The sequence below is a fragment of the Eleutherodactylus coqui genome, chromosome 3 (assembly GCF_035609145.1).
Source record: "Eleutherodactylus coqui strain aEleCoq1 chromosome 3, aEleCoq1.hap1, whole genome shotgun sequence".
Lineage (NCBI taxonomy): Eukaryota > Metazoa > Chordata > Amphibia > Anura > Eleutherodactylidae > Eleutherodactylus > Eleutherodactylus coqui.
The window spans coordinates 291,348,573-291,480,036 of NC_089839.1; the positions used below are offsets into that span (position 1 = coordinate 291,348,573).

General features: G+C 45.2%; 2 protein-coding genes across 4 annotated transcripts; both read right to left on the bottom strand.

Annotated features, from left to right (window-relative positions):
- Positions 1–30,155: 30,155 nt before the first annotated feature.
- Positions 30,156–38,063, bottom strand: LEPROT (leptin receptor overlapping transcript). Its single transcript, XM_066597675.1, has 4 exons — positions 37,961–38,063; positions 36,599–36,674; positions 34,469–34,655; positions 30,156–31,808 (listed from the first exon to the last, which is right to left on the bottom strand). The coding sequence occupies exons 1-4, from the start codon at positions 37,974–37,976 to the stop codon at positions 31,692–31,694; spliced, it is 396 nt and encodes a 131-aa protein (XP_066453772.1). The 5' UTR covers positions 37,977–38,063; the 3' UTR covers positions 30,156–31,691.
- A 4,588-nt stretch (positions 38,064–42,651) lies between these two features.
- Positions 42,652–103,276, bottom strand: DNAJC6 (DnaJ heat shock protein family (Hsp40) member C6). 3 transcript variants are annotated; one of them, XM_066597678.1, is made up of 19 exons: positions 102,958–103,276; positions 80,482–80,632; positions 77,682–77,731; positions 74,709–74,857; positions 70,726–70,848; positions 69,439–69,488; positions 69,165–69,359; positions 66,862–66,979; positions 65,273–65,352; positions 62,590–62,783; positions 62,416–62,496; positions 56,421–56,834; positions 56,074–56,241; positions 54,560–54,625; positions 54,183–54,317; positions 52,381–52,641; positions 52,002–52,150; positions 50,850–51,026; positions 42,652–46,191 (listed from the first exon to the last, which is right to left on the bottom strand). In XM_066597678.1, the coding sequence occupies exons 1-19, from the start codon at positions 103,190–103,192 to the stop codon at positions 46,090–46,092; spliced, it is 2,898 nt and encodes a 965-aa protein (XP_066453775.1). In that variant the 5' UTR covers positions 103,193–103,276; the 3' UTR covers positions 42,652–46,089. The 3 variants fall into 3 exon arrangements, with proteins under 3 accessions (XP_066453775.1, XP_066453774.1, XP_066453773.1); XM_066597677.1 differs by having other exon boundaries at positions 54,198–54,317; positions 69,439–69,572; XM_066597676.1 differs by having other exon boundaries at positions 69,439–69,572.
- Positions 103,277–131,464: the final 28,188 nt, after the last annotated feature.

Below are 131,464 nucleotides of genomic sequence, written 5' to 3' on the forward strand. Positions count from 1 at the left end.
GTCTACAGCAGGAAACGACTGGTATACCCGCGTCATGAGGATGGGGGGTCAAATCTTGGGAAATGTGCTTTTAGATCTTAGATCTTCATTTACATGGTGTCAGTGAAGAGAGGAAATGGCGCTGAATGCAGCCAAACACAATGTTCTATTCGCCCCGCAATGTTTTGTTTCCACCGGATGCCAATGCCAAATGTGTCAGTGTAAATGGCAGCCTGGCAGATGTAAATGCCCCGAGGGGAAGCAGGCGACTTACGTGATTGCGCTGTCTTGTTATTGAGCGACCTGCAGTAATGTGATTTTCGGCAGCAGTAAATGTTGTCTTTTCATTCAGTCTGTGGCAGTAATAATATTATGGTGATGGCCGCCACCGCGTATAAAACGTTATTTAGTCATATTATCCGCTCATCGTGACTTGGATTTCAGGAAGACAAATTATTTCTTATGCATGTTCTTTGGCCGGACTCACGCGAGCGTGTTGTTTTGTAATTTCCTGCTTTGACGCTTAATGTAATTGCGTATATAAGGCGTTTATTACACGCCCATATAGAACAATAGGGCTCTATTGGAAGTAATACTCGGTAAAGTAAAACATGCTGCTTTTTTTTTTTTTTTACATGGCGAGGGCAATATAAAATAATGGGCAATATCGCAAAAAGAAAGCACGTGCTGCGATTTTCTTTTTCATGCAGCATCACAGGAGTGAAAACATCGCGAAAGAGAAAGAAATCATTGAAAATCATTGATTTCATAATCATGCGTTTTCACTCACTCTCGCGCCGTGAGAAAATCGTGCAATTTTTATCGCCCGTGTGAAACCACCCCCAGATATACTGGCAATGGCAGTATCTCAATGGATAGGTTTAGTTAGATGGGTCAGCGTAGCGGACAGCACCACATGCGATAAACATTGATACACGGACTCAGAAGACAGTATCACACATGATACACCAGCAAGCAGGCAGTGGGATGGGTAAATGATAGCAGCTAGAGATGAGCGAACGTACTCGGTAAGGGCGATTTTGCAATCGAGCATCGCTATTTTCGAGTACCTGCCTGCTCGGGTGAAAAGATTCAGGGGGGCGCCGGGGGGCGCTCCCTCTCCACTCCCCTCTGCAACCCCCCACTCACCCCCGGTGCCCCCCGAATCTTTTCACCCAAGTAGCCAGGTACTCAAAAATAGCGATGCTCGATTGCAAACTCGCCCTAAACGAGTACATTCGCTCATCTCTAATAGCAGCATGTCTTATCTTTTTGCGTTTCGTGATTTTTTTTCTTTTTTTTTTAATCGCCTGTGTTTCCCTATGGAGCCTTCTTTTTATCGAATCGCAATGCACGAACTTGCGATTTTTGTGCGACGCGATACTGTTTTAACATTAGAAAGTCCTATTGACTTTCGCACTAAAAAATCACCGCAAAATCAGGTGAAAAAAATTGCAAGCGGCAGCGATGTTTTTGCCAGAAAAAGCAATGCTGCTGCTCCAAAATCGCGAAAACAAAAATGCACTTTTGTCAGGCAATTTTCTCGTGTGAAGCTATTTTTTTGCAATTTTTTTTTTCGTTCAGTTCAGTATTGATCTGTTAGGAGAGTCTGGAAATGCCTGAGAGTGGAATTTGTCTGTTTCTCATTCGCCATTCAGCTTCTACATGCAGATAACTGAAAGACGAATGTAGACAGGCAGGCATTCACTTGTGAACGATTGCCTGCTTACTGTGAATGGAGGCGCTGAGTTGTTTCTGGGTAAGAGCACCCTAATCCTATTATTTTGGTCTGAATGAGGCCAGAGGGACCTCTACTGGTCACCATCAGGTGATGCGGCTTTGGATATGTTTCACATATACAGACTGTTCAGACTGTTTGCAGTTTGTTCTATTCTAGCAGTGTCAGAGCAAAAATAGACTGAAGGAGCGCAGAATGAATCACTGTCAGCAGCGAAACAACGAAAATAACAGCTGTAAATTATCCGTAATGAATAAAAATAACGGAGAGAAATTAAATAGCAACAATAGAAAAACATAAACAACACCTGCGTGCTCAGATCCGAAAATGGCGCAAATGTATCATTATAAGCAGAAAAAAAATAACACAAATCTGAAAGATAATAATACGATTCTTACCTAGTTCTTTTATAGGTGCCCAATTATAATAGTTGTATTCTTACTAGAGATGAGCGAACGTACTCGTCCGAGCTTGATGCGCGGGCGAATATTAGGGTGTTCGGGATGCTCGTTACTCTTAACGAGCACCACGCGGTGTTCGGGTTACTTTCACTTTCATCTCTGAGACGTTAGCGCGCTTTTCTGACCAATTGAAAGACAGGGAAGGCATTACAACTTCCCCCTGTGACGTTCAAGCCCTATACCACCCCCCTGCTGTGAGTGGCTGGCGAGATCAGATGTCACCCAAGTATAAAAATCGGCCCCTCCCGCGGCTCGCCTCAGATGCGTTGTGAGTTAGCTGAGGGAAAGTGCTGTTGTGTTGGAGCTGCTGTAGGGAGAGTGTTAGGAGTGAGTGTAGGCTTCAAGAACCCCAACGGTCCTTCTTAGGGCCACATCTAACCGTGTGCAGTACTGTGCAGGCTGCTGTTAGCAGTGTTGCATATGTTTTTTTTTTTCAAAATCGGCCGTGCAGAGCATTGCGCCCTGCAGTAATACTACAGGGACAGAAGTGGTGGTTAGGCAGGGAGAGTGTTAGGAGTGAGTGTAGGCTTCAAGAACCCCAACGGTCCTTCTTAGGGCCACATTTAACCGTGTGCAGTACTGTGCAGGCTGCTGTTAGCAGTGTTGCATTTTTTTTTTTTTTTTCAAAATCGGCTGTGCAGAGCATTGTGCCCTGCAGTAATACTACAGGGACAGAATTGTGTAGGCAGGGCCAGAAGACATATATTATTGATTGAATATAGTCAGTGGGCCTTTTCTTTAAAAAAAAAAGGGAAACATTCTATTTGGCCTGCCTCTGACAGTCCTCAGCGTTCTGGGTACGTGTGTGGTGGGTGGAGAACGTAAAGAAATCATACGCAGCCAGCTACGTTTAACAGCAGGCTTGCGCCAATTTATTTCCTGCCTGGGAAAAATCACCGCTCTGCTGCACTTCATATAACACTGCAGTTCTGTGGAACACAGTTCTTATCTGATTGAATATAGTCAGTGGGCCTTCCCTTTAAAAAAAAAAAGGGAAACATTCTATTTGGCCTGCCTCTGACAGTCCTCAGCGTTCTGGGTACGTGTGTGGTGGGTGGAGAACGTAAAGAAATCATACGCAGCCAGCTACGTTTAACAGCAGGCTTGCGCCAATTTATTTCCTGCCTGGGAAAAATCACCGCTCTGCTGCACTTCATATAACACTGCAGTTCTGTGGAACACATTTCTAATCTTATCTGATTGAATATAGTCAGTGGGCCTTCCCTTTAAAAAAAAAGGGAAACATTCTATTTGGCCTGCAGGCTTGCGCCAATTTATTTCCTGCCTGGGAAAAATCACCGCTCTGCTGCACTTCATATAACACTGCAGTTCTGTGGAACACAGTTCTTATCTGATTGAATATAGTCAGTGGGCCTTCCGTTTAAAAAAAAAGGGAAACATTCTATTTGGCCTGCCTCTGACAGTCCTCAGCGTTCTGGGTACGTGTGTGGTGGGTGGAGAACGTAAAGAAATCATACGCAGCCAGCTACGTTTAACAGCAGGCTTGCGCCAATTTATTTCCTGCCTGGGAAAAATCACCGCTCTGCTGCACTTCATATAACACTGCAGTTCTGGGGAACACAGTTCTTATCTTATCTGATTGAATATAGTCAGTGGGCCTTCCCTTTAAAAAAAAAAAAGGGAAACATTCTATTTGGCCTGCCTCTGACAGTCCTCAGCGTTCTGGGTACGTGTGTGGTGGGTGGAGAACGTAAAGAAATCATACGCAGCCAGCTACGTTTAACAGCAGGCTTGCGCCAATTTATTTCCTGCCTGGGAAAAATCACCGCTCTGCTGCACTTCATATAACACTGCAGTTCTGTGGAACACATTTCTAATCTTATCTGATTGAATATAGTCAGTGGGCCTTCCCTTTAAAAAAAAAAAGGGAAACATTCTATTTGGCCTGCAGGCTTGCGCCAATTTATTTCCTGCCTGGGAAAAATCACCGCTCTGCTGCACTTCATATAACACTGCAGTTCTGTGGAACACATTTCTAATCTTATCTGATTGAATATAGTCAGTGGGCCTTCCCTTTAAAAAAAAAAAAAGGGAAACATTCTATTTGGCCTGCCTCTGACAGTCCTCAGCGTTCTGGGTACGTGTGTGGTGGGTGGAGAACGTAAAGAAATCATACGCAGCCAGCTACGTTTAACAGCAGGCTTGCGCCAATTTATTTCCTGCCTGGGAAAAATCACCGCTCTGCTGCACTTCATATAACACTGCAGTTCTGTGGAACACATTTCTAATCTTATCTGATTGAATATAGTCAGTGGGCCTTCCCTTTAAAAAAAAAAGGGAAACATTCTATTTGGCCTGCAGGCTTGCGCCAATTTATTTCCTGCCTGGGAAAAATCACCGCTCTGCTGCACTTCATATAACACTGCAGTTCTGTGGAACACATTTCTAATCTTATCTGATTGAATATAGTCAGTGGGCCTTCCCTTTAAAAAAAAAAGGGAAACATTCTATTTGGCCTGCCTCTGACAGTCCTCAGCGTTCTGGGTATGTGTGTGGTGGGTGGAGAACGTAAAGAAATCATACGCAGCCAGCTAAGTTTAACAGCAGGCTTGCGCCAATTTATTTCCTGCCTGGGAAAAATCACCGCTCTGCTGCACTTCATATAACACTGCAGTTCTGTGGAACACAGTTCTTATCTTATCTGATTGAATATAGTCAGTGGGCCTTCCCTTTAAAAACAAAAGGGAAACATTCTATTTGGCCTGCAGGCTTGCGCCAATTTATTTCCTGCCTGGGAAAAATCACCGCTCTGCTGCACTTCATATAACACTGCAGTTCTGTGGAACACAGTTCTAATCTTATCTGATTGAATATAGTCAGTGGGCCTTTTCTTTAAAAAAAAAGGGAAACATTCTATTTGGCCTGCCTCTGACAGTCCTCAGCGTTCTGGGTACGTGTGTGGTGGGTGGAGAACGTAAAGAAATCATACGCAGCCAGCTACGTTTAACAGCAGGCTTGCGCCAATTTATTTCCTGCCTGGGAAAAATCACCGCTCTGCTGCACTTCATATAACACTGCAGTTCTGTGGAACACATTTCTAATCTTATCTGATTGAATATAGTCAGTGGGCCTTCCCTTTAAAAAAAAAGGGAAACATTCTATTTGGCCTGCAGGCTTGCGCCAATTTATTTCCTGCCTGGGAAAAATCACCGCTCTGCTGCACTTCATATAACACTGCAGTTCTGTGGAACACAGTTCTTATCTGATTGAATATAGTCAGTGGGCCTTCCCTTAAAAAAAAAAAAGGGAAACATTCTATTTGGCCTGCCTCTGACAGTCCTCAGCGTTCTGGGTACGTGTGTGGTGGGTGGAGAACGTAAAGAAATCATACGCAGCCAGCTACGTTTAACAGCAGGCTTGCGCCAATTTATTTCCTGCCTGGGAAAAATCACCGCTCTGCTGCACTTCATATAACACTGCAGTTCTGTGGAACTTATTTCTAATCTTATCTGATTGAATATAGTCAGTGGGCCTTCCCTTTAAAAAAAAAAAAGGGAAACATTCTATTTGGCCTGCCTCTGACAGTCCTCAGCGTTCTGGGTACGTGTGTGGTGGGTGGAGAACGTAAAGAAATCATACGCAGCCAGCTACGTTTAACAGCAGGCTTGCGCCAATTTATTTCCTGCCTGGGAAAAATCACCGCTCTGCTGCACTTCATATAACACTGCAGTTCTGTGGAACACATTTCTAATCTTATCTGATTGAATATAGTCAGTGGGCCTTCCCTTTAAAAAAAAAGGGAAATATTCTATTTGGCCTGCAGGCTTGCGCCAATTTATTTCCTGCCTGGGAAAAATCACCGCTCTGCTGCACTTCATATAACACTGCAGTTCTGTGGAACACATTTCTAATCTTATCTGATTGAATATAGTCAGTGGGCCTTCCCTTTAAAAAAAAAAGGGAAACATTCTATTTGGCCTGCCTCTGACAGTCCTCAGCGTTCTGGGTACGTGTGTGGTGGGTGGAGAACGTAAAGAAATCATACGCAGCCAGCTAAGTTTAACAGCAGGCTTGCGCCAATTTATTTCCTGCCTGGGAAAAATCACCGCTCTGCTGCACTTCATATAACACTGCAGTTCTGTGGAACACAGTTCTAATCTTATCTGATTGAATATAGTCAGTGGGCCTTCCCTTTAAAAAAAAAAAAAAGGGAAACATTCTATTTGGCCTGCAGGCTTGCGCCAATTTATTTCCTGCCTGGGAAATCACTGGTAATACAGCATGCTGAGGGGTAGGGGTAGGCCTAGAGGACGTGGACGTGGCCGAGGACGCGTAGGCCCAAGTGAGGGTGTGGGCACAGGCCGAGCTCCTGATCAAGGTGTATCGCAGCCGACTGCTGCGCGATTAGGAGAGAGGCATGTTTCTGGCGTCCCCACATTCATCGCCCAATTAATGGGTCCACGCGGGAGACCTTTATTAGAAAATGAGCAGTGTGAGCAGGTCCTGTCGTGGATGGCAGAAAGTGCTTCGAGCAAGCTATCATCCACCCACAGTTCTGCGCCATCCAGTGCTGCAAATCCGAATCCTCTGGCTGCTGCTCCTCCTTCCTCCCAGCCTCCTCACTCCACTACAATGACACATGCTCAGGAGCGGGAAGACTCCCAGGAACTGTTCTCGGGCTCCTGCTAAGATTGGGCAGCAGTGGTTCCTCTCCCACCAGAGGAGTTTATCGTCACTGATGCCCAACCATTGGAAAGTTCCCGGGGTCCGGGGGATGAGGCTGGGGACTTCCGGCAACTGTCTCAAGACCTTTCAGTGGGTGAGGAGGACGATGACGATGAGACACAGTTGTCTTGCAGTGAGGTAGTAGTAAGGGCAGTAAGTGCGAGGGAGGAGCGCACAGAGGATTCGGAGGAAGAGCAGCAGGACGATGAGGTGACTGACCCCACCTGGTGTGCAACGCCTACTCAGGACAGGTCTTCAGAGGGGGAGGCAAGGGCAGCAGCAGGGCAGGTTGCAAGAGGCAGTGCGGTGTCCAGGGGTAGAGGCAGGGCCAGACCGAATAATCCACCAACTGTTTCCCAAAGCGCACCCTCGCGCCATGCCACCCTGCAGAGGCCGAGGTGCTCTAAGGTCTGGCAGTTTTTCACAGAGACGCCTAACGACCGACGAACAGTGGTGTGCAACCTTTGTTGCGCCAAGATCAGCCGGGGAGCCACCACCAACAGCCTCACCACCACCACCATGCGCAGACATATGATGGCCAAGCACCCCACAAGGTGGGACGAAGGCCGTTCACCGCCTCCGGTTTGCACCGCTGCCTCTCCCCCTGTGCCCCAACCTGCCACTGAGATCCAACCCCCCTCTGAGGACACAGGCACTACGCCGCCATGCACCCGCACGCTCAAGCGTTAACCGTCCACATAGCGAAATTTATCAGCCTTGAGATGCTGCCGTATAGGGTTGTGGAAACGGAGTCCTTCAAAAGTATGATGGCGGCGGCGGCCCCGCGCTACTCAGTTCCCAGTCGCCACTACTTTTCCCGATGTGCCATCCCAGCCCTGCACGACCACGTCTCCCGCAACATTGTACGCGCCCTCACCAATGCGGTTAGTGGCAAGGTCCACTTAACAACGGACACGTGGACAAGCACAGGCGGGCAGGGCCACTACATCTCCCTGACGGCACATTGGGTGAATTTAGTGGAGGCTGGGACAGAGTCAGAGCCTGGGACCGCTCACGTCCTACCCACCCCCAGAATTGCGGGCCCCAGCTCGGTGGTGGTATGTTCGGCAGTGTATGCTTCCTCCACTAAAGCACCCTCCTCCTCCTCCTCCTCCTCCTCAACCTCTGTCTCGCAATCTAGATGTGTCAGCAGCAGCAGGACGTCGCCAGCAGTCGGTGTCGCGCGGCGTGGTAGCACAGCGGCGGGCAAGCGTCAGCAGGCCGTGCTGAAACTACTCAGCTTAGGAGAGAAGAGGCACACGGCCCACGAACTGCTGCGGGGTCTAACAGAGCAGACCGACCGTTGGCTTGCGCCGCTGAGCCTCCAACCGGGCATGGTCGTGTGTGACAACGGCCGTAACCTGGTGGCGGCTCTGCAGCTCGGCAGCCTCACGCACGAGCCATGCCTGGCCCACATCTTTAATTTGGTGGTTCAGCGCTTTCTGAAAAGCTACCCACGCTTGTCAGACCTGCTCGTAAAGGTGCGCCGGCTCTGCGCACATTTCCGCAAGTCCCACACGGACGCTGCCACCCTGCGGACACTGCAACATCGGTTTAATCTGCCAGTGCACCGACTGCTGTGCGACGTGCCCACACGGTGGAACTCTACGCTCCACATGTTGGCCAGGCTCTATGAGCAGCGTAGAGCTATAGTGGAATACCAACTCCAACATGGGCGGCGCAGTGGGAGTCAGCCTCCTCAATTATTTTCAGAAGAGTGGGCCTGGTTGGCAGACATCTGCAAGGTCCTTGGAAAGTTTGAGGAGTCTACCCAGGTGGTGAGCGGCGATGCTGCAATCATTAGCGTCACCATTCCTCTGCTATGCCTCTTGAGAAGTTCCCTGCGAAGCATAAAGGCAAATGCTTTGCGCTCGGAAACGGAGGCGGGGGAAGACAGTATGTCGCTGGATAGTCAGAGCACCCTCCTGTCTATATCTCAGCGCGTTGAGGAGGAGGAGGAGGAGCATGAGGAGGATGAGGAGGAGGGGGAAGAGACAGCTTGGCCCACTGCTGACGGTACCCATGCTGCTTGCCTGTCATCCTTTCAGCGTATATGGCCTGAGGAGGAGGAGGCGGAGGAGGAGGAGGATCCTGAAAGTGATCTTCCTAGTGAAGACAGCCATGTGTTGCGTACAGGTACCCTGGCACACATGGCTGACTTCATGTTAGGATGCCTTTCTCGTCACCCTCGTGTTGCACGCATTCTGGCCACTACGGATTACTGGGTGTACACACTGCTCGACCCACGCTATAAGGAGAACCTTCCCAGTCTCATTCCCGAAGAGGAAAGGGGTTCGAGAGTGTTGCTATACCACAGGACCCTGGCGGACAAGCTGATGGTAAAATTCCCCTCCGACAGCGCTAGTGGCAAAAGGCGCAGTTCCGAGGGCCAGGTAGCAGGGGAGGTGCGGAGATTGAGCAGCATGTTCAGCACAGGCAGTGCAACACTCTTTAAGGCCCTGGACAGCTTTATGGCTCCCCACCAAGACTGTGTCACCGCTCCCCAGTCAAGGCTGAGTCGGCGGGAGCACTGTAAAAGGATGGTGAGGGAGTACATAGCCGATCGCACGACCGTCCTCCGTGATGCCTCTGCCCCCTACAACTACTGGGTGTTGAAGCTGGACACGTGGCCTGAACTCGCGCTGTATGCCCTGGAGGTGCTTGCTTGTCCTGCGGCTAGCGTCTTGTCAGAGAGGGTGTTTAGTGTGGCTGGGGGAATCATCACAGATAAGCGTACACGCCTGTCAACCGACAGTGCCGACAGGCTTACACTCATCAAGATGAACAAAGCCTGGATTTCCCCAGACTTCTCTTCTCCACCAGCGGACAGCAGCGATACCTAAGCAATACGTAGGCTGCACCCGCGGATGGAAGCATCGTTCTGTATCACCATCCAAAACGGGGACATTTCTGCTTCATCAATCTGTGTAAAATATTCCTCCTCCTCCTCCTGCTCCTCCTCCTGAAACCTCACGTAATCACGCCGAACGGGCAATTTTTCTTTGGGCCACAAGGCTCACTCATATAATTTTTCCAAACAATTTTTATATGTTTCAATGCTCTTACAAGCGATGAAACTTTAACTTGAACCAATTTTTCGTTAAACTGGGCTGCCTCCAGGCCTAGTTACCACTTAAGCCAAATTAACCAAAGCGATTAATGGGTTTCACCTGCCATCTTGGTTGGGCATGGCCAATTTTTTCTGAGGTACATTAGTACTGTTGCTACACCAATTTTTTTGGGACCTCACCTACAGTGTAATCATTGTAATTTCTATGTTCTTCGCCTGCACTCATGGTACAGAAAGGTGTGTGGGGTTGGCCTACACTTTTGCTACATAAATGTAACTGGGGCCTTGTCTATACTGCAGCTACTGAAATGTGAAAGAGACTGTTATCTCCCTAAACTGCTGCAATGGGAATTGTTACTGGGGCTTGTCTTGAGTGCTACTATTACTGAAATGGAACTAAGACTGCGCTCCTCCTATACTGCTGCTTCTGAATTGTTACTGGGGCCTGTCTTGAGTGCTACTATTACTGAAATGGAACTAAGACTGCGCTCCCCCTATACTGCTGCTAGTGATATATTAGTGGGGCCTGTCCCTAATACTACCGCTGAAATGTTAATAATTCGGGGCTCTGCCTATACCGCAGCTAATGGTATGTCACTGGGGTGTGGAAACAGAGGCTTCACAAAGACATGATGGCGGCGAGGCCATTTCCCACCAACGCTGTTACAGTTAAGGTGCATATAACCACGGACACGTGGAGAGGACACATAGTGCCTCCAAAACATCCCCCTCCTCCTCCAACAATGAAAACATTCTTGGCAAATACCTTTGCATTGGTCCGTCTGGTGGCAGTCCAAGAATTTCACCTTTAACGACACTACAAGAGAGCACCACCACCATCCCCCCGCCACGGCCCACTTAATCATGGCCACATTCCGAAAACCAACTACATAAAACCGCGCTACTAGGTCCGCAGTCACCACCACATTACCACCAACGAGGTTACTGTTAAGGTACATATTACCAGTCTGACTGGGGCATGCAGTGTGGGCCAAAGCCCACCTGTATTGTATCTGACGTTAGCTCTGCTGAGTAGGGCACTGCAATGGGATATATTTATGTACCACCGGTGGGTTCCAGGGAGCCACCCATGCTGTAGGTGCACACGGAGTTTAACCTACATCTGTCCACTTCTAAAGAACCCCAGTCTGACTGGGGCATGCAGTGTGGGCCGAAGCCCACCTGCATTAAACATGACATTACTACCTCAGCTGTGATGGGCACTGCAATGGGATATTTTTATGTACCGCCGGTGGCTTCCTGGCACCCACCCATGCTGTCGGTCCACAGGGAGTTGTAAATGCATCTGTTTCCACTTCTAAAGAACCCCAGTCTGACTGGGGCATGCAGTGTGGGCCGAAGCCCACCTGCATTAAGCACGACATTACTACCTCAGCTGTGTTGGGCAATGCAATGGGATATTTTTATGTACTGCCGGTGGCTTCCTGGCACCCACCCATGCTGTCGGTCCACACGGAGTTGTAACTGCATGTGTCCATTTCTAAAGAACCCCAGTCTGACTGGGGCATGCAGTGTGGGCCGAAGCCCACCTGCATTAAGCACGACATTACTACCTCAGCTGTGTTGGGCAATGTAATGGGATATTTTTATGTACCGCCGGTGGGTTCCAGGGAGCCACCCATGCTGTAGGTGCACACGGAGTTTAACCTACATCTGTCCACTTCTAAAGAACCCCAGTCTGACTGGGGCATGTAGTGTGGGACGAAGCCCACCTGCATTAAGCACGACATTACTACCTCAGCTGTGTTGGGCAATGCAATGGGATATTTTTATGTACCGCTGGTGGCTTCCTGGCACCCACCCATGCTGTCGGTCCACACGGAGTTGTAACTGCATGTGTCCACTTCTAAAGAACCCCAGTCTGACTGGGGCATGCAGTGTGGGCCGAAGCCCACCTGCATTAAGCACGACATTACTACCTCAGCTGTGTTGGGCAATGTAATGGGATATTTTTATGTACCGCCGGTGGGTTCCAGGAAGCCACCCATGCTGTAGGTGCACACGGAGTTTAACCTACATCTGTCCACTTCTAAAGAACCCCAGTCTGACTGGGGCATGTAGTGTGGGACGAAGCCCACCTGCATTAAGCACGACATTACTACCTCAGCTGTGTTGGGCAATGCAATGGGATATTTTTATGTACCGCTGGTGGCTTCCTGGCACCCACCCATGCTGTCGGTCCACACGGAGTTGTAACTGCATGTGTCCACTTCTAAAGAACCCCAGTCTGACTGGGGCATGCAGTGTGGGCCGAAGCCCACCTGCATTAAGCACGACATTTCCTCAGCTGTGATGGGCAATGCAATGGGATATATTTATGTACCGCTGGTGGCTTCCTGGCACCCACCCATGCTGTCGGTCCACACGAAGTTGTAACTGCATGTGTCCACTTCTAAAGAACCCCAGTCTGACTGGGGCATGCAGTGTGGGCCGAAGCCCACCTGCATTAAGCACGACATTACTACCTCAGCTGTGATGGGCACTGCAATGGGATATTTTTATGTACCGCCGGTGGCTTCCTGGCACCCACCCATGCTGTCGGTCCACAGGGAGTTGTAAATGCATCTGTTTCCACTTCTAAAGAACCCCAGTCTAACTGGGGCATGCAGTGTGGGCCGAAGCCCACCTGCATTAAGCACGACATTACTACCTCAGCTGTGTTGGGCAATGCAATGGGATATTTTTATGTACTGCCGGTGGCTTCCTGGCACCCACCCATGCTGTCGGTCCACACGGAGTTGTAACTGCATGTGTCCACTTCTAAAGAACCCCAGTCTGACTGGGGCATGCAGTGTGGGCCGAAGCCCACCTGCATTAGGCACAACATTACCTCAGCTGTGATGGGCAATGCAATGGGATACATTTATGTACCGCCGGTGGGTTCCAGGGAGCCACCCATGCTGTGGGTGCACACGGAATTCCCATTGCGGAGTTGTACCTGCCTGTGACTATTTATAAAAAACCGCAGTCTGACTGGGGCGTGCAGACACCTTGACAGAATGAATAGTGTGTGGCACATAGGTTCCCCATTGCTATGCCCACGTGTGCAGCTCCAGATGGAGGTGGCACAGGATTGGATTTCTCATAGCTTCTGTACAGCATTGTGGACTATCGGCCCGCCCCTTTTATGGGGGGGTCGCTGCCTAGCCATGCCAACCCTCTGCAGTGTGTGCCTGCTTTTCCTGTGGCAGACGCACTTATAAATAGACATGAGGGTGGCGTGGCATGAGGGCAGCTGAAGGCTGGGCAGGGACAGTTTGGTGTGCGCTGTGGACACTGGGTCGTGCGGGGGGGTTTGGGCAGCATGTAACACAGGAGAAGTGGCAGCGGAGTGTCATGTAGGCAGTGATTGTGCTTTGTTGGAGGTAGTGTGGTGCTTAGCTAAGGTATGCCATGCTAATGAGGGCTTTTCAGAAGTAAAAGTTGTTGGGAGGGGGGGGGCCCACTCTTGCCGCTATTGTGGCTTAATAGTGGGACCTGTGAACTTGAGATGCAGCCCAACATGTAGCCCCTCGCCTGCCCTATCCATTGCTGTGTCGTTCCCATCACTTTCTTGAATTGCCCAGATTTTCACACATGAAAACCTTAGCGAGCATCGGCGAAATACAAAAATGCTCGGGTCGCCCATTGACTTCAATGGGGTTTGTTATTCGAAACGAACCCTCGAGCATCGCGAAAAGTTCGTCCCGAGTAACGAGCACCCGAGCATTTTGGTGCTCGCTCATCTCTAATTCTTACACATATAGTTGCAAGAAAAAGTAAGTGAACCCTTTGATTTACCTGAATTTCTACATGGATAAGTAATGGGGTCTGCTTGTAAAGCACAATTACAGGCAAAAAGAATGTAACTAATAACTGACAGTTTATGTTTTTTAGGGCCCATTTACACGGCTGTAGGCGTTTTACGTGTGCCCGCTGGCGCCCTAATAACGCCTGAACGGCAAAGGGCCCAGTGCATATACCCTGAAGCTGCAATTCAGTGGGGCCTAGGGACACATTCCCCCTCCCCCTCGCCAGTTCAGCTCCTCCCCTCCAGCCGTTTGCAGCACCCCTTGTCCGCAGGCAGCAATTGGAGCACAAAACTGCGGGAAAAGAACACCTCTGGACCTCATTAGGCTATATAGCCTTTTAAATCAGGGTGGGGGTGTGTATGAACAGGCCATGTGTGCGCAAAAACATACTATGCGCGGATGCGTGTGGAAGTCAACCTGGGTCACTACGCACTGAGGTGAGCATATTTGCGTATACGCACGTCTGAAGCTGCCCTCATCTCAGAGGGCTACTGCTCTGTTGGCCGCTTTCAGATCTGAAGATGGCCCCAAAAAGAGCTATGGGGATATTTGGGGCATATTCAGCTGCCGAAAGTAGCCAAGAACGGCAGACGGAGCAGGAGCGCTCCGAAGTGAGCAAATGCAGGTACTCTTTAATAAACTAAACGGAACTAAAAGTCCATTGAAAATAGGATTATTAAAGTGCAGCTGTACTTTCTAAAAACTTTTGGCATGCCATAGGCACATGTCAAAAGCTTTGGTCGCTGGAGGTCTGTTTGCTAAGCCATCACTAGAACGGGGCAGCTGAAGTGTTCATCTGAGCACTATCCCTGCTGAAGACGGGCTCAATAGAAAATGACAAAGTCTAAAAAGCTCTCCCCTTCTCCATATGTAAGGAGACCCCCCTGGGCTAGAGACACACTGGATTAATGCAGCATATCGACCCCAATGTGGACTTTACATCCTGCAGTGGCTGCGATGTAAGATGTTCTACAGCTTTCAGAGAGCACTAATCAATACAACCCTGGGAGCAGGAGGTTTATTCTTTATCTCATTTGCCCCCTCCTCGTGTTTCTGTCATGTTCTAACACTTTTGCAGAATCAGAAAATGATTTTCATCTCCTACAAAGCATTCGCCGGTCAACTCTTCGCAGGAAGAGTCCACTCATCATTCTTACCAGAACTATAATGCTTACAAGAAAAGTTTTCCTACAAGTTTCGGCTATTCCAGGAAGGCTCCACCAATTAAGAGCCTCGTATGTTGTGTCTTACCACATATACTCACTTTCTCCTTGGTCTTCTATTCCCTCACAATTCCTGATACTTGGGTATTCACCAAGCTACGCTGATTCTGCAATAGAAAATCTGCAGCAAACTTGCAACCGATTTGCTGTGGATTCGCTGCAGATTTTACCTCTTCAGGCTTCATTCACACGGGGCAGTTTGGTTGCAATAAAAACTGCACCAAAAAGCGCATTGGGGAAACCATGTGTATTTTTACTATGTTTGTAGTAAAATGTGGCAAAAAATGCGTGTAGTTTTGCAAATGCACTTTTTGGTGCGTTTTTTATTGCAACCGAACTGCCCTGTGTGAATGGAGCCTCAAAGAATGAAATCTACAGTGAAAATCTGCAGCATACAATGCAGAAATACTACAAATTTAAAATCCTTTGCAGGGGGAGGAGGCTGGAAGAGCTGGGAGCAGTGCTCTGAGCTCCCGCCCCTCTCTGCCTCCTCTCCACACCCTCTCCACCACTCTGCACTATCTGCAATGAGAGGAGGCGGGACAGGGGGGCGGGCCTAACTTCTGGGAATTATACCCCACTCACATCTGTGGGGGCTTTTAAGAATGCAAGGGTTAAAAATGCAGAAAATGTTGCGCTGTTTGTTTCATATTCTCAGAGAAATATACCTCTTGTAATTACTAATAATTAATGTTGCTTAAAGTCTGAATATTCTGTCTGCTTTCTAATATCTTAGCTATTATGTTGTTTCACAGAGAGATAACAATCAGAGTTAGTTAGAAAAGGTGGGGGCTATCATTGTCAGACCAGGATCCAGGATCATAGAAAGAGAAGGAAGCCAAGCGTTAATGAAATAAGCTTGTAATGAATTAAGTAAATCTTAAAAATCCTAAAAATAGAAAACATATAAGAATTTAAAGGTATATTCTTGCTGTTCTTTGTGTAAATGTCAGCTCTGTGATTGGTTGGATGGATGTATATTACAGCCTTTCTGTGGAGGTAATATTAATATGAGAGAGACAGACTTGACCGCATGGATGGATGAGAGTTAATGACCAGTGTTCAGGCTGTGATGAATGTAAAATGTGTGATGCAGATATTGACTGGAGATAAAAGTCCCCCCCCCCCCCCCCCCCGCATAAGACTTTACTTGTTTGTTATGTGAATTTAAAGATTGCAAATTTCAAATGAAAGCACGAAGAAGCATGCAAACGGCCAGAATTGAAGGGGTGGAGCTAGAGGATGTAAAAGTACGTAATGGGTTATCCCTCTCTTGTCCACAAAGGAGGGGGTGAGGATCTTGGGCAGTCAGGAAAAGTTTTTTTTCTCAAATTTGATGAGACATTGCAGGCAATATCAGATTAATAATGAATTTGCTTAAAGGATATCACATTTCCAATGTGGATAGATGTTTGTGGATTATTCTGCCCTGTTATAACTCATGTCTCTGTTATTGGCTCTGACATCTTACAAGCCTTATCTGCATTCATCAAATTCTCACCGGATGGATCGGTACGGGTTGAGACCTCAAGTGCCAGCTCAGAAGAGTTTTGTAAACTAACTGCTCTCTTGGTGGATCTGGCTCATGTGTTTGTCCTGACAGCTGCTGCAGAAACGCAGCTTTCCGCAGGTCCTGACAAATGGTGGGCCACTTCCAGGACAGACATAGGGAAATTGGATGTACACCCTATGATGGTATATCTGAAACCAGGATACACACCACTGGGTCAAACAGTATCCCCTTAGTTTCCCACAAGAAAAATGCTGATTGGGGGAATAAGTGGGAGACTTGGTTCCAATGGGGGATTTGCGCGAGATATGTTCTCCAGCAAACACCCCTCTTTTTCCAGTCAAGAAAAGATGCTGAAGGGTCAGCCAGACACCTACCACATGTAGGTGGTCTGTGCTGATGATTTGAAAGCCTGCCAACAGGCCACAATTTCACAGTTGATTTTCTCTTGCAGAAAATGTCCATAAAGCCTCTAAAGACAAACTCTAATTCTGCAAAACAAAGGTTGTTCTCCTGGGTCATTGCTTAGCCCAAGGAACTAGACATCTGACAGAGGAATGAAAGGCTGCTGTCCAGGCCATACCCATACCTACATCCGTTGCCAAACTCCGCACCTTTCTGGGCCTTGTTTCATACTGCCGCCCATTGATCCACTCTGCTTCCTCTCTTATGCAACTACTCTATAACTGTCTTTCAATCATCTCTTTCTCTTTCACCCCTGAAGCAGCAGACAACTTTTACACTCTAAAACTCTATTCTCAGCTCTCCAGCCTTGGGTATTCCCAACTACACTTTAACCTTTACTCTTTTCTGTACTGAACTTTCTGGCCATGCGACAGCAGTATTGACACAAAAGCACGGAGGACGACCATGGCCACTTGGATACTACTCCATGAGGCTGGATCCAGTGGCTCGAGGAGCTCCCTTATGTGTTTGTGCGGTGGCAGCAGTACAGGCAATGGTTGATAAATCTTTTTCTGAGTTGGTATTGGACTACCTCCTAGTGGTCCTCACCCCTCATGACATCTAGAGCATACTCACACAAGTGCAACCCAAGCACTTATCTCTGGCTTGTCAGATCCGGATACAATGTGCTCTTTTCATGCCCCCCCATTGTACTACCTTGAACCCGACTACTACTCTTCTTCCAGTCGAGTATCCTGGTTCAAATGGGGGAGGGGGAGACATAGGTGATCTAGGTATTACAGATCAGCTATTTAAAAACATTTTGGAACAAGATTCTGATCTATTTGAAATAGAATATCAGCATGATTGTCTAGCATTGATGCAACAAGAAAATTCAGGTTTTAAACAGTTACTGGAACCGCCGTTGACAATGCATATTTTGAGCTTTTTGTAGATGGTACCAAGATGGGGATGGACGACTTCACACCGGATATGCAGTGGTCATACAACAAGATGTCCTAAAAGCAGAATGCCTCTGCATGTCTCAGCACAAGAAGTGGAACTGAAGGCCCTCACTGAGGCGTGTAAAGTGGCGGAAGGTAAGTTGGCAAACATTTGCACTGATTGGTATGCGCCTGCCCTACGGCGATTGTGCCGGTGGCGATTGTGTGTGCCTTATGGCGATCGTGCCTATGGCGACCATGTCTGCTTTGCAGACTTTCAGGTATTACATTTTTGGCTTTTTCAGTGAATAACGTCTTTGTTGTTTTCCTCACCTCTGTGATTTTTATATTACTTTCTATGACTTAATAATAATCTTTATTTGTATAGCGCCAACTTATTCTGCAGCGCTATTGGAGAACACAGACAATACAACAATCACATGTGATATACAATCAGTTTGAAACAAACGGGGTGGGGGTGATACAGGAGGTACAAGGAGGAGAGTTGAGGCATGGGGGAACACAGGCAGTATGGGAATTACATGTGGAAATCAGTTATTAGGAAGCAAATGGGATGGTACCAGTAAGGAGGTGCATGGGTAGAGGTCGCATGCGATAGGCAGGGTGGAAGGTGTGGGGAACCATAGGGAGGGGCAGGGGACTAGGTCAGGAGATTTGGTATGCCTCCCTGAAGAGGTGGGTTTTTAAGGTGCATCTGAAATTTCATGCATCAGGGATTGTCGGGATGCCTTTAGGTAGCACGTTCCTGAGGATGGGTGCTGCTCTGGTGAAGTCCTGGAGGCAACATGTGAGGTTCATATTAAAGGGGTGTTTAATCTGAGAGTGTTAGCGGATTGGAGTGTGTGGGCTGGGTGGTGTACGGACAGGAGGGAAGCAATGTACGGTAGCACGGTGCCATGGAGAGCTTTGTGGGTGAGGGTAAGGAGTTTCAATTTAGTTCTGCAGTGGATTGGCAGCCAATGCAAAGACTGGCATAGTGCAGAGGCATCTAAGAAATGGCTGGATAGAAAAATGAGCCTGACTGCCGCATTTAGTATGGATTGGAGAGGGGAGAGTCTAGTCTCGGGAAAGCCAATGAACAGCGAGTTGTAGTAAGCGAGTCGGGAGCGGATGGGTTATGTTCATGTGATGTGAACAGTCCTGTTCCATTGTGTACACATTCCATGCTGTGTTAGTGTAAATTGTGCCCTGTGCTTCTTGGATCATTTTACCATGTATGGCGAGTTAAGTCTTTAAGTTCCAGTACGGGGCCGCCCCTATTGGGGTGATCGCCCTGCTTGCAGGCAGGTATCCTGGGGTTAGTTGTCTCGGTGTAAGGACCACGAGACAACGAGGACCCTTGAAGTGGGCTTGTGGTTTAAGTGACTTGGCCAATCCACGAACTAATTCCTCGCACTTATTATAGCAATTCCATCCATTTATGCGTGCAGGTATGTATGGTGCGTGTTTTGGTCGCCAGACCATTAGTTATGTCTGCTGTCTCCGTGTTCCATTGGAGTGTGACAGTTCATGAGTGTGAAGTCTGATTGCTGTTCTGCAGTTCCGTCTGAGTTCGCTGTTTGGCGAGTGTGATCGTTGGAAAGAAATAACATTGCCTCAGTGAAGAGAAGTTGGGCTACTGCTTTGGCTTCCGCTTCTGCTTTCCAGTTCCCTAAAGCCTCAGGAGTTGTCTTTGTAGTATGACCCTGGACTTTGATGATAGCCACCAGTGCAGTAAAAGCTAAAACATTGTACAACAAAAACATTGCCTCTGTATTCCACATTGGCCTCCCCGAGGACCCCATGAAATTTCTACTGTGCCACAAAGGTGCAAAATCGTGTACAATTCCAAATGTGTATCTTAAGTTGGTGTAAACATTAACAGTCTTACCTGCTTCAGCGAGCACCATCAACTCTGATTCCTGAGTCAATTTCTCAGAACAGAGTGGATTTTGTACTGCCAATGCTTAGGACCGCATACTGTTGCCTTAACATTCTGCGCCACATGAGGCTTATATTGTTACAATTCTCTATTATTGGTTACTAAACCTCAGCGCATGCAATGATTGTCAGTCTTTGGGCAAAACTCTTCTCTAGTCGTGTGCTGCTTACTAACTGTATGAGATCATAAATTGGTAATCTGTAAGCATTCCCAAGCTTAGTTAAGGCTTACATAGTTAAATATATATATATATAGGAGATCAAATAAAGAACTCTTTATCATCAGTTTTACTATTTGCTAAGCAGAGTATAATTGTAAGGCTTCATTCCCACGAGCGCATATACGCCGCGTTTTCACGCCCGGGCGTATATACGCTACCAATGTGAAGCATTAGTTCCCAATGCATTCGTTCACATTGGCGATTATACGGCGCGTAAATACATCAGCACCGTGAAAGATAGAACATAAGCGGACAAAATACGTCCGGCATATATACGGTGGCCAAAAAGATACTGTCTTTTTGCCAATATGCGGCTGTGGGTCCCATAAACTTCTATTGGAGCAGGGAATAAGAAGGAAGGGGAGGCATTTTTGCAGTGTCCAATGCTGCGAAAAACTTATAGGTGCCTATATAGGCACTGAAAGGGGATTTTGGCAGAGCGAGAGTTTTCCGGGGAGCGACGTATTTTTTCGCTAAAAATGAGGCTCGCATTTATGTGAATGGTCGAGAAATGCCCATTCAGGTGTTTATATGGAGCAGGCATGAAAACGTAAAAATGCTGTCGCCGTATAGCCGCTCGTGGGAAAGAGCCCTTGAAAGAAACTCTATCTTTAGTCAGCTGACATTCGCGCAACATGCTGATTATGGTCCTTTTAAAACTTCATTCATGTGTAAATGCGCTGCAGCGAGCGTATTTGTGCAAATGCTCATGTGATGCTGTCCTAAAATAGGACTTGCTGAACTTTATTTCATATGCATATTCACAGGTCCGAATACCGCAATGCAAATAAATGGAATGCAGTACTCCGTGCAACAAAATGCACGCATAATATGGAGCGTATTTACGCCTGTGCGAATGATCCCTTACACTGGGAGAGGTAGTAATATTTGTGATAGATCTTATTACGGAGTTCCTTTTTGAAGTACTGCTGCTAACAAAGAGTATGCCAGAAATATTGAGCACCATGGGTCAGATTTCTTCCATTACAAAAAATCAAACCTTTTTTGCACAAACTGCACTTATACAAAAAATTGCAACATTTTGGCCTTTTTCTGCTGACTTTGCTGATTTTCAAAGAAGTGGGCGGGACTTGAGAGAAGGATGGGGCCACCATGTCCTGACAAATGTACTATAGAGTACTCCACAAATTGGCATGAATTGCAGCACAAAACGACGCCAGTTCGCAGCTGGTATTGATGTCACTTTTTTGCTGTACCAGTCAGTCAGTGATGTGCTTTCTAATCAATATTCTCCATCTTATTCCAACATGCACTTTACGAAGACCAGCGTATGAAATGCCAGTCTTAGTCAATGTGCCACAAGTTATAGCGGAGAGTTGTGGAGCTTTTTATTATAGAAAATGATTTTTAGAAAACTCCCTTAAATTGTACACACTGGCTTAGTGCTCGGAATCAGATAATCACTGCAGCTTTATTGCGTCAGCTCTGCCTTCCAAACCCCTTGACGATATAACTTACGGAAGTGGGTGAGAGATGGTATGACTGGTGCTTTACTTATACTATTCCATTCCAGTAACTAACTGAACAGCGCTGTACATCGAGCTTTGACATCGTTATTGATCTCCGGTGGGCGAGATATGAGAGATACGTTCCTCCAGGTGATTACATTAAGCACATTTGAAGTGTCTGTCTAACAGGGTGGGCAGTCTGGAGAGACAGCAGGTAATTATCACTAATGGGAATATTTATCAACGTCCCAAGGAGAGAACACCAGGAATTCAGGACAACACGATTACCAGGAATGTAATTTCCGCACCACCAGGGGGACGAAAAGGTGAATTTATGTATAGCTTAAGGATATGTTCCTGTGTAGTTAAGGTATTCTCAGTAACAGGAACTAAAGGCAGGAAATAGATAGATAGATAGATAGATAGATAGATAGATAGATAGATAGATAGATAGATAGATAGATAGATAGATAGATAGATAGATAGATAGATAGATAGATAGATAGATAGATAGATAGATAGATAGATAGATAGATAGATAGATAGATAGAACATATGAGCAAGAATTAAAAGTAGTATTTATTTCCATATGGTAATATTTAGTGGGGCTCCTTTGGCCAGAAAGACATCAGATAACTTCCATGGCATACTTTTTACTAACATCTGATACACTTCACCTGGTATTTCCCTCCATTCATCCTGCAAATGTATGACAATTTTTTTCAAAAAATATGGACGCTGTTCATATTCCCTGACACAATGTTCCAGTTCATCCCAAAGGTGTTCAGTAGGGTTCAGGTCAGGACTCATCATGGAACATATATATTCTCAAGCCAATGTAAACCAGCATTGGATTTGTGAGAAGGCGTGTTGTCTTGTTGGAAGAATATTACCAGAGTGTTACCACATTGCCAGAAGAACATTATTTATTTTTTTTATTAAGGGTAAAAAAGCAAAAAAGTTTTCGCTTTTTTTTAATTATAGTTGTTTTTTTTAAATTAGTATATTTATGCTAAAATAAAGTATAGGAATAGGTTTTTTCATTTTGTTTCACATGTTTTGATGCATAATTTGTATAGCCTCAGATTACAGGGCACATATGTGGGTCATTTTCTTTTTTTATATATATATTTTTAATTTATTCTGTAATTTTTTTTGCTTATTTTTGTACCAGTTTATTAGCATCTATGTCACCCATGACGTCATATAAAACCTCTGGGGTATAGAAATAAAGGATTACCAGCAGCACTCAAACGTGCCCAGCAAGGGCGAGACCAGGGTTATGCAGTAACCACAGAATGGAACTAAAACCAGTGTTCCAAAACTATGTCCATGAGTAGAAAAGAGGTTGTGGCAGTTTAGGTTAGTACAAAAAAGTGAACAAACTTTATTCCTCCATATCAAGTAAAACAGCTACGTTTTGACCAACATGGTCTTTGTCAAGCTTGAATTTCTTTTTATATAGGTGTCTGTTGTACCAAGAATGTTTGGGCTCAATTTTCTGGGGTGGGGTGGGGGGGGGGGGTGAGGGGCTACACAGAGAGTGCTATTAATTTTTGGTGTGTCATGCGCTTAAAGTCTTCGCCATGCGCCTGATTCTGGTGCATGGCCAGTCCCCTCCGCTGCCCTACCTCATTATTGCCTATACAATGGTGCCTTGACATACGACTTTAATCTGTTCCGAGATGGACCTCGAAAAACTCATATGTCAAAGCACTTTTCCCCATTGAAATGCATTGAAACGCCATTAATGCGTTCAATGCATTTCAATGGGGAACTAACTACAAATAAAAAAAAATCAATACTCACCTACCACTGGCGTTCTGCGATGATCTGCGGCGCTCCTGCAGGCTGTTGCTTCCTCATCCGCGCCGACAGAGCCTTGCTTTCTGGATGCGGGGCTTGAATGTCCCACCTCCAGCAAGCTAATGCTCTGATTGGTTAACTCAGCACCGCATCAGCCAATGAAAGTCGGCTCAGTTAACCAATCACAGCCATTCAATGATGTCATCCAGAAAGCAATGCTCTGTCGGCATGGAGGAGGGTGCGACAGCCTGCAGCAGACCATCGTGAGGATGAAACGCCGGCGATGAGAATAGAACCTCCCTTGAGCCTTAGCTTGCGAGTTTTTTGATTTGCAAGCAGGCTCGTACCTCGAGTTTTTGCGAAGAGCGAAACCGATCAGCATTTATATTTAATAAGGCCAAAGCAGGATTAGGATAAATTTGTGCATTACTGAAATTTTACATTGTCTGAAAAACTAAACTCTAGAGGTCTAAAACATAAGGACAATCTCACCACAAATGCATTGAAGCAGCATTTATTGAACCATATCTCCAGCAACAATTAGAAAAACCATCTATATAGTACTTTACAAGAGCCCTCGGAATGGCTTGTACGTCTGGAAACTGAGACAGTCGAAAAGTTTGCTTCACCCCATTGAATCTGAAGTTGAAATCTTCAAGTCATTTTCCCATATATTTTTTTTTTATTCTTTATTTCTCATTTTCAATTTAGTTACAATTAACCGTAGTCAACCTTCAGAGAACAAATATGTATAACAGACCAAAGTATGCAATTCTCTGTTCATCACTATAACACTGCGAAAAGGCCATAAAGGGGTCATATTTCCTTGACAGCTTCGCTTGTTGTTTGAACTGATGAGTGAGTGTGTGCTCCGTTTGGATATCTCAAGCTAACTTCTCTTTGAACTGATCCAGATCTTTACTAGAACTCTTGATTAGCTGTAAGGTCATAAGCAACTGGTCTCAGGACTATCCTAACCTAACACATATAACCACAATCATATTTAATGGGTAAACATTGAACCTCAACTAAAATTAAAAGCAGGAAAGGACATTAGGGATTCAGACACAAAGGGGAGGGATGGGGTAGGGATTCAATGACCTTCAGTGATTGGAGTTTCGGAGCCTCTGGTATTCCGTCGAGTCTTGGAACTCCAGCCAGTAGTACTATGTTTTTGTGAACTTTTCCTGGGTTCCTCTGAGTGTCGCTGTAAGGTCCTCCATCTCCATCAGCCCCTGCATCACGTTGAGCCATGTTGCCACCGTAGGAGGGGTGGTCTGCTGCCAGAGTCTCAGAATGCAAGACCTCGCCGTCCCAACCAAGTGTCTTACTATTGAATTCTTGTATGTCGGTAGGGGGATCGTGTTGTGATGTAGGAGGAAGAAAGCTGGTGTTTTAGGAATTGGGTATTGTGTAAATTTGAAAGTAATCCTCCAGACCTCCACCCAGAAGCCCGCCAGCATCGGACAGTCCCAAAAGATATATATCCCATATTTTTTTAGGACTATCCATGTGGTCTGATAGAAGGTGGTAGCAAGCAGAAAGTCATTTATTAGTGTATTGAAGAGAGGATAACCAAGCATCGAGTTTGGAAGGAGTATTAATACCATCAGCGAATGAACCTATTTTATGTTCTTTGTTACCAACCTGAATCCCATGGATAGTTTGAAAAGATATTATATATTCAGCAAAGGGTTCCATTATTAAAGCAAAAATGAATGTTGACATGGAACAGCCTTGTCTAGTGCCATTACTAATAGTAATCATCTGAATTTAATAATGAAATAGGCTTGAAATTTGCAGGAATAGTGAGTGGTTTACCTGCATATCTCTGATATGGAAAGAGATATAACAGAAGCCAGATACAGGATATATACTACAGGAAAGGCTGTAGTGGTGCATCTGTCTAGGGCGGTCTCTTGGTATCAGTTCATATTGTGCAGGCTGGGTCTGTTGGCAGTCACCCCTCCCCCACCCTGGGTTGGGTTGAGTGGCTGCTCAATCAGTCTGCACATGAACATTTTTGCTCCTTTATGTTGTAATCTGGCTTGCTGCATGCTACCAGGTTAAACGGTGATCGAGCCTTTCCTGTAGTATATATCCTGTATCTGCTTCTTTTTCTGTGATTTATGTCTTTGAGCATTTTTTCTTACCTCTGTGATTTTATTGAGAAATGTAGTTTGAGAACGGGAAAGAGATGAAAGAGAGAGATCTTCTAAAAAGTCATCAATAAGTTGCAAATTGGGATGTATAATATTTGAATCATCTTTCAAATTGTAAAGTGCGCTATAATATTGAGCAAAGGACTTTCTGTATTAACCATTAACCCTTTGCAATCCAATTTTGGATTCAGGGTTTTCCTAGGGGGCTTTCTCTTTCTGCCATTATACAATGGCACCATCTGCTGACTAGAGCCAGTACTGCGGTATGGGACATGCTGGAGAGGCCCCCGACTACAGAGCAGCCAGTAATATACAGTAAGAATACCCTGCCGGATGTCTTCTGATATCGGAAGCTGTACAGCCTTCAATCAGAATGTCTTCAGACGTCAGCCAGTGGATTCGAAAGAGTTAATGTAACAAAAAATATCAATACGTGAATACATTTTATGGGAATGTGAAAAGAAAGAAAAGTCGCGTTCACTAGTGTGTTGTATTCTCCAGAGATCGTAAAGGCGGTCCCTAAGAATTAAATCTTGTAGAACTTGTTTTTTTACCATTAAGGAATGTAACGTTAGGGAGAGAGCTGTCAAGTCTGCATGATGTGGGCAGCAAGAAACCTACACGGTCCGCCTCTGTGACTCGGAGCTCAGCCTCAAGTCAAGCTTCATGAACCTGGTGACAGAATCCCTTCATGGTTTTCCTAATGGCCCAGTACTTTGTGTTGTATACAGTATAGCACTCTTTGTAAATCCTTTATGTGAAGGTCTGTACTGGAAAGCAAAGCAGGCTGTAATGTCATTTTTTATCTGAAAGGCTATGGACACCTTTGGGGGCACTTTTTTTTTTACACTTAGGCGGTAACACACCACAGTATTTCAGGTGTGCTTTTTGTACCACAATGCAAACCTGTGTGCCAACCTGACCGTGGCATTCCTACGATGCTCAAAGTACAGGTCAGCAGACCCGCAGACAGGCTGGGATACATACCCGTGTTACGGGCCCAGAAAATAAGGTGGTGTGTCATCGACCTTAAATACATGCATTTTGGGCTGACAATCACTTCTGCAGCAGGGTTTAGGTAAAATGTTTGCACCGCTCATCTTCTGCAGCCTCTACATATCACTGTATATAGGTACCGCAGTCGTAAGGTACCTTTACATGGGGTAACTGTGGTTCAAATAGTGACTTTGCAAAGTCGTTGATGTATACAAACCACAGTCGTTCAATTGCTTTTACACAGACTGATGATTTCTTATCCCTTTTTGAATACTGGCACGACATTGGCTGTGCGCCAATCCAGTGGAACAGATCTCGCCACTATAGAGTCCTTAAATATAAGTGAACCCGGGTCTGTGTATCACATTACTTAATTCCCTTAGAGCCCGGGGGTATATGCCATCAGGACCCGGCGATTTGTCTATTGTAATCTTTTTAGGACGGCTCTGCACTTCTTCCTGGGTTAGACTGGTGACATTTAGTGGAGAGTTTACTTCATCACTTTGCATCTCATCTGACATTTCATTTTCCTCTGTGAATACACTGGAGAAAAGGCTATTTAATCGATTTCGTTTCTCCTCATCACCCTCTACAATGTCTCCTACATTATCATTACAGACAGGATTACACTGAGAAGCGACACCTGTGTATAGATAACACATGATCCACCATTCACAGTAGTCACAGCTCACCTCCTCACCTCCCTGCACAGGCATGATTACACTGAGAGGTGACACCTACAAAACACTCTTAGTTTGGCAGCAGCACACGAACGTACCTCAATTAAGAGGGGAGGCTTCTGCATATGGTGAAGGATGCACATTCATAACATGGTTCTGGATCCATGAACCATATATGCACATACAGTCCCAAAGAATAAGAGCAGCATCCAGGAGTACCAATAGATGTGTAGTAATGCTCACATCCTTAAACGAAGTTCCTTTATTATGCCCAAACTGAAGGACGTTTCGACCGATGTTTGCGGTCTTTGTCAAGTCAATGCCGCTGTGTCCATCTTCTCTGAGAGAAGTGGCTAGACGTTTGCAGGATAAATGGAGGGAAATACCAGCTGAAGTGTATCAGACATTAGTAGAAAGTATGCCACGGAGAGTATCTGATGTCATTAGGACCAAAGGAGACCCGCTAAGTATTAACAGATGGAAATAATGACTACGTGTGATTCTTGCTCTGGGATCCCCTTACCTTTGGTAGTATAGTGTACATAAACTGAAACACCGGAAATTCGTTACATTCACTGATTCTGAGTAAAACCCTGTATTGTACTCCAGATCTGCACTCACAATTCTGCAGCTTCAAAGCTACAATCGCCAAGTAGTGAGGGTGATGAATGAGTGGAACAGGCTGGAGAAATATCTGTCTGGGATGATTTAGTGAATCCTGCACTGAGTAGGGGGTTGGACCCGATTACCCTGCACATCCCTCCCAACTTCACTATTCTATGATGCTTAAAGTATCCCGTTCACACGATTTGTGGTGTGAGGTGCGTGCTTTTTCAGCTCCCATAGGAGTCTAAGGAAAGCACACAAAGATAGGACAAGTGGTGAGGGTGATTAATGAGTGGAACAGGTTACCACGGGAGGTGGTGAGTTCTCCTTCAATGGAAGTGTTCAAACAAAGGCTGGACAAATGTCTGGCTGGGATGATTTAGTGAATCCTGCACTGAGCAGGGGGTTGGACCGGATGACCCTGGAGGTCCCTTCCACATTCCATGATGTGGGCTGTGTGCTTTCCAACTCCCATAGGAGTCTAAGGAAAGCACGCAAAGCTAGGACAGGTGCTATCTTTGCGCGCCCCACGAAGCTTACATACGACCTGTCGTAACTTTGTGAGGTGCGCGAATTTAGCGTGCCCAACAATTGTTCATGAGATCGCTTCTATAGGAACCAATCGTTTCCTACAGAAGCGCATCCTGTGCGCGCCTCTAATGCGCACCCACAGCGCTCGTCTGAACAAGCCAATTTTGGGAAACTTTTTTTCCTTTGAGGTCAACAACAAAAAATACAATCTGTAGGAAAAAAAAAAATCAATCCTTGCAGCCAAGAGGGGATGCAGACTTTATTTAATGCAGCAATTTTACAGCAGCCTCTAATACAGCTGATGCACAAAATACATCTCCCCCATAATCCCTCTGGCATCCTGCTCACAAAGGCACCGTCAGAGGCTTCTGGGGTACAGTAAAATAGAACAAGTCACATAGATAAGCCTTTGGTCAGTGCTACACAAAATATAAAAAAAGCCACTCAGTCCCAGATTATAAATATATACCATAGAAATACTGGACCCCCATATTGTATGAAACATAAAAAAAGTTTATTTCATTATTTCCATACATTAACATCGTAACATAATAGGTCAGGCTGAAAAAAAGACACGTCCATCCAGTTCAGCCTACGTAACGTTACCTTACGAGATGATCTATTACTTTGATATGAAGTGTAGTCCTGCTTCTGACTGACATCATCTATACAGTTATTACAAGATCCAATATACTTTTATATACTTTTAATTGCGTTAGTTTTTACTGTCTGCAGTGCACAAAGTGACAGGATGATACCATGATATCAGCAAGGATGCTCTTGTTGGTGTTCTTTAAATCCCCGTCATGCCCCATCCAAAAAGACGGTGCACTAGGCATAACACAGTGTATACAATAGGGGATAACGGGGGTCCCGTGTCCAAACAGCCTGTCGCTGCAGGGTCACTTCTCCCACAGCAGTAATTTCAGAATGAATGGAGTGTTGGCCAACGCATGCTTAGTCAGCGCTCCATTCATTTCAATGGGACCGATACAAATACCCAAGTGCTTACCGCTCAGCCACCTCTGTCCGTCCAATTGAAAATGAATGGAGCAGCGGTGTCCTTGCACGGCCGGCACTCCATTCAGTCTCCTGCTCACTGCGGCAGGTGCAGTGAGCCCGCAGCAAGGAGAAAAGAGGGACATGAGACCCCCGTTCTCAGGATTGGTCGGGGTTCAGTGGTAAAACCCCCCACTGATAAGCAAGTCATCTTGTGGTTAGGGGATAACTTGGTACAAACCCCCTTAAATGGGATGTGGGTCTGATTGGCTTCTTAACAAATAATTATGCAATGGTGATCAGTTTATCAAGATATGAAAACACAAACATCACAGGTGGCACCTTCCTTGCTGGATGCTCGGATACTGACTTCAGTCTTCTGAATCCGTCTTGGATCTCCCTTGGTGTTTCTGCCTGACTCGGATCGTCTTATTATTGACTTTGGCCAGTGCTCCTTGCTTAACTAATTAATTCCTGTTGCTTATATAGCACCATTATATCCCACTGAGCTGTACAGAGCCACCTAATGTCCCATTTAGACAGGACGACGGTAGTCTAAACGACCGCACGAGCGCTAACACCACTGCTAAGGTCGTTAGCACTCGTGCAGAGCGTTTAGACAGGCAGAGATCACCGCTGGATCGTAGACTTCTCGCTCAACAGGTTAACATTGTACACGAAGCACTGATCGGGGAGCGTTTACACGTGTAAATTAAGTCCCTGTCCACCGTGGGGCTCACAATCTAATGTCCCCATGTCACACGCAGTACATTAGGAGTGATTTTATAAAAAGCTAATTAAAGATAACCTGTTACCTCCTGTAAGCACCATAAACTAAGTTATGAGGTTTATCAGGTCCCGCTGTGTCCGGGGGGTGTACGTCTTATACTTAACAAGCTTCTTTTTTTTGGGGGGGGGGGGGGGGAATGAGTACTTTTCAATGGTACCATTTTAATGTATTGATGATCTTTTGAAAATGTTTAAGTGGGGTGAAACGAGGGAAAAAAAATTCAAATTTGCCATTTTTTTGATAGGGGTGAGCTTGCTTTTACAGCATACACAGTGTGGCAAAAATGACGTTAACTTTATTTGCTGTGGGTCAGTAGGATTACAATGATCCAAAATTTATATATAGTAGTTTTTATTTTTTTTGTACTATTTTTAAAAAATAAAATCTTTTAAAAAACTGCTGTCACCATTGAACTGGTGATCATCTGCAGGCACTCAATTAAGATGCGCCACAGGCCCATCTCCTGGCCTTGCTCCATACAAATCCCACCGCTGGAGGGCAACCATGAACGCCCTTTGGTGTTAAGGGTTAATCTATCAGTAAGTTTTTAGTGTGAAGAGAAATTTGGAAAACCGTGCAATAAAGGGGAGAAGATACAACTTTCATGCAGATGTGGTCCTTGACCCAGATTCTGCCAGGAGAAGCAGCGCCACTCACTAGTGAAAGCTGCGAGGGACGTGTATCATTACACAGTAGCCATGAAAACGACTGCCCATCTATTTAATACATGGACGGCCTGAGTTTGCTAGAGCGAGAGACGATGCTTGATATTCGCTCTGGCTCACAGGCGGTGATCTATAGACCCTAGTAAGGCATTAGTACAATGATGGGACAACCCCTTTAACCCTTTCCAATCCACTGTCTGACGTCTGAAGACATTATGATTTAAGGCTGTACAGCTCTGATGTTGGAAGACATCTGTCGGGGTTCTCTTACTGTATATTGCCAGCCTCTCTGCTGTCGGAGCCTATCCAACGTGTCACCTCATGCAGTACTGGCTTTAGCCAGCATATAGCGCCATTGTATAACAGCAGAAAAAGAGTAAGCCCCCTAGGAAAACCAGGATACAAATTGGATTGGAAAGGGTTAAAAAAAAGTCATGAAAGTGAAACAAAAAAATGAAAAAAAAAAAATCTACTCGGAATAAACTAAAAAAAAAAAATAATGACTGAAAACCGTGGAAAAGTTAATAAAGCTACATAAAAAATATAACCATTACTGATTATCACTTTAAATTAAAAGTTTTACAAAAATGTCATTATTCTTTATTTTTTTTTCCTTAATGCATAAAACTGTAAGCTACAAGTATTTAAAAGTGCTTCTGCTCCAACAAAAAGGTAAAACACATAAAAAGCAGTAGAAATGACACATTGAATATTCCAAGTTTTGATACGGTATACAGTTATAAAAGAGCAGTCCGTCTTGGACTCGTGTAGAACACGAAGGTCATCAGAAAAGGGCGTTTTTATCACAAGAGGAGATTTTACAAAATGAAACCTGTTAAAAATAAAAAAAGAATCCTTCCATGTCACGTAGGACGCACGGCCTCGCCTGATCTTCATCTTCATTAGGTATACATGAAAATAGGCCGTGATCGATATACTAGCGTTGTATATAGGAGCAGCAGGGGGCTGTATATACAAGATGAGAGGCGGCTAGGGTTTACCACTGCTCCCAGCTGAAGTCATCACCTCTTCCAAAGACGATGAAAAATCCCAGAATGGTTAGGAATATCACGGCGTTCCCTGCGAGGACCAGGCCGCACGCACCCCATTGGATCTGCGATAAAACAGACAATCCGTGAGAGAATGTACTGGATGTTCAGAAAGGCTGAGCTTTTATTCCTACATTACATTTCTAGTTCTCAGATTTGTTTTTACATTTTTTACAGCATTCGCCGCGCAGCAAAATAGACTTTGTTCAATGAGTCAATAGGACTACGGTAATAATAATAATAATTTTTATTTGTATAGCGCCAACTTATTCCGCAGCGCTTTAATACCAAATTAATAGAGCTTTTTTGTTTTCCTATTTTGATAAAGGAAATAACATTTTTTTCTTAAACTAAAACTACTTCATCACCATATTCTGAGACCTGTAACTTTTTAAAAAACTTTTTTTGACGATTGGGCTGTGTGAGGGCTCATTTCTTGTGGGGTGAGCTACAGATTTTACTATTGCCATTTTGTTGTCTTTTTGATCACTTTTTGTTCAAATTTTTGGAAGTTGGGATACCAAAAAAAATACTGCAATTCTGGCATTCCTGTCTTTTTTTTAACATGGCCTTCACTATGCAGGATAAATATTGTGATATTTTAATTGTTAGGAATTTTATGTACACAGGGATAAATATTTTGGGGGTGGGTGGGGGGCTGATAGAGTGCGGGAAGTCTCACCCCTTACCCTCCAAGCCTGATCCATAGACCTATACACACTTCACAGCAACCTGATGAAGATTTACAATAGGCGGTCATGAAGTGGTTAAATGCTGGCCATATGGAAAAATAATACACGGGTATACTCATGCATCCTGACTACCCGCAGCTCCAGTGCCACCTCTCAATGCACCGGGCTGATGCTCTGTTTATAGGCTGCAGTCAGCCTGTTGAAAGGACGTCACACTACGCAGCGTACTGTATTATCTTCCAGAATTAGCGCAGCCTACTGTATTATATCTTCCAGGATTTTATATCAGGTCCGTGATTGGCTGCAGCAGCCTGTGACATCCTGCCAGACTGCCTTACAGACCGGATATAAAATTCTGGAAGATATCATACAGTACGCTGCGCTAATTCTTCTGGGAAAATACCAGGCGACAAAGAGGAAGCTGGATGAACCCCATCTTATTCAATGGAGTCTGTTCGGTTCCATCATAGGGTAGGGTTTACATTTTTAGAACATGAAAATGGAACCCCATAACAGAAGCCCAGCACAGGTGTGAGAGGTCACGAATCTTACGAAAACCATGGTGTTATGAAAGCTTCCATAAAATCATATTCCTAATATTCATAAAACTGTTTTTTGCGATCCCCTCCTAAAGAAAAGTCATGTTCCTGCCAAAAAAAAAACAGATCTCACTGCCCCAAGGTTTATTTTCACAGATGCAATAATAGCCTGGAACAAGCTTCTTCAAAGCCTCTAGAGGTCTGTCCTATTTAGATATTTGTCTTCATTATTATATGAGGGACATGTGCGCCATCTGGTGGTGGTTTTTTAAATTGTAACATGCCCTGTCATCTGTGGCATCTTCAGCTTACCTGTCTCTAAATGTACATAAATCTCTGTCAAGTCCTTTGAAAATGTTTTTTTTTCATTGCAGATAATGACATTTGAAGGGGTTGTTTGGTTGCCGGACATTTCTTTTAACTTTAAATGTGCTAAAATAACAAAACCAGTGGTACTTGCCTGTCCTCAGCCCTGGTGATCTAGAGCTGCAGCCCAGTGGTCCTCCCGGTCTTTGTTGTGGAATGGCAGTCAGGTGCTCTTCCCCTGGCATAGAAGCTCACTGCATCTGAGCGGCGAACGGCACCCAACCACCGCGGCGGTCAGGTGGTTTCTGTTCTAAAACGAAGACTGGGGGGACCATTGACCTGTAGCACTGGATCCGCGGGGCTGAGGACAGGCAAGTACCACTGGTTTTGTTATTTTAACACATTTAAAGCTAAAGTTAAAAAAAAAAATCGTCCAGCAACTGGATAACCCTTTTAAATGCTACATGTCCTAGGATCGCATAGGAAGTGTTCAAGATGCAGGATATGAGCTATAATATAATTCTAAGGTATTCTGAACATACATGTTAATGACTCTAGACGTATTCAAACAAAGAGTACCTTAAAGGGGCTGTCCAGTTGTAAACTATTGATGGCGTATCAGCAAAATAGGACATCCATAGTAGATTAATGGGGGTCTGTTGCCAAGGACCCCTGACAATCAACTGTTCGCTAGGTCTTTGTGCTTGGGCACCAAGCTGATTTCTGCAGGAAGCAGACAGCTGTGTTTTCCTTACAGTGGCCAGGCTTGGTATTGCAGGCCGAGCTCGCATTGAGGTAAATGGGAATTTGGCCTGCAATACCAAGCCTGGCCAGTGCAGTGGGAACAGAGCTGTCTGTGTCCTGCGCAATTCAGCTCATTATACGAGCGCGCCAAGCCATCAAACAACTGATTGGCGGGGTTCCCAGGTGGCAGACACCCGTCACTCTATTATTAATGGCCTATTGTGCTGATAGACCATCAGCAGTTTACAACTAGACAACTCCTTTAAAGGAAATGCATTGTTAGAAAATGACCTATTGTTTAAATAAGGGTTTATGCTAAACCAATTGAAAATAGATAAATATTGCTGATCTTTTTTTTTTTACTACGTTACAATCTATTTTAAGTCCTTAAGGACACCGTGATTTTTTTCCAACCCCTTTCCATGAGCTTCGTACGTTACCTACCACTGCTATTCTGGCAAGAATAATGGGAAATCCAAATGCGGAGACCACAATCCCGGTGGTGAAGAAGTACGCTAGTTCTCGGCAGGAACTGCTTGCTGCGTCGCTGTCGTCACTGACTCTCATGGCAATAAAATGTGGAATGGGGCTAATAATGTAGAATATCAAAACAAAAAGGGGCCAATATATTCTGAAAAGAAGAAAAAAAAACATTAGGTATCAGAAAAGACATTCCTGAGTAAAAGGACGACACGTTCTGCTGAATGGGATGAGCAATGAAAACCCATCTAGTCCTGGGAAGGTGGCTATTAACCCTTTCCTGCTTTACCCAAGCCAAATATGTATTCCAATGACTAAAGGCTGGGGCTAATTATTGTATGCCTGCAGTAACATATCAATGCCTGGACACCTGATGCACATGCAAAATACATTCGTGTCACACGGGATATCCAATATTGTGCTTGTTGAGATATGCACATTTTTAGGAAGAGGGTAGCTTTTTACATTTCATTCCTTTTATTAATGTTTGTTGCCTAATCCTATTAATTTGTTTTAATATATGTATTAACCGTTTAGTGACCGGCTTATTTTTCATCTTAAAAACCAGGCTTTTTTTTCGTTTTTACATCGTTACATTTCAAAATGCATAACATTCTTATTTTTTCGTCGACAGCCATATGAGGCCTTGTTTATTGCAGGACGAGTTGTATGTTCTAAAGGTCCCCCCGTGTGTGCCTATAATGTATTGTTTAACTCTTATTCATTTTTTTAAATTTTTGTACTAGATGGGAAAAAATTAAAGAAAAAAAAAAAAAACATTCCACCTTGTTTTTTTTTTAGGTTTTATTTTACGAATTTTATCGTATACATGAAATGTCAATACAATTGTGGCAATACCAAATGTATATAGTTTATGTGTGCTACTAATTTTCTACAATAAACTTGCATCGCTGCATTCCAAGACTCAAAGCATTTCTATTGATCCACCAACGGAGCTGGGTGAGGTAGCGATTCTCGCCAGTTTCCATCACTACCATTTTGGGGGTAAATGCAACTTTTTGATAGGTTTTTATTGCATATTGCGACACAGATGGAGCACTGCAGTTTTGCCTCTTTTTCTAAAACGGTGTATACTGTGTGGTATTAATGATATGCTAACTTTATTCTTTGGGTCAATACAATTACAGCAATGCCAAGTTTATATTTTCTTACTCTGTCACAATAAAACCTCTTTTTATAAAATAAATAATAATAATGTATGCGCATCATCGCTTTTCAAAACCCATAATGTTATTTTTTTGCCAAGCTGTAGTGTACCTTCCATTTATACCATTTTGGAGCGCACACAACTTTTTGACGGCTTTGTATTGTGTTTTTTTGGAGGTATACGAATGAAAAATAGTAATTTTCACACTTAAAATTTATGCTGTTTACCATGTGGGATAACCGACACAATGCTTCTATAGTACGGGCCATTACAAACGCAGCGACACGTAATAGGTTTGTTTCTTTTCTTTTTCCATAATAAAGGGGGTTTGTAGGAAAAGTGTTTTTCTGCCATTTTTAAAAAATACACTCTCAACTTTTAATATTTTCTTTTTAAACTGCTCATATTTGCATTGAGTTAGTGAAGGAATGTTGAGGAGGGAGAGTTGAGAAGACAGAGGAAAATTGGTCTAAAGTGTTTTTTTCCCTGTATATGTTTACCAGATTTTGTTGGGAAGAGCGGGGGGTGGGGAGGGGGGTGTAATTCATTTATGTATAGTTATGCTTAAATGTATTGCTTGGCTGGGGAAATATGTATATTATGTTTATGTATGTATAAGGGCTTATTCACATATCGGACGGCTGTAAAACGCTACTGTGTGATGTACGTAGCGGCATATACGCCGTCGGACAGGGGGAGACAGCCCTTCTCTCTTCCTCGCTGGCTCTCTGCAAGGGGAGGAGGCAGGATGAGGCGGGAGCTAGTGTGCTGAGCTCCCATCCCTTGCCGCTGTTTGCAATAAAGGGGCAGGGCTTAACTTCGCCCCCATCCCACCCCTCCTATTGCAAACAGCGGCAAAGGGTGGAGAGAAGAAGAGAAGGGGGGACGGAGTAAATCCTGCCCAGACTATATGATAGGATTCTTACCTGTAACTCTCTAAGGCACATCCCAGCATGAGGAAGGTTAGACCAATGGCTCCACTAAATGATAAGGCGACAAGTGCTAAAAAGAAGGGTGAAGAAAAGATACAGAGTAAGTGGTAAATCCAAAACTATCATAGATCTACAATGCAGAGGAGATTGTTGCTGAAAGGGGCTTTATAAATAAAGTTTATTGAAATGATCATCGGTATGCTCCTAATATCTGGTATTCCTCTCGGTGGGTACGGTTTCTCCTTGCGTTGATCCAGCTGGTGCAAAGAGTCTTACAGGCAATGCACCCTGGGAAGAGATATGCAAATTGTACAGAAAGGAAGCAATTGGGTTATTTTATATACAAAAGAAAGAAAGTAAGAGGTTTTTTTTTTATTTTGGTCATCAATAGTCCCAGCATACGTCTGACATGCATGGTAACCGGCAACAAAAATTTGCAACAAAACAAATGTTTTGGAGGGGTTGTTTTGGCATCCCCCCCCCCCAAAAAGAAATATAAATAACTCAAATAAAAAACTCAACTTTTTTTTTTTTTTTTTTACGTAAAACATGCTTTTATTGCGAGAAAGTGAGGTTGCTTTCATACTTGCATTAGGGTCGGGTCAGGGCATCCGTTTCTGCTCAGTTTTTGGAGGAGAGAAACAAATAAAATGGGGGGGGGGGGGGATGATCAGTTTTTTTCCCCCACTAATTTTAATAGGATTTTAAAAAAGTGAAAAAGGTTCCGTTCGCTTCCATTCCGTCAAATTTCAGTTTCTTGTTTTTTTTTGTTTTTTTTTTACGGAAAAATAGTGCAGTCTGCGTGTTATTTTTCCATCCAAACAAAAAAAAAACGAAACCTGACGGAATGTCATCAAATCAGAAGGTTTTCGTTTGCTTTTGGGCAGATCTGATTTTCTCCGTTTTGTTTTAGCTTCTCTCCTCTAAAAACGGAGATGGAAACCCTGAACTGACCCGAACGCAGCCTTATAAACACGATGACACATAGTTACCATCGCACTACTAGCGTGCTATTTTACCGCAAGTGAAAAAAATGCACAAAAAAACCCCTCACCCAAAAACCTGATAGAATAACCCGCACCCCAAATTATATATACACCCCAAAATGGCAACACTGTACAAAAAGTACACATGAACAAAAGTTAAGAGCTCCTGCAATACAAGGATGAAGAAGAAGGAAACAGATGTCTGGTCACTAAGAGGTTAAATCTGTGCCCAGAGCTGAACCACTTTGTAGCCGGCAGTGAAAGAGTTATGTTGTGCGCAGAACACGGAAGTAGCCGCGTTACCCGACAGACAGGACTGAGGCTGTTGGGATAATTAGTAGAGATGAAGGTGGAAAGACTCCGACGATACCTTTAATCCCCGCCATGTTTAGGGCTGCGCTATCTTTGGTACAGTCTGTGTTTACACTGCTGCTTCCTGACTGTTAGCCAGTGAGAGGAAGCCAGAAGCGCCGGCAGGAACTCAGCAGCGCAGCTTGCTGCACTCTGATTGGTCACGTAGGCTTGTCACTCACGCGAATCCAAGACTTCATTGGCTGAGAAGACTTCCCGCCTTCTCTCCCTGTATTTTGTTTCCACCCCGCCTTCTGTTGCCGTGAGGACATAGTGACAGAAGGCAGATTATGAGAGAGAACGTTCTGATTGGACGAGAGGGATGTGTCAGAACGTCTTGATTGGAGGGGAGGTGTAAGCCTAGTAAAGAAGTGCGTTTCTATTGGACGTTGCGCTTTTAGTCAGCTGCTGTGTAGGTTTCTCCCTTAGCACATATGTGAGGTGGTTTTTTTTGCTCTGTCCGTAGTTAGGTTACACAATGAATAATAGAAGTCTGAAAAAATGCACCTATTATTATTTATTTTCAATTTACTCCAAATACAGATTTCTTCCATTAAAAAAAAATATTTGGATGGTGTATAGTAAATCAACCCTCAGGTTTTGGACAAACAAAGATGGCCGCACCACGGACACAGTGCATTAGTATACATCAGTAGTCTAATGGTGTCTTTACATGGCACAGCTGCGGCACGCATAAACGCCCAACAGCCGTCCCAGCAACAATGGCTCCCCTGCTTTCACACAGGAGCGATAGTTTGTCAAGAGAATGGAGGCAGACAGCTGGAGATCTCTTTTGGCCACTTGTCGCCATTCACTGCAAACCGGCAATCACTCAAAGATTGGGTGAGAAGCCGCTCGGTAGTCGTTCAGTTTCACTGAAACCGAACAACAGGCGACTAATCAGCGACTTCTCGTTCGGGGCCGACAGTCGCCCACAATCGCTCTGGGGGGCTGTGTCTCATAGTGGGTCCCCCATTCCTGTGCCGTGTCTTCACAAGATTGGCGCACAAGTAATGTACACTAATTTCCGGCAATCTTAAGTTCGAGACTAAGCAGCACAGTGGACGAGATTTGTGAAAATCCCATCCACAGGCTGCGGACAATCCGTAGCGGCCAAGCCGCGCTGAAACGGTCATACCGCTGCATGGCAATTTTATCGCCGTTTCCGCTGCCGTCTCTCTCCTCTCTATGGGGAGAGATGGCCGCAGCAGAACAAGCTGCTTTCAAAACCCGCGGGGACTTCAGCTGCGGAAATCTCACAGAATTTCCGTGCGATCTCGCTGTGGACATTCTGCGGGATTAACGCCTGTGTGAACGCAGCCGGAGGGGTTTCCCAGGCAAAAATACTATTGATGATCTAACCTCAAGATAGGTCGTCAGTAGAGATGAGCGAGCATACTCGCTAAGGACAAATACTCGAGCGAGTATTGTCCTTTTCGAGTACCTGCCCGCTCGTGAGAAAAGATTCTGGTGCCGGCAGAGGTGAGCGGTGGGTTGCAGAAGGGAGCGGGGGGAGGGGGGGGGGGAGAGATTCCCCCCCCCCCCCCCCCCCCCATTCCTCCCCGCTCTGCCCCCGCTGGCACCCGAATCTTTTCTCACGAGCGGGCAGGTACTCGAAAAGGACAATACTCGCTCGAGTATTTGTCCTTAGCGAGTATGCTCACTCATCTCTAGTGGTCAGTAGTTGATTGGCTGCGTTCCGCCGCTCAGGATATCAGCTGATTGGGCAAGCTCTTTCAGCGCCGCTACACGCGGGTCAAAGTGAAAGCTGCGTATTTACGTGCGCATATAGTACGTAAAAGGTCCCATTAATTTGCCATGCAAGTACACAGTAAATATGCAGGTTTCTTGCGTATATACTGCATATTTGCATCGGAACCTTCATTTCAATGGCCTTTTGCGATGCGAAATACGCGCCAAAATAGGTCATGGCGCTTTTTTTTGTGTGTGTGTGTGTGGAAAAATATCCACCTGTGAATGAACCCATTGAAATTAGTTCTGCACACGGCACAATATGCGGCGCAATTACGCCCGTGTGAACTGCGCTTAGACTGCAGTGGGAGCTACTAAAGAAAACGTTGCAAAGTTTTTAATTAATCCCTACTGCTAAAAGGGTCGGCCCAAAGTATATGCTTTAATTAGAAAAAAAATTACCCCCAACTCCAAAGGTGTCCTTATAGCCTTAAGGCTGGGTTCTCACTGGGCGGATTCTGGGCGAAAATCTCACGGTTTGGCCGCAGCGAAAAACTGCGAGATTTTCACCAGAAATCCGCTGCTTCAAAACCCGTGGCACTTAGCTACGCCTTTTGAAGCGGCCTGGTCACACACTCTTCCGCTGCGGTCGGCACTCCCAGGAGAGCGCGGCCGCAGCGGAAGAAAAAAAAATGAACATGATGCAGCCGGCGAATCCGCGCTGCAGCACCGGCTTCTTTCGGCTTTGCCACGGCGGATTTCTGAGAAATCTCGTTCACATGGCCGGCCAACCCCGAATTTGCGTCCGCAGGCGGATTTGCCTCGGTGAAATTCCGGATGAAACTTCCGCAGAAAATCCGCCCAGTGTAAACTCAACCTTAGGCTTTTAGGAAACTAACATTACCACAATATAATCAATACCGTAATGATACAAGAAGCCTTTTCATAAGAAAAAAAATGCATGTTTAATGATTTAAACCACAAACAAGCATGAAAATAAATCTTTGAAAACGTTAAAACAGATATATAGTTATTTTTTGTGAGATGACAAAATCATTTTTTTTTTTTAGAAGGAGTTGAAATTGAAACTTTATTACACAATGCTATAGCCATGAGACCGGGCAAAAAGTCTAAGTAGAGTAAAGAATGCGGTACGATGATAGGTGGCTCTATTACAGAGGCTCAGAACACACGAGAATATCTACAAACAGAAATCAGGAACCGTTCATCAACCAATCACAGGATAAATAGTCACATTCCATGTAGAGAAGACAAGCCGTTATTTGTTCTGAAGCTCTTTATACTCTACGTATCATAATCATTAATTCTTCTTGTAACTTTATTACTTTGTTGTATGTTTTTTTGTCATCTTTCTGTTTAACATATAAAAAGTAGAACCCAACATTCGGTAGAATAATTAAGAAAAAAACCTCTAAAATTAACATGCCACAATGTGGGAAGGTAAAGCACAACTCCTGAAATCACAAGGAATTATAAGACCTAGAGTCATCCTCGTCTGCTGAGGCCTTAGTCTCATGAGCGACGATCCGCCCGTGCTTCTGCCCGATTCTGACCGCTGCACTGCAGGTGCAGATGACTCTCCACACCGCCGGCAGAAAGAACACATGGCCGGCAATGGAGCCGGTCATGCAGAGAGTCGTTTGCATGTAGTGCCGCCATCTTATCGGGCAGAAACACGGGCGGATCGTCGCCCGTCTGACTGAGCCCTGAGTTGGTAAAGTCTATTCAATAGTTTTAGTTACAGCTGTGTCAGTGATAACCAACATGGCCACCCTTAGAGTACCTGCAAAAGCTGTTACTAAGCTTAGTGCTGGAGGGGCAAACCTGCCTAGCTGTGTACTGAAATATGCCTCATGGACCCATCAAAGCACAACTAAGTCTATTAGTCATTTACGGGAAGCTGTCACATTGAAGATGGCAGAGTAGTATGTTAATTGGGCACAAGGAGGCAAGCAGACTGATATATTGTATCTTTTCTCACAAAAATATATATATAAATAAAATAAATCTTATTATTTGCATAGCACCAACTAATTCTGCATCACTTTCAGATCATTTTTTAATTAATTACCCCCCACCAAGCTAGGTAATGATTTTACCGACCTCAGAAGGATGCTGAGTCAACCTTGAGCCGGCTACCTAAACTATTTGGGGATTGAACTCGCAACCTTCAGGTCGTGAGCGAGAGCTTTCTGCCTTAACACTTTGCACCATACATGTTGTGTGTATGCGTAAAGGTGGTTTCACATCTGCATTCGCAGTTCCACCATCCTGCTCCATCTGTCTTAGGACGGAACCGAATAGACCTCTATGACTGCAATAGGGTCCGTTCAGTTTTCGCTCAGCTATTAGCCGGAAGAAAAAGTCCTGCATGCACTGCTTTTTCTTCCAGTATTTTTAGCGGGGTCTGTGGCGGCACATCCGACCAGAAGTTCCAACGCAGATGTGAAACTGCCCTAAATTGTATTTTATTCAGTTAGATCCATGATAAGTCTGGGATTATGAGTCTAGAGGGCGGTCCTACTCTGTAGTCATTGAGTGACTCCATCCATTGGACTCAAACTCAGGATCAGCAGGGATGTCAGTGAATAGAATACAAATTATCCTGGATCTTTTACCAGAAAACTATACAGTATATCAATCTGCTCGGCTCCACTTGCCCTATAACATACAGCCTTAAATGTGATGGGTCCCTCTAAGGATATCTGGAAAGTAAACCCTATAGAAGCTGTAATGGTAGTGATAAGCGATTGTCACTTGAGAGGCAAGAAACAGATATAACCATACTATGGGTTACAGAAGAGGAGGACTCAAGAATTTATATTTTCTGGTGAATTTTGGTGGTCCTCAGGGACTTACAATAGTTGTAGTTTTTAAGCACCAATGCAAAGCCATTAGAGATGAGCAAGCACGCTCGGTAAGGTCAGTTACTTGAGCGAGTATCCGCTCTTCTCGAGTAACTGACTTCTCGTCCGAGCGTGCTCGGGGGGGGGGGGGGGTGGCGGGGTAGCTGGGGGGAGAGAGAGAGTGGACACTTTCCAGTTACAACACTGGAATCCCAACACAGATCAAGAAAGACGGTGTTGCTCATTGCTGGTCCACTATTTTATTAAAGGTACTAATGTCTGCAATCTCTAACATTCTGGGTAAGTGCAAAACAGCTCGAAAACCACAAGTTGTTGATCGCTGTACTAATGTAATAAACACAAATTCCTGAATATACTTTTCAGACTGTAAACAAAGTGATTGTCTTAAAACTGTAGACATGTTCCAAGAAATGTGGTTACAAACCCCCAAAGTTTGGGATAGTTGGTAGCATTGAATGTATTCTTTAAGAATAATTGAAATTTTGTCAGAAATTTATAATGGTCCCATCCTATTGGTTGGGTTCTCTTAGGGTCTTAAGGCTGATCTACTCCGATCAAAAAAATTAAGGGAAAACGTAATCACAGTATAACCTCAAGTCACTTAAATGTCCAGAATATCAATCTGTCCAGTTAGGAAGCAGAAGCGATTGTGAATCAATTTCACCTGCTTTGATGCAAATGAGAGGGAGAGCAAGTGCATTGGAGACACAACCGCAAGACAACCCCCAAAAAGTGAACGGAGACGATTCCTCAATTCTCATCCTTCCTAAATGATTCTTCTCCAGTTTTGCATTTTGCTCCTGTCCTTATCACTACTGGTAAGTGAGGCGCTACCCGCAGCCCAATTAGGTTGCACAGGTAGTCCTGCTTCTCGAGGATGGCACATCCATACATACCATCACAAGGTGGTGTACTGTGTCTCCAAGCGCAGTCACAAGAGCATGGAACAGATGCCAGGACACTGGTGTCAGCCCAGTATCAAGACCAGTATCTGCTCCCTTATACAGGAAGTACAATGACCTTTAGCGAGCTACTGGTGTGCATGTTTCTGACCAAACTCTCAGAAATAGACTTCAAGAGACACCAATGTACTATAGTTGGATCTGTGCTTACAGCCCAGAACCGTGCATCTCAATTGGCTTTCGACACAGGACTCGAAAATTGTCAGGTCCACCACCATTGGTGCCCCGTTCTCTTCATGGACGAGAGCTGGTTCACGCTGAGTGCATACGACGGGCATGAAAGAGTCTGGGGATGATGAGCAACATTGAGATGTAATGTGTGACTTAAGAGTTCTGTTATTTTTTTGAGCAAAGTGTTGATTTCATTTTATTTTGAGCATGGTATATTTATCATCAGTCACCATCATGACCAAAGTTTACCAAGATGTCTACTCCATAAAAACCTTTGTAATCAATAAATCCTACTTTACAATAGATGGGCTTATGGGTAAATTGCCAACTGCCAGCAGAGAGTGGATGCTTCTAAAACTTTCACAAAACTGCAAAATTAGTCCAGAGGGTTTAATGACATTTTTACCCCTGCAATGATGATTAACCGTTCAGTCATTGCCGACTCTGGCTCACCCTACGGATCAACTCATGCCATTTTCGTCTACCAAGTACAGCTTCTTTTAACTGGCAAATAGTCAAGCCAGTGTCTGCCATGATTATGTCTAACCCGAGAGTTCTTTGCCAGCCTCTTCTTTGTGAACCACTGACAAAGCCCAGCATAATGTCCCTCTCCAGTCCATTTGCTCGCCCACCACCAGTACCTCTGTAGTATAAAAGATCATCTCCAGAGAAAATCTATTAAGGTCACCTTTGAAGATGGGGCCAAGTATCCAAACTTATTCAATGTGCTACCTGCAAGTTCAGCTTCCGCAGAGTTTATATACACCTCGAAATCTGAAGACGCTTCCCTCTAAAGCTAGATGGACATTAGAGTATTATGGAGCCGTGTACTGTTTGTGTAATTGCACGGACAGCACACTGCCCTATTATAGCCTATGTGGTTATAGGTACAAATAGTTTTTTTTCTCATGGACCTCTGGTCTGCGTGAAAAAAACTTATGGTTTGTCCTAATTCTGTCTGTTTCAAAGGAATAGGACATGCCATGAATTTGGGGAAGAGGGTGTAGTATTGGTAGGCACTGGCAGCTTCTTGTAGGCAAGACGCAAGATGTCTTTTGGCCCAACAGTCAAGGAACTATTATAAGAAAGTTTCAGTGGACGTTCTCCATAAAAAATGAACATATGTACATCTCACGTCTTAGAAAAACCTCTAGGCAATAAGCATGGACAGAAAAATCCTGGCCAATTGCTTCAGTCTGATAACCGTATTATCTTACACAGCTTTCCAGGGTAGTATGGCAATGGAAGCAAAGGGGGCAATAACTTCAAAGGCCCGCTCTGTATTTTATAGATGTATCATTGAGAAGACATTTTCAGCATGGCAATTGATCATTGTGCGGCTATACAGTCCAGAAGTTCTCATAGTAACAACTATCCTGAATAGAGGTACATGTACAAGCTGTCAACACCTCAAGATTCTTGGAGATCATGCAACGCATTTTCTTTCTTGACTCAGAGGTCCATGCGCAATTGAACCAATATAGTCATATCCAAAAACAACATAAAATGCAATAAACAAGTCAACAAAAGAGGCTTTAAATTTAGATCCTAACTTATGTTTCAGATTACACTGCATGTTTGTTACATAGAGCTAATATGTAAGTCACCCGATGTTAAAGATCACATTCTAACAAAATCAAAAGGATTAAAAGGGAACTTCCACCAAAATAGTTAGGAAGATGACATTGGTGGGTTCCTTGAGCTGAAGGTGCTATATAGAGAGTTTACATGCTTAAAGTCAATGGATCGTTCACAAGTTGGTCATGTTCCCTGATGGAAAGCAAAGAGAAGAGTTGGATTTTCAGGAAATCACTAGGGCTGCAAACTCATGGACACCCACCGATGTCCTCTGACACTTCTCTATGGTATCTTAAATGAGATTTTAAATATTATTCCCCTTTAAAACTAAAAGACCTGCAGCACAGGGCAATAAAGGTTTTGCTCATCCAACCCCAAAAAGCAAGAAGAGAGAGAGTGCAGCACAAAACATCTTCCTCTCGAAACCTGTGAAGTATCTTAGGTCTTTGGAGATATGGGTTTCGGCAGGGTATAGGGGTATTCATAAAAAACAAACAAAAACTAACACAGGCACATATGATGGACAAGAGCGGTCAGTTGTGTTTTAAATTAACTGTTTCAACTCCAGAGGATTTTAATTGAAATCCACATTATAAATAAAATAAATATCAAAATAAATAAAACACTAGGGAGGTAACTTAAGACGCCGGCATTTACTGCTATACGTAGAGTGCAAATGTTCATTCTCAAAAGGAAGATTTTCATGTCAACAATAATTCCACATTTGCCCTAACATACATGAAATAGATGGAATTATTGGAGGTTTGTAAAAGAAAAACCAGGAAAGGTCTGTCACGTTCATGGATGGATGTTATACTGCACAGGAGATAAGGGGGAGATATGTAAATAGGAGGAGATTAATATAACGGTTTCTGTCCTTGGTTTTCAAATTCTGACCAGGCATCATTCAGCTCCATAAAAATCATCTTTGCATATTGCTCGTACGGCTGCCCAGTGGCCTGTAAAGTAAACACAATGGCATTAAAGGGGGAATCCAAACATACATATTAATAATTCCCATCGCCCCCTAACCAGGCTGACAGTATAATGTTCTTCTACCCCCCCCCCCCCCCACCCCACACACACACACACACACTCATTGATGCTCAAGTGAGCACTTCTGTCACTTTAGCTCATACCAGGCACAGTGCCATACATTGTATAGTGGCTTTTTGTTGTATTGTACCTTAAGGCCCATTTACACAGGGCGATGATCGCTCAAAAATCGCTAAAAAGCGATGGTTTGAGCAATCATCGTTGCGTCTAAACGTGTGGCCATCGTGCACTTTTCGTGCACTGCTAGCTGTTCGTTAAGTTCAGGCCAAGCTAAAAATTGTCGTTCAGCCTTATCAGAAGTTCTCCACGGGTAGAGCTGATAGCATCGTTTCCCGTCAGAGAACAAAGAAACTGAAAGCAGATAAGAGCCCTCGGGCTATTAACTGCTTTCAGCTAAAGGCTTTATTTGCACACTTAATTGCTATTAAGTAGCTGAGTAGCTACTTAATAGTTTATGCAAAATGATTGCTCAAAGCTGTCACTCAAACTGTTGTTTGAGCGATCTTTGAGCGATCATCTCTCCATGTAAATGGGCCTTTAGTAACATTCACTTGAAAGAGGCGGAGCTGTTCTCAGGTTAGGTGATCGATGAACGTGAGGTCCCAAGCCTGAGGGGTTCACTGGAGAGCTGTGGTCTATTCATGTCAACTGATTGGGGGGGGGGTCTATACACTTCTGTATGGCCATATTAATGCACTTTGTAATGTACATTGTGCATTAATTATGAGCCATACAGAAGTTATCAAAAGTTTTATACTTACCTGCTCCGTTGCTAGCGTCCTCGTCTCCATGGTGCCGACTACTTTTCGGCCTCTAATGGCCAAATTAGCCGCGCTTGCGCAGTCCGGGTCTTCTGCTGTCTTCAATGGGGCCGCTCGTGCAGAATGCCGGCTCCGTGTAGCTCCGCCCCGTCACGTGCCGATTCCAGCCAATCAGGAGGCTGGAATCGGCAATGGACCGCACAGAAGCCCTGCGGTCCACAGAGAGAGAGGATCCCGGCGGCCATCTTCAGCAGGTGAGTATGAAGACGCCGGACCGCCGGGATTCAGGTAAGCGCTCTCCGGTTTGTTTTTTTAACCCCTGCATCGGGGTTGTCTCGCGCCGAACGGGGGGGAGAGGGGGGGGTTAAAAAAAAAAAAAAAAACGTTTCGGCGCGGGACAACCCCTTTAACCCCTTAACTCAGAGGCGTAATGTGAAGTTCCTGGGCCCAAATGCAAAACCTGTAAGAAATGCTTTATTCATAGTACTGGGCTCCCTATATGGAGAAAATAGGCCTTATGGGCTCCTGGGCTCGGGTGTAACCGCATCCCCTGCATCCTCTATAGTTACGCCAGTGGATGCCAGAGATTTCAGGCAGCGACTTGTCTCCTTCTTCCCAGTGAATTGTTTGGACAACAGCCATCTGAACCTTAAAAATGACCTGTTGAATTCCTGGAGCCAAGCGCCAGAGCAGATCAGATGTTGCTTCGTTACCATAGATGCAAATCATCAACACAAATTCTATTGATGGCAGTATCCAATTACACTGAAAGTTATATGAATGTTTGCTCTGGATCTCCTCTTTTCGCCCCTTTTTTCCTGGCAGAAGCCCTCACTCGTGTGCCATCCCTCTGCCTAGATTAGAAGCAGCAGATTGCAGAGATACAGCTACTCTATGGGACCGAACTGTATGATAAAGTGACAATGTCCCTGACATGAGCAGAGAACAAAGCTGCCCAGTAATTCATCCATGGGGCTGTTCTTGAAGGCGCTAACGGTTTCATCAAAGTCAATGACCGTCTCACATTTCAGAGAAGGGAGGGGGGGAAGTTGTACAGGGGGTCAAAGGCTGGTCACCGTGTTCAGGATGGAAGGTGATTAGAGGTTTTCTATGTAATTGTCTTAACCAAGTTCATAATTTGCTGTATCTTCAGTAGAGAGAATGCAGATAGGGAAAAGGTAGTAACCCCAAATCTAAGCACTAGGGAGAGCTGATTGCATGTGCATTTCTACAGTTATACCCACAAGAAACAATGCATTCCCTATGGTATGTTCACATGTCCGTGTTTTACAGGTGCGTGCCTGTAAAGATAGGACATGCACGCATGGTAGGAAATGCACGCATTGTCTTCATTAGAGCCGCAGCGGCTGCCGGCGGCTCCATTGAAGATTACGGTCTGCCGGCACCCCTAAATTGTTTTTCATGGAAGAGCTTTACATATGAATTCATGAATGGGTGAGTGCTGCCTCTAATTGGCTGAGCACAGGGACCAATCAGAGGCAGCTCTCAGCTGTCATAAATAGCTGAGAACTGCCTCTGATTGGCTGAGCACTGTGACCAATCAGAGGCAGCCCATTCAGCAGGTGGGGATTTTAAATCCCCGCTTGCTGAATATTCCTTAGAGCAGTGCAGGAAAAGAGCTAGCTGTATGCGGCTGAGCCCCGGCAGCTGAAGAAAGGTGAGTATGTTTGATTTTTTTTAGCACCTTTTTTCATGTTTTTCAGGGAAAGGCTTATATTTAAAGCCCTTCCCTGAAAAACAATTACAGGATGCTAGCAGCTGGATCCCCTACCGCAGCTGTCATCTGTGACAGCTGTCATAGGGAATTCCTTATTCCCCGCAGGGATGAGGAATTCCTTTGCTGCATCTATCACAGATGTAGCATGTGCAGCAGGGGATTCTTTTTCCTCGCGGGTAAGTATTTAAAAAAAATTTTTTTTTTTTTTTTTACACTAAAATTTTAGTTTTTCAGGGAAGAGCTTATATGTAAAGCTCTTCCCTGAAAAACTATTCAGGGGTGCCGGCAGACCATTGTATTCAATGGATCAGCCGGCAGCAGCCACGGCTCCATTGAAGGCAATGCACGGACCGACATTCATGCGTGTTTTTGCATGTACATGGGTGAGCACTTATGTACGCACCTATGTACGCACGGACAAACAAAAACACAGAAATTGTGATAAACTCCAAGCACTGATAGACAAGAATGGGTTACCATTAGAGATGAATCGAGTAACTGCCTTATCCGAGCGTGCTCAGAGAGCATCGCTCTTCTCGAGTAACTGCATTCTCGTCCAAGCATGCTCGGGGGGGGGGGGGCGATGGTGGGGAGCGTGGGGGGTGGGTGGTGAGACAGATCTCTCTCTATCACTCCCCCCAACCGCCCCCTGGTCACCCCCCCCCCCCCCGCTCTCCCCCCCCTCCGAGCCTGCAGTTAGTCAAGAAGAGCGATGCTCGCTCGAGTAACTGCCTTATCCGAGTGTGCTCGCTCATCTCTAATGGTAATCCATTCTTGCCTATCAGTGCTTGGAGTTTTTAATATCAGAAAACCTGTTGAAAATACGAGAAATGCTTTTATTGATTCATAATGAGCTTCAATACATTTTCTTCCTATCTTATTTCGTTATATGAAGATGAGTTATATATTAATTCAGTTCACTTTTTGATTTGTCTTGGAATGTTCACAATGTTTTTGGGATGTCCTGTTCACAAACTTACTGCATTTTGTTATTTTTTTCCTGTTTATCTCTCCACAGACATTTTTGGCATTTTACTAGGATATACTACAGGTGTTTAATTAGTGGGGGTACAACTTTTGGGACCCCTGTTGATGGTCAGAAGAAAAAAAATGTAGTGGCAGTAGGAAAGTACTGTGCCACTTCATCTCCTACATCCAAAGGAGGTGAGAGGAGACAATGTGATATGTAATTTCCCTGGCACCACTACCGCGTTTCCCTGAAAATAAGGCACGGTCTTATATTATTTTTGCCTCAAAAAGGGCACAGTGTCTTTTTTCGGGGGGATGCCTTATACTTACCTGCTCCGCGGCGTCCGGATGGTCTCCGGCGGTGCTGCGGCAAGTGTCCTCCCCGTCTGCCTGCTCAACTTCTTTCTGGCAATGGGGCTTTAAATACCCCATCTCCAGCAAAGCGAGCGCTGTGATTAGCTAATCACAGCCGGCGCTCGATGAGCCAATCACAGCCGGCGCTCGATGAGCCAATCACAGCCGGCGCTCGATGAGCCAATCACAACCGGCGCTCGATGAGCCAATCACAGCCGGCGCTCGATGAGCCAATCACAGCCATTCAGTGATGTCATTCACTGAATGGCTGTGATTGGCTCATCGAGCGCCGGCTGTGATTGGCTTATCACAGCGCCGGCAGCCAATCACAGCAATCGCTTTGCTGGAGGCGGGGTATTCAAAGCCCCGTCGCCAGAAAGAAATTGAGCAAGCAGACAGGGAGAACTCAGCTGTTTGCCGCAGCGCCGCTGGAGACCATCGGGACGCCGCGGATCACCTGGACGCCGCAGACCAGGTGAGTATTTTTTTTTTGAGCACTTGAGATAGGTCCTATTTTCGGGGGAGTCATTATATTTCAAGCCTCCCCCAAAAACCTGATAGGTCTTACTATGGGGGTAGGACCTATTTTCAGGGAAACACGGTATTTTTTTTATTCTAGTCATCAGTGGGTGTCACAGCAGTCTGAATCCAGCAATCAGATATTAATCGCATATTTCTATGTTCTCTGATGAAACAACCCCTTTAGTTTTGCATAATGAGTGTAGCAGCTGGTACTTACTTTGTCTGGGTGAACCACTAACACAGCTTTCCGGTAGACTTTTTTAACTTGTTCTGGAGTGACCAGATCTGCCATGCCAACGGGTTTCCACTTGGTCTCCCCTGCCCAGAGCACAGTGTGCATGGTGGAGAGCAAGGCTCGGATATTCCGCTCTTTACCCTCTATCCAGTCTAAGATCTGTAATAGAAAATGCAAGTCAATATCAACATGGAAATCATCATTAAAGGGGTTTTCCAAGACTAAAAGACTGCTGTCCTAGCCTCATCTGTATTTGATTAATGCAGATACACCACTCTGGTTCCCTGTTGACTAGCTGTCTGAAGTGAGAGCCACATCACTGCATACTAGGCACAATGCTGTACATCTTTTAAATGGCTGAGCCTAGTGTAGGAGCTCAATCCAGTTCACTTGAATAGGACTGAGGTGCTTTTGGCGATGGGACCAATGATGTTACAGGCCTGAGCAGAGCCATAGCCTCTACAAACAGCTAATCAGCAGGGATTCTGAGCGGTGGAACCCCAACTGATTGGATATTGATGATCTATCCTGAGGATCAGTCAAAAATATCTTGGTCCTGGTAAAAGTAAAGTATAAAGGAAACTTTTGTCTGCGCTTCTTGGGATATGCCTCGTTTCTCACAAATGGTAAACCCTTTTAAGAAGAAATACAGGATCCCAGTCCCTCTACTGTTCACTACTGTTGGCAAGAGCTGGTCAGGCCAGGCCCTGCTTATCCAGAACTTGCCTATTCTTACTACATGCGCAATTATGCCAAAGTTGCTGGAAAGGTCAAGTCAGAGATGTATAGAAAAGCACAATCATCTCTCTCACTGGAGAACTCAACACCTCCATGCATTAGATGGTTATCCATTTGATTTCAGTGGACACCATGTAATGCTTCATTCCCCCTCTGGGGGTGCTGCAGGGAAATTGAACACTTATTGTTAGGTTATCCCACAGAGTACAGCTGATCTGTTTCTAGCAGTTGAATATGTTTTTATGATCAGTTTATTAGAAAAAGGGGTTGTCCACAACAGACATCCCTTCTAGCGGAGAAGCTGGTCATGCTTACTTTCATATGTGTCCTTAGACATCTATCTTCACTGGTGCACTGCACAGACACCCTGGCACTATATAAAGTCATTGTCCTCACCTTTAATTTCTCCGGATCCATTTCCTTTGACATTTCTTCCTTCCTCATTTCGGCAATAGTTCTTGGTCCCTTCCTCTCCTTGTGCGCGTTGAATCCCTGACTTGAGAGCAAATCTTCAAAGTTGTCTGTTGTAGCCTTCGGTTTCACATCTTAAATACCAATTAGAACAACTCTTAGGTGGCATACTTTAGACCAGGGTCTTGTGCCTTAAAACTTGCACACAGCAGTACTAAATCTGGCCCATTTTACAATTCAGATGTCTGCGTCTTTTTCCAGACACTTCTGAAAACAAGGCGTTTTTCTAACACAAAGTATGCTAGAAAGTTTAAACATTTGAAGTATGTAAGATAACCATAAGAACTGTTTAAAATAGACTCACCGGGCCCGGCAGCAGTCTTCCCTTTATCATTCTGTCCGCTGTTCAGTGGAGAGAAGCTGATGTTGTAGTTGGGTCTATTTTGCGGTGAAGAGTTTGGGACATTCTGTTGTGGCTTGGAATGTGGCTGCCAAGCATATCCGGAGTTCGGGTGCCAATTGCCTCCTCCGTGCTGTGGAGATGGCTTCTGAGGTGACCCTACAGGTGGAAATCCTCCGCCACAACCAGTTGGGGTTGTTGGCTTACTTGCAAATGAAGAACCACCTAGATCAAGACATACTCTTATGAGACACCATCATTAATGATGTATTTGCATTGTATGTAACTACTATAGTACTGTGCAAAAGTTTTAGGCAGGTGTGGAAAAAAGGCTCCGAAGTAAGAATGCTTTAAAAAAAATAGTAGTGTTAATAGTTTATCTTTTGTCAATTAACAATATGCGAAGTGAATGAACAAAAGAAAATCTAATTCAAATCAATATTTGGTGTGACCTCAGTTTGCCTTCAAAACAGCATCAATTCTTCAAGGCACACTACAGACCGCTCGCCCTGTTACATAGCGGAGGGCTGATGGGTTGGCATAGCTGTAATCGCTATTGCGAAGGATTATGCATTGGAAAACCCTGCGTTGGTTCAAAAGCTCGCATTAACATCATGTATTTTTGTTAGCCATTAAAAGCTATCATATCTACAAGATGACTTGGTTTCTCTAGCTGAGAACAATCACATTTTGCTCTATTGACTAACACGGTAGCAAACTTTTTTCATTGAGCTTGGTTGCGCCTTTTATAGGTTAATATGGGCATGATTGTCTTTGGGAACTTCTTATATGTGATGTATTTCCCTTGTATTGATGCTGCATATCCATCATGTTCAGTTTTTTTAAATGCTCTTATTATATATGTGATTCTTAATAAACCATTTTTTATGATGATCTCTGCAGCCCTTTCTTAGACATGTATTTTGGGGTTGTTACTCTTTTTGATGATAATCTACAGACAGGAGAAGACAAAGTTCTGCGTAAGAGCTGTAGACGCAAAGCAGTAGGAGAATTATAATCAAGACGATTTGCAAAGTTACAAGAAGCATTGAAGCAATAAGAAAATTGATTGCAAAAATATGCAGTACATACCCTTTAAAGACCATTTCCCCCCACTGTAAAAAATAATCACCAGTAATTGTATGTGCTTTGTTAAAAATTCAACTCATCAGCTAGGAAAGCTGTGGAGGATGCAATAAGGCCCCATTCACATCTGCGTTAGAGGCTCCGGAAGTGTCGTGAAATCGGAGGGATTAGTGCAACATGCTGGGCTATTTTATCTAAGTACATTTTCATCCGGCATGATGGATATCCCTCATTATAGTCAATGGGGTCCATTGGGCACCATTCTGTGATCCCAGTATTTTTGCTGTTTGGCTCAGAGGACAGAAACGAACAACGGAAATGTCACAGCAAGGTTTTGCGCGGATGTGAATGGAGCCTAATGGTAACATGTAACTAAGAAACGACTGAATAGTATTCTTAATAGCTTTAAAGAAAAACACGACTTAGGGTGGTTTCACATCTGCGCAGGGTATCCACTTTCCTGCTCCATTCGGCCAAGGGGATTCTCTTTACCTGCTTCCCGAACAGTTCCGTCTCTGGACAGAGCCGAACAGCGTCGGACGGACCCCATTGACTTTTAAAGGGTCTGCCTACTTTCCTTCCCAGCCAGAGGTTTCGACGTAGATGTGAAACCGGCCTTAAAGATCTATAAATGTGATTTGGCAGTGATTATTAGTAAATATACAAGAATATAAGATTACCAGAAAGATTTGTACCTAGAGCCCCAAGGTCGGCAAATGGATCAAGAGTCTGCGGCTTGGTGTGGTGCTGTGGGGTACCATGTGGTGATCCAGTGGGGCTGGTAGCAGCTGATCTATTCCCCACTCCTAATCCACCTACAGAAAATAAAATGTCAATGAAAGATTCGCCGTCTATGGTTGTATTCACAGATCAGGAGTTTGTCGGTTGAGTTGTGGTTTTGCAAGTATCTTTTCATAACTGCAACAAAAAAATTGTAATTGTACCATGTGAGCCATCCGTAGACACATTAGGCCTTTTTAGTATATGAGGCCCAGCAAATTCGGGTGATGGCTCTGTAGAGAAGATTACAGGAAAAACTATGGAAACCCTACTTTACCTTGTGCTGGGGTACCCCAGTCCCACGCTGATGATGTATCAGGCTGGATGGATACAGATGGTGGAGCTGGTGAAGAAGATACAAATATATAGAATAGGGTCTTGCTGATGTAGAATACGTACTTCTTACTAACTTCAAAGGGGATCTATACTGTAACTACATGCTGTAACTGTCTACTATGTATAGTATTATACCTCAGTTCTGGACTGCTGGTTATGGGGAGACCTTGTACATACTCTCTTTAGGGATGTGATCGTTTCTCTGCCTCTATGCATATATGTGATACGGCATATATATATATAGTCAGGGGGGGCCAAAGAATTACATCCCTTCCTGATTCTGGTCTTTGCTTCCACAAAACACAATCGTAGAACAGCAGTGCACTGTTGTCCACTTCTCACCTTCTGGAGAGGTGAGGTACATTACCATCTCACTATCAGTGTTTGCTATGTCTCTGTGATTGGTATTACCCACGTTAGGTGGTTTTGGAGTTGTTCGTTTTTTTATGTGTCTATTCACAAAAAAATCTTGAAATGTTAAGGCCCATTTAGACACAACAATTATCGCTCAAAATTTCCTCAAAAGCAGTCTTTTGAGTGATAATTGTTGTGTCTTAATGCCCTTAAATTCTGCACTATTCGTTCATCGCTCATTTCTAACAAGCTAGAAATTAGCTATGAGCCTTATCAGTACCGCACTCTGATTTTCTCAGCGGCCGGCACTGATAGCATTCTTTCAGCTGGTATCCCGCTGCGACTTCCCAGTGGGATACCTGTTGACAGCTCTGAAACACAGTAGCTGTATACAGAAGACAGCGCTCCAGCTGTCTTCTGCATACCCTGCTCGGAGCGCTCAGCTGCATACCAGCTGAGCGCTCCGAGAACACAGTGGCTTTATACAGAAGACAGCACTCCTCCGGGTGTTTTTTTCTTTTAATAAAAATATTAAATAACTACAATATTTAAAAAAAAATGGACACATTATATCTCTGCTAAAGACTGAAATCTAATTAATAAAACAAATCAAATACATGAGAAATTCTCTTTAAATAAATATATAAATTACAAAGTATTTTTAAAAGGGACAAAAAAATACTGATGACCAATACCAGATCAGTGGAAATCCACTGCCTGGGATTCACATTCATCCTCTTATTGAAGAGATCACAAGGCTCCGGTGAGGGCCAATGTCTCATGTCACATTCTTTCATCACATGTCCAATGAGCAGCTTTGTCCCATTCAAGTAAAAAAGATTCAGCTACTATACCAGGTGCAGCCACTGCAAAATGAACAGCGCTGTGTCCGGTATGCAGTACAATGACCATAGCAATCACTCAAGCACCATGACCTCTTCAAACAACTGATTAGTGGGTGGTGGACCCCTTCACATCTGATATTGAAGACCTTTCCCATGGATGGTTCATTAATTTCCATGTGTCGAAAAATGTACACGCACCAAACACCTCCTTACATTTTTAAAGTGGAATGAAAATGGAATTAAAGTGACGCCTTACCCATGTTAAAAGGATCAACATGAACTCCTGGGGTCGGGGAGGGAGATGGACTCCTTGTGGCTTGCAGAATTGTGTCTCCGGAGGGGGCATTTGATGCAGACAGAAAAGAGCCAAGCAAGTCTTGACCGGGCTGTTTTGGGCTTGATCCAAATGGATCAAAAGTAGAAGCTGCAAAAGGTAAAGGTGACCATACACTTTACAATAATTAACAATATGGCTGGAAAAATCATCATAATGGATCTGGGAAGTTTGGGGGGCGGGGGGGGGGGGGGGTTGTAATGTTTTTGTTTGTATACAAAAAACTGTAATAAAAATTGCCTGACTAAAAAAAAAGAAAATAGCAATACCTTCGCCTATTCTTGGAGACTGTGATGGAGAAGGTGATGCTGCAGATCGTCGCGGTGTTGAGTGAGCAGATCCCACACCTCCCGCCTGAAATATGGCATCTCCAGGTGCCTGAGCGGCTCCAAAAAGGTCACTGAGGAGGTCAGAGTTAGTTGGAGGTGGTTTGGGCTGAGATGGAGCTGTATTTACCGCACTTCCATCTAGGCAGAGCAGATCTACATCTTCCGGAGGTGCTGCAGGAGCCGGAGGGTCGATCTTTTTGTGTTTGGGGGTTCCATGGTGCTTTTCGCCACTGGTGTTACTGTGCTGACTGGAGAGGGACAGAAGTTCATCGTCTGACGGTTCACTCTCTTCATGGACCAGAGCAGCCCGATCATCGGAGGCTGGATGAGAGCTCGCCTTGTCGGACTTCTGGTCTAAGATATCAATACAGAAAATTCAATAATCAGAGCCCATGGTCAAATTTTACGTTTTTTTTTGGGGGGGGGGGGTAGAGAATTTCCTTTATGAGATTTGATATGGGTCAGTGTCCTCGTTGTGGTTCAGGGCATGCAACTGTAAAGGATCTTAAAGATAATCTGTCACCATCTTTTCAGATGCCTCTGTGAGAGTAACACAAAGTAGTGACAAACTCGCTGGTTACAGCGATACGTCTGCTGTATGTATTTATGGATTGGTTAGGGGCAAACTTGCATTTGTTTAGTAGCAGCCAGACAGAGGACTACAGGAAGTAGTCCCCGATTTTCATGAGCTGCAGCTAGCCCTGCCCTACAACCATTGATTGACTGCTGTCTGCTTATTACTATGCATAGAAAGATAGCTACCAATCAGTGACTAGAGGATGGTTTGGGTGAGGGGTATCTGCAGCTCATGAATATCAAGGACTACTTCCTCTAGTCCTTTGAGTCTGCTACTAATAAAATACAGGTTTCTCCAAAACTACTGCACAGATATAGCAGACATAGTGCTGTAATCAGTGTGCTAGTTTCTACCATGTGCTGCACTCAGAGAGGGCTGTGAAAAGATGGTGATAGAGTCCCTTTAAGCGTAAATGTAAAGGTTTGTGATGACAATCAACACTCTTTCAATATGGAGTTGAAAAGTAGAAAGAAATATATAAATACCATAAGACAGTGTTCCCCAGGCGGTAACTCAGGAGCCATATATGTCCCTCTGGCCCTTTACATGTAGCTTGCAAGTTGTTGACAACTACATTTAATTTTAGAAACTCAAGTCGAGTTTTGCTACGAAACTACAGGTGAAAATTTGTATGGGCTGTAATAATATTGCAATCAGCTTGGCAAAACTAGATTTCATTGGGGGACACAGCTTTGACCTTGGGTATATAGCACCTGCTGATTGGAGGCAGACACTAAGGCCTCACGTCCACGGGGAAAATCAGGCCCGCTACGGATTCTGCAGCAGGTCCCTCCTGCCCCGCGGACATGAGGGCTGAAAACAACAATTACTCACCTCTCCGCACGCTCCGAATCTTCCCTTCTTCGTGGCTTGATCTTTTCTCCGTCGCGGCCGGATCTTCTTTCTTCGGCCCGTCGGATGTGCTCGGCACACCGGCTGCACGCCGCGCACGTCCACCGGCCCGAAGAAGGAAGATCCGGCCGCGACGGAGAGAAGATCAAGCCGCGAAGAAGGGACGATCCGGAGCAGGTGAGTATATTCTGGTGCAGGTCTCCCGCGGATCCGGACAGCTTCCATAGGCTTCAATAGAAGCCTGCGGGAGCCGTCCCCGCGGGAGACCCGCACGAAAATGGAGCATGTCCTGATTTTTTCCTGCATGCGGGACCCGCTCCTGCAGGGAAAAATGACATCCGCAGGTATTTAACTACCTGTGGGTGTCTAATGCATCCCTATGGGGCGCGGATCCGCGTGCGGGAAAAACGCTGCGGATTGTAAATGTTAATTTGCCCGTGGACATGAGGCCTAAGCAGACAAACGAGCTGGCTCCTCCCGCTTGCTATATACCCTCTGCAGGTACTCAGCTAATCAGTTTTGTACACAAGCAGTAGGAGCGCCCCAGAGGGGCTTGTTATAGAATGGTAATGCTTAAAATAACTTAGGAGGGCGCCAGTGCGACCATAAACAAACAAAATAGGGTGCCACCCTGACCAGGTTAAGAAGGTAAAGCACGATGCAAAAACAAAAAAGAAGCCCTATCGGGTGGGTGCTGTGCCCCCAATGAACACGACGAGAAAGAGATTATACGGTAAGTTCTTACAAAAATCTAATTTTCTCGTCTGTATCATTGGAGGGACACAGCTTTGATCATAGGATGTTCCAGAGCAGTACTCAAGGGGACGGGAAAATATAAGCCGCATGTGTAACAAAGCGTAATCAGCTCTTTAACCGTGACTAGCATTAATGGGTGCCTAGGCATCCACCATGGTTAGAGACGGAGCATAAAGGGGCCTGAGAAATGGTCCCATTCCCCTACCGGGAAAAAAAGCTCCCGATGAGGAACTTCCACAAGGCACCCGCTGTCCGAGAACTATGTGCCATAACACAGCCTGAACATATGATGTCTCTGACATGGTAACCCTGCACTGCCGCGAACCGGCGCCAGTGCGAAGAGTCCACCTCGGAAACCCAAGGATCCACTTGTGTTGTAGAAAGAACCAGCAGAGAGCCAGGACACCTGAAGAATGCCACTAGAGAGAGGGTCATAATTCACAAATGTACGAGTCCATTTGTGACCGGCTCGTCATATGGGACTAGACTTCATTAACGCGGGGCCAAGATACCACATGCAGTGAGGTAACATGCAACAGGACGATAATGACCTTTTTTTGTTGACAAATAAACTTAAGCCGCATAGCACTTCCCGCTTAGAAGAGAGACGAGTAGATAGGGCGGGCTGGACGTGACATCAGTACCATCAGAAAGGGGGGTGAAACTTAAGAGCTGAGGGCCCTCTAGCAGGCAACCTAGTTGAACGACAGGGTCCGCTGGAATCTAGACTGTAAACACCCAACTAGGTTGGTTGTTGAAATGACAGCACTGCTGTTGAAGGGTTAGTAGGCAGCATCCCAGGCAAATACATGGGAGCTACCGCTACCAGAGTAAATGGGAGATGGAGACACATGGCTCCAAAATACCATTAGTATCAGCCTTTTGAGACGGTAACAATAGCCACAGCCTCCACCTTCTGCATGAATCCCCCAGACCCTGAAGAAATGTAGTCCTAGGAAAAAAGGTGTCTGAGTTGTCAAGCCAGAGTGGCTCCCTACCAAGATGTCACGGCCATCACATGACTTTAACCAGGCACCTAAAACGTGGCATAATTGCCAAATTGCCCCCGGACGTGAGTCTCTCTGGTCCCTTTGTAGAACCCTCCGGAGTTGGAAGGGCAAGCGCTAAGAACTGAAATCAGTATTAGTGTATACCGTTTCATGGTCTCCTGCAAGCAATCCTGCAGAAGGAAATAGCGTAAGAGCGTGCTACTAACTCTGTCGGATTAAATGCTTTGTCTCCGGACATTGCTCTTACATGCATAGGAAGGCTACATGGAGAAACATTATAGGAGCGAAGTAGTAGACTGCTCTAACTACAGAGTACTTCTAACGGCAGCAGTCCAGATGTCCCTAATAGGGGAGAATACAAGGACCGTTCTGCCGACAAATTTAGGGTCAGCGTCGGACTCCGTCTCAACAGGATCATTCATGCATCACAGATGACATGAGTGACCCACGTCCGCATGGACACAGCTGACAGAGCTAGCAGCACAGTCTCCCTAGAAAGCACTAGATATTGGTTTGGTTCCGAGGCCGCCTGGAGAAGGACTGGACCCATAGTGGTTCAGCATGTCCGAGCTGACCGGAGGGGAGCTAGTAGACGGATCAGCAGCCCCAAGGCACCCTGTCAGAGGGCGAACCCCCCGGCCTACCACTGTACTAAGATAGAACAAGTCGAGATATTTCTTGACTGCCTGGATGTCAATCCTGTATAGGTGTGAGTGCACATACTATGTGCCTCTGGGCGGACCCAGCCTGCGTCTCCCTCTGTAACCAGGGAAAGCGCTTAAGCTGCCCGCCAGGACACTGCACACGGGCCACAATAGCGAAGCTAGCCGTTAGGTAAGGCTTCCCCGTTCCGGAGCGGAGAAGAGGAGCAATGTGTCCGTGGACTTCTGTGCACAATACTCCTTTCATATAGAAGGAACTACAAATGTCAGCAAGCCCGGAGTACTGCTGATAACCAGTTTGAACATGGCTGGATGCAATCTAGTTACTGCATCGACAGCGCACATGGCACATGTCTCTCTGCTGTCATCCTGGACCCGGACACTGCGCTAAGGCTCAACCTGGTCTGTAACAGACATGAGGAGCGATGAGTCCAGAGACTCCCTGTGTGAGTAAACCTTCCATGTGGAGGGTACCACAGGTCTGAGCAAGGCCACGGCCATGCTGGCAAGTAGTTTCCAACACTGTCGTGAGACGAGATATTCTCTGGCTGGACATAAACCTCATACTGTAGCGAGGGCGCACATAGTACGTGGCTCTGGCTGGCCCCTGTCTACGTGTCATCCTGGACTCGGACACTGCGCCAAAGCTGCCTACAGGGAACTGCAGGAGAGGCAACAGGGGAGCTACCAATAGTCAAGGCTCAACCTGGTCCGGAGCACACATGAGGAGCGATGAATCCAGAGACTCACTGTGACTCTTTCCAAATGGAGGGTACTACAGGTCTCAGCAATGCCAGAGCCATGCTGTACCAGATAATCTCTGTGCAAGTACTCTTCCCAGTATGGGAGTTACCATCTCAGTAGGTCCAGAATCACGCTGAGGGTGATTGGGCAGCAATGTCTGGCCATTCGCCCTCCTGCGTAGGGGTAGATCAGAGAGTAATACTGCTCCGTCAACCTGCAATCGCTTCTTGGAGTAGTACAGACACTTGCCGTTTGCCCTCTGCGTGGGGAACAGGTAGCGAGCTGTCAGGCCTGTCCCCATATTCCTGTAGTCCTGAAGACCTTGATTGGAGAGGCCTGCCTCCTACAGACACTAAGCAAAAACTGATTAGCTGAGTACCGGCAAAGGGTATATAGCAAGCTGGAGGAGCCAACTCGTTTGTCTGCTTAGTGTCTGCCTCCAATCAGCAGGTGCTATATGCCAAGGTCAAAGCTGTGTCCCCCAATGATACAGACGAGAAAAGTCAGTTCACTTCAAACATTTTGAGAAAAGCTCCAGCAAAATCTTTCCTAGCCACTCTCTTTCCTAATGCCCTCTACTCATCATCATTGAAGAATCAATCCTGGAGACTTATATGGCTATCCATGCTCCTCTGGGAAATAGGCACATGGAAAGATGGAACAATACCTCTGCAGCTCCAACTATTGGAAGGCATCATTCTTGCAAGTCAATGTCAGACTTTTTAAACAAGCTTTATAATAATGACTGGGAATGGTGAGTCAAAGCCAGAAAAACCATACACAGATAGCTGTTTCAGGGCGATTGCTCCTCATCAGTGTGCAGTAGGTTTCTGACTTGGCTAGTGAGAGGCCTATGATGTGGGTCAGAAACGCTATCTTTTCTCCTTTGGGAGAGGGTGGGTCAGGAAGGGTATTGTTTTTCCCTAAGGAGAGCACATAGAAGGTGTGTGAGTAGACTTATAAGGCCATGCATGCACCTCTGGGAATTATGCAAATGGGAAGATTGAATCTTCTATCTATTATTCTACATGTGATATTTCAATGTACTACACCAGGAAACAGGTGTCAATATGTTTAAAAATCTGCCCCTTTGTATTGCAATTCCCCAGGTTTTATAAGATTTATGTTTGCTGTCAGACTTCTGAGTCCTGATCACATCCAACTGACATAAAGGCAAGGCTTGCTAATGCGTTATCAGGACTTTCTTGTAACAAGCTGTGCAACAATGTTATATAGACACGATCAAAGTGGGTTTTCAGCCTCTGAGTATCAAGAATATATAAAAGCAGAGGAAACATCTCCAACATTTTGTTGTTCTAGTTTGCTGATCTTACCTTGCCAGCTCAAAGAAGAGAAGAAAGCCCCCTGCCCGGCGTTCCTGATGTTGTCTTGATGTTGCTCTACAGGAGCTTTGCCTGTATCAAAACACAGACAAAAAATACGTTAGCCTCTAGAGATGAGCGCAGAAGAAGTGGTTTGATATGACTTATCTCTGCTCCACGGCTTACCCGCCACAGCCAGAGTATCCTGTTGCTCCTGCTGTGATGAGAACAGGATACTGGGGTTCACATCTTTAGATACAAAGTTCTCCCAAGGAGGGGTGAGGTCGGTCTGTCTGTCGGTGGCTTCAATCTCAATGTCCAGAGTAACATGAAATAGCTGAGGGTATTTGTCTGGTGAATCACAAGCATCAAGTTCTGGTCTACAAAGTCATGTGCAAAAAATAGTAATTCATTAATCATTATATGGTAAAAAACACTGACTGGCTTTAGACAGTATTCACACTTGGTGTTTTGATGCAGCTTTTGCCTAAAACGTCTCTTAGCTTGACAAAGGACTGTTACGAATGGATACAATTTTCAGCTGTGTAAACTAGTCAGACAGGACAGGTTTTATGTCTTCTCTAGAGATGAGCGAGTATACTCGCTAAGGCACATTACTTGAGCGAGTAGTGCCTTAGCTGAGTATCTCCCCGCTCGTCTCTAAAGATTCGGGGGCCGGCGTGGGTGACAGATGAGTTGCGGCGGGGAGCGGGGGGGGGGGGGAGAGTGGGAGAGAGAGATCTCCCCTCCATTCCTCCCCGCCGCTCCCCGCCCCCCAAATCTTTGCAGACGAGCGGGGAGATACTCGGATAAGGCACTACTCGCTCGAGTAATGTGCCTTACTGAGTATACTCGCTCATCTCTAGTCTTCTCCAGTGCAAATTATTCAAATGCATTAACCCCTTAAGTCACTCTCACGCAGACGTCTGTTAAAACGCGTCATTGTACATGCAACATTTTAACTCATTTTCGAACTACGTTTTTTAACGCACCCCATCATTCCAGTGGGTGAAAAGGTGCGTTAAAAAGCACTGAGGTCAGAAACACTATATTTTCTCCTTGGGGAGAGCTCCTAGACTGTGAGTGAGAAGACTTATAAGGCCATTCATGCTCCTTTGCGTAATATGCAAATAAGCGAGATGGAACAATACCTTCACAGTGCCACCTATTGGAAGGCAGCTTTACTGCAAGTCAGTGTTAGACTCTTTATACAAGCCTTGTAACAATGACCAGCTGTTTCAGGATGTTTTCCCATCGGTGTGCAGTAGGATTCTGGCTTTCCAAGAGAGGCCTGTGATGTGGGTCAGAGGAGCATGAATGGCCTTATAAGTCTCCTCACTCACTCCCCTTGAAAAAAATGTGTAATGTCTCTAGAAACAAACTTTATTATATTACCAAAACACTAAAAATTCTCATTAAAAACAGCATGTCAAACAAGCAGCATATTACCCAGAGGAGCGTATATGGCCTTTTAAGTCTCCTCACTCACTGTCTAGGTGCTGTCCCAAAGGAGAAAAGATAGCGTTTCTGACCCACATCATAGGCCTCTCTCTAGCAAAGAAAGAATCCTGCTGCACACTAATGAGGGGGAAACACCCCGAAACAGCTGTCTGTATTGAGTCTGGCTTTGTTTTCAATTCCTGGTCATTGTTACAAGGCTTGTATAAAGAGCCTAACATTGACTTGCAGGAAAGCTGCCTTTCAATAGGTGGCACTGTGAAGGTATTGTTCCATCTCCCTCATTTGCAAAAAGCACTGAGACACACTAAAATAGAGCAGCCAGCCTTCGAAAATTGCAGTGTTAGAAACTGCCATTGAAATCTATGGGCATTACGAACATGCGTTCAATTGCGGTCCTGGACAGAGTTTTCCAGCGCCGTGATTTTTGAGCACTGTCTGCTCTATCTTTGGCCGTTTAGTGCACCTCATTACCCATCACAATGATGGGGTGCGCTAAAGCCGCATCTATGTGTGAGGGAGGCCTCAGAATATGATAGCTGACATTGACTGACAGGGGTATGAGGTAAATGAGTCCGAGGAACATACTGATGCAACCATTCAAGCTTGTATGGTGAGAAGGAGACCAGGAGACCCATGAAAAACACTGCTCTAGGCTGCGTTCACACGGGGAGAAATTGCCGCAGACTTTCCGCACGGACATTCCACATGTATTTTTAACCCTGAGACTAAGCAGCAAAGTGGACAAGATTTGCAAAAATCTTGTTCACACGCTGTTGATAGTCCGCTGCGGACAAGCCGTGCGAAAACTGACATTCGGCACAGAATTCAAATCCACAACCTGTCAAGAGTATCACCGTCTCTGTTGCAGACTCTCCTCCCTCTATGGGGAGAGATTTCCGCAGTGGAATATAGGCTGAAAAGCCATTTCAAACCTTGCTTGAAGCAGCCTTTCTGCTGCGGAAATCTTGTAAAATTTCCCTGCGGTCCCGCTGTGGACATTCCGCGAGATTTCCGTCCCGTTGGAACCCAGCCTTAGGGCCCTTACATGCTATATCCATATTGACATTGGAAATACAGCAGCTCTTTAGCTTAGCCACCACTCTGCTTACTGTGCAGGTTTGGACTTAACCAGGGGCGTAACTATAGACGATGCAGGGGTTGCGGTTGCACCTGGGCCCAGGAGCCTTGGGGGGCCCATAAGGCCTCTCCTCTCCATATAGGAAGCCCAGTACTATGAATAAATCATTATAGTTGGGGGGCCCCATTCCAGGTTTTGCATTGGGGCCCAGGAGCTTCAATTTACGCCTCTGGACTTAACATTATAGAAAGTATCCAAGGAAACCCCTTGATATTATACAATTATATGATAATAACTTTATTACGGAACGTCTTGTAGCTGTATACTTACTTTGTAAATTTTAACACCGTTGTCCCAAGTGCTATAAATCCAGTATGAAACTGTATCTGTAATATCTGAGTATTTGTCATCTGGAATAGAAAAAGTCATAGATAATAATGGGGGTTGATTTTGATGCGCCAACTTTATTAACATGTATGAGCCTCTTAATAAATTTGGCGCACCTCATTATAGGCACTCTTTAACTAGACTGCTGTTTTATATGCTGGTCTAAGTACATTTTCCCCACAGTTACATAGTAAGATGCTGTTTGTCTGCAGCTGCCTTTACTGCATGATGCTTTATCACTGAGCATAATTTGACATGGAATTTGTCCGGACTGCAAATCAAATTCGCAGCTATTCTGTAGCAAATTAGCGTCAAATTTATTTACAGTGGCTTAGTGGTTAGCACTGTTGCCTTGCAGAGCTGGGTTGAAATCTAACCAAGGGCAACATCTGCATGAAGTTTTTATGTTTTCTCTAGGTGCTCTAGATTCTCTCCAAACCACACAAATGCGAATTTTCCATCCGTGTATTTCACAGATAGCATGCTGACCATTACAGCCTATGAAGCTGTACACATGAGTGATTTTTCATATGGACCAATGAATGGTCTGTGTGAAAAAAAAATCAAAAAATCAAAAAAAAAAAATCGCAGCATGTCCTATTCTTATCTGTGAATTTAGCCTCTCTTGCTGCATGCCAATAATCCCCATACACTATTTCGGCGTGCATGAGCGCATAATACATGCCAAGATAATGCGCGTGATTCTGATACAAGAACACCTTGCATCTGTGGCGAAATCACATGATGGCGAGCATGATACTGGGACGTGAACCACGGCCTGATATCTCACTCGCCCGTGTGAAATTAGCCTTAGTGATTTATTTTCAGTCAAGACAAATAAGCTCCATATAGGCCCAAAGGACTAATTCATTTAGGCCAGTTTCAGATGAACATATTGTAACTAGAGATGAGCGAGCACCCAAATGCTCGGGTCCGCGTTATTCGAGTTGAGCTTTTCGTAAAATTCGAGAGCTCTACTCAAGTAACAAACCCCATTGACTACAATGGGAGATTTGAGCATTTCTGTATGTGGAACGCAGGGTCCCGAGCTTTTTTTTCTCTTCTTGGTTTGTGTTTCTCTCTCTCTCTCCCCCTCTCCCTCTCTCTCTCCCTTTTCCTCTTCCCCTCCCCCTTCCCGCCAGACTCTAATTGTAACACGTCTGTAATACGGATCCCTATTGCGGAACTGTTACACTTGACATTACAACCGTATGTCATCAATATTCATCGGTATTTGCCTCCATATATTTTATTTTCCCTGAGAAAATAGCAGCAATACGGAGGCAAAAACAGGCCATGCTGCGTATAAAAAGGAAAAAGCTACATGAAAACTACAGCCATATGAAGATATACATAGATTTATATTAGCTCCGTATTACAGTCCGCGAAAGATGGACCAAATACGGAGCTAAAATACGCTTGTCTGCAATCGACGTTAAGGCTGTATTCATAGGATGGTAGAGTTGGAAGGGACCTCCAGGGTTATTCTACGCCAATGATCTTGTCTACGTAGCCTACAGAGTAATCCTTACCTTCGCTTGTAGTCTTCCTCCAATTGTAGACCTCATATGGTAAATAGAAACCACAACATCTCCATGGACGGTGACCCCCAGAGGAAACACAACTTTTCCTTCCTGGACACGATACTCTCTAGAAGATAAACCGAAAGAATGAAGATGGCAAATTCCTATTCACATAGCTTAAGGTTTACACTCACATACAATGTTGGGTAACTTCACAAATACTTTGCTTTACTAATCTTAAGGTACATTATAACTAAAGCTCTAGTCGCATCCAGAGTAGCAATAAGTATTCAGCTTTTTCCTGCCGCTCCCTACTGGTTCTGTACACGTCATATTTTGCTGCAATAACTTAAAGGGATCCGGTCAGTGACTATAGCACCATAGAGTAACTTATGGTGTTTATAGTTAAGATAATGGGACGTCAGGGGATCTATGTCTCATATTCATCCAGTCCACCGTTCCTGTGGTGTGCCCTGGCAAAATCAGCGCCTGTGTAAGAGCTTGAGTCTATTTAGAAGGCTGTGCACTACACCGCCCATAGAGATGAATGAGTGTCCTCTGAAAAGAGTTACTCTGCTGTGCGCACGCTAGGGAACACCGCAAGAACTGGGGATCGGGTAAGTATGAGATACAGCTCCCTGGACTTCACATCATCTAAATTATAAGCACCATAACTTAGTTTATAGTGTTTATAGTCACTGACAGGTTTCCTTTAAAGCTTACCACAGACATAAAATTTAATAGGGTCATCAGAGACAATTCTTATCAGATTGCAGGCGATCATCTACCAGTGTTGGGAGCTGCTCATAGGGTTTCCAAAACTGTGCAGAAAAGTATGTGGTCAATAAATGTCTGACCACTTGGAAAACCAGTTGGGTTTCTCTTCTGCACTTGATCTGCTGCTTGGCATTTGTACTGTTTCCATAATCATGGTCAGATGACCGCGATCACTAGAAAACGGGGACGCAGCCTGTTATCATGCCGGGTTATAAGTAAGGCATTTTTGTTGAAACATGCAAGCCATGCTGGCTGAATTCTGTTGCTGCACTAATGATACATTGAAATGAATAAAAGATACATCTTATCCTCATACTACGTTCAATGCTGGATTTCTTTTTATAAGGGAAGGGACTTCTTATTTGTATAGTGCCAACTTATTCCACAGCGCTTTCAGGTAATTTATGTTTATTACTCCCCAGCAGACTGGATACTAGAGATGAGCGAGCATACTCGCTAAAGGCAATTACTTGATCAAGCATTGCCCTTAGCAAGTACCTGCCCACTCGGAAGAAAAGATTCGGCTGCCGGCAGGGAGATCTCTCTCTCCATCTTTCTATCCCCTGCTCACCGCCGCAATTCACCTGTCACCTGCGCCGGCAGCTGAACCTTTTCTTCCGAGCAGAGAGCAATTGTCCTTAGCGAATATGCTCGCTCATCTTTACTGGGTACTCATTTTACCGACCTCGGAAGGAAGGCTGAGTCAATTATGTGGGGATTGAACCCACAACCTTCAGGTTGTGAGTGAGAGCTTAGGACTGCATTCTGCTGCTTTGACACTCTGAACCACACAAGGCCCATGATGTGACTCAAGGTCAATACTAGGTAAAAAACATAAGGGTGCCCTTACTGCGGTGATCTGCATTTGAATAACAACTCCAAGATCTGTCCAGCCATTGCAGGTGCTGCTAGGTAATTACTGGAATCCCATATGTGGTTAGAGTGCATTGACTGCAGTGTGATATGGCTATATCATCTGCTTTACAGGGGTTTTCACAATTATTGGGACATATTATTGGAAAGCCCCTTTAAGGACTCATGCATAGTAGATTACAGCTCTGTGCCACCTATGAAGCTGTAATATTGCACACACAGACGTTAATGGGGCTCTAGTGTAGCTCTCCATACCTCTGATTTCATACATAGACTCTTGCTGCTGGATACATACATGCCACATTTTATTGGATGCTGTATTACCTTCAGTAACTGACCAAATAATTGGACAACAACAATATTATTCAGCATGGATCGTTGGATGGATCTCGATGTCTGGAAGTTTATTATTCCACTAGGTGCAATGGAAACCTTCATGAAATATGAATGCGGCTCCTCTGCTCTCACTTATTGGCAATCTCTTCATGTAAACAATCTTTTATTCAGTGTTCTATGTAGGTTTACACTGTATGGAGATTGTCAGAAGCGCTGCTCAGCGTGCCGATGCGTCACCCCATTAAGGAATAAATTATTAACGAATAGACCGCTATCGGTAGTACAGAAAACCAGAGGCGGAGTACACAGGGGTTGCAGCCACTCACTTCATTCTCTCGTAGTCCTGCATTGTGCTGAAGATCCGCGTTTCCCCAATGAGGACCTCACAGAACGGCCGGCAGCCATTCCTCTGTTTGTTAAAGCACGGCACCGGGCTGATGGTGGCACTCTTAATGACAAGAGGTTTGCAGTGAGGATGTGCAGGCTTGTCAGACACCAGGTCACAGATATACCCAATGTACCTGAACACAAATCACAAAAGATTTATTTGTTGCTTGATTACGGACTTGCTTTATTCTCATATCCCGCAGGTATTCTCACCTCCTGTGTGATGGCCAGAGTCCTATTCCTGGACGTTTCGCATTTAGCAGCTGGATTGCAGATACCGGATTGGTGAAAAGGTGAGAAAAACAGAACATGGCGCTGACTAACACTGCAGAGGCGGCACGACCGTCCTAGTCAAGGCAGACAACAAGCAAACTATGAGCACCAAACATGATTTTATTTAACTAGCACACAGTGCTGCAGCCAGACCGTCATCATCATAAGTCACATTGGGGCCTGTCCCTGTGGGGGGCTTACAATCTATACTTAATATGCTTTTGGACTGTGAGAGAAAACCCACAGAAACACAGAGAGAACCTACAAAACCCATGCAGATGTTGCCCTTGGTCAGATTTGAACTAAGGACTTCAGCCTTGCAAGGCTAACCACCATGCTGCTCGTTACTATGTATAGCGTGTGTGCATTGGGCTCTGTCACTGTATACATACATTACATTACTTAACCTGCACTGATCCTGAGTTACAGCCTGCATTTTATGTTTCAGAGCTGCACTCACTATTCTGCTGGTGGAGTCACTGTGTACATACATTACTTATCCTGTACTAATCCTGAGTTACATCCTGTATTATACTCCAGAGCTGCACTCACTATTCTGCTGGTGGAGTCACTGTGCACATACATTACTTATCCTGTACTGCTCCTGAGTTACATCCTGTATTATACTCCAGAGCTGCACTCACTGTTCTGCTGGTGGAGTCACTGTGTATATATATTACTTATCCTGTTCTGATCCTGAGTTACATCCTGTATTATACTGCAGAGCTGCACTCACTATTCTGCTGGTTGAGTCACTGTGTACATACATTACTTATCCTGCACTGATCCCGTTACCTCTTGCATTATGCTCCAGAGCTGCACTCACTGTTCTGCTGGTGGAGTCACTGTGTACATACATTACGTATCCTGCACTGATCCCAAGTTACCTCTTGCATTATGCTCCAGAGCTGCACTCACTGTTCTGCTGGTGGAGTCACTGTGTACATACATTACTTATCCTGTACTGATCCTGAGTTACATCCTGTATTATGCTACACCAGTAGTGTAGTAAGTGCAGTTCTGGAGCTACTGTATACATACATTACATCACTTATTATGCATTTTTGCTGGAAGCTTCATTTACATAAAGCCAGAAAACCCAATTATAACAGATTCAAGCCTAAATAATGTTATATTTGTTTCACATTGGGCAAAATGTGGAGCAAGAGAGTGTCCTGTATCTGCGGTATAACATTCCATACAATGTAGCACCATGCTATTACTTACCATGCAGTGGATAACGCACACATTTTTGGGGTTCTGCTGTAACCAATTGTGCATGTTCTTGCAAACTGCAAATAAATTATGCAAACTGGGAGCTTGTCTTACAGGCCAACTGCATTCTGAGACCTTCAAGAGAGAAGTACATATCAGACCTGACCTGAACAAGACTTTGACAGCAACTTACAAGGAAACTTAAAATCAGGGAACCTATAAAGTCTCCCATTACTAACACTAAACTAGTGGATGTGATAGTGCCCACTACCCAACTCATGCAGTGCTGATCTAGGGTGCAAAAGATAGTGGGTCTCATTTATCAAAACTGTCTAACAGTATGGCTGTCCTTTTTTCCCATAGCAACCAATCAGAGCTCAGCTTGCTTGCTGGTGTGAACAAGGAGATGTACAGCAGATCGATGATAGCTGAACAATCATATTGATGATAATCTTCAGACAGGTGATCCATTGTCATGTGTGAATGCAAGTGAATGACAACATCCCTTGTCAGTGTAAAAGGACCTTTAGAAGGGTCCTTTGACAATAAGCAGATCACAAAGTATCTACAAGTTAGGCATCCCAGCGATTAGCTGTAATTTGTCAGGAAATCTGATGTTTAGTTTTCGTGCAGCGTCACCACAGAAGAAATAGTATTAGGGTATATTCATACTCCGGATGCTCCTGCAGAATTTTCCACACGGAATCTGCCTACAAAACCACAGCAGAACTCTGAGTATTCTGCTGTAGTTCAGAATGTGATTGTTCTCAGCAAGAGAAACGACGTAATCTTGTAGATATGATACCTTTTAATGGCTAACAAAAATACATGATGTAATAATAGCGAGCTTGCGAACAATGGGGTCGCCTCTGATGCAGTGCTACAACTCACAAGATTCATTCTCACACACAATTATTTCTCCTTTGGCAAAGAGAAATTCCTGCAACTCACGGGGACTGCCATGGGCAGTAAAATGGCACCGCAATATGCCAACTTTTTTATGGCAAAACTGGAGAGTGACTTTCTGGCCTCTTGCCCCAGCAAACCATTGGCCTACTTCCGCTACATTGATGACATCATGATCATCTGGACCCACACCAAACAAGAATTAATAAAATTCCATGAAAGATTCAATGCATTCCACCCCACCATAAAACTGACATTAAGCTACTCGCATACAGAAATCAACTTTTTGAACACCACCATAAAGATTTCAAACAACTCAATACAGACATCCCTATACCGAAAACCGATTGATCAGCCCACATACCTCAGATGGGACAGTTTCCATCCTAAACACATCAAAAAGTCCATTGTCTACAGCCAGGCCATCAGATACAACCGGATCTGCTCCAACCCAACAGACTGAGAGGAACATTTGTACCATCTTAAAAGAACATTTATAAATCAGGGCTACCATCCCACCTCAATTGATGACCAAATCACCAGAGCCACCAGGATACCCAGAAATCAACTACTCCAATACAAGGAGAAGGAAAGAAACAATCGTGTGCCTCTAGTAGTGACCTACAATCCGCAACTAGAGGTACTAAGGAAAACCGCAAGAAAACTCCACCATACCTACACAAGGATGACCGTCTGAAAACCATATTCCCGGACCCTCCGCTTCTGTGTTACAGGCAACCTCCTAACTTGAGGAACTTTATAATCAGGAGTGCATTACCCTCTGACACACAAAAAGGAACTTATCCCTGTAATGTAAGGAGCTGTAAGACCTGCTCACATATACTGACTGCGGACAGGATACGGATCCCCAACACACAGCAGGACTATAAGATCTCAGGGACATTCACATGTTTCTCGTCTAATGTGTACCTGATCATGTGCAGTAAATGTTCTGTTGGGGGTCTTTATCTTGGAGAAACAGGACAGAAACTGAAAGCCAGGATGAGATCTCATCGCCACACGATTGAACACAGAAAAAGAATTACCTGTGGTCGAGCACTTCTCTAACCATGGACATAACATAGGAGATATGAGAGTTTTGATACTGAAGGGTGGTTTCAAGTCACAAAACCACAGAAGAATTTGGGAATATAAATTGATAACAACCTTTGACACGCTGAGTAGTGGGTTAAATTATTCCCCAGGATTTATGCGTGAATGGGAGGTGTCAGACATTTATTATACAGATAAGACCCCCATCAACAGTAATTCAGGGACCATAAACTTTCACTCCCTTATCAGTGTTTAGCTAAAAATGTCTGTGTACCTCTTGTAGCAATTCAAGCCTGCTGACCTCCCCCCCCCCCTCCAACAGTAATTTAGGGACCATAAAACTTTCACTCCGCTATCAGTGCCTAGACAAAAAAAGTTTGTTTGCTGTTGCAGAATTCCTTTTAAGTGCGAACCAATCACATCCATATCTGTGCCTTGTCATAAGTATGTATGTTATAAGTGTGTATAAATATGCATGCCTCTTCAGATCCAATCCATAAGCCTGAAGAAGAACCCTGCGTTGGTTCGGAAGCTCGCTATTATTACATCATGTATTTTTGTTAGCCATTAAAAGGTATCATATCTACAAGATTACGTCGTTTCTCTTACTGAGAACAATCACATTTTGCTCTACTGGCTAACACGGTACCAGATCTTTGTTTTCATTATGCTGTAGTTCAGCACACAGTTTTAGCACTGTCAATGTGCAAAATCTGCATGCAGAATTTCTGATGCGGATCTGCTTGAAGATCTACATGCGGCTTTTGCCCATTCACTGGGCTAAATGCGCATGCAAATTCACAGCAAAAACTGCAGCAGACTAGCCGTGGGTTTACAAGTGGATTTAGTGCAAAAACTTTTGCAGTGGAGTCCACTGTTTGATCATACCCTTAGGTTACCATTCACATGCAGCAGATTTCGGTGCAGATCCGCAACAAAATGCACTGCATAATTCGCGCTGCAGATTTTGTTGCGGATCTGCACCAACATCTGCACCACTTGGTGTGGATTTTGACATGGATCCACAGCAGATTTCCCCCATTGAAATGAATGGGTGAAGTCTGCTGCAGATCCGTGTCAAAATTTGCATCAATGGTGTGGATTTTGACACAGAATTTGATGTGGATTTTGGTACAAAATTTCTGCTGCGGAAAATCAGTACCAATTCTGCTACCTGTGAACATACCCTTAGCCCGTATTACACAGCGCCCATTTACATCAATGGGTTATCAGGACAAGACAAGTCCTCCAGAGAAAGAGAGAGAAGCTCATTACATCGGCTCTCCAATCTGTCCAAGAGATTAGGGCCCTGAACAGAGGACCCCCATTAACTCAGACTTCCCTACTAAAGTATACAAACCTAGGTGTTCCAGACTGGAGAACCCCTTTATAAGTGTACAATAACTCTTGCTGACATTTATCCATACTTTTCATAATAGTGTCAGCTGCATCTTAGAAACAAAATGTTGGAAACATTTGCAGCAGTTCAAAATCTGTTGCTGTGGAGCAACCGACAAGGTTTAACTGTATGCTGTAAAATGTATCAATATTGAATCGACTCTCTAAAGAGGCAGTCAGAGTTGGTTTTTTTTAATTCATGTTCTCCATGCCCAAACATAATAAAAGATGGTACTCCCCTCTGCTGGCTCCCCCTTATATGTAGTGTTTACCATACACAGGCTGCTGCAGCCTGTGTATGGTAGGTCACAGGCTGCTGCAGCCAATCACCACCTCAGCATTTAGGCACTGAGGTCTACACAGGCTAACTGTAGGCTGTAAATAGACCCAGCATGAACTATGGAGGTGCAGCACTTTAGCTGCGAAGTCCCAAGAATGGTGAATGTAGGATCTTTAATTATGATTAGGAATGAGGAACACGGTTTAAATAATTAAGTCAGACAACCCCTTTAAACAGTCTAGACTGAGGGAAGAGACACTGCTCATTCCAGTAGCTCTACGGAGGGTTTCCTAAATGGTAGATCAGTGTTCATGTGCCCTAAGGGGTATTTTGCTACATACAAATAACAATTACACACCCGGTTATGGAACTTGGCACTGCGGTAAGACTTGGGTGACAAATTGAACACTGTGTAATGGTCCAGATGTCTTGAATCCAGGAAAGAGCGCACATCCTCAATGTGGTTTCTGAAGCCTAATTCAACACCTTCTGCCGGGAAGGACATCACTAAGAAAATCAGAATATGGCACATTGCTAAATATTAGGCCACTGTTGTGAGGCGTCATATAAAATACAGTGTTCATAAAACAGGTATAGCACATTTATAATACATTTAGGTCAATTTTACTGTGTCACCATGTAAATACATTAGTTATCCTGAACTGCTCCTGAGTTATAGCCTGTATTATACTCCAGAGCTGCACTCACTATTCTGCTGGTGGAGTCGCTGTGTACATACATTACTTATCCTGTACTGATCCTGAGTTATAACCTGCATTATACTCCAGAGCTGCACTCACTATTCTGCTGGTGGAGTCACTGTGTACATGCATTACTTATCCTGTACTGATCCTGAGTTACATCCTGTATTATACTCCACAGCTGCACTCACTATTCTGCTGGTGGAGTCACTGTGTACATACATTACTTATCCTGTACTGATCCTGAGTTACATCCTGTATTATACTCCACAGCTGCACTCACTATTCTGCTGGTGGAGTCACTGTGTACATACATTACTTATCCTGTACTGATCCTGAGTTACATCCTGTATTATACTGCAGAGCTGTACTCACTATTCTGCTGGTGGAGTCACTGTGTACATACATTATTTATCCTGTACTGCTCCTGAGTTACATCCTGTATTATACTCCACAGCTGCACTCACTATTCTGCCTGTGGAATCACTGTGTACATACATTACTTGTCCTGTACTGATCCTGAGTTACATCCTGTATTATACTCCAGAGCAGCACTCACTATTCTGCCTGTGGAGTCACCGTGTACATACATTACTTATCCTGTACTGCTCCTGAGTTATATCCTGTATTATACTCCAGAGCGGCACTCACTATTCTGCCTGTGGAGTCACTGTGTACATACATTACTTATCCTGTACTGATCCGGAGTTACATCCTGTATTATACACCAGAGCTGCACTCACTATTCTGCTGGTGGAGTCACTGTGTACATACATTACTTATCCTGTACTGATCCTGAGTTACATCCTGTATTATACTCCAAAGCTGCACTCACTATTCTGCTGGTGGAGTCACTGTATACATACATTACTTGTCCTGTACTGATCCTGAGTTATATCCTGTATTATACTCCAGAGCTGCACTCACTATTCTGCTGGTGGAGTCACTGTATACATACATTACTTGTCCTGTACTGATCCTGAGTTATATCCTGTATTATACTCCAGAGCTGCACTCACTATTCTGCTGGTGGAGTCACTGTATACATACATTAATTATCCTGTACTCATCCTGAGTTATAACCTGCATTATACTCCACCGCTGCACTCACTATTCTGCCTGTGGAATCACTGTGTACATACATTACTTATCCTGTACTGATCCGGAGTTACATCCTGTATTATACTCCAGAGCTGCACTTACTATTCTGCTGGTGGAGTCAGTGTACATACATTACTTATCCTGTACTGATCCTGAGTTACATCCTGTATTATACTCCAGAGCTGCACTTACTATTCTGCTGGTGGAGTCACTGTGTACATACATTACTTATCCTGTACTGATCCTGAGTTACATCCTGTATTATACTCCAGAGCTGCACTCACTATTCTGCTGGTGGAGTCAGTGTACATACATTACTTATCCTGTACTGATCCTGAGTTACATCCTGTATTATACTCCAGAGCTGCACTCACTATTCTCCTGTTGGAATATAATACAAGATGTAACACAAGATCAATATAGAGTAGGTAATGTAATGTATGTACACAGTGACTCCACTAGCAGAATAGTGAATGTAGCTCTGGAGTACATAAGAGGATATAACGCAGGATCTGTACAGGATACGTAATTTCATCTACTAACAAATTGACTGAACCTTATGTGTGCACAAATCTTATTTGTTAAAGGGGTTGCCTGAGTGTAATCTGATTTTTTAACACTGGACCCAATCTGTTATAATAATAAAAGTAGCGATAATCACCCGTCCTCTACTCAGCGATCTAGTGCTGCAGCCCTGCGGTCCTACTGGTCGTTGTTTAGGAAACGTTACCACCTAACCACTGCAGTGGTCACATGCCATCCTCATGGCCTCACTGCTCCCAGCATCTGAGAAGTGATGCCTAGAGAATGGCACTTGATCGCTGCAGCCTCTAATTGGCTGCAGCAGTCAGGTGGTAGCAGTTCCTAAACAGATACCAGGAGAACTGCAGAAGCTGCAGCACTGGATCACCAGGAAAGAGGACAGGTAAGTGCTAATACTTTTAATTTTTCAACAAATTGAGATCCAGTTTTTAAAAATCGTACGACGGACAGACAACCCCTTTAACTGTAAAAGACCATTCAGTATATACGAAAGTGATGGGGGGGGGGGGGGGGAGGGGTGGACAAAAATATGGAAATACCATACAAAATGCATGGGATTCTAATCATTAGCACTGAGCTGCCCTTTTGAACCCTGGTTGGCTGAGAGCAAATTTGTGTTTATTTCACCTCTTGCCCTGCTCAGGGCTGTTTTGGGAGCCAGCTGATAACAGCAGCTGCGTAACTCAAACCCTTGACCAATAGAAGCTTGTTCACATCCGCCCGCAGCATCTGTGTGATATTACCTCCACTCAAAATTGGTCTCTACGTCTCTTATTGAGATATGATTTAGAATTTCATGCATTTCATACGGTGCTTCCATATTTTTGTCCACCCCCTGTATATAAGTTTCTGTTCTCTCTAGTTGCAATAACTTTATAGATGTTTATCTGTTCTTTCTAGTTGCAATAACTTTATAGATGTGTCATCAATAGAGGGGTCCGGTACATTTCCCATTATCCATTTAATGCAGAACGACTATTTCTCACCGATAATCCTTGAGGTAATATATGAGATATCCAGCTCTCCTTTTGTATAACTGGAAAAAAAACAGAAATGTCAAAGATTGAATGCAAAATAATCCTGAGGATAACAGAAAACAATGTATGAAGGTTTTATGGTATTTTTTTGCAACTTTTCAGCCTTCTGCACCGGCCCGCCACTTTTTCAAAAAGTGGGCAGGGCTTTACGGGAGTGGGCAAAGCTAGCCTAGACCTGCAAATTTTTGTATAATTTACACCACAAACTGGCGTAAATTATAGCAAAAATGTGCACCTGGTCGGGACGAGGCATACAATTCTGTGAAGGCGCACAGAGCTGTGCTTTATACATGACGGTGTGCGCCTCTTTATGTATTCAGCGCACCGTGCGCTGGCGCAAATCTTACTAGGCCTGATGCAGATTAAACCGGGCTCAGTGAATCTCCCGCAGTGTTTTTTTTGTGTGTTGCCTCTTACTTCAAAGACAAGATATTCATAAATTATCTCCTCATCTGTGCTGAATTCATACATTTCTCTATATTCTAATACCAGCATAATCCATATCACTATACAGGCTGTAGTCAAAGAAAATGATCCAGCGCTATATCTCATTACTGGTGTCCTATATTGAAATAACAATAGTCTACTTGAATAGGAAGGCATGGATGCGCTACATGATGGCATGGTGCACGGGCCCCTGGGGGCCCCAGGAATATGTATTTTGTGCTGTGGTCCCTGTAAGAGATAGAGAGTAAAACCCAATTGCAATGTTGAAGAGCAGCATATGAGAAGCAGAAATCTTCTTTCCACATCTCTCTAGGTCCCGTCAGACCGCTATGACTGAAGTGAGAAAAGTGTACTCAAAGTGGCCTCCTTCGGCTAGGATATGTGTCTGGAGAGGTCGTTGGAGCGGTTTTCATTCCAGGGACTTTCAATGTGGCTAAGTACCTGAATCTCCTGCAGGCGGCGGTTGGTGACTTCCTGGATGATCTGCTCCTATTGTTGCACAAGGAGACTACTTCAAGTACACTTTCCTTACTTTAATCATAGCCGCCAAACCACAGGGCTTAGAGAGATGCGGAAAGCGGATTTCTGCTTCTCATATGCTGCTCTTCAACTTTGTAATTGGGTTTTACTCTCTATCTCTTACAGGGGCCACAACACAAAACTGAAATCCATGTTACAGGGCCCCTAGGGACCCACCGTGTTGTATATCCATGCCTTCCTATTAAAGTATGCTCTCGATATTTCAATATAGGACCCCAGTAATGAGATATAACTCTGGATAAGTCTTTTTCCCTATACCCTGCAGAAGAAGATGTAAAGTATAACTTAGACAAGCTGTACCTATGTAATTGTGTACAGAAGATACCCAGGTTATACCAGCATGGTCCATATCACTATATACGTATATCACCTGTACATATATAATTATATATACAGACGGCATCCAGTTTATACCAGCATGGTCGAGATCACTATATATAGGAAGATGTATAACTTATATCAGCTGTACAAATAATTGTATACAGGAGATAGCCAGTTTATACCAGCATGCTCCATATCACTATATACAAGAGGTGTAGCATACCAGATCTACAAATATTTATATACAAAAGATGCCCAGGTTATACCAGCATAGTTCATATCATTATATAGAGGAAATGTACTAACTTATAACAGCTGTACATATCTAATTATATACATGAGATACCCAGGTTATACCAGCATGGTCCATACCTCTATATACAAAATGTATAACATATACCAGCTCTACAAATACAATTCTATACATTAGATGCCCAAGTTATACCAACATGGTCCGTATCACTGTATACAAGATGTATAACGTATACCAGCTGTACATATGCAATTATATACAGAAGATACCAAAGTTATACCAGCATTGTTCATATCACTATGTACAGGAGATGTATAACTTATACAGGCTGTACATATATAATTATATACAGGAGATACACAGGTTATACCAGCATGGTCCATATCACTATATACAATATGTGTATAATGTATACCAGCTCTACAAATATAATTATATACACAAGATGCCAAGGTTATATCAGCATGCTCCATATCACTAATTGCAGGAGATGTATACCTTATACCAGCTGTACAAATATAATTATATACAGAAGATGACCAGGTTATACCAGCATGCTCCATATCACTATATACAGAAGATGTATAACTAACACCAGCTGTACATATATATATTCCAGCCTGACACCATCTAGAGTGAGCCAGGCCCCTAGGTACCAGTGTAGGGCCATCCCTATTGGGACAATCACCCCGCTTATAGACAGGACTCACGTTTGGGTTTTAGTTGTTTACAAGACAACTAAATACATAAGCTCACAAGCCCACGTCAAGGGTCCTCGTTGTCTTCTGAGTCTCTACTCTAACAAGACAACTAAAGTACAAAACGGAATTCTTGCCTACAAACAGGGCGATCATCCCAATAGGGATGGCCCCACGCTGGAACCTAGAGGCCTGGCTCACCCTAGATCATGTCAGGCAGGAACACAAGACAAGGAAAAGACAACACACACACACTGAACAGGACAGTTCAAATAGCAAATAAATAAATGACCAGCACCCTCTAGTAAAATCTGTAGCGATTGGCTGGCTGGAGCAATACACACCCAGCCAGTTTAATCGTCCCACACTTGTGCAAGTGTGCTCCTGAAAACCCATAGAACTACATGTCCCAGAACCACAATGTGACAAGCATGCTCCAAATCACTATTTACAAGGATTGAGCATTTCACACATATATTACAGAGCTTACCTAGCGACAGACTGCATTACTTTAGTAGATGTGTCCTTCAAAGTATCCTTCAAGTTGTCCTTCAGGTTGCTGAATAGACGTCCTGCTCCCCCTTTGACCATATCCAATAGACCACCTCCATAATTGGACTCCATGTCTGGTGATGAGGCTCCTGTAAGAACAGAGCGGTTTTCAAGTAACTAATAGAAAGAAGCAATCATTGCTCTGAATAAGGTCGGAGTGCGCTATCCCCAGTTTGTACAGTATGGATTGAAATTTTTAGGTAGATGGATATATTTCCCTCGTGTCAGCCTTAAGTCACTACAACTCCATTACCATGCAATTGGAATTGCCAAGCTGTGCTAAAAGATATGCTGAGCACATTCACAACACAAGCAGGTTTTCCTTCAAGTAGTCTGACTTACTGAACACACAAACAAGAAAGTCAGCAGAGATCCATCCTCCCTGTTCCACATAATGATTGACTCACTGATTGCGATTCCTAATGCATATTCAATCATTCACTGTTCAATTAGCAACATTACCTTAAATATGCTAATGTCTCCTATTGAAGACCCTCAGGGACCTTTCACACCGGAAGGAATTACGCCCTAGAATACAGCCAAATCCGCAGCTCTGGAATTCCACACCAAAATCCGCAGGTCTAAGTGTGGATTTTGATGCAGAATTGCAGGCAGGTTGTAAGCCATCCTCATTTCCATAGGTAGCCTACAAATCTTGGTATGGAGTTTACAGCAGTTTACGGTGCATCGTACAGCCTATTCCGTCCCGCGTGAAAGGTCCCTTATGATTTCTAAGACGTAGGACCCCATAGTAAAATGTAGAATGAAACCCCACTGAATATTCGACTTTTAAGAAAATTGTGTGCTTTTTAATCAAATGAAACCTCCAAAGAAAGAGGCTCATGGAACAAAAATGTGTCATATCTCTAAAAACAAACTTTTTTATATTACCAAAAGACTAAAAAATTCTCATTTAAAATGGCATGTCAAACAAAACGATATATTACCCAGAGGAGCGTATATGGCCTTTTAAGTCTCCTCACTCACCGTTTAGGTGCTCTACCTAAGGAGAAAAGATAGCGTTGGCGACCCCGTCATAGACCCCCGTCTAGTAAATTCAGAATCCTACTGCACATTGATGAAGGGCAAAAACCCTGAAACAGCTGTCGCTGCATGGGCTCTGACTTTGCTTTCAATTCCTGGTCATTGTTACAAGGCTTGTATAAAGAGTCTAACATTGACTTTACAGATTGCTGCCTTCCAATAGGTGGCGCTGTGGAGGTATTGTTCCATCTCCCTTATAAGCAAAAAAAAACCATGAGGTCAGATTCTGTTTTCTGTGTACACTTAACGGACGTTGATATGCTGTTTAAAAGTATAAAAACATATACTTTTATGTATACATAGCTGTATAGGTAAACGTAGACAAACATATGCTATACGTTCATATGCATTTCACAGGTTCACGCTTCAATTAGTTTATTTTGCAGTACACTAAAGTGTAGTTAACTACGTTATGTACTTTTTGAAAACTTTTTTTAAACTATGTTTACCTATAGTCTGACGTCTTTGTCAGGACCAGCAACTCTTGGGGTCTCCATACCCGCACTGCTGGTCCTATCTCCCGGGCTGCAGGGGTGTGGCGCAGGGGAACCCCGGTCTTGGTGACCTCCCCTCGCCGCTGTGGTCTGGTACGCCGGCTCCAGGCGCACGCTTCCGTGCGCAGGGGGTGTGCACCTAGTTAGCTGGGGATGCGGCGGTTACCGTCCAGCACCACGTTCCCGTTGCCATGACACCCGAACGCGCTTGCTCTGCACACGCTGCTGTATGTCTGGGTCTTGGCTCTGCACTTGCTGCTGTATGTCTGGGTCTCTGTCTCTTTGTAGCAGGCACCCCCCTTTGTGTTTGTGTGTGTTCTTGTACTTGTCTGTAAATCTGACTCCTGCCCTGCATCCCTAGTGAGTGTCGCCCAGTTGTCGCCCTAGGGCTTAGCCTAGTGGGACAAGTAGGTAGGGGTGGACTTCAAGTTACCCGGACCCCAGTTCCCTGACAGTCTTGTACAGTACGCTGCACTACACTATTCATTTCTCCTTCTAGAAAACATGTACGTTTTAAAAACAGACAGAAAAATCTGCAAACTAGAAAAACAACTTTAATTTTCAAAGATTCTCCTCTTCTTCATATAAAATGTATACTGTTTTTGTAATTTTTTTTTCATTAAAACTTATCCGCAAATGAGGTATACTTTCGTATACGTTTTTACACTTTTGTGACGTATACACTAAAGGGGTTGTCCGAAATAATAGCCACACACAAGCCTCTAGGGATCTCCTACATCTTATGGAAACACTATTGCTTTGTGACCCCTGGCGTCCAGTTAGCACTACTATTCGAGAGGATGCACATTTCACTCTCATAGCTTCTCAAGAATAGACTTTTTCCCCTGATCATTTCCTCTGTTTAGTTCTCACTCCCCCTCCCAACATAACAAGACATCATACAACCAAAGAACACAAATATTGGAATCCTTTGTCCACAGCCAAGCGTTATGGCTCACAACATCTGACCGAAATAAATCGACAAGCCAACAAACCAGGTCGACTCCTCGCCCGCATAGCTCACTGTAAACAATATACAAACCAATTCTATCCCCAACTGCTCCACAAAAGGCCACAAACACTTTTATCAGGCGGACATAAGAGATTATGCATACTTATTTTGAAGATTTATATAGGGCGCCCCCACTAACATTACTGATATTGAAAACTGGCAAGAGACCCTTAAACTACCCAAACTCATGTCGGAAAAAACAGATCTCTTGGAGTCACCTTTTTCCAAAGAGGAAGTATGAGCAATGGTGATAGCTTCGCCAAATAACAAAACCCCACGTCCTGACGGCTATAGCAGGGAATACTACAAAATCCTACAAATAGAACTAATACCCGCATTTACCAGATGATATAATGACATTTATGCCCATAATGTTCCAGTTGACACGGTCCTCAACTCTACTACTGTCCTCATACTTAAAGGGGTTGTCCCGCGCCGAAACGGGTTTTTTTTTTATTCAATAGGCCCCCCGTTCGGCGCGAGACAAACCCAATGCATGTGTTAAAAAAAAAAAACGTTTAGTACTTACCCGAATCCCCGCGCTGCGGCGACTTCTTCCTTACCTTAGCAAGATGGCCGCCGGGATCTTCACCCACGATGCACCACGGGTCTTCTCCCATGGTGCACCGTGGGCTCTGTGCGGTCCATTGCCGATTTCAGCCTCCTGATTGGCTGGAATCGGCACACGTGATGGGGCGGAGCTACGAGGACCAGCTCTCCGGCACGAGCGGCCCCATTCACCAGGGAGAAGACCGGACTGCGCAAGCGCGTCTAATCGAGCGATTAGACGCTTAAATTAGATGGCACCATGGAGACGGGGACGCTAGCAACGGAACAGGTAAGTGAATAACTTCTGTATGGCTCATAATTAATGCACGATGTACATTACAAAGTGCATTAATATGGCCATACAGAAGTGTATAACCCCACTTGCTTTCGCGGGACAACCCCTTTAAACCCTAAACAAAGATCCTACATTGGTACCAAAACTCCTCACCAACCGCCTCCAAAACATACTCCCGACCATAATTCACCCATCCCAAAGAGGCTTCACTGTCCAAAGACAGGCAAGTTCCATTACATACCATGACGTCCATATACCTGAATCATGCCGCAAACTTTACGCGATCAACATCAGACCTTATATGACATCATTGGAACAAACCCTATTAAAATGTTGAAAGTTTCCATTGTCCTACATAGGCAGGTGTCACCTGATTAAAATTTATCTGGAAAGGAGTCAGAAATCGGATAGCCTTTAACATCTTAAGGCAACCGAAAAATAAAGGTTGGGTAAACCTCCCCAATGTGCGGATATACAGTAGAGCGGCATTAACGATAATAACAGCTAAATGGACACAACAAGCATCTGTATTTGTAGATACACATAGTGAACAAAACTCGTACCATGGATCACTCTCCCTAATTTATTACATCTCCCATACCCGATGATCCCGGGGGAATACAGAGATAATCCCTTACTAATATCAACGTGGAAGGGATGGCAAAAGCTGCGGAAATCGACCTCCTCACACCCTAACTTCTCAATATACTAAACATTGCTGAAAAATCCGAATTTCCAACACAAAGCCTCTCAAAAATAATTCCAACAATGTTCCTGTAAAGTGGTGAGGAATTGACACGCTGATTGTTAGAAAGATAGAGAACTTGCCATTACCCGATGGCTTTGAATGCTCATTTAAATAAAACCTGGAGTATCTCTGAAGTATTTCAGTAAACACTACCCGTAACCTCCACCATTAGAGTGGTTCTCCGACAGAGTGACCTGTAGACTGCAATGGGAGCATCCAAACCAGATGTTTTCAGTTCAAAGCAATGAACAATTACCCCCCCCCCAAAAAAAAAAAATATTTCCTTTAATGACTAAACTAAAAATTCTAATCAAGAATACCTTCGTTCACTGCAGCCCATGCGGCCAGCTGCCTCACATTACATGAGTGGGCATTGAGAGAACAGCAGCCACTGCGTACAGTAAAATCTAAACATAGTTCAAACTTTAGCAGCTTTTAATGTGCTGTAAACTTCCGCCTACACTGTGCCGTAGCTGTGGGGATAGCACTTAGTGTGACACATTAATATCCAGCACCTACACACTGACAAAGACTCTTGGAGTAAAATGGACCAACGTGTGGCACAGAGTGTTAAGGCAGCAGTATGCAGCCCTAAGCTCTCGCTCACGACCTGAAGGTTTGCTAGTTCAATCCCAGCATGGTTCAGGTAGCCGGCTTAAGGTTGACTCAGCCTTCCATCCAAAAGGAGTACCCAGCTTGCAGGGAGGTAATAAATAAATTACCTGAAAGCGCTGCAAAATAAGTTGGTGCTATACAAATAACAAATTCCTACCCCCACCCCACACGCCTCCACACCGCCAACGTGCAGGCTTTAGGTAAAAAAAATGTGATGTACGAGTACCAGCATTCAGAAATAGGTGCTGTACCCCTTTCCATGGCAATTTCCAAACCATGGATCCCCCAAGAGTGTTCCAGCCAAACCTTCAGCTATGAGAAATTTTAGATTTGCCCAAGACTTTAGATGTAAACATGAATGTTCCTATCCAGTGACAGCAAGCTGGCATCTTGAAAACTGTGAGAAGCTGAACACAAAAAGTATACTAGAAAAGTATACTTTTCATTGTACATTGATTAAAGGTGTTATCTGCCTGGTAAGGCTGGGTTCCCACAGGTCGTAATTGCCACGGAATTTCCATGCTGGCTTTCTGCACCGAAATTCCACACGCATTTTCTTATCCCGGGATAAAACAGCAAAGTGGACTAGATTTGCAAAAATCCCGTCCACATGCTGCGGCCAAGCCGCACTGAAATCGACATGCCACGCAGAATTCAAAGATGCAGCATGTCAATTATTTCCCCCGATTCCATGGCGGCCACTCTCCTCTCTATGGGGAGAAATGGCTGCAGCGGACTGCAGGCGGCGAAAGGCCGCGGGTTTTGAAGCAGCATTTCTCCCACGAAGATCTTGCCGTATTTCCATGCGGTCATTCCGTGAGATTTCCGTGGGATTTTGGATCCATGTGACCCCAGCCTTAGATCTCTGGACAACCCCTTCCCTATGCAATAAAACAACAAACCATCATATACTCACCTCTCCCCAGTCCCGCTGTGTTCCAGGATAGCGCTGTCCCCCACTGTGGTCTCCATTTACAGCTGCAGTCTCGCCCCGTTTATGGGATGTCACATGAGCTGTAGCGATTGATCACTAAGCTTTATTATTGGCTGCAGCCCATGTGACGTCCCGTAAACCAGATGGGACTGCAGCCTATAAACAGAGACCGGGGCGGGACATAGTGAGGGTGGGGAGAGGGGAGTAGATCACCATTTTTTTGCATTTAACGTATGGGAAAGGGGTTGTTCAGAATTATTTCAAATTGGACAACCCCTTTAAGCTTTAGGACTCCCTTACACTGGCAAACGCGATAGCGCTGTGAGAAAATTACAGCAAAGTCGCATTTTTCTTCATGCAATTTTTGAGTGTCAGCGATGCTCGTTCTTGAGAAAAATCACGCATCTCTTCCGCTTGTGATTTTCTTGCGCAATAGACAATAGGAGTTTCTAATGTTAAAAATGCATCACGACAAGTTCATGCGTTGCGATAAAACAGAAGCTCCATGAAAAGAAACATGGGTTTAAAAAAAAAAGCGAAATACAAAAAGATAGGGCATGCAGCGATTTTCAAATCTCGCAACATCGCAGGACAGAAAACATTGCAAATGCAAATGAAACCATTGAAAAGCATGGGCTGCATAATCCTTCATTAAAGTGAATGGGACAGAGGGGCTCTTGTGCATCCTCTTCTGTCTACACATCAGAATATTTGGGGCTGCAAATCTCTCGAACTGTGGGGGTCCCAGCCTTCAGACTCCAACCAATCAGCATGTGGATAAGGGGGATAACATGCTCTGGTGATAATGCAATGGAGTCATGAAAATGTAGGCGAGGAGTGTGCTGGTGTCAACCAGCTCCTGAAAGCAGCCTAATTGTTATCGTGGTAATAGGACTATTGTCTGAAGTCTCCTCAAATGAGAAAATAATGTTATTATTGTCATTTTTCTATGATCCACCAGAAATTACCTGTAATGACAATCAAGTAATTACCTCCTAATGATGACGCACAGTGGTTCTATAGACCATTAACTGAACATCGACATCATGCAACTTCCCCAAGTCCGGTCAATGTAGCAACCAGGAGCAGAATCTTGATATCACCATGAACGGCTCCTTAATTGTATCATCTTCCAGACACATAAAGAAGACTCCCAGACATCCCCGGAGCCGACCACCGCGCACATGTGACAGAGGAGTACGGAAATGCTTTGCCATCCGACATAAATTTTAAGGATTTCTAACATTTCTCTGCATGTTTTTGACATTCTGATGAGCAACACAAACTTGTATAATCCAAGAACATTTCCATAGAACATGAGCTGCATGACAGTAGCGCCTGCCAAGACCCCACCGTGAGCTATCAGCCAGCGTTCAGAGGGAGAAACCAGACCAGCTCCCTTGTAATGCAAACACTCAGCAACACAAAGACATCCTTATGTGGAGGTCGATGGGAACACAGAAGCCTCTCACTGATACATATGGTGACAGAACGCCACCCGTCACCACGATGCACAATAGAAGGAACGTGGCATTGGATGTAAAAACCTATCACCACAGATCTGTTGGTAGTTCCCCTCACTTAGATTACAGGAGCTCAACTTTAACCCCTTACTGACGGAGCTTTTTTGTTTATTTCTAGTTTCGTTTTTTCCTCCCCCCTTTTAAAAAAAATCGTAACTCCTTTATTTATCCACCAACGTCGCTGTATGAGGGCTTGTTTTTTGCAGGACGAGTTGTGTTTTTTAATAGTACTAATTAATGTACCATATAATTAGAGATGAGCAAGTATACTAGCTAAGGCACATTACTCAAGCAAGTAGTGCCTTAGCTGAGTATCTCCCCACTCGTCTCTAAAGATTCGGGGGCCGGCGGTCGGCGGGGAAGAGCGGGGAGATCTCCCTCTCTCCCGCCCGCTCCCTGCCGCAACTCACCTGTCACCTGCGCCGGCCCCCAAATCTTTAGAGACGAGCAGGGAGATACTCGGCTAAGCCACTACTCGCTCGATTAATGTGCCTTAGCGAGTATACTCGCTCATCTCTACATAAAATTTTTCAAAAGTTTTTCAATACATTATAAGTAAAGAGAAATGGAAAAAAAATGAAATACAGCCATCTTTCGGTGCGTCTTGTTTCTACCGCGCACAAACTGCAACAAATGACGCGCTAAGTTTGTTCTATGGGTCAGTACGATTACTACGATACCAAACATAGTTTGTTTGTTTTTGCTGTACTGTTTGTAATTTTTTTTACAACTTTTACAACTTTTTGATCGCTGTTTGTTGCATTTTTTTCTGGAAGAAAGTTGACCAAAAAAGTGCATTTCTGGCGTTCTTTATTTTTGTTTCAAGCGCCAGCCAGTACACGGGAGGTTGGCGCAGAGACTTCCGATCCAAATACACAGAAATCGGAGTGGAAGCCTCCGCGCCGACCTCTGTATAGTGGCCGGCGCTTGTAACTGCAGGCACGGCTCCCATTGATTTCATCGAGAGCCATGCCTTCAGTTACAAGCGCCAGCCATTACACGGAGGTCGGCGTGGAGGCTTCTGCTCCGACCCCTGTGTCATTGCAGCGCTGACAGCATACACCCACACAGCTGATCAGTCGGGGTCCTGAGCGACCTATCCTGATGATAGGTCATCAATAGTATTTCACTGGAAAGCCATTTTTTCAGTGGTATAGAACCCCGGTCAAATTACATATAAAATAGCCCTCAGTTTCTGATCAGTGCTGGAGGTGTATGGCAGATAAGGGCTCCATGTTGCACATATGGTGGGACAGCCCCCTGATCGCTCCCTTATGGCAAGATGCATCCAGACTATACCAAACTATTTGTGCTTCCTTACTGCAGTTCACGCCAAAGGTGGTGCTCTTATCTATTCCCCCGGGTCCAGTCTCAGCTCAAAAAGGTACTGCTCAGGCACTTTATTATGGCTGTGCAACAGAGATTATCCCCAGGTATTGGAGGCAGAGTGTCGTAATCCCGAGAGTAGTGTGACTGGAGGCCATGGACTCCTTGAAATTTATGGAGAATCTTAGGTGTAACGACATGGAAGCAGAATGCTCTAGATTCTATACCACTTGGGCCGTCTGGATAGAGTTCCGAGACTCTCCCTCCCTCCCTCCCTCACGTCATGGCTGGGAAGCGAAGCAATACCATAAGAGAACAGTATGTGATACAGTATAGAAATTCGGAGAAATACTGTGATCAATTTTGGGTCTTTAGTTCTAGGGCACCTTCCTTTCCCTAACCCCTTGAACTGTCCCCTCTTCATGCTTTCTCCTTTCTCACTTTCTTTTGTTTTCTCACTTAAATCTTACAAACATAAGGATATGTAAAAACTGGACTAAATGGGACAAGTGGCGCTTAATTGACCTTCTATGTGGGACTCTCATTGCCAAATGACCGGGGGGGGGGGGGCATTAGGGGAGGAATCATTGGGCGAGACACAGAAGAGGTTGAAATGTTTAATCATAGTATATACAAGCAAATGAAGGGACGGAAGAAGACATCAATGTCAATACGTAAAGCGGAAAATGTATGTATAAAAATGTACAACAGCTAACGTCCTAATGTCAAATGTTGAAAGTAACTCCTATGAAAGTTCAATAAAATCTTTTTGAACATAAAAGTTAGTTCCACCTCTATAGTTGAACCAGTCTCCTATATTGGGGTATCCTACAGATGTCCTAAGAATGTGGATATGGGGGCATAACTAAAGCGACTGAACCACCATAGGTTTAATAAAGGGCGGACAACTGGGCGACGGTCCCTGCGCTGGCTAGGGACCTGGCGACTACCTAGATGGAACTACTAACAGGGGACAGAGTGCCGACAGAAGAGGCAGGTGGAACAGACCAACAGAACTTACAAGCAGAGTAAGGGCGAGCACCCACTGGCGTTTTTTTACCTGCGTTTTGCGTTTTTCCTGCACAGGCATAGAGATAACATATGTTCCTGTCCACTGGCGTTTTTTTTGCGTTGCGTTTGCGTTTTTAACATAGGAACTGTCAGTTGCATATGTGTCCTTATTTTTCTCCATGGAAATTAATGGAAAAGCCGCGAAAACGCAGCGAAAAACGCCGTGGGAAACGCTGCGAAAACGCTGCGTTTTTTTCCCGCGGAAAACGCAAACGCCAGTGGGTGCTCGCCCTAAGGCTGGAGATGGAGCTCACAGGCATGATCTTCTGGTCGAAACCCCTTCCAGGCCACCAAATATTGTAGGGTTCCTCGACGAGAATCCAGTATCTCCTGGACCTCGTATTCAACTTCATCCCGGACCAGGGTGGGCGGAGGGGGACCGGAGGTGGGCATCACCGAAGGGACAAAAGGTTTCAATAGCGACTTATGGAATACCCTCCATGTGGCTGGCAATCCCAGCTCATAGGCGAGTGGGTTTACCACACGTGTGATGGCAAACAGCCCCACGTAACGTGGCGCCAACTTCAAGGACGGGACCCGCAATTTGAGATTTTTAGAAGACAGGTATACCTTCTGTCCCACCCTGTAAGGTTCAGACACCGACAAACTCTTCCCACTACGCAACTGCATACGGGCCCCCACTGCCTCCAAGTTTCTCTGTACCTCCTTCCATACTCTCCGAAGTGTATCTGTGGCGACATCAGCTGCAGGACAGACTGACGGAGTAGGGATTGCTGTAAGGAAGCGAGGATGCCGACCGTATACACAAAAAAATGGAGACACCCCAGTGGAAGAACAAAGGCGGTTGTTTAGTGCAAACTCTGCCAACGGCGGGAACTCTGCCCACTGATGAGCCTTTTCGCTAGCAAACAACCGTAAATATTGCACTAAATCTTGGTTCTTCCGCTCAGTCTGACCATTAGTCTGTGGGTGGAACGCTGAAGAGAAGGAAAGCGACGTTCCCAGGTTTCTGCAGAAGGCACGCCAAAACTGCGACACAAACTGAACCCCGCGATCAGATACAATATTTTGGGGAACCCTATGTAGGCGAATTATTTCCTTTACAAAAATCGTGGCGAATTCTTTTGCCGAGGGTAGCTTTTTTAACGCCACAAAATGTGCCATCTTTGAGAACCGGTCGACCACCACTAAGATAGTGGTGCACTTCTGGGATTCTGGTAGGTCAGTGATGAAATCTACTGATAAGTGCGACCATGGACTGGAAGGAACCAGTAGCGGTCTCAGAGGACCCTCCGGAGGACGCCGCCGACTCTTATTGCGAGCACAAACCAAGCAACCCCTCACAAAGTTGCGGATCTCCTGAGACATGCCTGGCCACCACAAGTGTCTGGAACAAAGCTCCAGGGTCCCCTGGAACCCCGGATGCCCGGCGAGAACCGACGAGTGAGACTCATCCATGACTCTAGGGCGTAGGGTCTCTGGCACAAACCATCTGCCCTCCGGCACCCCCGAAGGAGCGTCCTGCTGAGCATCCTGTAGTTGAGGGACAAAGTTAGACTCTACAGCTGCCACCACCACGCCGGGGGCTAAGATATTCTCGGGAGTCATGGTCTCACTTCCCAGTACCCCGAAACTCCGTGACAGGGCGTCCGCCTTCACGTTCTTCTCTCCTGGGATATATGTCACGACGAAATTAAACCTGGCGAAGAACAACGCCCACCTGGCTTGACGAGCTGTGAGTCTTTTTGTATTGGCGAGATATACCAGATTCTTGTGATCAGTATATACGGTAATTGGGTGTCTAGCACCCTCAAGATGGTGTCGCCACTCTTCCAGAGCCCATTTGATAGCCAACAATTCACGGTTACCCACGTCGTAGTTGCGCTCTGTTAAATTGAACTTCCGCGAAAAGAACGCACATGGGCTATACCCAGACCTCCCACTGACTTCCTGCGACAATACTGCTCCTGTCCCCACTTCAGACGCGTCTACCTCAATAAAAAAGGGTAGTCGTGCGTCCGGCTGTATTAGCACCGGGGCAGTCGTGAATGCCTTTTTTAGATGGCTAAAGGCCTCAAAGGCTGCAGGCGACCACTTACCCAAGTCGGCCCCCTTCTTAGTCAGGTCGGTCAGAGGTTGAGCAATAACTGAGTAATTCCTAATGAATTTGCGGTAAAAATTTGCAAAACCCAAGAACCGTTGGAGAGCCTTGAGGTTGTCTGGTCTGACCCATTGGGAGATTGCTGCTACTTTATCAGACTCCATCTGAATCTCCGTGGGAGAGATTACATAACCAAGGAAGGATACTTGTTTAGAACCAAATGTACATTTCTCTAACTTGACAAAAAGTTGATACTCGCGCAAATGGGTCAGGACCAACCTCAGATGCCGCACATGTGAGTCCCAGTCAGGCGAGTACACCAGAATGTCGTCAAGATAGATAACCAGAAATACTCCCAGGAAGTCGTGGAAGACCGCGTTTATAAAACCCTGAAACACAGCGGGGGCATTACAAAGTCCAAACGGCATGACCAGACATTCAAAATGTCCTAACGGGGTGTTGAACGCCGTCTTCCATTCATCTCCCTCTCTAATGTGAATTAAATTGTAAGCCCCCCGCAAGTCCAGTTTGGAGAACCAGTGGGCCCCTACCACCTGATTCAACAAGTCAGGAATTAGGGGCAAGAAGCACTGGTTCTTCACAGTGATTTTATTCAAGGCCCGATAATCCACACAAGGCCTTAGTGTCCCGTCCTTCTTCTCTACAAAGAAGAGACCTGCCCCGGCAGGGGACCTGGACGGCCGGATATGTCGGTTGGCCAGAGCCTCCGAGACATAGGACTTGAGGACTTCATGCTCACGGCCTGACAAATTGAAAATGGCTCCTTTGGGATGGGACTGTCGGGAATCAGATCAATACCACAGTCCCACTCCCTATGAGGAGGCAGAGCCTTAGATAGTTTTTTGGAGAATACATTCTGAAAGTCTGACAAATACTCCGGAATGAGCACCGTATCTGCGGAGCACACAGCTATGGTAGACAGGTGATTATGACAGGATGATCCCCAATGAGTCAATTCCCGGGTGGACCAATCAAATTGGGGATCGTGCAGTGCCAACCAGGGCATACCAAGCACCACATCAACTGAAATTTTTTCCATAACCAGGAAAGACAGTTCTTCCGAGTGGAGGATCCCCACCGTGAACTGTAATCTTGGGGTCCTCCATCGTACCAGGCCTGTAGAGAGAGGGGTAGCATCAATACTGGTAAAATGAATTGGCGTCTTCAGTGCCACAAATTCCGCCATCAGAGAACGGACAAAACACAGACTTATCAAGTTAGCGGCTGCTCCGGAATCAATAAACGCCCGCCCTGATCGGGAAAAATCCCGGAATCTAACATGACACGGTATCAAAAGTTTAGGAAGTACCTGAAGTCCTAGGCGATCCTCCCTGCAATCGCCTAGGACTCAGAGTTTTCCGCCGGTTCCGGCTGCGAGCGTTGAGACCTCAGTGGGCAGGTTATCACCCGATGTCCAGCTTTCCCACAGTAGAGGCAGAGACGATGCAACAAACAGATCCGGCATCGCTCTTTGGGGTCCAGCGGATCCACCTCCATAGGCTCAGGCACAGAGACTGGTAAGGAGGAAGAGGGACCAGGGCAACCGACCTCCCTGACTCTACAGGTCTGCCTGTCCTGCTTCCTAGACCTGAGCCTCCTATCTGCCTTCACCGCTAGCTCCATAGCCTCCCTTAAGGACCCGGGAACGGGATGGGAAATTAACAGGTCTTTAACTGCGTCCGAGAGGCCCTGCAGAAAAACGTCTTTCAGTGCGCTATTGTTCCATGTCGTATCCCCCGCATAGCGTCTGAAGTTGGAGCAATAATCCTCCACACAAGACGACCCCTGCCGCAGCGCCAACAACCGCGAAACCGCCAACCCCGCTCGGTCCGGTTCATCGAAGATACCCCCGAGTTCCTGAAAAAAGGAGTCCACAGACTGCAGGCAGGAGGAACCCTCGGGGATGGAAAAAGCCCCGCAGCAGGGACATTATCAGCCTGACCCTCTGAGCCTCCGACCTGGAAGAACGGGGACGCATCCGAAAAAACAGGCGGCACGCCTGTCGGAAAACAAAAAACTTGTTCCTCTCCCCAGAAAACACCTCGGGAAGAGGGCACTTGGGTTCGGGGCTGGTTGAGGCGTCCGACCCCTGCGACACCCCCCGCTGCTCCTGGGCCACCATGCAGGCGGATAAATCCTGGATCACAGGCACCAGGGCCTGCAGCTGGTTCGTGAGGGAACTGATCGCCTCCATGACAAACAGTTTTTAAGGGCCAGTTATTATGTTACGGCACTCTGCCCCCCGAGCGCCAGGTGGGGTGCCCTGATCTTCCCGCACCCCACTGTCACTGCCTACTTGCCTCGGCCCTGGCTAACCCCAGGTGGACAACTGGGCGGCGGTCCCTGCGCTGGCTAGGGACCTGGCGACTACCTAGATGGAACTACTAACAGGGGACAGAGTGCCGACAGAAGAGGCAGGTGGAACAGACCAACAGAACTTACAAGCAGAGTAAGGCTGGAGATGGAGCTCACAGGCAAACTGAAAGGAAACTGACAGCAACTAGAGCAGACTAAGACAGACCTGACTAGAGGCTAGCAGAACCAATAACTGGCAGTGAGCTCAGGTCACTGCCAGCCTTTTGACTTAAAGCCTCCGCCCAGGGGCGGAGAGTGGGAGGAACCGACTCTCCCATTGTTGCATATGGAAAGTGGAGGAGAGCGGGCGGCACCCTAAGGGCGGACACGCCCACGCCGCTGCACGCTGGCTGCTCCACGCCGCCGGGAGAGCCCCGACAGCAGAGCTCCGGGACGCCGGAGCCGACATCGGAGCGGCGCGCGCCGGCCGCGGGACCCAGCACCGCCCTGCATGGTAACAGTGCAGATGTATGTAATGTGACAGCGGCTATATCCAGTGTAGCAGTCGGTATTTACTGTAGATTCTATATATACTTTTAATTGGCATAGTTATGACGCGCTCAGATACTTAATCAATAAAAAGTGACATCTGTCGCAACTGTGTAGTCAACAGGTACACAGACCCTGGTGGGAATGTAGTGCATGAACAGTGGGCGACCTCACGGGTGGTATGACCCTAATAACAGCCTGGTAATGCCAATCCACATACAGATTCTCCATGTTGCCTAGAAATAACGATCTGTAGAAAAACATGACAGCACAAGTAGAGTCAACGTTTTATAAATAGCCGACAGCCCCATGTGTTGTATGTGGGCACACAAGCCTTCACGTGTCTGGCAATAAAATTCTCAATCTGTAGGAAAATGAATGTCTATGTCCAGTGTATCCGCACAGCAAAGATATCAATATAGAGACATGGCAGAGTTGCATTTATCATGCAAGTTAAAGGGGGAGCACTGATATACTGTGTTTCCCTAAAAATAAGACCCTATCTTATATTAATTTTTGTCCCAAGAAGCACAGGATCTTATTTTCAGGGGATGTCTTATACTCACCTAGCAGGCACTGTCCAGGTCCCTCCCGCTGGGCTCTGGCGCTCCGTGCAGTCCTCAATGCCGATGGAGCATCTCTTGCTGGTGATAGGGCTTGAATACCCCACCTCCAGCAAGTGATTGCTCTGATTGGTTCAGGAGCACCGCCTCAGCCAATCAAAGCCAGCGCTCAATGAACCAATCACAGCCATTCAATGATGTCATTCATTGAATGGCTGTGATTGGTTCATTGAGCGCCGACTTCAATTGGCTGAGGCGATGCTCCTGAACTAATCAGAGCAATTGCTTGCTGGAGGTGAGGTATTCAAGCCCTGTCACAAGCAAGAGATGCTCCGTCAGTATTGAGGACTGCACGGAAGCCTGCCGGAGTGTAGGAACCCGGCCCGTGCCTGCTAGGTGAGTATTGTTTTTTTTTTCATGTAGTGTAGCTAAAGCTTATTTTCAGGGTAGGGCCTATATTTCAAGCCCCCCTCCCCTGAAAATCAGGGTAGAGCTTATTATCAGGGTAGGTCTTATTTTGGGGGAAACACGGTAGCAGTAGGATTACCCGCAGTTTTATGTAAAATGACAGATAATACACAGTTGTATCACCATACATAGTGACAAGTGACAAACTCAGCTACATATTTGTGAGCAGAAGCCCATAAAAGCATTAGAAAATCTAAATAATTGAGGTTTTGCAGTCCATGAGTCAGGTACAGAAAAATAGAAAACTGATGGCAGAAAAAGAGCCCATGGTTCGTCTCGTCTGCTCTTATGTTACACTCATTGTCAAAAAAAATTAAGCACCCGATGGAGTTGTCATTTTGCTTCAAAACTCGGCATGCAGTTACATCTCACACAGATATGCAAATGATTTAAGTTGTGCCTTAATTAGATGAACGGTCTTGCCACCTCAGGCCCTAAAAGTGATATATTAGGCCCCCTGCACACGAAAGGGTCGGACTCCACATGTGGGAGCCTGCAGCGGAAACTGATCTTGTGCCCAGCCGGTGTCCCCGCGTACCTGACCTTTTGTCTCTTCGAACTGTACTGCGGATGGTCCGCATAGCTTCAGTCGGACATGCACAGTACGGATTTTTATCTTTGCCACGGAATCAGTGACTTTTCCGCAATGTCAATTGCAGAAGGACCGCAGGTTGGATGGCTTTCATTGACTTCAATGGAAACCGTCCACGCAGAATCTGAGCAAAAATAGAGCATGCTGCAACTTTTTTTCCACGAGCGGAAAACCGCAGTCGCTGTCTTCTTGTGTGAGCGGACAATGCGGATGCACTATTGGTTTGAATTGGGGCAGAATGCTGCAGATCATCTGTGCGGGAGACGATTGTGGATTCCGCAATTCAAACCTGGTCGTTTGCAGAAAGCCTTACAGTATGCAGAGGAGAACTCCGATGTCCAAGCTCTCCTCTGTATAGTGTCTGTATCGCACGGTGATAGATAGATAGATAGATAGATAGATAGATAGATAGATAGATAGATGTGAGATAGATAGATAGATAGGCTTATTATATAAATGTAGGTATTATGATCAATATGCATATATTTACAAGATTATTACTATAGATGAGCGAGCATGCTAGGTAAGGGCAGTTACTCGAGAGAGCACCGCTATTTTCGAGTAACTGCATGCTCGTTGGAGAAAATTCGTGGGGGCCGCGGGGATGAGCGGGTGGTTGCGGAGGGGAGCGGGCCCCCCGAATTTTCTCAGACGAGCAGCAGGTACTCGAAAATAGTGGTGCTCACTCGAGTAACTGCCCTTACCGAGCATGCTCGCTCATCTCTAATTGTTACAAATGATCTTTCCGATATGAAACACTCAAAACTCATGTTTAATTTTTTTTAAATTGCTAATAAAATCATTACGACAGGTCATTTTATGTGTTTTTGTTGAGCAATTCCAAGAAATTCGCAATGCACTTTCCCACTCAAAAATAAATAAGAACTGGGGAGTGTGCGGGTGGCAGGGAAATTGGAGTGGAAAGGGTTAAAAGTTTCCAACATGTCCCCCCTCTATCTCCTTCCTCCTGTAACCTATATAAAGCTTTCCATCATGTCTCCCTTTCCCTTTTTCCTCATGTAACATACATAAAGGTTTCGATTTTGCTCCCCCCTCTCCATTTCTCCTCCTGTAATATAAATAAGGGTGTCCATCATGTCCCTCTCTTTCTTCTTTCATCTTGTCACATATATAAAGGTTTACATCATGTCCCTTCTTTGCTCCAAGCTATAAAGTGAAAGGGCTTGTACCAAGATTACAAGTAATACCCTATCCACAAGATAGGGGAAAACTTGCTGATCTTAGACCCCAGACGATTTCAAGATCAGGGGTCCCATGTCCCCCATCCTCCACACTTTGGGGTTACTGCACCCTTCACAAGGAGGAGGAAACTGAATGGAGTGCTGGTTGTGTAAGCACACTAATGCTCCATTCACTGTCAATGGGGTAATGGAGATAGCTGAGCGGTAGCCACTTGGCTATTTCTGTCAACCATTGAAATGAATAGAATGCTGACCATGCACTGTAGGGCAGCGTTTCCCAAACTGTGCTCTGCGGTGCTCTTGGGGCGCCACGAGAGTTTCTCAGGGGCTCCAACCAAACGTCTAGGTCCCCGCTCTACTCACTGATGTAGCAGTATTCGGACAGGCTCTAGTGAGGAACAGGACCTGCGGTGGTATATCAATGCAGATCACAGCAACAGGGGCTAGCCCATTACTACTGGAACAGCAATAGGGGGGAGCCCATTACTACTGGGACAGCAATGGGGGGGGGCATTACTACCGAGGGACAGTAATAGGGGAAGCCCATTACTAATGAGGGACAGCAATCGGGGGAGCCCATTACTACTGGGGCTAGCAAAAGGGGGAGCCCATTACTACTGGGACAGCAATAGGGGGGAGCCCTATTATTACTGGGGGATAGCAAAAGGGGGGAGCCCATTACTACTGGGGCAGTAATAGGGGTCGCCCATTACTACTGGGGCTGCAATAGGGGTTGCCCATTACTACTGGGCTGCAATAGGGGGAGCCCATTACTACTGGGGCAGTAATAGGGGTTGCCCATTACTACTGGGGCTGCAATAGGGGTTGCCCATTACTACTGGGCAGCAATAGGGGTCACCCATTACTACTGGGGCAGCAATAGGGATCGCCCATTACTACTGGGGCAGCAATAGGGGTCACCTATTACCACTGAGGCCGCAATGAGGGACACTATTACTACTGGGGCCATAATGGGGGAGCCCATTACTACTGGGGCAGCAATAGAGGTCACCTATTACTACTGGGGCCGCAATGGGGAGCCTATTACTACTGGGGCTGCAATAGGGGTCGCTATTACTACTGGGGCAACAATAGGGGTCACTATTACTATTGGGGCAACAATAGTGGTCACTATTACTTCTGGGACCAATATAGGGGATGCTATTACTACTGAGGTCACCAATATATGGATTGCCATAATATGGATTTGCTGCAGAATTCACAGTAGCTGTAGCAGCAAAGTAGATGAGATTTTCACATATGTTGAAAAAATCAGCACAAAACGCATGCGGATATTGACATGTGGTGGGGGATTTAATTCTGCAGCATGTTAATTTTAAATATAATGTATATCAGTAGCCCATCCAGCGCTCCAGCGTTACTCCCTGTTTTTCTTTTCTTTTAAACGGCCGTGTCTTTTTTTATAATAATGGAGATAAAAATCATATGTTGTGATAAGCCACGCCCCAACCCGCTTTTGGGCTCCACTAGAAACTTTTGCTTCAAAAAGGGCTCCTTGCTGAAAAGGTTTGGGAACCACTGCTGTAGGGAAAAAAGCATCCCCCCCAGTGATCAGAACAGGACACAGAATCTCGTTCTCGAGGTCAGCGGGGGTCCCAGTGGTGATACCCCACCAATAAGCAAGTTATTCCCTATCGTGTGGATAGGTGATAACTTGTAACCAGCCCCTTTAAGTTATCTATATCTTTCCTGAGAAGTTTTGCTCTTGAGACATTCCAAAATTTTTGTAGCCCGTCTTTGGTCTTCCAGATGTGGTTTCACCAGAGCTCTATACAACAGGATCACAATCTCCATCTTTCTACTGGTAATACCTCTCATTTTTCAACCAAGCATCCTACTTGCGTTCTTTGCTGCCTGACCGCACTAAGGACTCATTTCAAGGTTTTTGAAAATAAGAACCCATAAATCCTTCTCTTTTGAAGTCCTGAGTAAAACCAAAGACCCAATATGACACTCAGTCTGAGGAGTTCTTCTCCCCAAGTGCATTATTTTATGTTTGGAAATACTGAACTGCAGTTTCCATTGCTTTGACCATTTATCAAACAAGGCTAAATCTTTCTTCATCTTCAAGTCACAACCAGGAGTACCAACCCTATTGCACACTTTTGTGTCAACAGCAAACAGACAAACTTGACCTATCAAACCTTCTATGTCACTTACCAACATATTAAAAGAATAGGACCCAGGACAGACCCATGTGGTCACCACTTGTAACTCATCCCTGTTCAGAATACACTCCGTTACCAAAAGACTCTGATATCTATCTTTTAACTAACTGTGAATCCATTGGACTATCAAAGTTTTAAGTCCAATTTCCATACCCTATCTATGAGCTCTTTATGTGGAACTGTATCAAAGGCCCTACTGAAATCCATATAGGCAATAGCCATGGCACCACCTTCATCCACCACTTTTGTGATATAGTCATGTTGAAAGTATGCATACGGCTCATGAGCAAACATAATAATAGGGCGCAATACCTTGAGGTACATGCGGCAGATAAAGAAAGCATTGCTGCAGTAGGTTATAATTTTGGGGTACAGTATCTAACGTACACATACAGCGTAAATGTAATATGGAGAAGTAACAAAAGTACAACTGGTATAGACGGCATGAATATAATGTGGTGCATACATGATTATAATACTAGGATGTGGTGTATCAGGTGCCATGTAATATGTGTTAACAGTATAGTTATAAAACTAGGCCGCCTCATTGCAGCCAGTGCTTATTTCCCCTTTTATGTGTTGTACATTTATTACTGGTGTTGTGCCACAGTTCTGGTGTAAGGGGCTCATTTTTGGCACAAATCAATTTAGACAAATTTGCTCTTGATTTGCACCAAAAAGGACATATGTTACTGTTCAAAGGTGTCTAGAAATGTGTTTGTGGCTTGTTGCTTGGACCTAAAGACATTTCTGAAATTTGACTTTTTAAAAAGTTGCTAAATTTGTTGCAATCTCATTCTAGTTACTGGGTGGCATACAAAGTAACTCTACATCGCTAGACATATTTACAGATGTGACAATTGTATCAACATTTTATCAACTTGTAACACTTTAAAGTGGAGAAAGGAAAAAAGGTGCCAGAAAAGTTGCATCACAAATTCCCCTGATGATAGTTTTTCCCCAGGTGTTTAAAGGGGTTTTGGGGGACTCTAATGATGATGATCTATGCTCAGGAAAGGTAATCAATATCTGACTGATATGGGTTCACCGCTCTGGATCTACATCAGTCAGCTGTTTGCAGATGAGCGCTGCGGCCTTCACTCGGGCCAATAACGTCATGTTCATTTGAATGGTATTGAGTTGCTATACCGGGCACCATTGCTACAAAATGTATGGTGCTATGCCTGGTATGCACTGAAGAGGTTACGGAATTCACCCAAACACCGTTGCCTTGCTAAAGAGCTGAGCGGCGAGGCTCCCAAGAAGTGGAACCACACTGATCAGGTATTGATGACCTATTCTAAGGATAACTTATTAATATTTGAGTCCTGGAAAACCCTGTTTAAAGGGGTTATGTCATTAAAACAAAACCTTGTCCCCCCGCTGGGACCTGCGTAAAATAACAAACAAAGGTATACTCACCTCTCCTGGGGCCCTGGGATGGAGCTGACAAAATGGCACTGGTATTGGTGGTGACTTCTGGGTAGACAGGCTGGGCTGAAGCATGTGACCGCTGCAGCTAATCAGAGGCCATAGCGTCAGCATTGGCACTGCTGGCATCAGAGCTCATATCCTGGCCGCTATAATGCCAGATGTTTGGGGACATGATGCTGTGGCCTCTGATTGCCAACAGCAGTCATATGCTTCCACCCAGCCTATCTTCCCGGAAGTCACCGCCAATGCCAGCGCTGGCTGTCAGCTGCGTCCTTGGACCCCAGGAGAAGGGACTATACCCCCATGGCCCAGTTAGAGGACGAGGTTTTGTTTTAATGAAATGCATTTAATTAATGCAGAAAGTAATTACTGTACGAATATAATTGAGTGCAGCTATAATATATCATATACAACATGCAGCATATATTATGTCCCGACATGCATAATATAAAGGACCATAACCTACACATGCACCATCTACAGGAGCAGTGCCGCTCACATGCAGCATACACAGATGCAGGGGCTCTCTAATGCAGTCTATACTTTACCAGCATCTCCATAGGCAGCATATACAGGAGTAAGAGCCCCATAAATGCAGTATATAAGTGATCATACCTCAACATGCAGCATATGCAAAAGTAGCCCCCCCCAAACATACACCTAATAGGGGCCCCCCACACATCTACTATATTTCCGGTCAGGCCCCCCGCACATGAACTATGTACCCGGTCAGGCCCCCCACACATGTACTATGTACCTGGTCAGGACCCCCACACCAGTACTATGTACCCGATCAGGCCCTCCACACATGTACTGTATACCCGATCAGGCCCTCCACATGTGTACTGTATACCCGATCAGGCCCTCCACACATGTACTGTATACCTGGGCAGGCCCCCCACACATGTACTATGTACCCGATCAGGCTCCCCACACATGTACTGTATACTCGGTCAGGCCCCCCACACATGTACTGTATACCTGGTAAGGCCCCCCACACATGTACTATGTACCTCATCAGCCCCCCCCCCCCCCCCCCTTCCCCGGCACACACATACTATGTACCCGGTCAGGACCCCCACACATGTACTCTATACCTGAGCAGGCCCCCCACACCTGTACTGTACCTGATCAGCCCCCCCCCCCCCCCCCCCCCACACACACACACACATGCACTGTATACCTGAGCAGGCCCCCCACACATGCACTATTTACCTGAGCAGGCCCTCCACACCTGTACTATGTAGCTGCTCAGGTCCCCCACACATGCACTATATAACTGAGCAGGCCCCCCATACATGTACTACGGTATATACCTGGTCAGGCCCCCACACATGCATTATATTATACCCCTGAGCAGCCCCCACATGCAGCGTAGCGCCGGCCTGCGGCTGGGGAGGGCGCAGCACACACCCCCGTGCTGTATACCTGAGCTGTCCATGGTGCTGAAGTCAGGCTGCTGCCGGCCCGGGCTCCTGGATGCTGGGGAGGGAGATGCAGCCGCCGCCGCCGCCCCGCTCACTCCTTGCCTGCTCCCCGGCCGCTCCCTGCTGCAGCCGCTTCCTCCGTCGCTATTAGCGTCCACGGCGCTGCTCTCCACCAGCTGTAAAGACTCATAGCCGTCATTGTTGGTCTTTTTCCGGTAAGCACCGAGCAGGCTCATGGGTGACCTTCCCTCCCTCTCCCCGGAGCTGAGGGGATTACACTGGGAAGGGTCTGGCCTGGATGGTGCCTCCCCCTGGTAGCACTGGCACATCTAGGTGTCTATTGTCCTGGCAGAGCCCTCCCCCTCCCCTCCCCTCCTCTCCCCTCCCGGGTAATACAAGGAATATCAGACTATTCCTGGACCCTCTGCCAGGGGGATTAGCGGAGGCCATATGCTGCAGAGCAGGGGGAGCAGGCTGGGGGGTCTTTAAAAGAAACTGGAGATGTAATAACTCTAAAAATAATATATAATAACAAACATATATTATACATACAGTATAATAATCCTATAACGTATAGCATACCTGTACATATAACACGTACAATACACATAACACATATGCTATACACAGAATATACATATAATACGTACACTATACATATATACTTGGAAAACATATGGCACAATATACAGAGGAGACACTGTAATATAAAGAGATGAATAAAGTGTCCCGCCAGCTGTCCAGTGTCAATCACCTGCCGTTCAGGACACTAGTAAAGTGGAGTTGACATCCTTTCCCCTTACTAGGTAGATATTAGATGGGTGTATATATATATATATATATATTGATAGACATATTGATGGATATATCAATAGATAAGAGGTAAATGCTTTTCCACATCCAGGAAAGCTGAGTGCTGCAATACCTTTGAAGCAGACTTCAGCAAATGCTGTTACACTCCTCCCCCCAGGGTCTCGGAAAGTTGGGTACCAGTCACTGCACAATCTAAGGCCATCTTCCCTCGCCTTGCCTTGCTACATGACAAATTATTTGGACCAGTGGGGGGAGGACTAATGGGGTGTGAAGCCTGTTTCCTCTCAGTATCTCCAAATATAAACATTCTATGTCTCTGGCTTCAGAGGGGTTGTAGGACATCAGAGACCCCCTGGGAGGGGGGGGGGGTGAGTGTAACAGCCTTTGCTGAAGTCTACTTCAAAGGTATTGCAGCACTCAGCTTTCCTGGATGTGGAAAAGCATTTACCCCTTTTATCTATTGATATATCTATCAATTATATATATATGGCTTCTATCTACCGGTCTAATATCTACCTAGTAAGGGGAAAGGATGTCAACTCAACTCTACTAGTATCCTGAACGGCAGCTGATTGATGCTGGACAGCTGGGGGGACACTTTATTCATCACTTTAAATTATAGACACTACTAATCCAGGGCATAGCAATAGGGGGCAGTGGTAGCAGTTGTTTCTGGGCCCAATGGCCCCTCTATCACATAAAAGACATGCGTATTATAAATGGTAAATAGGGGGTCCGGTTACAGATCTTGCACTGAGGCCCTGGAGCTTCTAGTTACGCCTCTCTATGTATAGGGGTGAGGAAAATCTTAGGGTGCCATCACACAAGTGGCGGCCGCTAGCACTCATGTTCTCCCAACAATTGCCGGATGGCCCCTATAAGTGCTGCCCAGCAATTAGCGCTGTTACAGCTGGTCAACCTTTGCTTACAGGTGTCGCCTAGAAAAAGGTGAGCTAGCGCTCGTGTAATAGTGCCCTTAAAGTACTTTTAAATGGGCAACAGTGGCTCGAGTTATCGCTCAAAAGAGCAATAGGTGACTGTCAGCCCATGCGAACACTGAACCCGACGGGTCACTGAGGGAGAATCGCTCACATGTCAGAGTCACTTGGTTTTAAGCTCACCTAAAAACCAAGTGGTTGTCATCCCTTGTAAACAGGCAGTTATGAATTTATGAATGGCTGCCTCTTTACTCTGAATGGGGGGCGGGAGGCTATTCAACCAGCTATCGTCACTCCAGTCGTCCCTTATAAAAGTACCCTTAAGATCCATTTTCACGGGACAACCCGTCAAGCACAGATGCTTTTACACAGGAATGATTATTGCTCAGTCAATGGATGAACTGGCCAGGAATCGTTCCGACTCGCCCACCTGCATTCACGGTAAACAGGCAGTCATTCATAAATGAGCATCTGCCTGTTTACACGGGCCGATTTATCGTTCGGTCTTTAGGCATGCATAAACTGAATGACGAAAGAATTACCATTTGTTGTTCAGTCTGTGCTCGCTTCTCACTGATCGCGGGAATCTGAACAATTTGTTGGCCCGTGTAAAATTGCCCTTAAACAGTTATTCCACACAGCAATCATTGCTTTAGGGGTTTGTGACTTGGTGCCTATACGGGTTTTTGATGTGATCTGACAAGGTATTAGTAAACCCTTTAGCCATCAATTATAGGGCCTGATCCTGCTGGATTTTTTGGTTGATCCTTTCATGTTTTCTCTCAATATAACTGTCTGTTGATCACCCCTCCTTCTAATATAAAAGTGATATGGTTTTTAGAGGTTGGAAATTCATCCTGACCCAAACCTTCTCACTGCTGAGTGTTTGTTACAATGTATCAGTGTGGAAAATGCACCCTGAACTAAATACAACTGCAATGTAAATCTGAAACATAATAGCAGAAAGTGTCTTAGAAGGTTGTAGAACTTCATTATACGAACATAGACCGACAAAACCCTTTAAAGGGATATTCCCAAGATTGACTTTTATCACCTATCCACCCTCCACAGTGGTGCGGAGATTGAATGGAACAGCATCCAAGCATACACAGTACTGCTGCATTATTTTCAATGGGTCTGATGGAAATAGGTGCGTACAAGTACTCGGCTATCTCGAGCAGTCCGCTTGCACATGAATGCAGTAGCGCCGCATATGCTTGACCACTGCTCCATTCAATCTTTCTCTTACAGGGGTGCAGTGAGCCTTCAGTGAGGAGGAGAGGGGGACAGAGGACTCCTGTTCTCAGGATCGGTGGAGATCTCAGCAGTGAGACCCCTACCGATCAAACTTTTATCACCTATTCTGTGCATAGGTGATAAAAGTCAACTTTGGGAATATCCTTTTAAGGTTCAGACTCTGAGAGACTAGGTAGGGCTACAGCAGACAATGGCCTTGTAGTCAGATGATGGATCTATAAGATTTGTTAAAACGGTTAATGTTGACAGATCCCCAAAATACTCTTTAAAGCAGCTATATTTGTATATGAAGCCAATCCCAATATACGATGTGCCAATTACAGATACAACTTTTTTTTCCTTTCTCCAAGCTGATAGTATACAGAAAACCCTAAATGAATAAAGCTGTGGTCATGCATAGTCACCATTGCTCCATTCATTTCAGTGGGACTCCCAGATAGAGCCAAGTTCAAGCACACTGCTATTAAAGGATGTCCCATTGAAATTAATGGAACGGTAGTGTGCATGTGCAACCACCACTGTCCTCACTTCAGGGTATGCCGAAACCCGTTCCCATTATCGGGGAAGGGGGGTCTCTCTGGACAGTGGATAACTTTCAAACATGGGACAATAATTTTAAAAGATCAGTGTCTTTAAAAAAAAACCTCTGACATGTTACAGTGATATGTTATCATAATGGGAGTTTGGGTGGAAGAGACCCTCCAAACACTAGAACAAAGGACTAAATAACTTAGCTGAACTATTTGCCCATTTGGCTTCATTTGGCTTTACTCTGAGAGCTGTATACAAGTTAATAGAATGTATATAGACTATATGGGGCAAATACTGACTCTGCTGCAGGGCCAGAGCAAGGTTAGTGAAGGCCTGCTGGGCAATTGTCCTTGTCACCCTACCAGTAACGTGGCCCTGCTCTCTCAGAAGAAGCCAATCCAAGACAAAAGTGCTGCTCAGTAAATCACTTCTCAGCACCCGGACCCCATAAACCCACTATATATATATATATATATATATATATATATATATATATACACACACACACATATACACATATCAGAAGTTCATTAAAAGAACAGTGGCCCTTAAATTTTACACTTCCCTAGTAATATCAAGCACAGCAGTCCATGCAAAATACATCAGTGGAGGTCAATGGTGCTGTCACTATGTGGTGGTTGTGGTTATGATCTGAATGGCTCCCCATTGGGTTAGATGATTGCTCACAGTGCAGTTCCCTGACATGTGAATTGGCTTTGAGCCAAAGGAGTTTGTTTGTTTGTTTTAAAGGGCCCAATATGGACTGATCATGGTGATCCGTGCAGTTTCTTTGGCTGACTCTTCCACATTCCTTTGTTCTATTTCTTACAAATCTGTCTCAGAGCTTCTTGCTTGTGAGATGTCTTAGAAACCCTTCCTTGAGAAAGGCCCAGTAGATTCCCCCTCACTTCTCATTATATACAGCCTTGGGAATGAATTTCCGCTAACGATAGACTCCATTATCAATTCTACCTTGAATGGAAAGGATGAAATTCAATTCTGAGACTCTTAAAAGGAGATTGTGTAAACGCTGGAGCTGCACTGATATAATGTGACTATTGGAATTCTTGGCTCTATCGTCATCTTATAGCCGAATGCACACGGCCGGGTGGGATTCCGCATGCAGGATCCCGCAGCGGAATCTGACCCTGTGTCCAGCTGGTAACCCCTGCATATCTGTCCGGGTTCTTGTTATCTGCACTGCGGATATACTGGTGCACATGCGCAGTGAAGGTAATGCCACACTTGGTCCTGGGCTTTAATCCTGGCTAATGGTAAAAATATAGCGCTGGATCAAGCAATCAAGCAGTAGCAGGTCGGGTTCTTGGCTGTCACACACAGCCGAGGACCCGGAGCAGAAGGCAGAAGTGGTTTTTAACCGCTTTTGCCTTCTCTCTTACAGACTACATAGCGTTCAGTGAGCGCTATGCAGTGAAGAGAGAAAGTGCCACTATTCAACCTGATGATCACGTGAAAGTTGGATGCCCTATGCCTCAACAGAACTGCAGGGTCCTAGCAGACCGAAATCAGCTCTGTTAGTGACTACTGGCACTACTGGGGAATGTTTTCCCCTGTAACTGGGGCTCCTATGGATGCCCCAACCACAGTGGAAAAGTGTGAAATAAAAAAAAAAAGAATGTGAATGCCCCCCCCCCCCACCCCCCAGAGGTCTTATATGACATCGTGGGGGAGATAAAGGTTAGAAAAATTGTTGCAAAAAGAAAAATGATCCACGGCTGACGCAAACCTAAACCGCCACCATGTGCGCCCTCTAATCCGAGACTATATGAAACGAAATCAGGAACCCCTTCCTGCGCTTTATTTTAGAGTAAATATACTAATCTTAAAAATAAGCTACGATACAAAATTTTTTTAACGTAATATATAAAAAAAAATAGCCCAATATGTCATGGGAAAAAAATGCTTCAAAAATAGTTTTGGTAGCTGAAGAAAAATAATAGGGCAGTAACGCCACCACAGTGGTAAAATCCCTAAAAAGTCTATGTTTCTTTAGGCCAAAAACAATCTGATCCTTAGGACTTATTCACATGGGCGTCAGCGTTTTTACGTTCGCCCACCGACGACGTAAAAGCGCATGAATGGTCGCACAAATCTAATATTTGTGCGCCCGTTCAGATGGCGCGAGCCCGGCGCATATACATTGAGCTCGCAATGCCGTCAGGCAGGGAAAGACAGTTCAGCTATGCTAAACTGTCTCCCCCTTCCCTCCCCCTCACCAGCTCTCAGCAAGGGGAGGAGAAGGCACGGGGCAGGAGCTAGTGTGCTAAGCTTCCGCCCTGTCTCCGCCCCTTGTCGGCAGCCAGCAATGGGAGGGAGGGGGAGCTTAGCAACTAGCTCCACCCGCTCTGCTCTTTCCCATTGCAAACAGCTGGCAAGGGGTGGAGAGGAGGACAGAAGGGGGAGGGAGTTTACCATTCACGCTGCTAAACGTCCTCCCACCTCCCTTCTCCGGCAGCTGTCATGAGCTCCCATAGGAGCAGCACATTTTGGCGCATGATGAATTTTTGCCACTCCCATTTTCTGCAAAAGAACGCCCCTTTGATAGACACAGCAAAAAAAAAAGCATCCAAATTTCCTACCATAGAACACATAGTAAATGAGGAATAAAGCATGCAAGATAGTTTTCTGGTATAATAGTAAATAAGCCCCATTTGCTGCGTTTATTTGTGCAGTTTAGAAAAAAAACTCCTGTTGCTATTGGGAAACCCGCAACGATCAGCCATCCTTCTAAGGGCTCAGTCAGACGGGCGTTTTAACTTGCGTTTATTCACACGTAAGAAAGGTCGCACTGTGCGCATAAAAAAAACGCATAACAACGTCCATTGCCACGCGTATGTTCTATCTTTTGTACGTGCAAATTTTCTGCGCATGTAAAATTTGGACATGTGACCGCTGCCATTGAAAAGCATTGGTTCTATATAGTGCGATCTTTTTTACGCGCGCATAAACGCACGTAAAAATGGCCGTCTGACTGAGCCCTTATTGGGAATAGTTTGTGGGGGGGATTCATCATATACGACTTTTATGCGGACTTTTGGTCTAAGTGCTGATCTATTATGAGACACGTTAATCAAAAACTCGGACACCTTATGGGAAATTAGGAGCAAACACCCTCTTTCTCTGTAAAGGTTGGTGCTGGACATACACCTCCTCAGCACTGGAGTTGTTGTGCGACTTTTTATGTGATGTTTTTAAAAAGTCGCACATTATAACTCCGGTCTGGACCGTCGCGCCGCCTCAATCACGCCCACAAATTTAGACAAAAAGTAAAATGGCGTGATCAGGCATCAATAATAGTCTCACGGCTTTCATAAATCTAGCACGTTACTTAGACTGAAAAAAGTCACATTATCGCCCAAAATCTAGGCGCACGAGCTTTCATAAATCTCCCCGTTTCCAAGCTTAGTCTAACTATCATTTTGGTGTTTTTCAATACACATGGGAAGCCCCATAACTCACATTTAATGACACTCAGATACAGAAATTTGATATCCATGGAAACAGAAACTCAATCGTTTTTATTTAGCAAAACTTAAAGACGTCCTTGTTGCCCCTAGCAACCAATCACAGCGCAGCTTTCATTTCCCAAGCTGCTAAGGTAAAATGAAAGCTGCGCTGTGATTGGTTGCTATGGGCAACAAGGCCCATCTTATAGTTAGACAGTTTAACTAAGGCCGAATGCAGACGTCTGGGCCAGCTGCTGCGTGTTGGCAGTGACCACCGGCTTACCTGTCCGGCATCTTCTCTCCGCACTGTGGATGTGCCGGCTGGCGCGCCACTGCACATTCGCTGTGCAGAGCCGTTGTGTCAGAGATGACGTGGATCTGCTGTGACTCGCCGTAGGACGGCCGGCTTCCATTGTCTGCAATGGAAGCCGTCCGTACGAGCCTAAGTGAGGCTCGCACTAGAATTGGACATTCTGCGATTTCCCCCCGCGAACGGAAAAAAAAAATTAAAAAAATCGCAGTTGATTTTCACTCATGGTCACGGAAAAGCGTTTTGCTTAGCATGTCCTATGGGCAGTATTTGCTGTGGGATCCGGAGGCGCACGCTCGCTCCGGATCCTGTAGTGCAAATACACCCATGTCAGTTGGGCCTAAATGAGGGCCAAAAAGTTTTATTTTGCCGTAGTCATCATCACTAGAAGTATATGAGACAAAATGGCTGCCAACAAAGACAGGAGAGCATTTTGTGTCCTTGATTTTCACGCCTACCTGTCTGTTATTAGTGTGCAACGTCATTTTCGAACAAAGTTCGGTGAAGCTGCGCCCAACGGGCGCCCATAAGTGGGGCTCTAATTGTAAGAAAAAAGGTGGCATCTATAAGTAAAAATCATGCGGCCGTCCACCAGTAAGCGTGGAAAAAGCGGAGCGCGTCCGCGGGAGGTTCACACTAAGCCATCAGAAATCTATTGTCAGACCTAGCAGAGGATTGGACGTCCCACCGCCGACTGTGAGGAAGATTCTGCGCAAACGTCTGCGATGGTATCCCCACCGACTGCAATTGTTACCGACCCTGAAACCAGACGACAAAGCGCGGCAACATTCTTACTGCGAGAGCATGCGAACTGTGATGGAAAGCGATGGTGTCATGGAGTCTTTAGTGATGAAGCCGCCTTCTACCTTTCAGGCAATAAACATAATGTCAGAGTCTGGAGGAGGGAAAACCCACCCGTCTACGTGGAGCGTATGTGTGACCCCCCAAGGGAATGTGTTTTGCGCTGTAACCTGTGGGGAGGTGTATTATCCCACGAGGAAACAATCCCAAGATTTCGTACTTGGACACTACAGATATGGCCTCTGCCGCAGCTGGAATAGGAAATCCCAGGTTTCATCTTCCAATAGAATGCCACTTCCTCAGTGAGCACCAACCACCAAACAGATGGATCGCCGTGCCGGTGGTGACAACAGTAAACGTCTCCCTTGGCCTCCACGTTCCCCAGACCTTACACCTTGTGTTGTTTCCTCTGGGGGAGTGTTAGAGTCTACAAGCCCAACTTACCACCCACCATGCATGACCTGCGAGTACTTATAAATACATGAGGGGACAATACAAGGATCTCTCCCACGATCTGTTTATTCCCAGGACCGCGACGGTAACAAGAGGACATCCGTTATGATTAGAGGAAAGCAGGTTTCATCACCAACACAGAAAGGGGTTCTTTACTGTAAGAGCAGTTAGACTGTGGAACTCTCTGCCTGAGGACGTGGTGATGGCAAAATCCATAGAGGAGTTTAAAAGGGGACTTAATAGCTTTCTAGAGGGGAAGAATATTATAAGCTATAAATCTAAGATTATTTGTTTACAGACAGGTAGGAACTATTAGGGGTTAATCCAGGGATTAGTCTGATTGCCATTAGGGAGTCGAGAAGGAATTTTCCCCCCAAAAGGGCTATTTGGCTTCTGCTCTTGGGGTTTTTTGCCTTCCTCTGGATCAACAACATAGGAGGATAACAGGCTGAACTAGATGGGCATTGTCTTCATTCGGTCTTACATACTATGTTACTATGTTACCACAGAAGTCATTGCATTAGAGATGAGCGAATATACTTGTTTCAAGTAATTACTCGATCGAGCACCGCAATTTTCGAGTACTTCCGTACTCGGGTGAGAAGATTCGGGGGGCGCCGGGGGGTGGGGGGAGGCGTGGCAGAGCGGGGGGGTAGCAGCGGGGAACAGGGGGGAGCCCTCTCTCTCTCCCTCACTCCCACTCCCTGCTGCAACCCCCCACTCACCCACGGCGCCACCCGAATCTTTTCACCCGAGTACGGAAGTACTCGAAAATCGCGGTGCTCGGGTGAAAAAGGGGCATGGCCGAGTAGGTTCGCTCATCTCTACATTGCATCAATCAGTCGTGATCCTCTACAATGTGTACAGCAGGAACCTGACTACATGCTCTATGTGTGTCTAGTGACAAAGAGGGCCACATTGATCACCAATGATGGGGAAAACATTTTTGATGTCATAAGCTAATTTTTTGAGTTTCTTTTACCATTAATATCAAATTTTTGTATCTGAGTGCCTTTAGACAGGAGTTATGAGGGTTTCAATTTGATAAGATCATTAGTAATAACCCTGTATAAAAAAATATACTGTTCTACTTAATTTCTTAGAATATCTTTATAGCAGTCGGAGCTCTTTTTTTTGTTACTAGCTACCTGCAGCCACCACTGGAGGGAGTTCACTGCTTGTAGAGTTATTGTTGAGTTCAATAGCTCAATAACTATGTATGCAGTGAGCTCCACCTAGTGGCAGCTACAGGCAACACAATTTTATGATGTAACTATAACTCTTGGGGGCTGTTCACTTTTGTATGTCTAAAACGTACAAGGAAAAAAACCTATACAAATGTATGCCATTTTAAACATACCTGTACATTTTTAAAACGTATGTATTAAATGAATAGCGATACATTTTTATACATTTGTGTACATTTTTACATTAAAAATGTTCATATGTGCTTTTCCTTGTAAACTTTTTTTTTGTAGTTGAACACATTTTTTTCTCTGAAAGCCATTTGATAGGAAAAACAAGTGTACGATAAACGTATATAGAAATGTACAGCCATACGTTTTGACATATTTTCCACTGACTGTAATGTAAAAAAAAAGTATACTTTTCCATACTTTTTTCAGAAAAGCGCAGTAGACTCTGCTTTTATATCCTACCAAAAAACATTCAAAAACATCCGGGGAGGTTAAACATAGTCAAAAGTATGCAATTTTGAACTACTTTCGACCCATTCTAGCCTATGGGTACAATAAGCTATACGTTTCATACTTTTTTTTGTATAAAAACTTATACAATTCACGGGTACTGAAAGAGGCATTCCATTTTTTCAGTTTTTTTTCTCAGTTTTATTTTTTTCTTTTTCCTATTGATGAGCGATAAGGTTTGTTATTGCAGGCACAGCTCCCATTGAATTCAATGAATGGCTGAGCACTGCCTCTGATTGGCTGAGTGCTGTGACCAATCACGGGCAGAGCTTAGCTGTCATTCAATAAATGACTGAGCACTGCCTCTGATTGGTCACAGCGCTCAGCCAATCAGAGGCAGCGCTTTCTGGAGGCGGGGATTTTTTAATCCCCGTCCACCAGAATACAGATGAAGACTGCTGGGGACGGGGAGAAGAGCCGGACAGTGCTTCTAAGTGAGTAAAATTTAGTATTTTTTTTTTTTAACAGCTAGTGATGATTTTCAGGTAGGGCTTATATTTCAAGCCACCCTCCCCCCCATTTCCCCAAAAATCATCGCTGCAGGGGTTGCCTTCATCCGTTGCTTTCAATGGCGCAGGCAGCAGTGCCGGCCCCCGTTAAAAGCAATGGGATAGCATCGCGGTCCTCTGCCACAGTTGTCACAGCTGTGACAGATGTAGCAGGGGATTCTTTCATCCCCGCTGGGAGTCCCATCATCACTGAACACTGTGACAGTGCTGTCACGGTGTTCAGTGATGAGGGGACCTTCGTGGAGCACGGAGCTTCGGTCACATGCATTTTGCACATTTGTGGAGCGCATTTTTTGCGCACATAGGTGCAAAAAAAAACACTTGTCTAACCGAGGCCTTAGAGTGATTATGCAGCATAGGGGATAACTTTCTATTCGGTGTGGGTCTGACTGCTGAGACCCCACAGTTCAGAGAATGGAGGTCCTGAAAGCACTATCTCAATTTATTCTGGTTGAGATAGGTGCTTTAAGGCCTCCTTCCCACGGACTGATTTCCGCCATGTTGCCCGCAGCTATTAGGTTCTATTGAACCTAATAGCACAATGCTTATGGTGCAGAATTCCACCGTGGAATTCCGCACCGTAAAATCACCCGGACTCACCTGCGGCATGCTCTATTTGCAGCAGGTGTACATGCGGACGGCTTCCATTGCAGTCAATGGAAGCCGTCCATCACGCTATCTTCCGCTGTAGCACAGCGGAAGATAGCGTCAAACCACTTCTCCGCCTACCGCCAGCCGCGTCATATTACGCGGCCGGCGCGTCATGTGATGCTGTGGGCGTGTCATATGACGCGGCCGGCGCGTCACGCACTCTATTGCGAATGCGCGCCGAAGTGTCATGCGGGACCTGGGACGCCGGATCCGCAGGTAAGTATTGGGGTCTCTGGGGGGGCGCCGTGACGGGCTCCGCGGCGGAATTCCGTGGCGGAGCCTGTCACGGCCGTGTGAAACCGGCCTAACTTGGCCATCTCTGGCAGTCCCATTGAAATTAATGGAGCATGGTGTGCAGATCTTTGGAACTCCATTCTCGGGATTATTGGGCTTCCCACTGATCAGAAAGTTATCCCCTATCCTGTATAAAACAAAATTCTAGGAGACATACTTTCGGTGCCTTGTCAACCACATTTTACTCCCCCTCAACAGCCATGAGTTGATTACCTGAAGTCTGGCTGATTAAGCCATCGGCTGTCATTATGGGGGAAATCCATTATATGTATTATACAGCCCCCATTGAAATAGGAGTGAGATCCATGATTTGAAGTGCCCTCTTTTCTGGTAACATAGTATGTAAGGCTGAAAAAAGACATACGTCCATCCAGTTCAGCCTATTACCCAATCCCCCCAACGTTGATCCAGAGAAAGCCAAAAGAAAACCAATGAGGTAAAAGCCAATTTTTCCCAATTTGGTTACAAATTCAGTTTTTAAAATTAGATCCTTATAAGTAAAGACAATAAAATAGCTGGTACTTACCCATCCTCGGCCACAGTGATCCAGCGCTGTAGCCCCACAATTCTCCTAGTCTTCATTGACAGCAGAAGTCAGGTGACCGCTATCTTCAAATCAGAGGCCGCAGCATCACTGCCTGTTCTCTGGACGTTAGCGCTCACATCCTGGGTGACATGATGCCAGGAGTTCGGAAGGTAGGCAGCAGCCATCTGATTTCCACTGTTAGCAGGGACCTGAAGACCCATGAGGCTGCAGCGCTGGATCGTAGGGGCTGCGGACGGAGGAGTATAGTTTGTTTTATTGTTTTACTTATTTGGCACTTATTTTAAAATCTCCATTTCTGAATTTGTATTTGTATTTCTGATTTAGGGCTCATGTCCACGGAGGGTGGAGGGGGGTGTCGAATTCTGCACCTGGGAGCCCGCAGCGGAATCCGACCCTGCCCGTGGCCACCCACAGTGTGCACCTGTATTGCGGATGTGTGCAGAAGCGCCGGCTGTCAGGCCAGCGCACATGCGCAGTACTTTTTTTTTAACTCCTGCTTTTGCGTGGAATCCGCGGCTTATCCTCATCCGCGGATCGGACGGCTTCCATTGAATTCAATGGAAGCCATCCGTGCGGGAACCGCACTTAAACGGAGCATGCTGGAATTTGTTTGCTGCATGCAGAATCCGGAAAACAGATTTGCATGGCAAAATTTGGTTCTGCAATTCAAATCCGCGCGTGGACATTGGGCCTTAGCCATCCATTTATTTATTTCTCTGTGATTGATTTCTTCTCGTCACATTCTTATCCTGTTCCTATTTTGGTTGATTAATATTTATAATATCATATTTAACATACTAGCCCCCTCTAGTGTTCACCATGGTCACTGCACTTACATGTTGATCCTGAGTAAGGCCGGCTTCATATAAGCATATACATATTTGTACGTACGTGAGCATAGCGTTGTTGTGGAAAAGACTATGCTTTTTTGCACACATTAGCGTATTTTTCTGTACTTTTTGCACCAAGGCTTGTTCATTTGTGCGTGGCAAACAAAAACTCAGCTATTGAAATGGCTAATTTTAAGGAGTTCCAGATGTGATCTTTTTCCAGCGGAATTACGCAGTGTTTCACGCATTGCCTGGTGTATTACATGCATTTTTGCATACCTCCCATTGACTTCTATGGGACCTGTGCAAATACACAAAGATAGAGCATTCTCTATATTTTTGCATGACTGTAATGCGCGCGCAAAATACGGAAATGTGAATGAACCCACTAAAATCAATAGGTTCTGGTCTCAGGAAATACGCCGATGTGAAGCTAGCTTATGGGCCTTCCTTATTCCGCTTTTATCTTGTGCTTTTCTCTTATTTTCACTATGGTGGGGTAGGGGAGGTTAAGACCCAGTCACACCCGCATTAGGGCTCCCTCAGGGCTTTCTATCTCTCTGTTCCATTTTTGGAGCTGGGAAATGGAATTGAGGCCGTTTTCACACGGGGGACAAAATCCCACGATTTTCTCGTGATGCGACAGCGCTACAAATCTCATGTATGTGACGCCCATGCTTTCCCATGGGTTCCTTCACATCAGCAATGTTTTGTAGGCTGCTACATTGCGAGAAAAAAAAAAGCGGATTGCTGATTATTGCCGCGATTTGTTTTGTCCATGTTTCCCCATGGAGTCTTCCTATCTGTTGCATCGCATCGCACGAAATCGCGTTTTTTGTGCTGTGCAATGCAACTTTCACAGTAGGAAATCCTACTGTTTCCTCTAAAATAAGCCCTAGCTGCATGAAACCACCCCCCAAAAAAACAATACATCACCTGAGAGGCGCTCGATGAACCAATCACAGGCATCACATTGAATGGCTGTGATTGGTTCAAAGAGTGCTGACTCTGATTGGCTGAGCTACAGCGCTCGAGAACCAATCAAAGGCATCGCTTCCTGGAGGCAGGGTTTTTGAAACCCCTAACCAGGAAGCGCTCCCTGAAGACTACAAGCAAGTGCCGGAGCTACAGAGGAGGTGTCTGGCAGAGCAGACAACACCTCTTAGGTGATGTATTGTTTTGTTGTTTTTTTTTAATGCAGGTAGGGCTCATTTTCAGGGTAGGGCTTATATTCCAAGCCCCCTAAAAATCTTGGCAAAAGAGCACTACAAGGTTGCGCAACTTTGTAGCAGAAACCGCGGCGGTATCACACCGAACACAAATGCGATATCGCTGCAATTTTCTAGTGGTGATATCGCTGTCGCCTGTGTGAAAGAGGCCTAAAACAGAAATTGACATTTCTATCTTTTCCCCATTGATCTAATTTCAAAAACACATAAAGCAAATGAAAAGCTTTCAATTTGCTTCCATTCCGTTTGGCTCCTGTTTTTTTTTTTAACTGAACAATTGCGCAGTCTGCATAAACCAAACAGAAAGGAAGTGGATTTCGGGAAGGGGGGGTGTGTTGAAAATTAAATTAAATTAATAGGGAAAAAAATTAATTGTTTATTTACATTGCTCTGCATGTCGCCTCTTTCAGTGGTGGGAAATAGAGGCAGACCACAGAACTGCTATGGAGCCCACAGGGGGGCACAGGGCCAATTAGCTTTGCCCCATTTGCGGAGCTCTTATTCCCCAAACCACCAGCTAGCAGTTAAAATGTGATTACATAGTCTCTTATGCTGAGCTGGCCACGGCGCTCGGGGTTCAGAAGAGTGGAGGGGGAGTCAGATGGTGCCCTGAGCACCCGAGTGCAGGAGAGTGGAGGGGAAGTCAGATGGTGCCCTGAGCACTCGGGGTGCAGGAAAGCGGAGGGGGAGTCGGATGGTGCCCTGACCACCCAGGGTGCAGGAGAGTGGAGGGGGAGTCAGATGGTGCTCTGAGCACCCTGGGTGCAAGAGAGTGGACGGGGAGTCGGATGGTGCCCTGAGCGCTCATGGTTCAGAGAGTGAAGGGGGAGTCGGATGGTGTCCTGAGTGCTCAGCGAGGCAGAGTATTTAATTACTGTAAGATGATAGTTCAGGGAATAAAGGCTCCACAAATCATCCCCAGGCTCCCCTGCTCTGTGGGCCTGATAGCTGTCGCATGGTCTGCCTCAGCCATGTGCTGTGTGCACAAAAAATACAGTAAAATGTGACGATCTATGTGCAAAAAAACCTTGTACGTAGCGCAAATACTTTGCACTGAGGCATGCGCAAAAACACATATGCTTGTCTGAAGGAGCCCTTAGGCTTGTGTCACATGGGCATAAGCGTTCAAATGTGCAACATCCATTGCGCAAATACGCGGCGCAAATGCGCTATTTCCATGTAACACCAGAATTGTTACATTTGCACATACTCATAGTGGCGTCGTGCTACTGATGCAATGCCAAAACCACAGCAATAACATAAAACGAAGCATAAGATCAAGTACTAAATGATTTACATCCCCTATATAGGATAGGATGCCTTTAAATTGGATGCAGAGATTAGTCATTCGGTCCTGAATACTCGACCTCATTCGTTACATGTGAACCTTAATGCACCAATACTTTCTCAATTATTATATGTGGCATTCTTAAAAGCTGGACACTCGCCATATAATATATGATGTTCCTCCAGTGCTCACTCCCAGGTAGGCAGCAGCTTCCTGTAAAAGGTGCAGACAAATACCTGCCCAGGAACAAGCATACACATAGGGGGAATTCACACACCGCGGAATCTTAAATCATTTACAATAATACGCATGGATGGGGCTTTAACCGAACATCTATCATATATCTATGGTGGAAGTCAGAAGAGACACTATGGAGCGGACTCAGGAGCTGAACCCGCTTCATATGCAGCTGGTGCCCCAGTGTTACACAGCTGATACCTTCCTCCTACCCTTGCCGCCAGCTCCCATAGGCTAGGGAGGGAGGGGGAGGGAGTTTGGCACGACTAGCTCTGCTAAGCTCCTGCCCCCTCCCCTTGCCGGCAGCGACTAAGGGACAGAGAGGGGGAAGGAGTTTAGCACACTAGCTCTGCTAAGCTCCCACCCCCTCCCTTAGCCAGCATCCGCAAAGGGTGGAGAGGGCTAAACTCCCTCCCCCTGGCCGACAGTATTCCGGGCTATGGGGAATATGAGTGAGAAAACAGGATACGGGCGGTCAAAGATCGCAGTGCCCGTGTGAAAGAGCCCTCAAGCCGTGTGGTGGCTGAATTGGTATGACTGCAGGGAGCGGTTGATTAAGGCTAGCAGGGATTGCAGTCAGTAGGTCAGGGAGCATGTTATCAGGCGGGGTACAGAGGAGTTTGGTTTAGGGGATATGGTATGCCTCACTGAAGAGGTACATTTTTAGAGCACACCTGAGGTTTTATGCGTCTGGGATTGCCCGGATAGTTTGGGGTAGCCAGAATGTTGTACCCCAGGAATGGCAGATTGGTTTGTTCAAACAGGCATTTCTCCAGCTTGGCATGCAGACAGTTTGGGTTTAATGCTGTGAGACAATCTTTACATGTTTGCAGTGAGAGGGGTGATCATGTGAGAAAATTAATGTAATCCAGGTAGACAATGACTAAAGAATACAGGAAGTCTTGGAATACATCATTCACATGCCTGAGGTGTTTCACAGACCGAAAAGTATAACAAGGTACTCATAATGTCCATCTCTGGTATTAAAAATAGTTTTCCACTCATCTCCTCCACGTATTCTGATGAGATTATAGACACCACAGAGATAAAGTTTGGTGAAGACGGTAGTCCCCTGAATTCTATCAAACAACTCAGAAGTTATTAGTAAGGGCTCATGCCCAGGAGCGGCATGGGATACGCCTGCAGATTTACGCCACGGGAGTACCGCGATTTAAAAACAAAAACGTGCCTGCGAGTGATCGCGGATTTCCGCAGTCTCCATTAATGCTATATTAATGGAGACCTCCCGTGGCGTAAATCCGGGGAAAATAGAACATGCCGGTAGAATTCTGCATGTGAGCATTGCAGACAGAATGCTATTAGGTTCAGTAGGACCTAATAGCTGCGGAATTCACACGCATTTTTCCGCAGCGGGAAATGTGTAGCGATTCCGTCCGTGGGCGTTTGCCCTAACAGGTATTTGTTTTTTTACGGTGACAGCGCTGAGACCCCTGAAAACGAATGCATGGCTACAGAGAGCAATCTTTCTTTTTCACAAGAACCACCCTGCGCCTGCTGGTGAGGAAGACTTTTGGATAAATCCGCTTTCTTTAATGTGCTCTGACATGGCTTCAGTCTCTGGCATGGATAACGTGTATATTTGACCTCTGGGAGGTGAAGCGTCTGGTAGGAGGTCAATGGGCAACCGTTCCGTCTGTGTGGTGTCTCAGCCTCCTTTTTCCTGAGCACATAAGCTTTTGAAGCATTTGGGGAGGTAAGCCCGGAAACTTTAGAGGAACTTGTGACTTCTGGACTGAAGCAACAGAACATAGACAATAAGTGTACCAACGAGTGCCCCAATGAGAGATTTGCCCAGCATGCTAGGTAATGATGGTGATTGCAGACAGAGCCAAGGAAGTCCCAGCAACACTGAGTTTACAGACCTGGGTAGAATCAGCAGGGAGATCTCTCAATTTGCAGATCCAGAGGTACAGTGACAAATGTGATGACATCAGACAAGAGGTCCGCATCTACAAAAGTCACAGGGGGTAGTGTAGGTATCCTGGACTTGACCACCAAGAGCTGGTAGATGAACTTTCTGGCAGAATAGGAGTCCAGGTATGCCTCCGTAGAGAACTGGGTGTCATCACAGGTCAGAGGTGCAGGAAGCATAAACTTTGGAGAGGACCCCGAGGGCCACTTAACTGGGCAAGATCTCAGGAAGTGACCATTCCCACCACTGTACAAACATAAATTATGTGTTCCCCTTCTTAGGTATTCCTCAGACGAAAGCTTGGGCCTCCATGGATTGTTCAGAGAAAAGTGCAGAAGCCGACTGGGAGCCAGACAAATTTTCTTTATCTCATGGGTAAACGTTCTCTAAAGCGTATATCAATTCTGGAAACCAGAGAGATGAGGTCTTCCAGTGATGAAGTTAGATCTCTGCCAACCAGCTCATCTTTAATTTTGCCCGAGTGCCCCTCCCAGAATGCTGTTTAGAGTGCCTGGTCATTCCATTCCAGTTCTGCGGCAATTGTACAAAAATGTAAGTGAACTGGCCAACTGTCTTGGACCCTTGGAGTTGACTCAGGAGTGCGGAAGCAGCTGATGAAACTTGGCCCAGTTCTTAAAATACAGTATGAAATGTGGTCATGAAGGTCTGGAGATCAGTAGCTGTTGGAACTCTTGCGCTCCCATTATTGAGTTGGCACTGGTTCAAAAAACCTTGCAAGGACTTGGGGTCTTAAAAGGTGATGATAATGGTAGCTGTGGCCCAGTGGCAGGAGCAGAAGCTGGAGGCAAGTATGTAGTTTGGGCAGCTAGCTGAGTATACAGTTAGTTGGTAAGCAGGATGACCTGTTGTGTTGCAACTTGGGTGGCCTCTTAAATAGCAGCTACTGTAGACTGTGTGTTTTCCAGGAAGTTCAGATGAGTTGCAAAATTTTTGAGGATTCATGAGACTTGATCATGGAATGCGCAATCACACTCGTCTGGAACCGGCATTGTGGTTACAGACAGGCGGATGTGGATCCCCCTTGCCACACACCAGTTTGACTTTGGGCTATCTGAGAAAGCAAAATGTAGGAAACCCTGGTTTTCACCCTTGACTCCTCCAAGCTGGATTTGGTCTTCACTGCGTGGGTTCCCAAGCCGTTACTCGCAGAGATAGTCCTGGTAGTGTGGTTATTGTCTCTGCACTGGGACAAGGTGTGGTACCTAATAGTGTGAAAAGGTGCATATCCAGAGGCCTAGAAATGGTCAAGGCTGGTGGCACAAGAGCAATAATGATATCCAGGCAGAAGGTCAAGGCAGGCAGTCCAGACAAATGGTCGGGCAAGCTGCAGATAACGGCAAAGTCTGGTATGCAGAGCCTCCATATGATGAGGATACCTAATACAGCAGTACCTGGATAGGGACTGATAAGTAAATGTTTATGATATTCACACTGGCCTTTTAATGGAAGGGGGCGGGAGCATGCGCATACCCTACAGGCAGACAGGAGTGACATAGTGGTGGAACATGTACGGAGTGGAGAATGGTGGTGCTTGATCGCAGCCTCAGTGGTAGGTGAGGTAGGGGAGTGGCAACAGTATGCCCTGGCAAAATCCCTTACTTCTGTTCACATAGCCATTGAGCAAAATGATTAATTCAGGCTGCCTGCTGGCACTAAACCTCACTGCATATGGATTAATGCAGCTTAATTAACTCATTGGGAGCTGTATACATTTGTATACACTGAGCTCCCCCTAGTGGCTGCTGCAGCCAAATAAAATTTTGTTGTGAAGAGTGTGAAGAGAGGCAGCTGGAGTATTTTAGTGCAGACCCCCAACTCACCACATGTTCCATTGCAAAGTTCTTATCTGCCTCTGTAGTAGGTAAGCTATTGAATAAGAGGTATGGTGCCAACTTAAAGGGGTTTTCTGGAAATAAAATATTGATGACCTATCCTCAGGATAGGTCACCAATATCAGATTGGTTGTGTTCCGCTGATTGGGAACCTCGCTGATCAGCTATCTGAATTGGCCACGGTGCTCGAGTGAGCGTCGCTGTTATTTTAGTACATACCAGGCACAACACCTTACATTGTATAATGGCTGTGCCTGGTACAACAACTTAATTGCATTCACTTAAATGGAACGGAGGAGCTCTCAGGCCATGCCACCGATGAATGTGACGTCACATTTCTGAGAGGAGGCCAGGGCCCTCACCTGATCTTTGCTACCTCTTTAATCAGCTGATCAGCAGGGGTCCCGAGCTGCGACCTCCAGTGATCAGATGTTGATCACCTATCCTCAGGATAGGTCATCATTACTTTAATCTTGGAAACCCCCTTTAAGCTGGAACATCCCCAATGGCAGGTTATAACAACAGATGTACTTGTTCAAATTCAACACCGAGGCAAATAGGAGTTTATAATAGTTTCACTGAGACAAGCGAAAGGTCATTGGAGCAATCTATGAGCTGCCATAGTGGTGACACCACTGGGAATGGTATTTAATCCGGGCACAGTCATTCATTTTAATAAGGGAAATGACTATAGAGCTTATTAAGTAGCATTTCATTCTGATGCAAACTGTGCCTTAAGCCCTAGCAAGCAAAGAGACGACTGCTGTGATCACCGCATGCTGTGCACATAAGTGCATTATATGTATCTGAGTATACAACAATTACAATAATATCAATAATTCAGGTTGGGGGTCAGACTTTTTTTCTTTGAAGAAGGCTGGCTTACTGTAGTCGTGTCAAAGAAATGACAGGCTATAGACAACAGAACATGGACACCATGTAGCTTAAAGGATATTTCCTCATTGCAACCAATTTTTATAGTTAGAATGCATTCAAAATTTAAAAAAATTAGCAACTTTACAAGTGGTCTTGATTAAGTATTGCCTATCGTTTTGTATATACAGCTCCTATGCAAAGCTCTGTGTCTCCATGGTTACAGTCTTTAAACAACCGCTGTGTAGTCTAATCTTGCAATTTTATTCTGTCTGCCCTTATATCTTTATAACAAAATTAGCAAAATGTGGGGACAGATGGAAGGGAATTTGACTACAGGATCAGACTACACAGGGTTTGTCTGTAGTCTGTAACCATGGAGACGCATAGCTCTGCCTAAGGGCTGCATAAGCAAAATGGTTAGAGATTTTGCATCAAGAGTGTTTGCAAAGTCGCTTTATGTTTTATTTTAAAGTTGTCTGGAATATGATATAGTACAGTGTCAGATTGGGGTACCTAGGGCCCACCAGTAAAGTTCAATCTGGGGGCCAATATTACCTGTGTGAGCTGTACTTGCCAATATTACTTGCCTAAGCTGCTTATGTGTATGTATTGCAGTGGGCGCACTATTGTGGTGAGTGAGAGTTTTGGGGCAACTTCTGGCTTAGAGCCCCTCAGAGGATTCACTTTATCCCCTGTGGGTCAGTCTGAGCCTGGCTTTACATACGCTAAACAGACATATTTAACTATTGGTACTAGGGACTTGGGATTTTTTCAACATTGTAGGATGTTCCGGGGCCACCTTCACTTCGCTGTTCCTTCACTTCCTGCTTCTCTCCTGGTCAGAACATCAAATCCAGTTCTGACCAGAAGAGGAGCAAGAAGTGGAGGAACTCTTCATTGATTTCAATTGGAGTGAAGCCAGTGCCCGCATTTCCTCCCCTGCCCGCAGATGACAACATCCGACCTGTTGCACTGAATAGTGGGCTGGATGATCAGCAAATGGACAGGGGTCTCATGTAGTAAGAGTGACTTCATATATTGGTGGCTCCAGCAGTAGTAGCATCTTATATATTGGCCCCAGTAGTAATAGTGTCCCCTTTATTGGCACCAGTAGTAATAGCGACTCCTATATTGGCCCCAGTGGTAATAGTGTCCCCTATATTGACCCCAGTAGTAATAGCGTCCCCTATTGCGGCCCCAGTAGTGATAGTGTCCCCAGAAGTAATAGTGCCCCCATATTGGCCCCAGAAGTAATAGTGCCCCCATATTGGCCCCAGAAGTAATGGTATCCCCTATATTGGCCCCAGTAGTAATAGCATCCCCTATATTGGCCCCAGTAGTAATAGTGGCCGCTATATTGGCCCTAGTAGTAATAGCGTCCCCTATATTGGCCCAAGTAGTAATAGTGAGCCATATATTGGCCCCAGTAATAATAGTGTCCCCTAAATTGTTCCCAGTAGTAATAATGTCCACTATATTAGTCCCAGTAGTAATAGCGCCCCTTATATTGGCAACAGTAGTAATAGCGTCCCCTACTGTGGCCCCAGTAGTAATAGGATCCCCCATTGCCGCCCCAGTAGTAATAGTGTCCCCCATTGCCACCCCAGTAATAAGGGTCCCCGATTGCCGCCCCAGTAGTAATAAGCGTCCCCATTGCCACTATGCTCTTCAGATCCAGGGAGAGGAAGAGGTTAAATTACTTACTTCACACAGCCTTCCCTGTCTCTGCTGAAGCGGAGAGAGACCTCAGGCAGCATAGATGGAAGGCTGTGAGAATAGGAAGTTGCTTAACCCCTTCCTCTCCATGAAGCTGGAGGTTTAGCAGTGCGGATCACAATAGGGGCGATTTTGACGACCATGGGCCCCCTTGGAGTCTTGGGCCCAGGGCAGTCGCCCTAATCACCACTCTAAAGCTAGTTTACTCCGCGATTCCCTGCCGTGCATGTGACAAACGCGTCGGGGAAATCCTTCAGCCCCGCAGTGATGCGACACTGTTTCCACATGGAAAGGCTTCGTATCCAGAGGTTTCAGATGGATGGTGAGGGCGATATTGGGTTGTGAAACACGACCTGATATTGCCTACACCAGTGTGAAGGAGCCAGTGGTCCTCGCTCTACTCACCGCTGAACGTCCAGGACCTGCGGTTGGCACAGCAACACGGTGGCAGCTCATGTGATCCGCGGTACTATGCTGACCCCACGTCCTGGGCGTTCATTTACTCAGTACAGCCTGACCGGAGTAGAGCAAGTCACATTTCTAGGGGTTGTCTATAGCAGGGTCCGCGGAGCACACTTTGGGAAACTCTGAATTAGACTATTTATTTCCATTCTATCGGGATTTCTCCTTGGGAATAATCTGGAAGTATCCCAGTGTATGGCGGATTGATGAATTATATATAGTATAATATGTTATAGCTTAAAGGGCTTGTCCATTTGCTGGATGATTTTTTAGGTACAGTGGTAAATGTGTTAAAATAACAAAATCAGCAGAATTTTCATCCTCTACCCTAGCAGTCCAGCACTGCAGCTCTGCGGTCCTCCGCGATGTTTGTTTAGGAACGGTAGCCACCTGACCACTGCAGCCAATCAGAGGCCGCAGCAGTCAAGTGCAGTTCTCCTGGCATCGTGGCTCCCAGCATCTGAGTAGTGAGGCCTGGAGACTGGCACCTGACTACTGCAGCCTCTGATTGGCTAGAGAAGTCAGATGGTAGCCGTTCCTAAACAGATACCCAGCGGACTACAGGGCTACAATGCTGGAACGCTGGGGTAGAGAATAGGTAAGCCACGCTGCTTTTGTCATTTTAATACCTTTACTGATATACTCTAAAAAAAAAAAATCATTTGGCAACCCGACAACCCCTTTAGGTCGACTTCACACGGATGTGTTTGCATGCGCAAAACTTTTGCGTGCAATATGCAGAGAATTGAGCCCATTGATGTCAGCGGGTTCATTCACAGTTCCGTATTTTGGCATGCACATTTCAGTTGTGCAAAAAAAGATAGAAAATGTTCTATCTTTCTGTATATTTGTGCACCAAACGCCCCCATAAAAGTCAATGGGGACGCGCAATATGCAAGAACATGCGTAAAAAAACTGCGTAATTCTTCTGGAAAAAGAACACATTTGAAACTTATCAGACAAATTAGCTATTATCAATTGGTGTGTGTTTGTGTCCTGCGTGCCAGAAAAATATGCTCTGCGGACAGAAAAAGTGTAGTAAAATGCGTCAATGCGCGCAAAAGAGCCTCATTCATTGCGCAAAAAAGTTGCGCTAAGGTGTGTGAAACTGTACATACATTCCTGTGAAGCCAGCCTTAAAGAAACAACCATTGGAATCCTGAACCTTTATGTAGAATTCCATTGTGTACCGTTACATCTCTCAGAGCGCCTACCCACTAGCAATATTTTTTATAGCGATGTGAGAGCGATGATTATGAATCAATGACTTTCAATGGTTTCGTACTCATTTGCGTTTAGTTTTTTTTTTGAGTCTCGCAGCACACAGAAAAAAAATCTGCAATATCCCTCAGTGTCTTTAATGGGGCAGGCTGCAGCAGCGTCGGCTCCATTGAAAACATAGGGAATACATCGCAGACTTCTGCCACAGCTGTGACAGCTATGGCAGAACTCTGTGATGCCATCCCACTTCTTTTAATGGGGCCGGCACTGTTGCGTCCCCATTTTCTCTCAATATAAGCCCTTCCCTGAAAATCATGGCTAGCTGTAAAAAAAAGTAAAAAACAAATCTACTCACCATCCGGCTCTTCTCTCCTGCCCCGGCAGTTGTCCTCTGTGTTCCGGAGGCCGGGGATTGAAAAATCCCCGCCTCCAGAAAGTGCTGGTGTCATTGGCTGAGTGCTCAGCCAATCACAGGCAGCCCTCAGCCATTGAATGACTGCTCAGGGCTGCCTGTGATTGGTCACAGCGCTCAGCCAATCACAGGCAGTCCTCAGCCATTCATCAATGACACCAGCGCTTTCTGGGGGAGGGATTTTTCAATCCCTGGCCTCCATAACACAGAAGACAACTGCCGGGGCCGGAGAGAAAAGCCGGACGCCTCTTCTAGGTGAGTATATATATATATATATATATTATTTTTTTATTTTTTTTTTACAGCTAGGGATGATTTTCAGGGAAGCGCTTATATTTCAAGCCCTTCCCCAAAAATCATCGCTGCGGAGGTTACCTGCAAATCCTCCATTTTCAATGGGGCTGCAGCAGTGCCGGCCCCAATGAAAGAAATGGGATAGCATCACGGACTTCTGCCACAGTTGTGACAGCTGTAGCCAAGGATTCCTTCATCCCCGCTGGCCCCCTTGAAAACAATGAGCAATATTGCTGCAATCTCGCATCGCTAGAGAAACAAAACGCTAGTAGGTAGGCACCCTCAGTCTGGTAGATACAGGATTAGCTTACATTGTAGGAATAAACCAAAATGCCGAAATAAAAGTGCTCCGAACTATTAAATGCCGTACAGTTGGAATCCTATAGCATCTGGCACCCGAAGCATAAGCCTCAGATTTTTGGACCAGTTCCTCAGATCCCCACTGTTAACTATATCAAGGCCCCTGCAAAGTACTCCCAATAGTCCAAAAAATCTGATAGTCTAAAATGGCATTTTGCTTTCTGTTAATGGCTATCTCACATATAGTCACCCTCCATCACCTTCGGATTCTTTACAGTGACATTGAAGTAAATAGCTCACACCGCACTCTATAAATACAACGTCATTGATTGCTTTCTATTTTGCCTCGCTGAGTCCTCACCGCAACGTATAGCGGAGCCGCGACCAATCAGACGCCAACATTGTGCAATCACTGCTAGCATTGCAGCCTAACATGTCAGCAGCCAAGGGGCCCCTCTATACAACGAACCCAACAGCTCAAGGGCGATGTGCAACCTCTACAGGATGCAGAACCAGCCTCTATGGTTAGAGCTCATCCATGTTTTCAGCAAAGGCATCAGGAAACATGGAATCCGTGTTACGGATCCAGGCAACAATCAATATGCATTAACCCCTCCACTGCTGGAAAAACTCTACAAGCCGGAAACATTGTGATCGTGCTACACGTGTAGAGATGATTCCCCTTCTAAAATTACCATATTCCTATTTTTTCTCTAGGTCCTCCATTTTTCTCACCCTCCCCTTTTTTCTCATCCCTCCATGTTTATAGCCAACACTGTATCCAGAAGTAATCTGTGTCCGCTCGCTCGGATTGTAGGAGGATGTGAATTGCTGTGATTGAATGTAGATGATTGCAAAATGTATCATTTTATACATTGTATAATATACAGGTGGGATGGGATTCTCTCTCTCTCTATATATGCATGCACACCGGTTCTATCATTTGCACAGATCAGATCCTTCGCCCCCATCTATCTCCCTCCAGTTGGCTCTGCAGCATAGATCTGCTCCCAGGGATGATGCTCGGATGATGCACCTCGCTCTGTGCTCCCCATCATCTGTATATTAGAGCGCACTTACCTTGCTGGGCAGATTCTTTCATTTTCTACGCAGAGAATAAAAGGCTTCTGTCTCCAGCTGCTTTAGGGAATGCTGAGTTTTGATTTGTCATTCACAAGCAGTCAAAGGTCACCGGAGTCTATGTCCATGGATCTGCTGGGCTACCGATGGGGGACTATAGCAAGCAATTGCGTTTTCTGCTGTGGTTGGACTGTGTGGATTTAAGGGGAGGCTTAGCAACTTGTCAGAGAGACCCGTCGTAAAACATGGCATGGATTCATCCACGTCCCGCTCCTTCCTAGCAGATTTCTATAGATCTTCACCCAGTCAATCAGCGTTCTGCTACCAGTCAAATCCACATTGTTCCAAAAACAAAAGCCACCAACAGAATGTTGTAAAGAGGCATAAATGGACAAAAAGTGCTGGATGTGAGTAATCCCTCAGCTGTTTCCGCATGGAATGCACGTTCCCACCTAAGGCCAAGAAGGGGAGATCGGCGCAAAATACCGAAAGAAAAAGCACTGCATGCAGCACTAAAAGCCGGGCAGCTGAGCGGAACGCGAACGAACCCAATTGTAGTCAATTAGTCCGTTCGGCGCTGTTTGGTTCCGTCCTAAGATGGAGCGGTTTGGCCGCAGGGATTCCCCTTTTCTGCTTCCCAAACAGAACCCCGGCACAAGTGTGAAACCACCCTAAGGGCTCACAAAAGCGTAATTTAATAGCGTATTACACGTGCGCGATGTACGTGTGCATAATACGCGGATCAATGGAGTCCGTGAAAGTAAATCGCTTTTCATTGATCCACTTCCACCCGCATATATACATTACGTATAATACGTGCCAAAAAAGAACGCAGCGTGTTTTAATTTACCGCATAATAAGCGCTACTGTTCTCTATGCGCACGTTATAAACGATGTACATACGCCATTGCATTGAGTACATGCAGCATTTATACGCAACGTTGCTAAGTGACAGATTTTTAAAAAGTCAGACTGCGCATGACAGCGTGCGTGAGATATCACTGCCGTACGTGGCGATACACCCCATCACACAGCAGTAAAACATTTTACAACAAGACTATCAAAATATTCATCATCAAAGCGTAGGCTCATGTAAGTTACAATAATGATTAATAATTCACACCCCCCCTCCCCCCCCATTGGAAATTAGGGTTATTTGCCAAATTCACAAAGTTTCAGCTATTTGCAAACAAAACAATCAAACAAGAACAATTTAAATGGCTTAAGCCAACTAATATAACAAGTGGTTTCTCCAAATGCATCATAAAATGCCACTTTTTGTGACTTCTGCTATCTCAGAATTATTCAGCCCCTCATTACAAGCGTCTTTAGTACTTAGTAAATAAGGGAGATGGAACAATACCTCTGCAGCGCCACCTATTGGAAGGCCGCATTCCTGCAAGTCAGTGTTAGACTCTTTATACAAGCCTTGCAACAATGACTGGGAATTGAAAGCCAAGCCAGAATCCATACACAGACAGCTGTTTCGGGGGGTTTGTCCCTCATCGGTGTGCAGTAGATTTCTGGCTCGGCTACTTTTCTCCGTAGTACGTAGTAGTCCACCTCTGCTGTTATGACCTGTAGCAAGTGTGATGCATCACCAGACAGTGGATTCTGAAAGCGTTCCTGAGGAATCTTTGCCTGTTCCTCATGGACAATGGCCTCCAGTTCACTTATATTCTTGGGTTTGCGTGCTGCAACCGCCTTCTTCACATCCCACCAAAGAACTGGAGATGCATTTAGCATGTGCCTTACTGTGCTAACAGAAACCTCAGTGCCCGCTGCCACCAAATCTTGCTGCAGGTCTTTTGCAGTCACTTGAAGGTTTTTGATCATCTGCCTCCTCTGTAATCTGGTGTCAGCCAGCGATAGCTTCCTCTTTCTGTCACATCCAGGTAGTGTAGCCAGTGTTCCTCTAAAAGGGTTATACTAAGTTATAAAGTTATCTCCTATCCACAGGGGAACTTTACGATCGGTCGGGGTCCAACCAATGGAATTCCCATTGATTCCAAAAACGGGGGTCCCGAAGGTCCCCAATGAATGAAGCAGAGATCACACTAGCGCTCCACTGTTCCATTCATATTAATGGGATTGTTGAAAACCGCTGCTTGGCAATCTATGGCGCTTCAACTGAAAAGAACAGAGCAGCGACGTACATGCGTGACCTCCATTCCTGCTGAGATCTTCCGAACGTCCATTCTTGGGATCAGTGGCGGTCCCAGCAGTCAGACCCCCACCAATCATAACATTATCCCCTATCCTGTGGGATAGGGAATAACTACTGGTTTGAAATGCGTAAGTGTATCCTGGTTGTCTGCAGTTATCAGTAGGGGGAGATCTCTGTACACTGTTTTATTATAGAGTTCCATGTATACAGTAAGCTCCCCCTAGTGGTGGCTGCTGGTGAATAGAATGTTCTCTTTTAACTATGTCTATGCAGTAGATTTGAAAAAATGACTGGAGAGCCATGGATTGGAGACCAAAGTGAGTTGCTGTTATT

Coding starts and splice junctions, on each gene's coding strand:
- LEPROT (XM_066597675.1), bottom strand. Junction 34,656..36,598: donor TGTGCCTTAGAGAGTTACAG/GTAAGAATCCTA, acceptor TCTTCTTTTCAG/AATATATTGGCCCCTTTTTG. Junction 31,809..34,468: donor TTCTTGCCAGAATAGCAGTG/GTAGGTAACGTA, acceptor GTTTTATCGCAG/ATCCAATGGGGTGCGTGCGG.
- DNAJC6 (XM_066597676.1), bottom strand. CDS start 103,192: ATGAGCCTGCTCGGTGCTTACCGGAAAAAGACCAACAATGACGGCTAT. Junction 62,784..65,272: donor ACGGTGTTAAAATTTACAAA/GTAAGTATACAG, acceptor ATGACTTTGTAG/ACCAGAACTTGATGCTTGTG. Junction 52,151..52,380: donor GAAGACTGCTGCCGGGCCCG/GTGAGTCTATTT, acceptor TTGGTATTTAAG/ATGTGAAACCGAAGGCTACA.